Here is a 144,179-nt window from a genome sequence, read left to right as displayed (position 1 = left end):
AACAGCAAACTTGCAGTCCATCTTGGGTGCCGTATAGCGTATGCTTGATGTACCGGTGGTCGTTCATCGATATCCTCGGGCATTTATACCCTGTACAATCCATCATGTGACCGGAAAGGGGCGGATACGTTTATTGCTGAAAGGTCAGCCTGACCACAGGGCGACTTGATATTCCTAGAAAAAATTACAACAGAAAGATGAAGCAAAACACATACTTAGATAATGAAGGCGGAGTGAAGTGTAGATCAATTGAAAGCCTGTTAGGTCGGAAAGGCTTCCTCATTAGAACTTGGATTTTGAGAGGGTATACAGTGAAAGGGCTCGCTGCGCACATTAATCAAATTCCACGGAAGACTTATTTACTGGGTAATGAAAGTGCGTACCAGAAGGGGTAAGCGCATTCACAATCACTCATCGGTATGCTGATGGTTGCAGGGCAGTTTATGCGCGCGCATGAGGGAGAGGGTGGTGGCTGAGCTGCCCAAGGCAAACAGGAGTGTCACACACAGACGCACAGACACATAGGATGTGATGAACCCACATACCTTAACAACGCCAAATAAACACCATTCCACACATAAAAAAAAGAACGGGAAGGAAAAGTACCGCTTGCGACATACTTGTTTAAAACCTATAGGTCGCGGTTTACCCTGTCTGAAATCGTTCCAGGTGCTGGAAGATCGTTTCATCCTACGGCATATTCGTACGGAATATTGCCCACCCTCAAACACAAGAATGGCATATACATCTGCTTCAGGGTCGGCTGAGCCCATACAAGCTGCTGCACGTCTAGAAGATTTCAGGCAAGTGTGTGTCGCAAGCAGTAGATTGAACCTATTTAAAAATTGTATCTCATAAAAATAAACATACAAATAAACCATATTATTACAGTGATCGTGCGCTTTACTCCCTTCGTTATGCCACTTTGCTCTTCTGAAATTCTCGTTAAATATAAAAACGATGATAATAATAACAATGTCGTTATTACTGTGCCCAAGAACAGTAGAAGTATATATACAGGGTGGTCCACCAACCATGATAGAAATTCATAGTAAAAAAACGTAGGCCCCGGAGAGACATGCGGTCAAGGGATTTCTTTGTGCCAATAACTTTCGCCACATATTGGTAACATTTCTATTTCAATACAATTGACGGAAAGTTAATTTCCCAAGGCAACCTAACGTTTTCTTTGCGGAAATGCGTTCCCCGAGGTCATTTTACTCAGTATAGCACATAGCCCCACTCGTAATGCAAGGGCAAGTGCCGAAATAAATTCGCCAAAAATCCGTGGAAATGGACCCTTAGCTCCGCCTCTTTTTTGACGGCTCGTAGTTTGAGCGCAAAGCTGGGAAGAAAGGAGGTTACGTTGACAAGCCACACGAGGGGGAAATGTCAGGACCTTATTCTTTGCGCCTGATAGATGATTCTAATCTCTCCACGAATACGTATGAATGAGACCAGCATGGAAATTCAACTCAGGTTGTGCTGGTATGCGTCTGTATACACGCAATTTTGGTTTGGGATGTGAAGTGTACACTATACAGGGTGTCCCAGAAACCATGTCATTGGATTATAATAAGAAAACTACGCCACCTAGAATCATGCGGTTAACGGCATTACTTCTTATTAGGTTTCTGCCACATCCTGATGTGAATGTCATGTATCGTAAGTTATTATCTTAATATTCGCGAACTGAACTCGGAAATTTGCAAGCGAAAGTTACTTTTTTACCCCGCCAATATGAAGAGCGTGCCGAATTCACCCGAATTCATGATAACTGACAGCGATATTCATGAGCTCTCCAATCGGAAAAAATAGCCGAACATCATACTTTTCGGAGCACCGGACCATGACGCTCGGTTACTTTTTGAGCGCAGTCGCTTTCAATCCGACGAAAGAAGGATCGAAAGCCAGCCCACAGAGTGGTAGTAGAAAAAGTAGCAGCTCCCAAAATTGGGAGACGGAAAGTATTATCCCAGCGAAAGTCGGACGCTATAGGCCATGCCTGTGTTATCTCTTTCTGCGATGCCGGGGTGGACTGGGTGGACAAGAATTTTAAAATGTTGCTTGGTTGATCTCTATAGTGCAGGTATGATATGAGAGATATGTTGCGAGAGAACCAGAGAATAAATTGAAACAAGTTTATATGGTGAGTGAAAATGCTGTTATGTCTTTGATTATGAAGATGGAAAGTGGAGATGTGGGTTACGCTGGTCCGTACTGCAGGTACTAGGGGCCTTCGTCAAGCTTGCTTGAGCCTTTTGTCCCTGGTTGCGGTACAATGTGTAGAAAATAAAATGATATGTATATGTTGATAAGTTGATTGATCGTACAGGGACTTTCCTGCGCCGGGCTGACGAGTTCCATGTAGAACGAAACAGGTCTCTTCTGCTGGGAGTGCAGAGTTAACTTATAAACATGTGCTCAACGTGCAGTCATAGAGCTTCGGCTGTTTTCTCTTTACACACACACACACACACACATATATATATATATATATATACAAATATACAAATATAAAATTGAGCAAATGCTCCATGGCTGCACGTCAGGCATATGGTTACAATTCAAGCGTGCCACAATCCCAGCTGTGGACGGCCGTTTCGAGCTTCTTGGCTCTCATCGGCACAGCGTAGGGATGTGACACGCTCTTGGGTCGGCACAAACACTGTGTCTCTGCAAGACATCAATGTTCCAGGGTGTTAGCAACACCTCTGGAGGCCGCATTGCAAAGCCAGTAAGTACAGATACAAATATAGAATTGAGCAAATGCTTCATGGCTGCACGTGAGGCATATGTTTACAATTCAAGCGTGCCACAATCCCAGCTGTGGACGGCCGTTTCGAGCTTCTTGGTTCTCATCGGCACAGCGTAGGGATGTGACACGCTCTTGGGTCGGCACAAACACTGTGTCTCTGCAAGACATCAATGTTCCAGGGTGTTAGCAACACCTCTGGAGGCCGCAGTGCATTGTGGCACGCTTGAATTGTAAACATATATATAAATTGTAAATATATATATATATATAATATAAAGAATGGATGAAGCTCTGTAGCTGCACGTTGAGCAGCTGCAGAGCTTCGGCTATTTTTATATTTTTTTGATATTTTTTATATGTACTTGCTGGCTGGCACTGCGGCCTCCACAGGTGGCGTCGTCACCGTGGAACATTGACGTCTCGCCGAGACGCAATGTTGTGCCGACCCAAGATCGTGTCACTTCCCTACGCCAGGCTGACGAGCTACAAGTAGAGCGAAACAGCTGTCCTTGGCTGGGAGTGCACGATCAAATTGTAAACATATATACACATATTATATATACGTTACAAATTGCGGCTCGTCGGCCCTGGGTAGCTGCGCATCGTTCGGAATTGGCAAACCAGGAGTCACTCAGCGAGCGATATACACCTGGGAGAGTGACTGAGCACTCCTCAATGCCACAGTGCAAGCCAGTGAATTATAATGCAGGAAAAAAAGTCATTAAAGGAACAAATAAATGATACTAGACGTGTTTGTAATTCAAACTTACAGATACACACTCCCAGGTGTATATCGCTCGCTGAGTGACCCCTGGTTTCCCAATTCGGAACGATGTGCAGCTACCCAGGGCTGACGAGCCGCAAACACGGCGAAACACGTGTCCTCTGGTGCTGCCGCATCGTTCCATTAGTATCTGTTTCTCTGTGTGCAGCCATAGAAGCCATGTTAATCTGCAAGTTTGAATTACAAACACGTCTAGTATCATTTATTTGTTCCTTTAATAGCTTTTTTCCTGCATTATAATTCACTGGCTTGCACTGTGGCATTGAGGAGTGCTCAGTCACCCTCCCAGGTGTATATCGCTCGCTGAGTGACCGCTGGTTTGCCAATTCGGAAGGATGCGCAGCTACCCAGGGCTGACGAGCCGCAAACACGGCGAAACACGTGTCCTCTGGTGCTGCCGCATCGTTCCATTAGTATCTGTTTCTCTGTGTGCAGCCATAGAAGCCATGTTAATCTGTAAGTTTGAATTACAAACACGTCTAGTATCATTTATTTGTTGCTTTAATAGCTTTTTTCCTGCATTATAATTCACTGGCTTGCACTGTGGCATTGAGGAGTGCTCAGTCACCCTCCCAGGTGTATATCGCTCGCTGAGTGACCGCTGGTTTGCCAATTCGGAACGATGCGCAGCTACCCAGGGCTGACGAGCCGCAAACACGGCGAAACACGTGTCCTCTGGTGCTGCCGCATCGTTCCATTAGTATCTATATAAATATATATATATATTCCGCCGTAACATAGATATCCTCCCTAACTTTTATAATTGATAAGTTTTAATAAACCCCTTTTTTGTTACTTCCTCTACTTTCGTCTTCTGTCTCCCATTTATTTCAGCTATAATTACGTAGCCGTCCGATCCAACCCCAACTTTTCAAGATATATATATATATATATATATATATATATATATATATATATATAAAGAGGGGGGAAAAGCCATTAAAAAATAATGGCTTTTCCCCCCTCTTTATAATTCACTGGCTTGCACTGTGGCATTGAGGAGTGCTCAGTCACCCTCCCAGGTGTATATCGCTCGCTGAGTGACCCCTGGTTTGCCAATCCCGAACGATGCGCAGCTACCCAGGGCCAACGAGCCGCAAACACGGCGAAACACGTGTCCTCTGGTGCTGTCGCATCGTTCCATGAGTATCTGTTTTTCTACGTGCAGCCATAGAAGCCATCTTAATCTGTAAGTTTGAATATCAAACACATCTAGCGTCATTTTTTCTTATTTTTTAATGGCTTTTCCCCCCTCTTTATAATTCACTGGCTTGCACTGTGGCATTGAGGAGTGCTCAGTCACCCTCCCAGGTGTATATCGCTCGCTGAGTGACCCCTGGTTTGCCAATCCCGAACGATGCGCAGCTACCCAGGGCCGACGAGCCGCAAACACGGCGAAACACGTGTCCTCTGGTGCTGTCGCATCGTTCCATGAGTATCTATATATATATATATATATATAAAATGAAGAAAAATAGCATACGCTCTTTGGCTGCACGTTGAACATATGTTTATAAGTCCCAAACGTCGAAGGCCCAATAAGGCCGAAACAGCTGTCCAATGCTGGTGTGGCGACGTTTGGGACTTATAAACATATGTTCAACGTGCAGCCAAAGAGCGTATGCTATTTTTCTTCATTTAATATTTTACTGGCTTCGCACTGGGCTTTCAGAGGTGAGTCACTCACCCTGACGGGAGGACATCACGTTCCACGTGACCTTCCGACGCCACTCGCTCAAACGTCGCCCACCTACGCATTGCTGATGAAGGCCCAATAAGGCCGAAACAGCTGTCCAATGCTGGTGTGGCGACGTTTGGGACTTATAAACATATGTTCAACGTGCAGCCAAAGAGCGTATGCTATTTTTCTTCATTTAATATTTTACTGGCTTCGCACTGGGCTTTCAGAGGTGAGTCACTCACCCTGACGGGAGGACATCACGTTCCACGTGACCTTCCGACGCCACTCGCTCAAACGTCGCCCACCTACGCATTGCTGATGAAGGCCCAATAAGGCCGAAACAGCTGTCCAATGCTGGTGTGGCGACGTTTGGGACTTATAAACATATGTTCAACGTGCAGCCAAAGAGCGTATGCTATTTTTCTTCATTTAATATTTTACTGGCTTCGCACTGGGCTTTCAGAGGTGAGTCACTCACCCTGACGGGAGGACATCACGTTCCACGTGACCTTCCGACGCCACTCGCTCAAACGTCGCCCACCTACGCATTGCTGATGAAGGCCCAATAAGGCCGAAACAGCTGTCCAATGCTGGTGTGGCGACGTTTGGGACTTATAAACATATGTTCAACGTGCAGCCAAAGAGCGTATGCTATTTTTCTTCATTTAATATTTTACTGGCTTCGCACTGGGCTTTCAGAGGTGAGTCACTCACCCTGACGGGAGGACATCACGTTCCACGTGACCTTCCGACGCCACTCGCTCAAACGTCGCCCACCTACGCATTGCTGATGAAGGCCCAATAAGGCCGAAACAGCTGTCCAATGCTGGTGTGGCGACGTTTGGGACTTATAAACATATGTTCAACGTGCAGCCAAAGAGCGTATGCTATTTTTCTTCATTTAATATTTTACTGGCTTCGCACTGGGCTTTCAGAGGTGAGTCACTCACCCTGACGGGAGGACATCACGTTCCACGTGACCTTCCGACGCCACTCGCTCAAACGTCGCCCACCTACGCATTGCTGATGAAGGCCCAATAAGGCCGAAACAGCTGTCCAATGCTGGTGTGGCGACGTTTGGGACTTATAAACATATGTTCAACGTGCAGCCAAAGAGCGTATGCTATTTTTCTTCATTTAATATTTTACTGGCTTCGCACTGGGCTTTCAGAGGTGAGTCACTCACCCTGACGGGAGGACATCACGTTCCACGTGACCTTCCGACGCCACTCGCTCAAACGTCGCCCACCTACGCATTGCTGATGAAGGCCCAATAAGGCCGAAACAGCTGTCCAATGCTGGTGTGGCGACGTTTGGGACTTATAAACATATGTTCAACGTGCAGCCAAAGAGCGTATGCTATTTTTCTTCATTTAATATTTTACTGGCTTCGCACTGGGCTTTCAGAGGTGAGTCACTCACCCTGACGGGAGGACATCACGTTCCACGTGACCTTCCGACGCCACTCGCTCAAACGTCGCCCACCTACGCATTGCTGATGAAGGCCCAATAAGGCCGAAACAGCTGTCCAATGCTGGTGTGGCGACGTTTGGGACTTATAAACATATGTTCAACGTGCAGCCAAAGAGCGTATGCTATTTTTCTTCATTTAATATTTTACTGGCTTCGCACTGGGCTTTCAGAGGTGAGTCACTCACCCTGACGGGAGGACATCACGTTCCACGTGACCTTCCGACGCCACTCGCTCAAACGTCGCCCACCTACGCATTGCTGATGAAGGCCCAATAAGGCCGAAACAGCTGTCCAATGCTGGTGTGGCGACGTTTGGGACTTATAAACATATGTTCAACGTGCAGCCAAAGAGCGTATGCTATTTTTCTTCATTTAATATTTTACTGGCTTCGCACTGGGCTTTCAGAGGTGAGTCACTCACCCTGACGGGAGGACATCACGTTCCACGTGACCTTCCGACGCCACTCGCTCAAACGTCGCCCACCTACGCATTGCTGATGAAGGCCCAATAAGGCCGAAACAGCTGTCCAATGCTGGTGTGGCGACGTTTGGGACTTATAAACATATGTTCAACGTGCAGCCAAAGAGCGTATGCTATTTTTCTTCATTTAATATTTTACTGGCTTCGCACTGGGCTTTCAGAGGTGAGTCACTCACCCTGACGGGAGGACATCACGTTCCACGTGACCTTCCGACGCCACTCGCTCAAACGTCGCCCACCTACGCATTGCTGATGAAGGCCCAATAAGGCCGAAACAGCTGTCCAATGCTGGTGTGGCGACGTTTGGGACTTATAAACATATGTTCAACGTGCAGCCAAAGAGCGTATGCTATTTTTCTTCATTTAATATTTTACTGGCTTCGCACTGGGCTTTCAGAGGTGAGTCACTCACCCTGACGGGAGGACATCACGTTCCACGTGACCTTCCGACGCCACTCGCTCAAACGTCGCCCACCTACGCATTGCTGATGAAGGCCCAATAAGGCCGAAACAGCTGTCCAATGCTGGTGTGGCGACGTTTGGGACTTATAAACATATGTTCAACGTGCAGCCAAAGAGCGTATGCTATTTTTCTTCATTTAATATTTTACTGGCTTCGCACTGGGCTTTCAGAGGTGAGTCACTCACCCTGACGGGAGGACATCACGTTCCACGTGACCTTCCGACGCCACTCGCTCAAACGTCGCCCACCTACGCATTGCTGATGAAGGCCCAATAAGGCCGAAACAGCTGTCCAATGCTGGTGTGGCGACGTTTGGGACTTATAAACATATGTTCAACGTGCAGCCAAAGAGCGTATGCTATTTTTCTTCATTTAATATTTTACTGGCTTCGCACTGGGCTTTCAGAGGTGAGTCACTCACCCTGACGGGAGGACATCACGTTCCACGTGACCTTCCGACGCCACTCGCTCAAACGTCGCCCACCTACGCATTGCTGATGAAGGCCCAATAAGGCCGAAACAGCTGTCCAATGCTGGTGTGGCGACGTTTGGGACTTATAAACATATGTTCAACGTGCAGCCAAAGAGCGTATGCTATTTTTCTTCATTTAATATTTTACTGGCTTCGCACTGGGCTTTCAGAGGTGAGTCACTCACCCTGACGGGAGGACATCACGTTCCACGTGACCTTCCGACGCCACTCGCTCAAACGTCGCCCACCTACGCATTGCTGATGAAGGCCCAATAAGGCCGAAACAGCTGTCCAATGCTGGTGTGGCGACGTTTGGGACTTATAAATATATATATATATATATATATATATTGTCAAATATTGTCAAAAATTATTGTATATATATATATATATTGTCAAACGGCCACGATGTTTTACAGAAGTTCAAAAAAAAAAAAGACGCGGAACAGATTTTAGTGAAGTTACAAACACTAGTTTATTACATGGGGAGACGTTAAAAAGTAAAATGGGCAAGGGGTCAACGTTTCGACAGTGGCACTGTCTTCGTCAGGACAAAAGATGCGTAGCTGATTACACGTTTCTTAAATAGGTTTGCTACATGACGTCATAATCTGTACGGGTACGCCACAGGCGTTTGTCATTGAGTCAGATTCGGGAATATTGCAGAAGGTCAAGTCCGGGTGGTGATGTCATTCGCCGTAGGTCACTGTCCGATTTGGGGAAAATTCCGGACAGGGTGAGCACTGCTTCAAACTTTGCTGAAAAAAAGAAAGAAAGAAAAACAGAAAGGAAACGAAAAGGAGGAAAGTGTAGCTCATCTAGGCGGCCAAATTTCTTACCGTTGAAAGTGCTCCCAGATCTTCGTTAATGGTTGATTGGAATTTGTAAATGAGATAAGATTGGCGTTGTTCCCTGCACCGATCTGAGCTAAAATTTGACTGGAGAATAAAATGTGACACATTCTTTAGTGAATGACCTGGTTGTTTGAAATGGTGAGAGACCGGGAGGTTTGGCTTTTTTTGTAACGTCAGATCGGTGGTTGTTGAACCTGATCCGAAATGATGTTTTAGTCTGACCTACGTATTGTGCTTGGCACATGCCGCACTGAATGACATAAATGACGTTAGATGAATTACAGTCGAAGTCACCATTAATTTTGACGGAAAAATTGGAATTAGTACTTTTAAGTACTTGGGTGCTTTGTATTAATTTGCATATTTCACACCTTCGACCATCGCACGGGTGACAGCCGTTTCCTGGATGCGCTGCTTTGCTAACCTTAGAGCTAACTAGATTATCGTGCAGGTTGCGCGCGCGCTTGTAGGCTACCCCCGGTGGCTGAGGGAAAATTTTACCCATGCGCTCCGATTGGAGAAGGATACCATGGTTACGGTTTAGTATATTGTTAACGCTTGGAATATTGCTGCTAAATGTTAAGATGAGGTTTACGGAACCATTATCTAACACGCGTTTGTGGTTTTCGAACAGGGCTTTGCGATCTGCTTTGCGGGCTTTGTCAAGAGCGTCGTCAACTAAGCTAGGTGGAAAACGACCGATGAGTCATCGTCACTGGAACAGATACGCCTGTGTCGAAGTGCTTGGCTGTAAGGGATGGCAAGTTTAGTATGACGCGAGTGACAACTGTTAAATGCTAGATACTGTTGAGAGTCTGTAGGTTTACGGAACAGGTTTGTGGACAAGACCCCGTTGGTTAACTTTACTTGGACATCGAGAAAGTTAACAGTTAAAGGGGAATAAGAATGGGTGAACTTGATGGCCGGATGTGCTTTGTTAAGAGGACATACCACCCCCTGTTTTCTATGTGAACTTCGCATAGGTTTTGTCGCCGAACTATGAGACAGATCGGAATGCGGAAACTTTCATTGGAAAGGTGACGTCAAGATCTCTTAACTCTGGGAACTGAAATATTGCTCTAGCGTTGTAATTTTTTTAAGGACCCCTGAAGGTGGGAACCCCTGTGTTTTCTATGTGAACTTCACATTGGTTTTGTCGCCGAACTATGAGACAGATCGGAATGCGGAAACTTTCATTGGAAAGGTGACGTCAAGATCTCTTAACTCTGAGAACTGAAATATCGCTCTAGCGCTGTATTTTTTTAAAAAAGAAAAAGAAACGAATTTTGTCGCTACAGCTTCAAAAAATCCAAATGAATAAATAAAAGCAAATAAAAACAACCCGCTTCTGAGGTTAACCGGGGACATGTTTCAGGATTCAAATGACCCGTCTTTTGTGTGTTTTTAGCATTCTGCTTTTCCGAAAAAGGATTAAAAGTGAGTACAGGCATGCATCCAAGGCGCGTTTACCACTGATTCCGGAAGGTGGCGCCGTCCGCTCGCAGCGCCCGAACGTACTCCGCTTGTAAACCTCCGCGTATTGCGCAGCAGCTGATCGGCGTCCGTGGTTTCGGCTCGTCCTGAAGGGACCAATTCGTGGCTAAGTTACGCGTTTTTTTTCACTTTCTTGTCCTGTTCATTTGCTCTCTGCCCTTGTGTGTTTTCTGCGTGTTCATAGTATTTACCCATTATGGCTCGAAGTCACCTCTACGGACAACGGAAACGTAAGAAGAAGGACTTTGCGAGTTTACGTGGTAGAGGCAGGCATGTGACGGAACCTGCGGATTTGAGAGATTTCGGTAATGCAGGATGCTCCAGCCGTGCTGTTCCGAGTGATCGTTGCACCTCGACGACTCCACATCGCGCAGATACCCTTGTAGGCTCAACCTTCGGCATTAGTGTTGTTCCTCAAACTGTAAGTGATGTCGGTCGGAATGCTTGTTTCGCTTCGAGCACAAGCGAAATTCGTCCTTCAAATTCGTCATTTGCTGATTCAGCTGGGGTAGATAATGTAGTCCCCTGCAGTTCAGGTTGTGACGAGCTTGCCGGTTCCAGAGCAACTCCCGTTCCAACCACTGCCGCTGTTACACCCAGTCGGTCTCCACCTTTCGATACTGGCAATGTTCACCAGACACAGAGTCAGCGCACAAGCAGTGTGAATGGTCGGCGTATTGTGGAGATTGATCACTTCTTCTCGTCTTTCCAAAGTTTGTCGGTACATAGTCCGTTTGGTTGCGGCCTGACTGACATGGAAATTGTATCAGAACATCGGCGAGGTCTGTGTAGCTCTTTCAGTTTGAAATGCAGGATGCGTCTGAGGAAAGATGTAGTCACAACGGAGGCACCAGTTGATCAACTTGTTCAACAACGCATGGACGTCAATTCCTCAGCAGTGAACGGTATCGTGTCTATAGGTTCTGGTTTCTCAGGCCTTCTCGAGCTCCTAGGTGCTCTGAACATACCCGGCATGGCTAGTAGCACGTACAGTAAGTATCAGGATATTGTTGCTAATGGAATGCTAGGAATGGACAAAACAGCTTGGGAAGAAATAAGAAAAGCAGGCATTGAGGAAGCTTGGTTAGCTAGGGAGGCTGGGGACGTCGATGCTGACGGTTTTCCTATAATTACGGTCGTTGCCGATGGTGCTTGGTACAAACGTTCATACAAGAACAAGTACGGCGCTCTTTCTGGCTTGGTAAGTAAATATTGTTATCTACACTAAATAAAGGTTCCCGAAAAAGAAGGATTTATCTTGCACACCGCTTGGCAGACGGGATATACAGGAAGTCTGCGCCCACCATTTGCGGAAGGAACACTATGAGCATTTATTTGGAGGAAAAAGTTGACCCCTCTGGTTCTATTAGTGGCACTGCTGTCTTTTGGTAAACACACTTACTAGAGTGGTGTACATCCTGTGCCATGACTTTGTACGATACGCATAGAGATGCATAATTCCGGGAAACATTGTCATTGCGGGTAGAGTTTTGTGGAATACAATCCTGACATTTTTTTTCGTTTTTGCAGGCTGTAATTGTTGGGTACCGCACAAAGAAAGTACTGTTCCTAGGCGTCCGGAACAAATTTTGCACACTGTGCGCAAGTTGCAAGGCAGGGTCGAGCCCAAAAAAGCATCTGTGCTCCAAGAACTGGGACAGCAGCTCTACCAGTATGGAGAAGGATATCGTCGTTGAAGGCTTCAGGCGCAGCATTGAGTTGCACGGGGTAAAGTACTTGCAGTTGATCGCTGACGGTGATTCGAGCACATACAAGTCAATTCTTGAAGCTGCACCGTACCAGCATCAGGTAGTTCAGAAGATAGAATGTCGCAACCACCTTATTCGAGTCGTCTTCGAGATATTGCTTTGGCAAAGAGAACAACCCCAATTCCCCCATCGCTGAAGAAGCTACTTCTGGATAATGCTGTTCGACTAAGAGTTGGAGCTGCTAGGGCTATTCACTATCGCAAAGAGCAGGCTGAGTTCAGCAAACAAGATCAGATTCGGAACCTGGTGGCTGATATCCGTAATGGGCCACTCCATGTCTTCGGCAACCACGCAAAACGTGCGGGTTACTTTTGCAGTGGTCCAAAAGAAGCGGAAGTCAATCACGTCCCAGAGCTCAGGAAATGCGGATTTATCAATGAAATCCTTGTAGCGATGAGTCGTTTGGAAAACAATGGTAGCAGCTTGATCCTGGACGTTAACAATAATGCTGCAGATCATTTCAATACTCTCGTTGCAAAGTTTTCTGGCGGGAAAAGAATAAACTTTTCCCAGAGGGGATCATTCGGAATGCGGGCTTCAGGGGCTGTCGTGTCTTTCAACTCTAAGCAGTACCATCGTGCTGTACATAAGGCAGTGTATAACACCAGCCCTGGGAAGTATGCAAAAATTATGCTGAAGCGTAAAGCAGCTGTTCGTGCTGCTTGCATAAGGCATCGGATTTCCGGGGCTGCTCGCTGTAAGCGTTCACTTGAAGGTGCGCCTTGCAAGCGTGCTTCCAGCGACAACCACTGGGTGATTCCATTTCAAATTAGGCAAGGCGGTCCGGCGACCACCGCCGATTTTTTCTGAAAAAGCATATGTTGGAGCCCAGCACCTGGCAGGAATGAAATGACAAATATTTTGGCTTTAAGTGTTTGCACTCGCGAGTAAAAAATTCAGAAATAAAATGACCCGGGAAATGAGTTTTCAGATGAAGCGTTTTTGGGATTTTAGAACTCGCCAAAGGAAGCTTCCAAAGCATTGAAATGTTTTGTGGATTACGACAGGTGTGCGACCTCTCGGAAGGCGTAAGCAAAACAAGAAAATATTTTTTTAGATTTTTAGTCAAAAATAGCCAAACTTGCTCTTTAAGGCAGAATTTACTCACCTTCCTCGCTCCACCGTGCCCATCCTATACAAGTTAGAGAGATATGCCGCATACCACTGCGTAGAACAAAGCTTGGGGTACAATTTGGTACCAAATTTTGAAGCTCTGAACAAAGTTGCTCTTCTGTACGGGGCCGTCAAATAGGGGTCACTCTCGAGAAAAGCGATATTTGGGCGCTTGTATCTCAAAAACCCCAGTCTCGATTTTCTTCAAACTTAACACATCTCTAGAACGGTATATATTCTTCTCGTAAACGAGAAATGAAGGGTTTTCTCCTAGCACAACGAAAACTACAACGCGTCAAAGTTGGAGACCCGAACAGCTATCTTCCTTGCAGACTATCGCAGCGCTTCTGACCTTCGTTGCCCAGCAAACCCTTTTCCTTTATTCTCCTTCCTCTTCATTTTTTTGCAACATTCTCTTGGTTCCGCGAGGCTTATTTTGACAACTTTCCTCCAACTTTTTCACGCGAAAGTTAATATGCGTCGGCAACTTCTTTGTTCTTTGTCCCAGCGAACCGACCACCCATGGTCGGAGCCGACGACCATTGCCTGCCACTAACAAGATTAGCGTTCTCATCATTTCCGGCTTTGGACGTTCAAACTAAAGGCTGAGACGAAAAAGTGAGTGTTTGCTGGGTCTTGGTACATCTGATTGCTACCAAGGCTAGGTGTTGGATGCCCCCAAGGTCTTGTTCCTGGGCGCCGGGCGTCAGAGACTCTCGTTTACTTTACTTTCGCTGTTTCACACTGTCTGCTTTCACCCTTGCCCACTCTACACACACGTCACAGTGGTTCTGCAATCATTATTCACTGAGTTTACAAATTTCGTATCCCCAGCGTTGTTTTTGCTTGATACTGTGTCTGAGCCATGAGCGCGAAGTACAGTAAGGACCGCATTTATTGTGCGGACTACATGAAAAGACACCAGCGGAGGGTACTCTTTCGTAAGAACTTCGTCCGTGTGTCGTCGCTGGATGATGGGCTGCTCAGAAATGCTCTGAGTGCGGAACAATTTAGTGAAGTGCATGGAACGGACTACCTGTGTCACAACTGCTGCCTGCACATCAAGAAGGCATCAGACACCGCCGTGGATGTTCCATGCTCCTCACTGGACACAAGCTTCACTGACGAAGGTGAGATTGTAGAAGGCTTGAATGCAATTCTCAGCTCTTCATTTGGAGACATTTCTCCACTGAAACCACCATCACTAGTGAAGGAGAAATCCCGACAGTTTGTTGTGATCCCACGTGCTATTCAGGGATACCACTGGCGCAATGAGCAAGTTTCAGTCTTCACGTGCGTGGTGACTACATTCAAGCACACCTACAGCTTTGCTGTACTCAGCGATGATACGAGCCACGACTCCTCCCACGCTCTTGCGGCGCTAGGTTTGGTAGAGGACTGGCTTGATGACAATGTGCCTGTCCTCACGGAAGCAATATTTGTCTCAGATGGAGCGGCCAGCCATTTCAAAAATCGATACCAGTTTGACGAATTTGCACAGAAAACCCACGTTACGAAGTGGATGTTCTCTGGGACTGGCCACGGCAATGGCGCTGCCGATGGCATTGGCGGCCTCGTGAAACACCTCGCCTCTGTGTACAACTTGCGATCGCCTTCAACGGACATCATAAATTCCGCGACCACAATGGTCTCTAAACTGAGTACTAGAATTGAAAAGACGAAGCTTCTTCACTTGGACAGCTCGAAGCTAGAGGTGTTCCCTGCCGCGAAGAAGGAGGAGTGGGTCACAACGCGACCAGTACCTGGAATCCAATCTTCCCACCTGTGGTCAAAGGAGGTGAACGCGAGTGGTCAAGCCGTTTCAAAGATGTCAAGAACTGCTTGATAGTATACAGGGTGTCCCAGCGAAAAAGGGCCAGGGGCTAAAGAAAAAACGCAGTGATCTACGCAAATGGAACCAACTGTACGTGCTTGGCAGTTGTGTGGTCTATCCAAAAAATATTTTTTCATCGCCCCTTGTCAATTAATTAGCGGTAATTAATTTTTTAACTTTTTAATTATCGGTTTTAGCTCTCAGATGTCAATGAGGAAGTTGTAGTACATGTCGAAAAAGACGCAACTGAAGTGGTTCGAGGTTGCTATGGCTTGTGGTTTCGTTTTTTCCCGGGTTAAAAAAATTGGTTTCCGAAGCCGCGCGCACCACAGAGCGCTCCCCATAATTCGGCGCCCGCGCGCGACGATTGCAGTGCACTCTGATAGGTGTGCCGTGAAACAGGTGAAATATCTTCCTCTTGTGTGACGTGGCCCAAGGATGGTCTCAAAGCGCTAATCTCAAGGTCAATGTACGCCAGAGGGCGCTGGAATCGTCGCTCACAGGTGCCGCATTGTGGGCAGCGATCTGCGGTCCGCCCGGCATCAGAAACTCGGGAAAAAACGAGCCATAGCGAACTCGAACCATTTCAGTTGTGTCTTTTTCGACATGTACTACAACTTCTTCATTGACATCTGAGAGCTAAAACCGATAATTAAAAAAATAGAAAATTACCGCTACTTAATTGACAAGGGGCGATGAAAAATATTTTTGGATAGACCACACAACTGCCAAGAACGTACAGTTGGTTCCATTTGTGTAGAGCACTCCGCTTTTTCTTTAGCGCCTGGGCCTTTTTCGGTGGGACACCCTGTAGACTGTACTAAGCCTGTACTGTACTGTAAGCGTTACGAGGCTCTACTGTGTGCTGTACGAGCTACAAGGAAAATTCCAATAGCCTGCTTTTTTGTTTTTCGCCTTCGGCGACATGGAGAATCAACGGTGACCTTATCAGCAAAGCCACAGTCAGTGTAAATAAATACAGTAAATGATTCACGTAAATTGCTCGACTTGGCGACTGTTTTCTCTGGCGCGCACGTAAGGCTCACGAGCATATAGCATCCTCGCTTTCATCACATTTTACGACATATACGTGTTGAGTAGTGCTGAGAGGTAGTGCAGCAACCGTTTTCGTGTCCTTCTACGGTTTTTATACTGCTCACCGTTACATTACTGCCAGAAGAGGTCCAGAAAACAGGCAAATGCATGCGTTTCTTGACTTTTTCTTGCCTGTACCTTTTTCCGTCTTTTAGATACGTTGTGCCTCAGTGTTAGAAAACATGAGGGGTACGCTAACGTACAGAGCACATGTTCACCCTTCATAGCATCCGTACACCGCAAACAGGCATAAAGTCTGCTTGCGGCACACCGAGAATTACATGATTCCATGGTAAACTGATAGTGGCGTTATCTGTCCGGGTCTCCAAGTTTGACGCGTTGTAGTTTTTGTTGTGCTAGGAAAAAACCCTCCATTTCTCGTTTACGAGGGGAATATATATCCTTCTAGACATGTGCTAAGTTTGAAGAAAATCGAGACTGGGGTTTTTGAGATACAAGCGCCCAAATATCGCTTTTTTTCGAGAGCGACCCCAATTTGACGGCCCCGTACGGAAGAGCAACTTTGTTCAGAGCTGCAAATTTGGTACCAAATTGCAGCCCATGCTTTGTTCTACGCAGTGGTATGCGGCATATCTCTCTAACTTGTATAGGATGGGCACGGTGGAGCGAGGAAGGTGAGTAAATTCTGCCTTAAAAAGCAAGTTTGGCCATTTTTGACTAAAAATCTAAAAAATATTTTCTTGTTTTGTCTACGCCTTCCGAGAGGTCGCACACCTGTCGTAATCCACAAAAAAATTCAATACTTTGCACGCTTCCTTTGGCGAGTTATAAAATCCCAAAAACGCTTCATCTGAAAGCTCTTTTCCCGGGTCATTTTCTTTCTGAATTTTTTACTCGCGAGTGCAAACACTTAGAGCCAAAATATTTGTCATTTCATTCCTGCCAGGTGCTGGGCTCCAACATATATTTTTTCAGAAAAAATCGGCGGTGGTCGCCGGACCGCCTTGCCTGAGTTGGAATGGAATCACCCAGTGGTTGTCGCTGGAAGCACGCTTGCAAGGCGCACCTTCAAGTGAACGCTTACAGCAAGCAGCCCCAGAACTCCGATGCCTTATGCAAGCAGCACGAACAGCTGCTTTACGCTTCAGCATAATTTTTGCATACTTCCCAGGGCTGGTGTTGTACACTGCCTTATGTACAGCACGATGGTACTGCTTAGAGCTGAAAGACACGACAGTCCCTGAAGCCCGCATTCCGAATGATCCCTTCTGAGAAAAGTTTGTTCGTTTTCCGCCAGAAAACTTTGCAACGAGAGAATTGAAATGTTGCATTATTGTTAACGTCAAGGATGAAGCTGCTACCATTGTTTGCCAAACGACTCATCGCTACAAGGCTTTCATTGAAAATTCCGCATTTCCTGAGCTCTCGGACGTGATTGACTTCCCCTTCTTTTGGACCACTACAAAAGTAACCCGCACGTTTTGCGTGGTTGCCGAACACATGGAGTGGCCCATTACGGATATCAGCCACCAGGTTCCGAATCTGATCTTGTTTGCTGAACTCAGCCTGCTCTTTGCGATAGTGAATAGCCCTAGCAACTCCAACTCTTAGTCGAAGAGCATTATCCAGAAGTAGCTTCTTCAGCGATGGGGGAATGGGGGTTGTTCTCTATATTTTGTGTTTATGTTCTCTATGTTCTCTATATATTTGTCATTTCATTCCTGCCGGGCGCTGGGCTACAACATATATTTTTTCAGAAAAAATCGGCGATGGTCGCTGGACCGCCTTGCCTGAGCTACAAAATTAAAAGACGTTTGAGAATTTAATAATAATGAAGACAGGGGTATACCTGTATCAAAGGAATTAGTGCAAGTAGAATAGATATAATTTATGCGAGCAACTCGCTAGTCAAAAACGGAACATTAGCAAAAGTAATTGAAACAATAGGATTAACTGATCATAAAGGTGTCTTAGTACAGTTTAAAAAAATCGGAATGCCAACGTTGCGAGAAACACCCTGGAGAATGAATGTCAGTCTTTTAAATCACCCAGAAATAAATAAGGAAATCGTACAGCTATTAAGAGAAGAGAATCTCTGGAGGACTGGGGTGTCTTTAAAAATAGAATTAAAACCAGACTGAGAGACTGGGGCAAAAAAATGGCACAGGAAAAACGTCACGAAATACAAAGGCTACAAACGCACCCAAGGAACCTCCAAAATGGGCGGTGGTCTCTAGCCGGTTTGAGCATGGAGGCGACCAAATCCCACCTCCAAAAGACATGGGATGAGAGGTGGGAGGCCGCAAATTATCTATATGAACATGAGGCCTTTGAGCGGGAGGTATGCTGCTCCCGGCGTCTCCTTGCGAACGCAGCCGCCCGGGGTGAATCCCCCATGACGTGCTAACGCGAGGAAGACGGCCAAAAGGCAGTCTCAGCACTTGGTATGGTAAAAATCGCCACAGCATACTACAGAAACCTATATAAAAGCGAAAAAAAAACTGAAGAAACTACAACTACCAGAACAGCCCATGGCCCACTCCGTCTGGAACTAGGGGAAGTGACGCACGTAGTCAGAAACCTCAAAAACAAAAAAGCGCCCGGACCCGACGGGATCCCGGGTGAATTTTTAAAAAAATACTGGGGCATAATAGGCCCTACTCTGGTAAATCTAGTAAACAAAGCCTTCCAGAGAGGAACTTTTGATGAAGCTTTTCTGAAAGGCCATGTTAAACGAATATGCAAAAATGAGGAAAAAAGGGAGTTACTCGATGCTTGGCGTCCGATTACACTATTAAATATTGATTATAAAATAGTCACAAAAAGAGTAGAGAAAAACTTAAGGACAGCAGTTGGGAAAACAACATTTCTATTTTTCAAGCAGGAGGAGTTAAAAATAGAAACAGCACTAACCAAATAGGTATAATAAGAGACATTGTACAATCGACCAATGACAGGAACGTCAAGGGAGTCATGTTGGCCCTCGACCAAAGGAAGGCGTTTGATCGCCTGGAACACGTATTCCTTATGGATCAATTAAATCATAAAGGAGCAAAACTAGACATCATTGAAGGTATTAGAGCCCTTTACGCTGGAGCATCCAGCTCGTTAATTATTAATGGGGGATTAACTCAAACTTCCAGGATAGGGAGGGGGGTAAGGCAGGGATGCCCTCTGTCTCCTCTGCTCTATGTCCCGGCGTTTGACCACTTGCTTCATAGAATAAACTGCAACCAAGGAATTAAAACTATGCACCTACCAATCAAAAACCCGGCCAAACCAATAATCGCGTATGCTGATGATCTAACGGTAATAGTGGCAGATGAAAAATCAGCAATTGAAGTACTTAATACAGTAACGGAATACGACAAAATTAGTGGATCAAGCTTCAACAGAGAAAAAAGTACTGCAATCTCGTAACCGTACTGCAACCGTACTGCAAAGTCGGTAATTTAACACCGAAACAAGATTTAGGAATTAGAGTTCAAAAAGAAACCAAAATTATCGGAATATATTTTAACAAAGAGGGAGTTTCACCCAGAAACTGGGAAGACTGTATCGGGAAATGTAAAGAAATAATAGAACAAACAAGTGCGGATGACATTTCCTTACTTGGTAGAGCTCAGGTAATTAAAAGTTTGGTAACTCCGAAGGTAACTTACTCAAGTGTGACAGAGCACCTAGAAGTTTTGTCAAATCATTGAGAGGAATAATATTTAACTTCATATGGGGACAAACGACGCAATGGGTGGCACAAGACACACTAATACAAGAAAAAGGAAAAGGTGGTCTAGACATTCCAGAGCTTGATGCCTTAGGGAAAGCATATGCCTTGAAAGAGACATATGACTCTCTGGAAAAAGAAGGAATAGGAAGCGAACTGACATCCTTCTGGATTGGTCAAGATGTCAGACTTTTCAATAAAAATAAACTAAGCTTAATCGGTCCTAAATCTGAAAAAACACCACCCTTTTACTCAGAAGCAAAAAATGCCTTGATCCAAATCAGAGCGCAAATAAAAGATGCCGATCCATCCACCAACTCTGTTATGGAAATATATCATCTGATCAGAACAAAAGCAGAAGAGAACCACGTTTCTACAATAACAACAGAAGGCTGGGACAGGATCTTCAGCTTCTTCTTAAATGGAAAAAGGAAGACATTACTATGGAAGGTGGCACATGAAGTGCTACCAGTAAGATCAAAATTCTACCATTGGGGTAAAAGTTCAGTTACATACTGAACTATATGCAAAAGGGATGAAACCATAAAACACGCGATTTTCGAATGTAAAATGCCAAAATTTTTATGGAAAAAATGTGCCGAATTTTTCCGTATACCACCCATCACGTACGAAGAAGGGGTGGGAATTCACCTACCCCGGGTTCAAAAAAGAAAAAGGAAAATTTTTTAGGTTAATATCCACAGAAATTATTTATCAATACTGGGTAAACAGGTGCAGGGTACAACACGGAGCAGAAATGTGGGAAGCTAGTCAAGCAAGAGCAAGGGTAAATTTCTTTGTAAAGCTGTGGCTAGGAAGGGAACTAGCCAGGCTAGGAATGGAGGAATTAAAAAAAACATGGGAGAGTGGGTATTTTGCCATTAGAGAAGGAGTAATTAAATTCGCGATATAATGAACAGCGTAAACAAAAAACAGCACTCAATAGGGGTAGGAAAATCCGACTGTAAAGTATTGAACCATAGAACAAGAAATATGGCGCAATTAGTAAAAGACAATAATGGAACAACAACTTTACAAAGAAGAGGACACAGGAGAGGTAAGTTTGTGAGTAAAATAGTCAAGACAGATGTATTCAAAATGTGTAGACCAGCACAAGAGGCATGGCAGTACGTTGCAAATGAAAACGCTCTGTCGGACTCAAGTGCAAAAACAATGAGATATCCTTTTAGAGGGATTGATCAGTTGCAGATTGCTAGAAAGAAATAACAAGTAGAATTAGGGACATAATAGGGACAAATTGTTGGGAGATGGACACCTCAAATAGGTGTTCATCCTAGCAGTGTGCAATACAAGAGTGAAGAATAAAACCCGCAAAGAAGCCCGTTTTGTGCAGTGTGCGCGCGTTTAGTATATCGCGGCCTTTTTGTGGTGCGTGTTTTGTGATCGGCTACCACGGTACCACCTCTCCTCTACGAGGGAGTACCAGTAAGCAGTAGTGTAGTCTGTCTATAAAGGGATAGATCACTAATAACTAGTAGCAAAAGTTAAAGTATTCAAACATAGTACATTTTTCCTTGCGGTAATAAAGCTTGGTAACTCAAAGAGAGATACTCCCCACTGCGCGGCATTTAGAGAGCCTCTCTTTGGCATGTCGCCAGAGAGTGTTTCTCATAGGCACGCCAGAAACGCGGTTTCTGATTAGAGGATAGCCCAAGCAGGGTGTTTTAACTGCCTTCGTTTCGCGTTTCTTTCTGTAATCAATAAAATGTAAACAAATTTTCTGATCGAGTCGGTAAGTTTAAAAACCGTAAGAAATTTAGTGTATCCCTTTGCAGAGCTAGTAGAGTCGTAACCTCTATCGGTGCATTACAATAGAGATGGCAGAGGTCATTCAACGGCCTCTCGCCTTCAAGGTGCGTGCGCCCACCGGCTTCTTTTTAAAGCACATCCTCTCAGCGGCAAAGATAGTCGCTCCTGATTTAGTGAGAGGAGGGCAAAGCCTGGGCAGGGGTTTTTACGAAGTAGTAGCCCATAACCTTGAAGGTGCGCGACTATTGAGAGAGAGTGGAAAACTGAAATTGGGAGACAAAGAAGTTGAGTTGTGGCTACTCGACAACAAAGTCAAAAGGGTGACGGTCTACCGTTACCCGATTGACTACCTTGACACAGAATTGGAGACAGCTCTGCAGGGCTATGGGAAGGTCACAAAGACCACACGCGAAAGGTGTGGAGGAGAGCGCGCGGACTGCGAGACTGGTACGCGCCTTGTCCTTATGGAATTGACAGGGGTGTTGCCAAATTTCATTACAGTCAAAGGCGTAAGAGTAGAGTGCTACTATATGGGTGTGGAAAGCCGTTGTGCCAGATGTGAATCAAACACACATCTGGCAAGAGATTGTGAAGCGGTTAAGTGTAAAGGATGCGGGAGAATGGTAGAAGGAGGGTGTGCAGAATGCGGAGAGAAGAGTGAGGGCAGGAGATGGGAAGTACGCAGAGGAGAACCAGCATGGGGAAAAGATGTGGCTGAGGAAAAAAATTATGGAAATGAAATGAGGAATTTCTGGTTGGACGCTAATGGTTCTCCTAAGATAACTGAGGAAACAACCGGGAACGAAGCTGTAAACGTAAGGGATGAGATAAGGGAAGTTGAAGTGGCTGATCAAAGGGAACAAGAGCAGGAACATGAACCTGTAGTCCCCGAAAAAGGGGATGAGAGAAACGCACCTGTGCAATCAGCAGAGAGTGACGGCACAGGAGAGGTAGTTGTCCCAGAGACTGTACAAACGGTGGACGACACGGAAAGTGAATGCGCCGAATCCGAAACGGATGACACACTCTCCTCAGACACTGTGGTAGCCACCCCGGAATCGGCTATCTCCTGGTCCGATTCGGAAGGAGAAAAAACCTTAGTGGAAGTGACGGAAGCGGAGGAGAAAACAGAGAAAGAAAAATTCCTCCAGACGCCCAGGAGGAGCACTAGGAAAAAAGGAAAGGGTAGAGGAAGCAGAAAAGAGAGTAAATAAAAACAACTAATGTAGCAGCACCACCCCTGGAAATAGCTTAACGAGCCAATTGGCTTAAAAATTACCATTAGACGCCAGAATGAATATTAAAATCCTGTCCCTAAATATACGCGGTTTTCGCGAAAAAGTTAAACAAAATGAACTATTGGAACTTGCAAAATTCCTTAACGTGGATGTGATTCTTCTGCAGGAGACCCATATCTCTCGAAGAGCGGAAGTTATCAGCTTTGAGGATACTTTTAGGGTCAAATCTCTCTGGAGTTTCGGAACCCATAATTCAAGGGGATTTGGTATAATTCTCCTGCGGAGAAGCATCACAATTACGAATTTCCAAAGAGACACAGAAGGAAGAATCTTAACAGCAGACATCACAGTTAACGGAATGCCAATCAGACTCCTAAATATATATGGCCCTAACGGCGGACAGGATTCAGAAATTTTCTACTCACAAGAAGTACCAAAATTTTTTCTCGGAGCTCGTTATTTCATTGTAGCAGGTGACTTTAATTGTGTAGAAGACCCGGATAAAGATACGACAACAAAAAAACATAAAAATTCATGTGGAGCAAAAGCACTACAAATGATTTTAAATGCTATTCACTTAATAGATGTCTGGAAATATAAGAAAAAAGGAGAAAGCGGGTTTACTTGCTTTAAAGGCATAGCGGCAAGTAGAATAGATAGATACTACATAAACAATGTACTATGTAAAAATATCAAAGACATAGTCACTATCGATAGCCTTGGTCTCACAGACCACAAATGTCTGCTAATCAATTTAAATGACATCGGCATGCCTACCCTAAAAGCTCCTCCTTGGAGAATGAATATTAAATTGCTAGAAGATACAAGAGTTGATAATGAAGTCAAAGAAATACTAAATGACGCAAAAACAAACTGCCATAGTCTGGAGGACTGGATAAGCGTTAAAAAGAAAATACAGATGTGCCTAAGGAAATGGGGAAAGACTATAGCGCACGACAGGAGGTGCGATATACAGGGTCTGCAAACACACCTCAGTCACCTAGCAAAAGGGCAGTGGTCTCAAGCCGGAGTGAGCATGCAGCAGGCAAAATCCCACCTCCAAAAGCTCTGGGAGGAAAAATGGGAAGCCGCACTTTTCAAATATGAAAAAGAGGCCTTTGAGCAGGAGGAGTGGTGCTCCCGGCGCCTCCTTGCGAACCAGGCTGCCCACAGCCAAACGCCTATGCAGCACCTGTGTACACAAACGGGGCGCATAGTAGAGTCGGCAAAGGAAATGGCTGAAGTAGCAAAGTGCTACTATGAGGGGTTATATAAAGACCCAACGTCAAAGAGCACTCTCAGAGCGAGAACATGCGAGCAACCGCTTAAGGTGGGACTGAAAGAGGTGGCAGACGTGGTAAAAACGCTCAGAAACAGGAAATCCCCAGGTCCAGATGGCATCTCTGGAGAATTCTTTAAGAAATACTGGAACTTGATTGGGTCCACCTTAGTCAAATCCGTTAACCACGCCTTCCAGACTGGGCGCTTTCCAAAAGAATTTGTTAAAGGGCAAGTGAGACTGATATGCAAAGATGAAGAAGACAAGGAGAACCTTGAAGCTTGGCGGCCGATTACCCTATTGAACATAGATTACAAAATTGTCACCAAAACGATAGAACAAAGGATAAGCGAAAAGTCGGAGACTCTCATCTCAGGCTTCCAAGCCGCAGGCGTTAAAAGTAGAAAAATTGCCGATCAAACAGGCCTAATTAGAGACATCATTGAATGGACAAAAGACAGGTCCCTAGACGGAATTTTAATGGCTTTAGACAAAAAAAAAAAGGCTTTTGACAGACTACACATGTTTTTTTAATCATACAATTGGAGACCAAAGGAGTGGACAAAAAAACGTAATAGACGGAATTAAAGCTTTATACACAGGAGCAACAAGCGTAATTTTAATCACGGAAGGAGTAAGTGACCCTTTCAGGATAGAGAGGGGAGTTAGACAGGGATGCCCGCTATCTCCTCTCTTATACGTCCTGGCTTTCGACCATTTATTAAACAGCTTAAATTGCAATCAAAAAATAAAAACCTTGCATCTGCCCATAGGAAACAGGAGGAAGCCGATCATAGCATATGCCGACGACCTTACAATAATAGTACCAGAAGAGGTCTCTGCCAAAGAGACACTACACAGTGTTATGGAATATGGTACGATTAGTGGTGCCGAATTGAACAGGGAAAAGAGCGTGGCTATCTACCTAGGCCACTGATCCCCAAAAGAAAACCTGGGTGTTAACGTAAAGAGTGAAACAAAAATCCTAGGTGTCTATTTCAACAAAAATGGTATGACAGAAAGAAACTGGCTAAATTGCCTACAAAACTCCGGAGAGATCATGAAAGAAAACGAAGATTTCTCGCTCCTTGGAAGAGCAAAATTAGTTAAAACAATAATCATTCCTAAGATCACCTACTTATTAGCATGCGGAAAAGCACCAAAATACTTCCAAATATAGCTCAGAAAGATAATCTTCAACTACATATGGGCAGGGCAGACAACTCAATGGATTGCACAGGAGGAGCTTATGTTAAAACAGGAACAGGGTGGACTAAGAATACCAGATCTAGATACACTGGGTAAAGCCTACGCTTTAAAAATGGTGCACGATAGATTAGAAAATGAAGGAATGGGGAAAGACCTAACGGCTTTCTGGCTAGGAGTACAGGTTAGACTCTTCACTCATGAAAGAATCTCCCTAACAACTCCAAAATCAGAAGAAATCCCACAATTTTACGAAGAAGCAAGAAAAGCGCGTTTAAAAATTAAAGCATTATCACCAAACCTAGAACCCACATCATGTAAAGTTATGGAAATTTACGACGCACTTAGATTAGAAATAGAAATGAAAACAACCTCAGCATTAACGCCACAGGGCTGGGAAAGGGTTTTCAGTCATTTCTTAGAAGGAAAAAGACGCACCCTCCTCTGGAAAATAGCGCACGATGCGCTACCTGTTAAAGCAAAATTCTTCCACTGGGGAAAAAACTCGGCATCCCATTGCGCCATATGTAAGAAAGAGGAAACCATTAGACATGCAGTATATGACTGCAAAATGTCGAGGTTCCTCTGGAACAAATGCACCGAATTTTTCAAAATTACAGGCATCACTTATGAAGAAGCAACAGGAGCCCACTTGCCACGTGTAGATAAAAGAAAGAAACAGCTCTTCACTCTAATCAGTGCAGAGATCATCTATCAATCCTGGGTCAATGGACGTAGAGTACAGCTTGGTACAAAAGTTTACGGAACACGGCGCCTGCGTATTTCTTCATCGGAGCGCTTCCCTGCTAGCTGTCACGAAGCGATCGAATAGAAAACGGGTGGCGGGCTATTCGATCCATCTCTCAGTATGTATGTTCACTCGTTTTTGCAGCTAGGTTGTCGCTCCATTGGAGAAATGTGAACCCCAGTGTTCCGTAAACTTTTGTCCCAAGCTGTACAACATGGGGCAAAATTATGGGAACCGGGGCACGCGAGGCAAAGGGTTAATTTCTTTGTTAAATTATGGCTTGGAAGAGAACTGATTCGTTTGGCAGAACAAAAATTTAGGGAAACATGGGAGAGCGGATACTTCTCAATAAAAAACGGCCTTATAAAATTCGGATTATAATGAGACACAAAACATCACTTCAATTTAAAGGGACAGTAAAAGAGAAGCATCCCCACTGGGGGGCCTCTGATTTAGGAGTCAGGCGAACCAAACGGAAACGAAGAGGATACAGCACGGGTGAGTTGGCAAGTATGAAAAATAGCATATATAGAATAAGTATAAGCAGACAAGCACAAGAGGCATGGCAGGACGTGTTGAGTAATGGCGTACTGTCGGACTCCAGTGCAAAAGCAATGAGACGTCATCTAGTGGGACCGATCAGTTGTGTACTGTTAGAAAAATGAGAGAGGGATTTAAATTAGTATAAAGCTATGATAGACTAGGAAGATAGGCACCTCCCTTAGGTGTTCCATCCTAACAGTTTGCAATACAAGAGTACCGGTGGCAAGGCACCCAGGAAGCAGCTGGCCACCAAGGAGGCAAGGAAGAGCGCGCCGGCCACGGGAGGCGTCAAGAATCCTCACAGGTACAGGCCCGGCACGGTCGCCCTGCGTGAAATCCGCCGTTACCAGAAGTCCACGGAGCTGCTCATCCGCAAGCTGCCCTTCCAGCGCCTGGTCCACAAAATCGCCCAGGATTTCACGACGGACCTGCGCTTCCAGAGCTCCGCCGTGATGGCACTGCAGGAGGCCAGCGAAGCCTACCTTGTCGGCCTGTTCGAGTACACGAACCTGTGCGCCATCCACGCCAAGCGCGTCACCATCATGCCAAAGGACATCCAGCTGGCTCGTCCCATCCGCGGCGAACGTGCTTAGACGGCCCGCTTCGACACACAGCAGCAACAACAACAAACAAACGGACCTCTTTAGGGCGACCCAATTGCTTACTGCAAAGGCTTTGCACTGCGTTGAAACCCAAACGCGAGCTGTTGGATGCGCATAAGAGCAAGTAAGTTTTGCTGGGGGCATATTTCTTGGGCTGGCGAAGCACGGGACCTTTATTGCAGTGCGTGGCGCGCGCTCTTCGTAGTGCTCTCGTTGTCCCGAACGCCCAAAGGGTTTGCCCCCAGCGAAACGGGAAGCGAACGTTTCCCGTGATGCTCATAAGCGACAGCGCTAATAAACAGCACGAAAGGCGCCTTTTTCTTTTTTTAAAGACGCGCCAAAGCGGTGTGTTTTGCTCCATCTCGTTTTTTTTTTATTTAAAGCGGGCGCCTGAGCTGCATAAGTATTTCAATAACCAACTAACTAACTAAATAAGTAAATAAATAAATAAAACGAGTGAACGGGAAGCGCGGCATTCGACCGACCCCTCCGGAATTCCGAGAGCCGCCCGGCATGGCGCTGTTCTGTGTGTATGTTGACGCGCTTTTGCAACAGGGGACGGCAAGAAAACCATGTTACCCTTAACAAGACAGACGACGACTAATAAACGATAAATAAATAAACGGGGGGAAGTAACGCTGTCACCATTCGAGCGATAGGAAAAGGCGCAAACGCGCCATCAAAAATGCAAGAAACAGGACACAAAGCAGATTCAGTTTTTTTTGTACTCGCAGTGCGCTAGCCCGCCTTGACAAACATGTGGTGGTCCTGAAAAAGACCGTTTTCTGTTCTTCCTCACAGTGTCCGGTAGGCTTAGGCCTTCTTTTCCGTCTTCTTGGGCAGGAGGACGGCCTGGATGTTGGGCAACACGCCACTCTGCGCGATGGTGACGCCCGACAGCAGCTTGTTCAACTCCTCGTCGTTGCGGATGGCCAGCTGGAGGTAACGGGGGATGATCCTCGTCTTCTTGTTGTCGCGAGCAGCGTTGCCCGCCAACTCGAGCACTTCAGCAGCGAGGTATTCGAGCACGGCGGCCAGGTAAACGGGGGCGCCTGCTCCCACGCGCTTGGCGTAGTTGCCCTTGCGCAGGAGACGATGAATACGACCGACGGGAAACCGGAGCCCTGCCCTGCTGCATCGGGTCTTGCTCTTTCCCTTGGCTTTTCCACCTTTTTGTCACCTTTTCCACGACCTGACATGATGTTGACGCTAGAGAGGTTAACGACAGACTTGCCGAAGCGAGTGGAGTGGAGTGGCGTAGAGGGAAAACGGGAAGGTCTGCCTGTCAACACCAACGGCAAGTTTCACCCGCTGGGAAAAGGGTGGGAGAGGAGGGAGGGAAAGAGAGAGAAGAGAGGGAATCAGTCAGGGGTGGTCGGGGTGGCAAGGTTCAAGGTTGCTGGGGTGGTCTTGGAGATCTGGGTGGGTCAGGCAGGCTCTCGGGGCGGGGCAGGTCCTTGTGGGCCGTCCGATGCTGTGGGTGACGTCAGGCAGTGGAGGGAAGCGAGGGCAGCTGGAGAAGTGGTCCTAGTTGTCTGGGTGGGTCATGGGTGGCTCTTAGAGTCCTGGTAGGTCCGGGGTCCTACGCTGCCCTAAGCAGCGTCAGGCTGTGGAAGTCCGGAGGGTGGCGGCTACAGGCGGGTGTCCAGGTCGGTAGAGCTCAGGAACTGCAGCATCTCCCTCTGGATACGTCGGCGATGGTGTCGAGGGTCCATGGGGTAGACCAGTTAACCAGGCTGTGGTCGGTGATGCCGGCGCTGGACAGGTTCTGAAAAAGAAGATCTCTCTGAGAAGCAGTATCTCTGCAGCGGGTGATTAGGTGAGCAACACACTCCTGGACACCGGAGGTTCCGCAGCGTGGGTCGTCGACCAGGCCACAGAGTCTGGGCGCCTGGGTGAAGGCGCACGACGCACGGAGCCTGAGCAGCAGCGATGCCTCGTCCCTGGTTAGGCCGGCTGTGATGCAGGGTAGGGGTGCTGTCCCTTCCGACGTGGGCTTGTCCGGGTGGAAGCTGCGCACGTGGAGGGCGATGATCTTAGCCTGGCTGGTGGTAGATGGTGCCTGGCGGACCAGGGTCTTCATGGTGGCCGGCTTGCTCAGGGAGTCCGCCATCTCGTTGCCGGGGATGCCTTTGTGGGATGGGATCCACTGCAGCGCGATGCGGTGACCGGATGCCAGGAGGAGCTGCAGCTTCTGGTGTGCTCTGAAAGAGAGAGGGCAGTGTTCATAACTGTTGTTTAGCCTCGACAGAGCCCCGCGGGAGTCCGTGAGGATAACCGCTTTGGTGTCGCTCGTCTTGGCGATGATGTCCAGGGCTTCCGTGATCGCCAGGAGTTCTGCTTCCGTGGAGGAGAGGGATCCGGACAATCCTTCGGCCCCGGAGAACTGTGTTGCAGGTATGTGGCAGGGCAGGGCGCAGGCACGTCGTCCAGGGTCCACTGAGGCGTCCGTGTACCCGTGCAGGTAGTCCTGGTAGCTCGGCGGCAAGGAACTGTGCCACCACATCCGGAACGTCCTTTTTCCGTGGCAGGCCTGGCATTGTTGTGTGGATGGCGGTCCCGAGGTGCCTCCATGTAGGATCTGGACTGGGGACTGGTGGGATGGGCTGGAACAGCTGGTCTTGCGTGAAAAGTGTACATGAAAAACGGCTCCGTTGTCTGTCCCTTAGACGCTGCAGTAGCGCCCGTCTGGTTGTTGCCCTGTTCAGTCTGGTGAGCTGGTTCAGCAGGTGTTGGGTGGCTCGAAGTTGGAGAGGGAGAGCGGCAGCCTCGGCGTACACGGCGACGTTCCGCGCCCCAGGTGGGAGTCCGAGAGCCAGCTTCAGTCCGCGACGGTGGAGCAGTTCCAGGGATTCCAGCGCTGTTCTGCTGGGCTTGGCCTAGGGGAGTCCGAACAGCATCCGTGCGGCTGTGGTGACGTTGTGGATGGTCAGGAGGGTCCTCTGGGGGCAGCCGGAGTGCCGTCCGCTGAGTCGCTTGGTCACGTTCAGGGTTGTCTTGCATCTGGTCTGGAGGTCCTTGACGAGTGGCGTCCAGGAAGACCTGGAATCCAATGTTACTCCGAGAAAACGGTGGACGCGTACCTGTTCCAGTGGTGTTTTCCATCAGGATCGGTTCGGCAGGGTACACCAGTTTGCTGTGGAACCAAGCAGCATGACCCTGGTCTTTTCGGCTGACGGGGTGAGTCCGAGGCCACAGATGTACTCGGTCGTAGTGTCCACGCTCTTCTGGATGGTCTTCATCACTTTCCAAAGGTCCTTGCCGTTGGTCCACAGGCAGATGTCGTCCGCGTAGATGGAGAGTTGCAGGGGAGGTGTTGTTGCTAGTAAGCGAGCGGACGCTTGTTGTTTTCGCTCCTTCAAGGCCAGCCATCCCGCCGATAGCCTCTTTAGGGGCTCACCAGACGAGTCACGTGACTGCACCTTCTGCTGCGCTCTTCAAGGTCGGTAGCCTCTTTCAGAGGCGCCGCCGACGCGCGACTTCCGCGTTTTGACCTTCGCGTCTGTTTTTTTTTTTTTTTTTGTTAAACAGCCCTGCTCAGGGCTTTTAAACTTTCGCCTGTGTCTCCGACCCTCCAGCTTGCGGTCGGTCGCTGCCAGCGCTCTCAGCAAGCATGGAAGAGATGAATACTCTCATGACTCGCAAACTAAGACCACTCGCGGACGCCAAAGCAGCTCTGGATCCTTCCGCAGCGGAAAATCCCCCGACGGTTGACGAGCCTCTGGAAATAGACCAGCTAGACGCTAGCTCACAATGTGACGCCTCCTCGGATGCCTCCTACAACCAGTATAGTGACACCGATTTCACCGGAGATGAGGGAAATTTTGAGCTACCATCACAAGAAAGGAAACGCCGTCGTCGTGCTCAACGCCGTGCTAGTGACTCCAGCGATGATACAATGAAATCTGTGCAAGCTCGTTGTCTCCCTCAGGGATTAACAGTGCTCTTTCGGCCAATTGGTAAGCTACACAGTGTGTCATCTTTCCAACTGGTTAAGTTAGAAGACTTCATCGCCTCTGAAGCTCCCAACGAGTTGTCGGAAATACGCGTAAACCGAGCCAGAAACATAGTTGCTGTTGACGTGAAGTCAACTGGTGGCGTAAACAAGCTGCTGGGACTCATACGACTATGTTCCACGCCAGTCAGTGCTTTCCTCCGAGCCCCAAAGCACGCTGCTATTGGTGTCATCAATGTGCCAGGCATTTCACTCAGTGACCCTCTCATCTCCCAACGGCTACGCTCAGGAGTTTCCGTCACGTCTGTCAAACGCATAGGAAAGACCGAATCTGTCAAACTTGTGTTTGTTACAAGCCCTACGCCTAAGTTCGTCCACATCGGCACAGTTAAGTTCCCTGTGAGTGTTTTCAGGCATAAGCCAGTCCAGTGCTATAAGTGCGGTCGTTTCGGCCACGTTGGTGGCACATGTGCTCGCCCCAAAAAGTGCTTTTTCTGTGCTGGTGAACATGACTCCAACGACTGCGCAGACAAGACAGCTCTCAAGTGTGCGAACTGTGGGAGTGCCCACTCCACCCTTGACAAGTCCTGCACTGTGAGACAACTTGAAACTGCTGTCCCACCGCCTCAGCCTGAAAAAGGAAATCCCTACAAGCAAGGCAAGAAAAATGCTGCAAGCAAGAGGTGGAAAAACTAGGAAATCTCCGACCCGGTCGGACACCGACTCAGGCGAACCCCAGCCTGAAAAAGCTCCCAAGAAAGACTCTGCCCCCCATAAGCGACCAGACCCTCCACAAAAACAAGCGTCACCGTCGACACAAAGCACCAATGGAAGGCATTCGCCCTTGTACAGAGATATCTTAAAGGGCTCTACCCAAACCAATGATGGACCCGCCCAGTCTACACAACCCAAGCACACTGTAAGGACTGTGACACCTTCAACTTCCCGGCTTTCCCAGGAAAAACTCTCCTCTACACTGCACCCACGTGGGGACGCAGCTAGCAAGGAGTCCTCGCCATCAGCTCGGCCCACAATTGCGTCATTCATAGGCATCGCCTTCACTGTTATCAGAGCCATCATTGAATGCCCTGGCCTTGCAGCCACGGTCCGCTCGATCCTTTCCCTTCCCAAGTAACACAAAATGTTGCACCAACGTTGGACTGACGTTGTCTTTTCCACTCTTCAATGTTGGAGTAACGAGGGATTCCAACATTGGAACAGTGTGGGAATGTCGCCTCCTTTAATGTTACATCTACATTGGTAAGCAATGTTTCTTCTGACGTAACAACCACATCCTTACAAGGTATGCGAGTCGACGCTGGAATTACGACAATATTTTAGGGTTCCAACGTTGGTCCCACATCTGCCCTAACATTGTTCCGACATGTGGGCAACATCTGCCCCTATGATGCTCCCAATTTTGCGCTGACACTGCTCCGACGTTACAGCAACATCTGTTCCAACAGTGTTCCAACGGTAGTGTAATGTATGCCCAAACACTGTTCAGATATGATCTGCCCAGCAGTATCCCGACATTCGAGCAACATCTGCCCCGATATGCTGGTCCCACGTTTGCGCTGACACTGCTCCGACGTTAGATCACATCTTCTCCAACAATGTCCCAACGTTAGTACGATGTATGCCCACACACTGTTCCGATATTATCTGCCCAGCAGTGTTCAGATATTTGAGCAACGTCCGCCCCTATATGTTGGTCCCATGTTTGCACTGACAGTGCTCGGACGTTACAGCAACATCTGATCCCACAATGTTCCAACGTTAGTGCAATGCATGCCCACACATTGTTCCAATATAATGTGGCCAGCAGTGTTCAGACATTTGAGCAACATTTGCCCCTATGCTGTTCCTACGCCTGTTCTAACGTTGTTCTGGCGTTACACCAACGTCTTCCCCGTGGCATTCCGACGATGCAACGACATGTCTGCTTGAGCATAGCTAGTGTCGTAGTATGCAGCATGCAAGCAAATGAAATGTTTTGAATATAATGGTTTATTCACATATGAGGATGTTCATGGCTTCTGTGTGTTGCCTACTGATGTTCAGGCCTGAAAAAGACAAAAGATACAATTTTCTTCTTGCTCATCTGCAGTCAAATTTAAATATTTCAATGTGGACATCATAGCACTGGTGGAGACATCACAGTGACTTCAATGTTCAATGGCGCCACGTCAAAATAAGGGGACTGAAAATGGCAAACATTCAAAGGGACTTCTTGGGGACAAAGGGAAGCAGGACTTCTGTTGATGGATTCATTGATTTGTTTTTTTTACGGCTCAAGAGAAACTGAAGATATGCTGCGCCTTCAAAGCATTTATGAGCAAAACAATTATGTTCAAAAGTGCAGCAATTACAGCTTACTGACAACGTTTATTTAACGTACCGGGAAGATACGAATTAAGCGCAACTACATTTTTAATTGTTATTAAATAAGTGTTGCTTCTGCCGTTTTTCTTGCACAAATAAGAATAATTCCCTCAAAATATTCATAAATAAGGACACAAAACATAATTGCCGAAATACTTGACACGCCTAAGACTTCTTTAGTATACTGTTGCATTTTTCCATGCTCTCTATCGTGAACAACGGGGACAATTAACTGACCGTCCTACTTATTGAAAGGCACTCCAACCTTGCAGGAAGCCGCGTCGTTCCGACGTCCATTTTGTCTTCTTTTTTGCGACTACACCTGCATAAAAGTGAACAAACGCAATAGACAAATTCGAAGAGATAATTATGAAAGAAAAGAAGCGTAAATATAGTGTGTACAGGCTGGACCTTTGCTCAACATCTGTCTTTCATCCATGTATCACACTCGGTGCTGAAATACAAATGACAACACTTGCCCCACGAACAAATTTGAAGCAGCCAACAACGCTGAATAACAATTTGGAAGCACACCATGAATCAATGTTCTATTTGCATACTCTACAAATGTAAATGTAAAGATGGACTCAAGTTCAACGTTACATACCTGCTGTTTCTACAAATCATTCCTGAACCGCACACGATGGACTTGCGAGCAGCGCCGGTAATCTCCGTCGTAACAGCCTCCTATATATCCCAGCACTGTGAGGAAGACCTGTGCTTAGCGACATCACAGACGTTATCCAACCAGCACAACTCGATTCAATTCCAAACCAAGCCAAGAAAAAGCAAAATTAACTTCAACTGACGATTATAATCTGATGAGAACGCGGAGAATGGCGTCTGGTTTGGCCGGCGTGCCCTGCGGCTTCCCCGCTCCAGGGTTACTAGATGCGAGGCCCTGATTCCGCCAAAATGAGAGAAAAAGTAGCCCGAAATACCCAAATAATATTTCGCGGTGGAGAAGGAGATTTATTGCTTTGTTCATGTGTAATTTTGTGTTTAGTGCATTACTGCTGCATACTGCCGTTTTTAAACTTTTCGAAATGTATATCTAGGGGCACCAAATCTGTGGAACATATCTGTGCAACCCTTTGTAAACCTCCGAATTTACCTGCAACCTGTTTTTGAGTGTGTCATGGAACATCCTGTTCCGGAGATCTGTATTGCTCGGGGCTGATAAATCAGTTGTCCCATTCACGCATAAGACACTTTACTGTATGAGAGAGGCCGCAACGGCAGAACCAGAACAGGCAAACCAATGCTGCAGGACGTTGCTAATTTTATGTAGACTCTCCAAACTTACTGTGAAACACATATATGTGTACTGCTGTTTCGTACCCACATTCTGACAGCGTTCGACCGGTCATGACTGCCCCACATCGCAAAAAAGGCACCGTACCAATGCCGGAACAACGTTACGAATTTGATGAAGACCCCTCAACGTTTCTTCGACATTGTTCCCATGCTGTGAACGCCACGTCGCTACAGTTATTTCGTACCCATATTTTGACAACGTTGGACCGGTAGCGACTGCCCCACATTGCAAGGAAAACACCATAGCAATGCTGGAACAATGTTACAGATTTGATGTAGACCTCTCAACGTTTGTCCGAGATTGGTCCAACGCTGTGAACGCCACGTTGGTGCAGCTATTTCGTATTCATATTTTGACAACGTTGACACGGCGACGACTGCCCCACATTGGAAGAAAAGCACCATAGCAATACTGGAAGAATGTTACAAAATTGATGCAGACCCCTCAACGTTTGTACGACATTGTTCCAATGCTGTGAATGCCACATGGATACAGCTATTTCGTATCCAGATTCTGACATCGTTAGACCGGTGGCGACTGTCGCACATTGGAAAAACGGCACCGTACCAATGCCGGAACAACGTTATAAATTTGATGTATACCCCTCAACGTTTCCCCGACATTGTTCCAACGCTGTGAATGCCAAGTCTATACAGCTATTTCGTATCCATATTCTGACAGCGTTGGACCGGCAGCGACTGCTCCACATTGGAAGAAAAGCACCATAGCAATGCTGAAAGAATGCTACCAATTTGATCTAGACCCCTCAATGTTTGTCCGACATTGGTCCAATGCTGTGAACGCCACGTCGGTACAGCTATGTCGTATCCATATTCTGACAACGTTGGATCAGTCGCGACTGCCCCACATTGGAAATAAAACATTGTATCAGTGCCGGATCAATGTTACAGATTTTATGGATAACTTCTAGCGTTTCACCGACATTGTTCCAGTGCTGGGAATTTCACATTGGGATAACATCATAAGATGCCTATTCCAGCAACATTTCCAAAGTTTATATTCGTAATCAAGGGTTGCATAAATATTGCGGCAATGGCTGTGAATTAACGTTGGTATTCCAATATGAATGGGACGTCGCAGCGACATTGCCAACATTGGCCAACGTAACCAGTGTTGCACCAACATTATTCCTACACTTTATGTTGCTTGGGTTATCATCCCACTCCAAGACGGCATCATCAGCCTTTTCGCCGCCTGAGTTCCCTCTCCACTCAGCTCAGACAAACGGAACCTCGTCCACCCCTCTGAACGCACTGTGCCCTCACCCCACATCATGGACACAAAACCCAACGAGACCCGACGCCCACCCCTACAGTCATGCACTGGAACTGCAGGGGCCTGTGCGGTAAATTGCAAGAGGTCAACCTCTTCGTCAGAAAGTATCTGATACCCATCCTGGCACTCAGTGAATGTGGTCTTCCTGAATCAAGTACAATCCAGGGCTACCGAAAATACGTCAGCCCTGGCATTCCCGCCTTACCCACCGGATGTGCTGCGCTCTTCGTCAGGGACAATCTTCCACATTCGACTTCCGGGACATCTGCTGGGACACGGCCGAATTCGCAGCTGCCACTGTGAAACTACAAAAGACTACACTTGTAGTTGTATCCGTTTATGTGGATCGGCGTCTTCCTCGGGGCTTGTTATCCGACTGCCTCAAATACATCCGCCATCAGTGCCCAGGCAACCTGATTATATGTGTCGATTTCAACGCACACTACCACTTTTGGGGTAGTGACAAGTGTTCCCCCCGAGGTTCAGAAATCGTTGACGCCATCGACGAACTAGATCTGGCAGTAGCGAACTCTGGAGCAGCAACCTTTTTCAGGCCGCCTCTTCCTACTCAGCAATAGACATTTCCATCTACTCCCCTGGTCTCCACGTCACATGGGATGCAGGAAAAGATACAATGGGAAGTGATCACTTCCCCATCTTTCTCACGCTCCCTCACTCCACTAGCAACCTCGCACCCCCTCCACGATTCCGCCACTCTGTCACACACTGGGATCGCTACCGCAGCCTGCTCAATTTGGACAACAGCAGTGACATCACAACAGCTATACAGTCATCACTAAAAGGGACAACATCGGCCATCACCAAGAGGGCAACGGACCCAGTCCCTGACCTCAAATTTCTCAACCTCTCAGCAGCCAGGAGGAGAGCACAGCGCCGACTACGTAAAAACCCAACAAAGGACAACACACTCTCCTTCAATCGAATCTCTGCCGTACTGAGGCGGTACTCCAATGCCCTGCGACGTTTCCAATGGAAGGGTTTCTGCACCTCCTTCACCCCACACACGCCTTGCACGAAGATTTGGGCAGTGGTAAACAAGCTCACTGGCAACTGCTCCAACAAGCACCTCTTCCAGGAAATTGCCCTGGCCCATTCTCTCACCCTCACCGAAGCAGCAAACCTCTTCGGTGAAACTTTCACCCAGACAGCAGTTCCACAGCCGGCAGTACAACTACCACAGCTCCCTCACCACCGCATGGACGCCCCTTTCACGCGCACTGAACTCATGTCTGCTTTGCATAGCAGCATCCGTCGCACCAGCCCAGGTCAAGACGGAGTCACCTACCAGGCCATCAAGAATCTAACAACACAAGCACAAGACAGACTCCTTGCAAAATACAATGCAATCTGAGAGTCAGGCACAGTCCCTCCTGCTTTGAAACACTCCATCGTAGTCCCCATCCACAAACAGGGCAAGCTTCCTCTTAGTCCTGACTCCTACTGCCCTATCTCCCTAACATCCTGCCTTGCAAAGGTTATGGAGAAATCGGTTCTTACCAGGCTACTCTGGTATCTGGACTCACGTTTCGTCTTGCCCTCCACTATGACTGGTTTTCGCAAGACACTCTCCACTGCAGACACCCTTCTCGAGTTCTGCTCGGTGGCGGACAACGCCAAGAAATCGTCCCAGACACTCCTGGCGGCCTTTTTCGACGTACGCAGAGCTTTTGACAGTGTCACCGCCCAGGCAGTCGTTAACCAGCTCCAACAAATCAAAGTCTGCGGGCGCACAATACGCTTCATCACCAACTTCCTCCAGGAATGGACAACTGCAGGTCCGTCTGGGTACAGTCCGAAGCATTACGAAATCCTGCACTTTAGGACTCCCTCAGGGCAGTATACTCAGCCCTGTGCTTTTCAACATTGTAATGGCAGGACTCACTTATGCTCTACCCTATCCTCCCCTCCACTCCACGTCAGCATTTACGCTGATGATGTGACCATCTGGACCACCGGACGCAGGCTTCCATCTCTCACCAAAAACCTCCAGAGAGCCCTAACTTCCACCCAAACGTACCTAGCCAAAGCCGGGCTCACCATCTCTCCGGAGAAATCTACCTACATGGTGATTAACAAGAGGAGGCGAAAAGACCCAGCCACTCTAAACATAGGGGGGACGCCAATTCAGAGAACAGAAGCTCCTGGGCCTCATCATCGATGAACGTCTGACTTAGAAGTCACATGCTTCCTCCCTCGCCTCTGCAGTCCTACACTACCGCAACGCACAAAGGCGGCTCTGCGGAACGACTTGGGGCTCTTCTCCAGAAGCCCTACTCCTTCTGCACAATGCCCTCACCGTCTCCAGGATCCTCTACGGGCTCCCCTTCATCCTCCCTTCCAAAACCTGGATGGAAAAACTGGAGATTATACACCGAGCCGGCCTGAGAACAGCTCTGGGTCTTCCCCAGTCAGCTACAAACGCCAGAACTTACTCAGAAGCTAGAGTTTGCTCCCTCCGTCTTGGTGCCACGCAGAAGCTCCTCCTACAATTCGATAGGCTCAGCAAATCCCGAGCGGGAAAGGAGATCATCAAACGGTTGGAGCAACACAGCTCCTCCCGTTTCATCAACCTCTTCCGAACCTTCAAACTTTTGACAAAGACAAAGCAACAAGAGCCTTCCCTCAGGACACCTTGGGAACTCCCCAACATCTGTTGCGAAACAACAATCCCGAAACTCCGAAAGAAGAAAAACATCTCACCTATAGTTGCCAAAGCTATCGCCTTAGACTTCATTCAAGAAGGCTACTCCCGTCACACTAAAGTCTTCACCGACGGCTCTGTAAACCGCTCAACTGCTTCCAGCTCCTCAGCCTACTGCATCCCATCACTGGGAATCAGTTGGAACGGTCGCACACTGGGTCAAGTCTCTTCTACCACGGCAGAGCAAATCGCCATCTTCCACGCAGCCAAAGCCTTAGCTGCCCTGCCACCACAACCTGTGGTCGTCCTCTGTGACTTCCGATCAGCCCTCGCCCGCCTGCAGCACCCAAAGCCCGAGGACACACTATCCTGGAACATCAGAGACGTCGTGGAGGCCGATAACTTAGCTTCGGAAGCGCACCAGCAGGATCCCTGCATCAAGGCGCCACTCGACCCCAAGGCGACCCGCCACTCCATAACAGCGTACTTTGAAGATGTACGAATACGAGCACTCGGAGCAATTGGTCAAGACAGACCCAAATGCCCCACAAAAGGTCTTCCGAGAAGGAAGAGTACTGCCCTGCACCGCATACGAACGGGCAGCGCCTTTACACCCGCTTTTCTGCACAAGGTAGGAAGAGCCGACTCCCCCTAGTGCCACTCCTGCCAAGTCACAGCCGACTTTGAACATCTCCTCCTTCACTGCAGCAACTACACGGAGGAGCGCAACACCCTCGTTCGGAAAATATCACACCCCAATAGAGCACCCCTTCTCAGCCTGGACATCACCCATCCAACTGGATCCTACACAACCAGGCGAGAAACCCGTGACGCCCTCCTCCTTTTCCTCGAAGAGACCCAACTGCTCGACTTCCTCTAGCCCCTCCCCCCTTTCTTCCCCCTTCCCCCTCCCTGAAAACGAAACGTGCCGCCAACTCTAAGCAGGCAAACCTCGTTTTCTTTTCCCAAATACGTCACTACCACCACCACCACCACCACCAGCGCCGTATGCAAGCATCAGTCGCTCGCTCGCATTCCAGCAGAGGTAGCAGCTATGTCAGGCAGAGGAAAAGGCTTAGCTCAGTACTGCGCCTGGTTTTGGCGAGTGTTGTGTAGCGCTTCGGCGCCTCCTGTGTCCCCCCTGTGTTTGACTGTGTGCATCAGTGCAGTGTAACATCTCATATTGGATAACATTGCTGTGAGGTAAGCGAGTCCCTCTTCGGAGGATACTGGCCTTGAAGTAGCTGCGCGCGCGGGCGGGTTTTTTCCGCTCGTGCGACGGACAGCAAGGCGGCGCTAGGACGCCGGCGCATTCCCGAACCGCGAACGTGTGTTCGCGGCGTACTTTCCACGCGGCTTGGAGACGGACGATTTAGGATTGGCGCTCTCCACGTGTTTTGTAACGGCGCGAATCAGCGGGGTGCAAGCCCTCGGTCGGAGCCGTCATGAAGTGGAGGTCACCTCCGCTGAAATGGTGACCGAAATCCTGGAGCCCCTCTGCTTTCAATAAAGGGCAAGGAAGTAAAGCTTCACTTCATGGGGTCACGTATGAAGGAAGTCCTCACCATGTACTTCCCACTGGATGCGCCTCGAGCACATGTGCGCAACTCCCTTGGGGGATTTGGCACTGTTCATGAGGTGACCGAGGTCATGCACAAGAAGTTCAAATGGCGCACGGGCTATCTCCGTGTCGTCATGGATATGGCCAAGCCTGTGCCGAACTTCTTGCGCATTGCGCAATGGACCGTACAGGCCGAGTACAGGGGCGTGCGACGCTTCTGCAGGCGCTGCTCGTTGGAGAGTCACATCGCGGCCCAGTGTACGACTTTGAAATGCGTTCGTTGCGGAGTCTTTGGGCACGGGGAGTGTTCCGCCGCCTGCCCGCGCTGCGGGGCGGACCACGCAGTTAGTCAGTGCCGGCGGTGCACGTTTGCGTCGGTAGCCGGCTACGCGCGTGCGGCTGTTCCCGATCTGCCCGTGGGGGAGGAGGAGCAATCCCCTAACCCTGTGTACCCCCTGAGTCGGATGACTTGTCCGCCACCATGGATCTCACCCATGTGGAGACGCCAGAGGAGACTCCAAGCACCGAGGAGCCCACCGCCCTGCCAACCGGTACCAGAGCCGAGGACTTCCCCATGCTTCCCTCTCCCGATGCGTCAGCTGCCGTGTCCGCCGAGGAGAATGCGGTGGAGCCACCTGCTACCGCCCCCGTGATCATCGAGACAGCTACGGTGGAGCCGCCTGCTCCCGCAGCTGTGGAAGCCGTCGTCGCCATGGAAACAGAGGACGCTGCAACCGCAGTGGTCGAGCCCCCCGCTCCCACCCAGGAAGCAGCGCAGTCACCTTCCACGAAGTCGTCGCGAAAGCGCAGGCGCGTTAGAACCAAGCGCCGTCGCTCCCCTCCCGTCGTGGATGATTCACCGGCATCGCCGGCTGAATCGTCTGCTACGGACAGCGCGGGGCTACCCCAGAAATTGCGCGCGGTGCGGACTGCCGCGGGCGATCACTGTGATGCTTGCGACGGCGTCTGTACATGCGCTAGCTGGTACGAAGAGACGGAAAGCAGCTCAGAATCGGGTTCCGATACTGAAACCTACTCTTCGCGCGAATAAAATCTAGCGCCTGCAGTACTCCCAACATGATTTTTACTGTCCCGCTGTTATTTTTTCTTTTTATGGCCGGTAGTTTAAATATTGTTTCTTTTAACATAAGGGGTCTCACCCATCCTGCCAAACAGCTCGAAATTTTAAATCAGGCCTTACATACTCACATCATTTGTGTTCAGGGAAGCTTTTTTAGCTCTTCACGCCAAATGCGGCTATTCGATAAACCCCACGGTACTAAATCATATTGGAGTCTCGGCTTTGCCGGGAGGCAGGGGGTGGGTATTATTCTCATGCCCCACTGTGGGGTTAAAGTGATTCGGCACGCTCGAGATTCCGACGGGCGTGTCGTTTGGATTGACACATCGAGCGGCCTGCGGATTGTATGCATATACGTCCCGAACCGCGGACCGCAACAACACGAATTTTTTGCCAGCTTGGATAACTATTTTGTTGGGGCCTCTGGTGTCATTTTGGCGGGAGACTTCAACTGTGTTACCGAGCGCGGTCTAGACATTTCTCATTCTCGTCATCGCTTCTGGCGTGCTGGCAGCCGCGCTCTCACTATCCTGATAGGGTCGATTCACACGATGCAACTTTAGTTACGCGCAACCAGGTTGCGCCACCAAGTTGCACCGTGTGAACGCGAAGCTCTGGTTGCGCAACCCGAGTTGCAGGAGTTGCAGAGCCGATCGCTTCACGAGCGATTTCTCCTGCAACTCTAGGTGCAACCTGTCAATCACACGGCTCCGCCTTGCAAGCGCGACCAATCAGGAAGACTTCCATGTGTCAGTTATTGCAGCGGCAGTAAGCGAGACGATGAAATTATCACTAACCAGTGGAAATTACGCAAAATTATCAAACTCGCAACGGATTGAACTCGTAACGAGCAGAAGTCGCAGTGCGATTGGACGAAAATGATGTTTTTCGCGCCATCTGGCGAGCTCGGTGACAACTACGGCATTCCGAGTTGCTCGCCGTATGAAAGCGACCTTTTTGGTGCAACTTCGGTTGCGTGCAACTATAGCGGAAACCGAGTTGCAGCAGAAAGTTGCATCGTGTGAATCGACCCATAGGCACAGAGCGGCCTGCAGGCGGCGCTGCGGCGCTTTGTGTTTTGCGCCCTCTGCGGGACGTTTCATCGGCGGCTGTAGGAGCCAGGACGGCCACTAATGGGAGAACAGCTGGCGGTTAACAACTGGAAGTCTTGTCTGGGTTTTGACGTTGCATTGCATACATGTCCCTCTTGTCGCAGTGCCAGTTGCAAACGGCGTTCGCGCCACTGAGTGGTCTGGAATGCTATTTCAGAGGGGCTAATCTAAAAAAGGGCAAAGCGTTAGTGGACGCGAGGCATATCCACGGCGTGCGGGAAATACGTGACACGACGGCCACTGTGATTGAAGGCTTTTGCGTGCCACAGACAAAGATAAACAACCGCAGCCATCAAGTAACGCTTCACCTAAGTATCGTGGCTTTTTACTATCGTAACTCCGCTCGGCTAAACGCGAATAAAAGTAAGAAACCGGCCGGCGTTTTTAGCACGAATATTGCGTGGTTCTACTTTCATGCCGGCCGGGGCCTTATTGCTCGAAAAATATCACTTGGGCGATTGTGGCCCAGTTTCAAATTTGCATGTTGGAATTTCGATTTCTTCTTCTGTTTGACGCAGATCAGCGAAGCCAGATATCTGCAGGAAGCGACATGTACCTGCAAGGCAGAGGCTGCTGGTAAGTGCAAGCACGCAGCTGCTGTAGCTCTTTATGTGCAGACAGAGGACTCTTCATCGAAAACAAGTCGTGCAAGGGAGTGGGGCGTTCCTTCCCGTACCAAACCACAATACCCGAAGTTTGTTCGAGCTTCTGCAGGTATCAGCACACGTCAGTGAGTACAAGTTCTCAGAATGTGAAATGATACCGCCGTCTGCATGAGAGCTGGTCTTCCTTGCACAGCATATTAGGACACATAGCATGTGTTGCACATATGTTCTTGCATGTACAACATGAACATTTTTCAGGCCTTCCTGCTGATGTACAAGAGGTTCATGTGACCCATGTTCTGAAAAACTTTGGTTACATTGACAGCCCATTAGTAGATATGTTAAAGGCAGAATGTAGTACAGTGACAAACAGTTCGGCCGAACCAAGCAATAAAAGTCCCATTAACGAACGAGAATGCATCTCGTTGTATGACTGGGAATTATCTAGGCCCAAGTTTCTGAGCTATGCATGCAGCCTGACTGCAAGTGGGATTGTGCTCAAGGCATTGGCCTTCCTCGACAAAATAACGCTAGCAGAAAGGACTTTCTACCACGAGAAGGTATCAGTCAGTAAAGAAGATATTTCCGTGATCTGTGCGGAAACAGGGGTAGGCCGGACCTTGTGGTTGAAAGCACGTGAATTTCGAGTAACAGGAACAAAGGTACACATTGAGAGCGACATGCGCCTCCCAATCAGTATTATGCGTTCAGCATTCAGTACACCACTGTAGCAGATTTAGGTTTTAACGAATTTGCTTACACATTGTCGTTTTACACGCATGCTACTTGTACTTATGCCTCAGTAAAGCACACACTTGCCGACATCTTGCAGAGCCACCGAATACTAAGGTGCCGCTGCTCTCCTTCAGAACTAGCGGTCAAGATGGTCAATACCTTGCTTGTGCGAACAACAGCCATGGCATATGGCATAGCCATGGAGCCGGTGGCAACACGGAATTTTGAGGCCGTCGAGAGTGTGGAGATCACACAACTCGGCCTTGTGATAAATCAAGACGACCCATGGTTGGCTTGCTCTCCAGACGGAATATTCAGGTAGGGTGATCTGGAGTTATGCATGTGCACCGAGGCCTAAGTTAAACTACAGCAGCTTGTTTCCTTTTTTTTTCTTGATAAAATTATGTGTGGCTGATTTTTTCCCTGGTACCCAAATGTTTTCTCGTCTTTATCTCCTTGCTCAATTGGCCTGTTCTCTTCTTCAGGGATGGAGCTGGCAATGTCTGCCTCCTCGAGATTAAGTGCCCATATAGCAAGAGAAAAGGCAGCATTCTGGATCCCCCACTTCTACCATACCTTGAAAATGGCCCTACCTACACACTGAAGAGGAGTCACCAATATTACACCCAGGTTCAAGTGTCCCTCTATGTTCTTGGGCTGAAGAAGGGCATACTCTTTGTGTATGCTGAGAAAGATTACCTTATTTTGGCAGTTCCTCGGGACGATGACTTTCTGGAACACTCCATCCCGTGATTGCGGGAATTTTACTTTTTAAACCTGCTTCCAGCCTTGGTAGCTGCATACAGCCCATAACTTATACCGGTGGACAATGCAACCTGGTTTCAAACAGTCACTCATGAGCAGCATCCTTAGTAGAGGTCATGGAATTCCACAGTGGCAGTTTGTGATGTAGTTATGTGTATTTCTTTTGAAAATAGACTTACTTCCGTTTTGCTATGTGTGTGTTTACTACATTTGCAATGGCAGCAAAGACAATGACATTTGAGTATAATTTACTCATCATATGCAGTACAATCTGGGTACAGACAACACCGCCTCTGGAAAAATTGAACACATTTTTATGAAAAGTAGCAGTCACGGATGAGCAAGGCACATTAACGGCAGTTGAAATAGATGGTCTACTCAGTTGCACAGAACATACAAAGCATAAGAGCATACTAATGTGCTTCAGATACCAAGATGCGGACAAGCTCCAATGGCCGAGAGGGGTAGCGCGCCAACCGACCGTGTGGAGACTGCGAGGTGGTCTGGGTTAGAGTCCTGACGCCTGCTGTGCTGCTTTGCATTTTTCCTGGGTTTCCCCGAGACATTCTTAGACGTTAACATGCACACTAACCCCCTTGTGCCGCACTCCTTCCTGCTGTCCATCTGTTTGCCTCTGTACACCTCTCATAACCACAGTTGCATCATGGTGCTGCCACACAATTAAAATGCCGAAAGGAAAGCTAATTACAATAACTGCTGTATTCACTTCATGTATGATTTGTGGCTGCTACATCACTGCGTGTCATCGACAGTAGGCTGCACTTTTCGAAATATTCCAGGCCTGAGGTTAGTTAGCACACATACTATGTGCATAATTTTGTTTAAAAGTTCTTGGGGAATTCTTGTATTTAAAATATCAAATATGCGTAGCCTCTGGATGACTCTTTCCACGTGGATTCGTACAGATGCAGTATCGTAGGTGGCATCTGCTTCTGCCTCAGTGAACTGCGGCTTGGTTGCAAAAGGAGGCATTACTAGTGTAGCTCCTTGCTGTCCAACACCTGTTCGGATTCCGGGAAAGCCTTTGTCAGCGAGTACAAGGTCTCCTGGTTCCAACAGTGGCAACACACCAGCTTCAACTGTGAGGCTAGTGTCGTTGGCCCTCCCTCCGAATCCTGGGGAGAGGAAGGTGACCAGGCCATTCGGTGCTATTCCCACCAGGTACTTGATTGTGTATGTCCCTTTATAGTGGGAGTACCACATATTTTGTGCCTCCACACCTGGTGGTGTTTCAGCCTTCAGTTCAGTACAATCAATGATGACCCTGCAGTTTGGGTACATCAGTGAAATACTAGGCGGCATAGTTGCTCGTATAGCAGCCCTGCTAGGCCAGAACAGCCACGACCTCGTTGCCGCACACAGCTTCAGAAGGATGGGCTTTGTGAGGCAAGATAGACCAAGGGAAAGGGGTGAAGAAAGGTGTTAACGCTGGTGACGGACCCGATGTCCCTGGCTATCTGCCAAACTCAAAAATAAGATTCAGGAATACGGCATTTGGATAACACACAGACAGTTTACTAACACTCTGGTATGATACATACAATGAAAGACAGTAAAGATATACCTAGCAATTTGGGTGATGAATGGCCGAATGAGCTAAAGCGGGGATCCAACAGACTAACGACGTATGGTGATGAACGTCGTACAATGAAAGAACTCAGAACAGCACGTGGCGCGCGCTTATAAGCATGTAGCGGCGCCACTGCTGGCTTATGACGATGACGGTGAGGCCGAATTGAACAGTTTGGCTCTCACACGCCCACCTCTAACAAAAAGATGAAATGTCCTCATTTCGTTATTACACTGAGGAAAAATGAAACGTTACAATAGTGGTACGACAATCTACAAATGTCCTCATTTCGTTATTACAGTGAGGAAACTCTACAATAGCGTTAATGCAGAAGTTAACAGTTTAAAATTGAAGCTGTTCTGAAACAGGATAAAAAAAACAAAAGAGAACATGATTCATGCCAGGGCCCTTGGCAGAAGCATGCAGCATCCTTTGTCCTGAAATGCAGAACAACCTAGATTTAAGAGAGTTTGATAATCCACCCTCAAAGGAAGTAGTAGAATCTCCTGATTCTAAACACATTGTGAATTTGTTAACATTGAAGAAGAAAGTTCGTAGTTCAAAGTTCGTAGTACATGATATAGCACAGCATAGCATGAGTAGCATTGTGACATGCAGTACATACATAGTACATGCAGTGATACGAAAATGAAGAGAACTAGTGTGAAGTAGTGACTAAATTCGAAACACTAAATTCGAAATGCAGAAAGTTGATCTGAAGAGGTCAGTAGAAGGGAAATGCTAAACAGCAACAATGTGAGCGTGTGTTTGAGTGTGGCTGTGTGCGTGAGTAACTAAGAAATGTGGAAGTAACCCAAAGCGAAAAGCACAAAAATGACCGCAAAAATTCATATTGCAGACACTGGATACATTTAAAGCAATGTAGTACAAAGTCATTTATGGACCAGAGCGTCCCCTGTCCATGAATGAGCGACATTCACCAAGGCGTCCCTATGGAATGTGTGTACTTTGAAACAGTCAAACAAGGTCGTACGCATGTAATGGTACCCTTTGTTTGGTGACGCGTCCATACCTTGTCGTGTAAGGTGGACTAAGTGTTTCTTCGGATTCTGAAGAACTGTGTTGATTAACAGAGACATTCTCGTCACTGTCTGCATGATGAAACGTAATGTTAGGATCCCAATCTGGCTGATCCTTGAACAGTTTCATTTGTGAAACATGAACTGTTTTTGTTATTCCTTCATCCAGACTTTGAACAGTACAAATGTCATGGGGATGAGTGGAAATAACTTTGAATACCTTGTCCTTGTACTGAGGATCAAAAGGTGAAGTTGAAAAGGATTCTATCCAAACTAAGTCACCCGCAGAGAACTGCGATGGGTTTCGACCGTAGTCGTAACGTCTCTTCTGAGAGGATAGAGCTTTTCCTAGGTTTTCCCGTGCTTCTGCACGTATGTCGTGTAGCATTTCAATGCTCTGAAGTCGCGACATGTCGTCAACGATTACACCAACCTGAATCTCGTTTTCAATACGAGGTTCAAATCCAAAGAGAAGGAAATGTGGTGAAAATCTAGTAGAACCTTGTCTTGAAGTGTTTATGAAAGAAGTGGTGTTTGCAATGTATTGGTCCCATTTTGACGGATTCTCAAAGCAATATTTTTTTGAGAATATTCTTTATGGTGGCTACAGATCTTTCCACGAGACCATTTGCCTGATGGAAATAAGGACAAGAAGTTGTGTGTTCAATTCCTGTTGTGGTTAGGAATTTTTCCATGTTCTGACTCATGAAACCTGAACCTTGGTCAGAAACAATTGTCATAGGAATACCAAAAGTTGTGTTGATCTTTTCCTTAATGAACTGTATGATATGTGACGATGCTGTTGATTTCACAGCCTGTGTTACTACAAAGTGTGTAGTGTGGTCAACACATACAATGATGTACTTGTTTCCATTTCCTGTTTCCGGAAGTGGACCAATGTGATCGAGGGATATTGTGGTGAAAGGTTGTGTGGGAATTGGTCGAGGATGTAAGTATCCCACGGGCTTCGATGTTTGTCTGTTGAAGCGCTGACAAATGTTACAACCTTGGACGTACTCTTTGACGTCCTTATTAATGGACGACCACCAGTATTTACTCAGAATACTGCTTTTGGTCTTGAATTTGTCCATGTGACCACGTTTATCATGAAACTTAAGCAATATCTCTTTCCTAAGAGATTCTGGTATGACAATCCTTGTTTTTGTCAGTCCGTTTTGTTGAGTGGTTTTGTGGCAGAGTATGCCATTTGACAACATGAATGTATTCCGCGTGTTCTCAGCTTTGCGAGAAGAAATATTAGGATTTTTGAGGACTTCAAAAATCTCTAATAACGACGGATCTGACTGTTGGTGATTGGAGAGATGAGAATTCTCGGCAGTGAGAATTAGTGACGCAACCAAAGGTTGTGGGATGCGTGATAGAGCATCAGCGACAACATTGGTTTTTCCCGAACGATGGTGAATCTTCAGAGGAAGTTCTTGAAGATCGAGAACCATGCGAGCAAATTTTCTATTGATTTGCTGTGCATTGGTCATTAAGGAGACACTGTAGTTGTCTGTCCAAACATGGACGATAGGCAACCCGTACACATAAATACGAAATTTGTCTGTAAGTGCCCAATGAAGAGCAATGCATTCGAGCATGTTTGAATGCAGTTTTTCCTCTGTTGTGTTGGTTGCTGTGCTGGCATACTCAACAACATACTCTTTTCCATCGTGTTTTTGTGAGATGAACGCTCCTAGATGTTTCGCTGAAGCGTCAACATAGATATGTGTTTCTCTGTCTGGATCAAAATGAGCCAAAATAGGTGGAGATTTTAAAAGAGATTTGAGGTTACGTACAGCCTCAGTGTGTGTAGGTGTCCACTCTGACGTAATGTTGGTTTTGCCAGTGCTTTTGGACTGTTGCTTATTTCGCAAGAGGAGTGATAGAGGTCGCGCAATTTCAGCAAAACCTTTGATGAATTTGCGAAAGTAAGAAGCAAAGCCCAAAAATCTCTTTACGTCTTGTATTGTGTTCAATGTATCGGGGTATTTGTCAACAGCAGCTGACCTCTCCGGATCTGGCAGTTTACCCTCATGAGATACAATGTAACCCAGAAACTTTATATGGGTCTGAATGAACTGACACTTATTGATCTCGATTTTGAAACCATAATTTTCCAGTATGAACATAGACTGGTCAAGAACATCGAGATGTTCGTCTATGGTCGAAGTGTAGATACAGATGTCATCGAAATAGACAATTACAACGTCCTTCCACTTGAGGGAATGAAGGCTTCATCCATTACTGCTTGCCAAGTGGCGGGAGCACCAGTTGGACCAAAAGGCATTCGAACGAATTCGTAAAGACCGTCAGGTGTAATGAAAGCTGTCTTATGCTGGTCAGATTCCCTTATTTTGATGTTTAGGTAACCTTTCTTTATGTCCATAGTGGAAAATTATTTGCCTTTCCCTACTCTGTCAACAGTATCATCAATTCGAGGCATACTATACACTCTTTTGACGGTTTTCCCATTTAGCTTACGGTAGTCAACAACAAGTCTGCGTGGTGTTGACGGATGGAATGGTTGATCAACAACGAAAACTGGGGAAGCGTAATGAGACTCAGATTTTCGAACAAGACCTAATTTAAGCCAGTTGTCGATTTCTTCTTTGATGAATTTTCTGTCATTCCATGAGTAGCGGTAAGACTTTACGCGAACAGGAATGCTGTCAGAGAGATCGATGCAATGTTCGGTCTTTGGACAAAATCCGATGTCATACTTTTGCTTAGGAAATACGTTCGCGTGCTTAAGAATGATGTCATGGAGTTTCTTAAGCTGTGTGTCATTTATGTCTGAGGTTACTTTGTCTTTAAGTTTGTCTAAGTAGTTCAAGATTTCAGCATGCTGTACTTCGGTTTGTGCATCCGACTCTCGTACAACAACCCTATCCAAAGGAATGATGTCATTGACTTGTACGGTATTCACAAGCAAGAGGTCAGATGACTCATCCTTTTCGTCGTTATGCAACATGACATTTTCACATACCTGTGATGGCTGTGTTCTATGAAGGTCGACAACATTGCGGAATTCACTAACACGTTCACAAACACTGCTGTTCGCCGGAAAACTGTTTGACGAACTTGTTCTTGCGGAGACTGATGTTGCTTGACGAGATGGTATCTTCACCTTGTCCTGGGATGCCACGATGTTGGGGCCGTCCTGGGGTGCCACGATGTTGGTGCCAGGGAGAAGTGGGAAAGGACAGTTCCTTGGTGGAGATTTACGTTGTGTTGATGAACACGTTGATGTCGAGGCTTTGTTGTTGTTTACTTGCACGTTGTTGGAAGCGTGAAGGATGTGATGTGTTTTGATGTCTGTCGAAGTGTCTTGATCCTTGGATGTCGTGTTGTAGAAGATCCTTTCCTGTATGGGTTGAAATTCTTCAGCGTGAGATGGAGAAAGTTCCTGGAGGAAGTCTTTCTTTAAGAACATGCTGTTGAAGATCTTCTCCTGGTGGGACTTTGGAGGTGACTGGATGGAGACGTGTCCATTAGGCCAAACAGTGATTCCAAGCTTGGCAGATGTGCGCCAGTCGCTACCAAGTATGAAAGGATATATGATGTTAGTGACGATAGCAACTTGAAGAGAAACAGTTGTGTTCGCTAACTTCACTTCCACGACGGCTTCGCCGAACGGCATGGACTCGTTATCGACGGCGATCATTGCTGAGTCACTCCATGGTTTTATGTTAATACCCCAAAGCTCTGCTTCCTGTTTTCTTAAAATTGAGATGTCTGCACCCGTGTCAACAAAGGCCTCGACCGGTGTGTTGTTTACAAGAATCTCAATGACGGGTCTCACGGGGTGTCTAGATGGTAAGTCGTGTCTTATTGAAGCAGTGTAGCTGTGTTTCTTGTCCTTCCCTGTTGAAAAAAAGCCAAATAGGTTGTATGCGATCCTATTTATCCTATACAAATTGATGTAGGATCCTTTATGTCCTATTTTGTATCATGTGGGAAAGTTGTGGGATCCTACATGTCCTATATTAATTCACATATAGGTGAGTCATAGGATCCTACATGTCTCATATTAGGCTATGTAGGAGAGTTGTGGTGTCCTACTTGTCCCATATTCGGCAATATAGGAGAGTTGTAGGACACTACATCGCCTATATCCGGCTACGTAGCAGACTTGTAGGATCCTACAAGGCATCAAAAAGGAGCTATGGGAGATCTTACGTGGCCTGTTTGGTTTCATGTGGGGAGGACGTGGGGAATTATTTTGAGATATGGAAGTGATATATTAACACAGCAACAAACATTATTTGATTCCTTCAAAACAGGGGCCCAGAACGAACTAGTCATATTCAATCATGTTTGCCAACGCGCACACATACGGCAGGTTATCAAGTGCGAATTCTATTAGAACCACTGCAAATGAATATATTTTTTTAGGTTGAAAACAACTGAATGGACTGGTTGCATTCATTTATGGAACATGCATAGAGTATGCCCATTACTAGTCGACGAAACATCAAGCATACAATGATGCGTGCATTCCTTTGAGTACTATTTAAGCACAAACTTCGACAACAGTGCGCAACAGGTCGAGGTGGCGGTTGAACCCCATCGAGCGACATTGCGGTGTCGATGGGGTTTTCGGTCTAATTTCTACGACTAAACCGGTTCTATCAGGACGTGGCTTGTTGTGACGGATTCCCCGATCCTTCGCCTTCACGTGCACTCTCACGGCTCGCAGGAAATCCTAAGAGTAGTCGAGATACTTGAAAATTCCAGGCCTCCGTCTGCACTTCCGATACATTCGGAGCTCCGTAACATCCGCCCCGGTGGTCATGTCGACGCCAGAATTTCCGTCCTAGTAGGACTTGAGTCGCTCTACGATCGGTCAAATGGAACCATGAGTCGGTCTTTAGCGGTTCGGGGGTTGTGGGCAGAGACGCGTTCGTAACTCTGTTTTTTTAAGCTTTGATGCCCTTTTTCGGACGGAAGCCCTCGTCGGACAGTTTTCATCTTTCTAGAGTGTACTCGCCTCAACTCGGTGAACGTGGCAAAATTTACTACAGCTGTCAAAGTCTTCTGGTTCTCGAGCTACCGGTTTCCGTGTTTACACTCCTCCCAATACATGGGACTGCCGGCTGTTTTTCCCCTAAAACGTTTTCCATCGCACCTACAGAGTCGTGTTTGACATAGTTTTGAAGCTCTTGACGTGCTCTTTCCAACCGCTTTAATCCCGTAAGCGCGAGACTCTCCGTTCCCCAGATATGGGCTTTGCAGTTGGAGGGTCATGGCACTGGCGCCAGCAAGTCTGGCTGACGCCGCTCGGAGACGCTTCCGTGGGTGCCGTTCCTTTAGTGCCGTAATCTCGCTTACCTAACGTCCAATTTACTGGAAATTTTGCATGCGTGTTCTTCGTTCTTTGCTCTACAACTTTTCAATTCGCACCTTCCGTCTATTTACTACAGGTTATGGCGTTATTCCCGAAATTCCTTAGGCTGACTCTCCTTCTGCGCACCTTCGTCCCTGTTTTTAGGTTTGAACCCTGTGGGAGATCTGAATCACCTATTAATGGATTCGTGCACTCCGAACACCGAACGGCTAGAAACTTGCGGGATCTTTTTATCTCTCTCCATTCTCGAGTGAGGACAAACATGGCAAAAGCGGCTCGTTATACATGGGGCTGGGGGCATTTTTTTCGATGTCGGTTGTTTGTTGGCGTAGAAATGTGATTGAAGACTTATTTTGACGGGAAAAACGTCCTCTTTCCAATGGCAATGGTCACCCGTACGCGCGACTTTCTGCTTTCTGGATGTAGCGCGAGGAGAGCATGGTGGAGAGAGCCGTTACAGCCAGGTGGCGCCGTTGGAGCTTGGAATTCCTCCAGCTCATTTGGAAGGGAAATCATAGAAGCGTTCGGACGCATGTCCAGAGAGCTCTCGTTCGGGAAGCGTCTTTCGTCGTAGTTTTGGTGATTTTGATGCCCCGCAGTGCTGTGACTGTATTTCATGCCTTACTAGTGGTATCTGGACCTGTTTCTGTGTGTGTACCTTGGAAGACCGAAAGCTGTTGGATTTCGTGAATTGAAGGTTAGTTGTGTGCATGTAATGTCATGTTTCGTGCACCTTTTGCTTTGTATTCTTCCTAGCATGTGGGTTCCTATAACTTTATCCGCTCAGTGCGATTATTACCCTATTGTTACCTATTTCCTTATCCTCCATCTGTAATCTTGTGCTCTTACCCTGTTGGTTAACCTGTATCATCACTTAACATCAGGTTGATATCATGTGTGATGCTTCTGCGGCCCTGCTACAGGGTACCGGTGCTCTAAAGATACAGATCTTCCTTTTTTGGTTATTAATTCATAATAACTCAGCTTGTGTCATGCATATTTTCCCCGAGTGTGGAAGGAATATGACAGAATGTAAATAGTTGCGGATATTATAACTCAACGTGCATTGTTTTCACCCTGTTCAGGTAATGCCTTACTGACACCCTTGCTGTAGCCCCAGTTGTCATAGTTAATTGATCTTACTGCTAACAAACAAAGCCATTGTCTTTGGACCTCAAGTAACAGCATATGTGGGAAGTCTGGTTAACCTGTGCACGAGTTTTGGCATATTTTATGTAACACATAATGTATTATCCCTTGTTAAATCTAGCTTCCTAACTCACTTTATTGTTTCAGATGCCTACAAGAAATATATCTTAGAGCTGTCATCTAGCATGATCTGTAAAGGTGTTGAAGACGCTGTACATCAGGCAAGAGTGTGATTGTTTAACAGACATGTCACAGGGATGATGAACGATATCAATAAAAAATAAAAAATAGAAGCTGCATGATTTGTTATTTCCTAATATACACAGCACAATAGGGTGCACAAATTATACGGGATCACAACGAGAGACTTGAACCTATTTGCATGTAGGACCCAACGTAGGTCCCACAATCAAATAGGATCCTGTTAATATGTAGGATCGCATTTGCATGTAGGTCCCACAACCAAATAGGATCCTGTTTATATGTAGGATCGCATTTGCATGTAGGACCCACAATTAAACAGGATCCTATTTGTATGTAGGTTCCTTCATCATGTAGGACCTGGTGTCATAATACCATATGGAGTCAAGTAGGAATTTCCAATAGGGTTGTCTTGATGTTTGGTGTAGTCCTTTGGGTCTTTGTATTTTAGGCTTGATTTGTCCGATGTTTTGGTGGAAGTAGGAGAATGTTTCTCACCATTTTGCCGAGATGAATACTTAGGCTGTGATGTGGACGAAAAGCCTTGCTGACGTTGATGTTCCTTCTTCGTGTAGTCCTTTGGCTTGGCTCCTTGTTGACGCCAGTTTGGATCACGGTGTTTCTGAGAAGGTTCGATCTGTCGTGCCAGCTTGATCAGAGTGAGACAGTCACATCCAGTAGACATGTAGTAGGAAGTGAGACTGGTCCTCGTTGCCTCGCTCTGTAGACCCATGGTGATGTAACGGATCTTCTGGTGATGTCACGTTCCCTGAGCTGGTAAGGGCACTTGCAGAGTATCTTAATCTTTGCGTGAATATAGTCAGAAATGGGTTCTTCACTTTTCTGTACTCTAGCTTCACAATCGCGATTCCAATCTGGTAGATCTGGATCATAATCAAATTGCTCTTTCAAACCTTTGGCCCAGTCTTGCCATGTGACACAACTTCTTCCGGATCCATCGTCCCAATCCTTGGCCGCACCACGAAGCTTACTCTTTGCAATGGCTAAGGCGGTATAACCCTGTTGGAAATTCCTACTTGACTCCATATGGTATTATGACACCAGGTCCTACATGATGAAGGAACCTACATACAAATAGGATCCTGTTTAATTGTGGGTCCTACATGCAAATGCGATCCTACATATAAACAGGATCCTATTTGGTTGTGGGACCTACATGCAAATGCGATCCTACATATAAACAGGATCCTATTTGATTGTGGGACCTACGTTGGGTCCTACATGGAAATAGGTCCAAGTCTCTCGTGGTGATCCTGTATAATTTGTGCACCCTATTGTGCTGTGTATATTAGGAAATAACAAATCATGCAGCTTCTGTTTTTTTATTTTTTATTGATATCGTTCATCATCCCTCTGACGTGACTGTTGAACAATCACACTCTTGCCTGATGTACAGCGTCTTCAACACCTTTACAGATCATGCTAGATGATAGCTCTTAGGTACATTTCTTGTAGGCATCTGAAACAATAAAGTGAGTTAGGAAGCTAGATTTAACGAGGGATAATACATTATGTGTCACATAAAATATGCCAAACTCGTGCACAAGTTAACCAGACTTCCCACATATGCTGTTACTTGAGGTCCAAAGACAATGGTTTTGTTTGTTAGCAGTAAGATCAATTAACTATGACAACTGGGGCTACAGCAAGGGTGTCAGTAAGGCATTACCTGAACAGGGTGAAAACAATGCACGTTGAGTTATAATATCCGCAATTATTTACATTCTGTACATATTCCTTCCACACTCGGGGAAAATATGCATGACCCAAGCTGAGTTATTATGAATTAATAACCAAAAAAGGAAGATCTGTATCTTTAGAGCACCGATACCCTGTAGCAGGGCCGCTGAAGCATCACACATGATATTAACCTGATGTTAAGTGATGATACAGGTTAACCAACAGGGTAAGAGCACAAGATTACAGATGGAGGATAAGGCAATAGGTAACAATAGGGTAATAATCGCACTGAGCGGATAAAGTTATAGGAACCCACACGCTAGGAAGAATACAACGCAAAAGGTGCACGAAACATGCACACAACTAACCTTCAATTAACGAAATCCAACAGCTTTCGGTCTTCCAAGGTACACACACAGAAACAGGTCCAGATACCACTAGTAAGGCATGAAATACAGTCACAGCACTGCGGGGCACCAAAACCACCAAAACTACGACGAAAGACGCTTCCCGAACGAGAGCTCTCTGGACATGCGTCCGAACGCTTCTAAGATTTCCCTTCCAAATGAGCTGGAGGAATTCCAAGCTCCAACGGCGCCACCTGGCTGTAACGGTTCTCCACCATGCTCTCCTCGCGCTACATCCAGAAAGCAGAAAGTCGCGCGTACGGGTGACCAGTGCCATTGGAAAGAGGACGTTTTTCCCGTCAAAATAAGTCTTCAATCACATTTCTACGCCAACAAACAACCAACATCGAAAAAAATGCCCCCAGCCCCATGTATAACGAGCCGCTTTTGCCATGTTGTCCTCACTCGAGAATGGAGAGAGATAAAAAGATCCCGCAAGTTTCTAGCCGTTCGGTGTTCGGAGTGCACGAATCCGTTAATAGGTGATTCAGATCTCCCACAGGGTTCAAACCTAAAAACAGGGCCGAACGTTGCAGAACTAGGAGAGTCAGCCTAAGGAATTTCGGGAATAATGCCATGATCTGTAGTAAATAGACGGAAGGTGCGAATTGAAAAGTTGTAGAGCAAAGAACGAAGAACACGCATCCAAAATTTCCAGTAAATTGGACGTTATGTAAGCGAGATTACGGCACTAAAGGAACGGCACTCACGGAAGCGTCTCCGAGCGGCGTCAGCCAGACTTGCTGGCGCCAGTGCCATGACCCTCCAACTCCAAAGCCCATATCTGGGGAACGGAGAGTCGCGCGCTTACGGGATTGAAGCGGTTGGAAAGAGCACGTCAAGAGCTTCAAAACTATGTCAAACACGACTCTGTAGGTGCTATTAAAACGGTTTTAGGGAAAAAACAACCGGCAGTCCCATGTATTGGGAGGAGTGTAAACACGGAAACCTGTAGCTCGAGAACCAGAAGACTTTGACAGCTCTAGTAAATTTTGCCACGTTCACCGATTTGAGGCGAGTACACTCTAGAAAGATGAAAACTGTCCATCGCGGGCTTCCGTCCGAAAAAGGGCGTCAAAGCTTAGAAAAACAGAGTTACGAACGCGTCTCGGCCTACAGCCCCCGAACCGCTAAAGACCGACCCATGATTCCATTTGACCGATCGTAGAGCGACTCAAGTCCTACTAGGACGGAAATTCTGGTGTCGACATGACCAGCGGGGCGGATGTTACGGAGCTCCGAATGCATCGGAAGTGCAGACGGAGGCCTGGAATTTTCAAGTATCTCGACTACTCTTAGGATTCCTGCGAGCCGTGAGCGTGTACGTGAAGGCGAAGGATTGGGGAATCCGTGACAACAAACCGCGTCCTGATAGAACCGGTTTAGTCCTAGAAATTAGACCGAGAACCCCATCGACACCGCAATGTCGCTCGATGGGGTTCAACCGCCACGTCGACCTGTTGCGCACTGCTGTCGAAGTTTGTGCTTAAATAGCACTCAAAGGAATGCACGCATCATTGTATGCTTGATGGTTCGTCGACTAGTAATGGACATACTCTATGCATGTTCCATAAATGAATGCAACCAGTCCATTCACTTGTTTTTAACCTAAAAATATATATTTATTTGCAGCGGTTCTAATAGAATTCGCACTTGATAACCTGCCGTATGTATGCGCGTTGGCAAACGTGATTGAATATGACTAGTTCGTTCTAGGCCCCAGTTTTGAAGGATATATATAAATATATGCAATCAAATAATGTTTGTTGCTGTGTTAATATATCACTTCCATATCTCAAAATAATTCCCCACGTCCTCCACACATGAAACCAAACAGGTCACGTAAGATCTCCCATAGCTCCTTTTTGATGCCTTGTAGGATCCTACAAGTATGCTACGTAGCCGGATATAGGCAATGTAGTGTCCTACAACTCTCCTATATTGCCGAATATGGGACAAGTAGGACACCACAACTCTCCTACATAGCCTAATATGAGACATGTAGGATGCTATGACTCACCTATATGTGAGTGAATATAGGACATGTAGGATCCCACAACCTTCCCACATGATACAAAATAGGACATAAAGGATCCTACATCAATTTGTATAGGATAAATAGGATCGCATACAACCTATTTGGCTTTTTTTCAACAGGGAATCGTCCCAACCGTACTGGATACGTAACACATCAATTGATGAAAGCCATGCGCGAAAATCATCGTTGGGCCGGCCATAAAAGAACTTCAATGTCTGACTAAGGTCCGGGGTGGTTACTATCCTCTGTGGTGTGGAAACCACCTGTTTGAAAATCTCAGCTAACTGATCGATGGTGATCGGAGCAGAGGAACTCGCGGTACGTGTCTTCTTACTTGTTTTGTTTGTTGGTGAGGCTTGTTCATCCTGATGTTCATCTTCGGATGATTCGCATTCTTCCGATGTTTGGTATTCCTCGTTGTCTTTGGTGGGAATAGCACTCGTAGATGCATGTTTCCTCCTTTCGTCGTCTTCCATGATGAGAATTGCTGCTTGACGAGGATCAGCGTTCTCTGGGAGTGTGAGATTACGTGAGACGCACTCTTCAAATAACTCTTGTGCTGGACGCAAAAGAAGTCTCAACACCTTTGGACTGTCCATGAAAGAACAAACTCAAAAGACGATATTTGTTAAGACACAACGAAAACCGAGAGACGGAAAAATACTGAACCAAGCTCCAGACAGGTGTTACCAGCAGAACCTAACATCGAACGTCGCGTTCGAAATTGCGAACAACTGAAAAATGCACAAATGCAACGAAAAACTGAAGACGCAATTAATGCGTGACAAAAAAGTGAACTGGAAGTTACGAAGGGATAGAACTGTTCGAAAGATGCTATGCAATGCGTTCGAATGACGAGGCTAAGCCTAAATCGAACAAGCCTTTCGAACTACGTCAAAAGCGTAAGACTTCGAAGTCGAGGTACTTGCAAAAATTAATACAGTATCAACCAGAAGTGAAAAGTCTGAAGAATCACTTGCCGTATCCTGTCGACTGCGCCATGTGAGGCAAGATAGACCAAGGGAAAGGGGTGAAGAAAGGTGTTAACGCTGGTGACGGACCCGATGTCCCTGGCTATCTGCCAAACTCAAAAATAAGATTCAGGAATACGGCATTTGGATAACACACAGACAGTTTACTAACACTCTGGTATGATACATACAATGAATGACAGTAAAGATATACCTAGCAATTTGGGTGATGAATGGCCGAATGAGCTAAAGCGGGGATCCAACAGACTAACGACGTATGGTGATGAACGTCGTACAATGAAAGAACTCAGAACAGCACGTGGCGCGCGCTTATAAGCATGTAGCGGCGCCACTGCTGGCTTATGACGATGACGGTGAGGCCGAATTGAACAGTTTGGCTCTCACAGCTTAAATATTTTCGCTGCTGTGGTGCGGTGAATGCCGAAAAGTGACGCCAAACAGGAAAATGGCAGGTCGTGCTTCGTCTTCATTAGAAAGAGTATGAGTTTGCCATTGATGTCAAGTTCACGAGGGTGGCGGCATCTGTCTGGAAGCAGGCTCCGTAGGATGGCCAGGATCTGAAGAACAGATATAGCACAGGATGTATAAAGGAAGTGGGCTATTTGACTTTTTTTATAACACTTGCACACACCACTTACCACGAGCGTCACGCCTGTAAGGTCCAGTAGCCGCTGTTCATCATCTACGATAGACTTGTAGCCACCGAAATACACTTCCTTGTAGATGGTCCCGGTGCCCTTCGTCTCGTACTGCACACCTGGGCACGCAGTCCCCACGTCCACTGTTGGTACGCTCTCAATTTGAGTGGCAGTACCGTCTCCATCCTTCTCACAGCAGAAGAACAGAAGCTTTGAGGTTTCTACTGAGTCATCTGTCATTGTGGAAGCCTGTTGATACATAACACCATTTCAGTAACCATTATTGTGCAACAAGGTTAGTGCTGGAGAAATATATTGTTGTACCTCCACAAGAAATGGCTCATTATCTGCCTGAGTGACTGGGTCACAGTGGTGCACTTAATCTATTGCAGAAGAATGTTCGGTACAGACAGTTTCTTCATCGACTGCATTCAACAGCTCATCAAAGGCACTGGGGTCGGTGGTCTCCCTCCGTCGTTTCGATCTGCCCGAGGGGAGGCAAGAAATGAGCCCTAAAATCAGTATCTTTTCTGCCAGGGCTTAATTCGCCTTCGTAAAAAAAAATATCTGCAGCGCATAGCACAACTCAACAAAAATATCGATCATTGTGGTGAAACGACACCAGAGTATGAACACAACGAACGAAATAGCCGCCGATACCTTTCGTAGCGTGAAGCAGCGAAACTGGGCCTCTTCCTGTACACACTGGGGAAAATCGACGGATTGTAGGCAGGATGTCTTTCCTCGTCGGACTTTGCGTTCCCGATGAAATGTTTGCTGCATTTCCGTGTATTCTTGCTTGGCTCCCAGGGCTTACCGGATACGCTACGAGACCCCCAAGTCTGTTAGCTAAGCAGACAAAACGAAAGAAAGTAATATACTCACGTTTGCCGGCGAACAAGCTGGATCCATGTGGCGCGTCGCTTCTTTTCGTAACTTTTCCAGGGAAAACAATAAAATTTCACCCCAGGCGAGTTACTGTAAGTCGCATTGCACCCCACCACGCAGCAGTTGACGTTGCTAGGCATTTGGGTGTTAAGCTTTACGTGCAAGTGCACGGAAAACCACGGAAAACTACTTGCTTACTGGCTGCTAACAGGCGCTAGTTCTCCCGCTTCTCCTACTGCCGGCGTCGGCCGTTCCGCAAGGTGGCGCTTCGTTGGAGGAGAAACACATTGGCTCGGTCCCTATAGAGAGCCTGGATCTGGTGGACGTGTGGCGGACGCTGCACCCCGCTTCGCCAGGTTTTACGTGGAGTGGCAGGGATGCGGCTACGCGCATCGACCGCTTTTACATCTCACGCAACATCCCAGTGAATCAGGCACGCATTAACGCCCAACAGTCAGCACACAGTGACCACGCCATGCTGATACTATATATGGGTGGTTCACTTCGCAGACCACGGGGCATGGGATGTTGGAGGCTCAATCCGCAGCTTTTTGACGAGAAATACGTACGCGCGAAAATTGAACAAGCCATGTGGCCCTTTTTACAGGAGCCGCTCACCCCATCATCATCATCACTAAAATTTGCCGTGCAATCAGCCGTTACCACTGCGGACCGAGAACTAGCGCGGCGCGCAAGGAAGGACGAGTTGGTGACGCGATTGTGCTCCTCTCCAAGCCTAGGTCTGGTGGCCCGTGCATGCCTGTGGAGAGAGCGAGGCAGCGTCTGGTAACGACGGAGTCAAACCCAAAACTGATTCCGATTTATTGATCGGCACGAGGCTCGCGCTCGTCTTCGTTGTTGTCACCACATGTAGCCCCCCCACTAGAAAAGACGAAGTCTCCTCCAAACAGGGTATTGGCGGAGTGGTAATCGGTTGAAGGACCAGTGGTCGGAACAGGGGCTTCAGTGAAAGCAGGCTTGAGACGCTCAACGGAGACTGTTTCCGGTCTGCCGTTGTAGTTTATGACGAAGTATTTAGTCGCAAAAAAATTTACACAAACTGTTCATTGGCTTCATCATGATGGATGCTGAAAGCTCATCTAACAGTCTGTCGTTGGAACTGCCTCTTCATTGTGAAGTCGATTCGCAGCTCAACATTTCAAAAGCAAGACCTCCAAACTCTGCTTCACGTAGCAGGTCCTTCTAAGCTGCTGAAAGGCAGCTGAAAAGCTGACTTGTTGACTCCGCTGTGCTTCCACGTCCATATTGAAAAAGCGCCCAGAGACCACACGAACTTCCGGTGTGGACTTTCCACCAATAAACGTCGCCGGCGTTTGACGTCATACACATGGGAAAACCACTGCATAATAGCTAGAGTTCTGCGCTGATCGCACGAGTTGAGGGCAGAAATCGAAACCGCTTTTCGTCTCCTTGTTTGGAATAGTTCGCGGTTTGGCAGAGAGGAAACGTTTCAGTTGTAACTTGGAGGCACGATGTAGGTTCGTTATCCATACAAATAAGGACATTGACCAGGTTCTGGTCAGAGACCCTTTAATGAGTAATCCATGCTCGGAGAGGCGGTGGAATAAGGCACGCAGGTGCTGCAAGTGCTCTTCCTGGGAAGCGCTGGCCACAAGCAGGTCATCGAGGTATGCAAAAACGAAAGGTAGGCCCCGTGTGACGTTGTCGATAAAGCGCTGGAAAGATTGTGCAGCGTTGCGGAGTCCGAAAGGCATTCGGAGGAATTCGAAGAGGCCGAAAGGGTTACAATGGCGGTCTTGGGAACGTCCTCCTCTGCCGTGGGAATCTGGTGGTATGCTTTTGTTAAGTCGATTTTTGAGAAAAGTTTCGCTCCGGCTAAACTCGCGGTGAAGTCTGATATGTTGGGCAATGGGTAACGTTCGGGAATCGTTGCTAGATTTAGTGCGCGGTAATCACCATATGGTCTCACCAGTCTTCTTAGGGACCACGTGCAAAGGCGATGACCAATTGCTGGACGATGGTCTTACTATGCCGACCGCCAGCATGTGATCAAATTCTTGACGCGCGATGGCAAGCTTCTCGGGGCTCAGCCGACGAGCCTTAGCAAAAACTGGTTGGCCGTTGATGCATACACGGTGGACGACAGGACGCTTGACCGGCATCGTCCAGTCGCACTGCGATGTCAATGATGGAAAATCATTTAGTATCGCGGCATAAGTCGCGTCACTTGGTAGCGGAGTAGCGAGACCAGTCGAAGCTACTCTTGCCGATACGCCGTTTACTGTGAGGCCAGTAAGAGTGTCGAGGCGGCGTCGACCAGAATGTTGTGATGAGCCAGAAAATCGCTACCTAGGATGCTGTGCGCTGTGTCCGCGACAAGAAAGACCCAGTGAAGTACTCTTAGGAGTCCGAAATCAAGAGTCAAGGAACGGCGATATTAGACGGGTATACGTGACCCGTTTACTGCTCTCAGGTACAAAATGGGGGGACGTCTGCGATCTTCGGCGGAGGCTGGAAGCACGCTGACCAAGGCGATTCGCAACGCCTTGCACGACGACCAAAACGGCTGCTGGTAAGCAGAGAGTACGAGGTGGAGGTGACGGTGATGAAGAGAACTGAGACCTTGCTGGTGTCGACCGGGTACCGCGCGTGGGGCGCAGATGACCCGCAGGGCGCGGAGAAGAGGAGCGGCGGGGAGCGATAGCACCGAAACGGAGATACTCTATAACATCCGCGAGGCGGCGCACCTGCTGACGCAGAGAAGCGAACTCGGCTTGGTCGTTGACTGAGACTGCCGTCTGACAGGTGCCACCTGGGTCATTGCGGGGGTCTTCTGCAGTGCGGTGATGCAGGCAGTGGAATCTCTCTCACTGGCTAATTCCGTGAGCTTGTCCGCACGCTCCGCTAACGCTTGGAGGTTAGCTTCGCCCGAGGCTGCCAAGACCATCGGGACCGAAGGAGGAAGCTTGGAAAGGAAAACCTCGCGGAGCATTCTGTCATCCAACAACGGCGTAGAACCCCGGAGGATGTGCTGCAGACGTCGGAGGAGCTGAGAGGGCTTCCGGTCACCTAAAGGCTCGTTCGACACGAGCTCATGCAGGCGCTGTCGATCTGAAGGCGATGCCCGGGCGATTACGGCAGTCTTGAGTGCCGCGTAAGGGTCATTCGGGGGAGGAGAGGTTAGAATGTCGGCGACCCCGACAAGCACATCCTCGGGCAGAACGGACATTACATAGTGCAACTTCGTTGTCGCCAAAGTTATGTGGCCCAGCGTGAACTGGCATTCCGCTTGACTGAACCATAGGTCAGGCCGGGACCGAATGAATGGTGGTAGCTTGATGACGAAATGCGAGATCAAGGGTGCAGGCGGCGTACCGTCCATGGTAAAGGACGTCCTGGTCACCAGTGTGGAGAGAGCGAGGCAACGTCTGGTAACGACGGAATCAAACCCAAAACTGATTCCGATCAACTGATGGGCACGAGGCTCGCGCTCGTCTTCGTTGTTGTCACCACATGTGCGAAGCCATCCAGAGGCTCCGCACCAAGCTACGTACTCTACTACGCCAGCAATGGGACCGCTTTGAAGCATCGCAACGCACGGAACAGTGGGAGCGCGAAGCCTTTTGCTCGCGCACGTTACTCCGCCGTCGCCTCGGCCAAGAGGCTCTGTGTTCTCACCAGTGGCATTGACAACGCCGGCCCCATCGCCGACGAGCCGTCAGCTGTGGTCGACGCATGCGCAGACTTTTACCGACGCCTCTACACCGCCGACGCAGCCAGCCCGAGGGGATTCCCCTTTCTCCCTCCGCACGAGGAGCCGAATGTTGCCGATCGTGACGTCACGCTCGGGGAGTTGCGAGCAACGCTCGCTTCCTTTCCGCGCGGCCGTGCCCCTGGCTCGGACGGTCTTCCACCGGAATTCTACCTCCGTTTCTAGGGCGTCCTCGGAACTGCTTTCACCATGCTTGTGAAAATCTGCCTACGGGCGGGATCCCTCCCGCGGTCGATGTCTGAGGGACTTATTACCCTCCTCTGCAAGGACGGGGGGTCCCCGAAATCCACCATTAAAGGTCAGCTACGCCGATTTCCCGATGTGTTGGAACGGTTGTGATATTCAGAACGAGCACATCCAACTGCCCCCGAAACGCACCTTCGTTTCTCAATTTTGTCTTCCTATTACGAAAATTAATTCATCAAAGAAACCAAAACAAGCCATGGGCGCAGCCATTTTTGTGACGTAGATGGGATAAACCTGCTCCATCTACGTAGATAGAGAATCGTGCGTCTGATTGGATGAAAGCTGAGGCTTTCTCTGACTTCCCTCGCGTCTTCTCCCGTTTGCGAGGAAATCCAGTTATGGCCGCCGGCTACGATGAGCGTTTCGTCCGAGGTAATCCCGAGAACTATTGAACGATGGAAACAACAACCGCGAACTCACCTCAACATCATTTTCGGCGTGAAATTGTGATTATGTGCTCGAGAACTTCGCAGTTCAACCGTTCAGCTGCCATTCATGTCAACCCGTTTGCTGCTTTTACTACAAGTGCAGGAATGGGAGCGATTGAGCAACAACGTGAGACTTGGTGATCGTTTGAGCATATACCTGCAGAGGACTGGTCTTCAAAGAAAGAAGGCCGTATTTCTGCCCATGCACATCGTGCGATTGCCAGGCTTGTTACACGAGATACATATATTGTGCAGCATCATAGCGCGACTGCAATGAACGACGTAGGAATGTATCGTGACCACTCGAACTGCATTCGTTGAACCATTCGTCGTTTATATGAAAGTGCTCATTAGAGTTGCCCCGCACAAGAAGTGTTGGATGTAGTTTTGTAGTGTGTTGTTTATCTCGTAGAGCGCATCGCGGCATGTAGGTCGAGAGCCCTTATACGTATTTTTTGCATGTTTACTTGAGTGTGCGCATTGTTCTATACCACACAGGCCATATTTCATTCATAATAGTTTCGCAAATAAACACGTACGGGTCGATCTCATATTGCTTTTGAGTTAGGCATAGTGTCTTCAGATCAGGGTATGTGTATCCTGTTTGCTAGGCCCAAGAGATGTTATTAAGGGTAGTGCAACATTTCCCACTTCTTGAACCATGCTAACATTGCCAGAATAAGGAACATTACACTGTGCTGTGTATTCGACACTCAGGTGTCTCGCGACGTAAACCCCCAATTATTATATTGGGTACTCCACATGTTCAACCAGTCAGCACTTCCCATATCCTATTTTTTTTAAACATGTGCTTAAAATTGCACAACTGCCACTCAAGTAACTTTGCCACCAAATTAGTCAGTGACAAAAGGTATATGTACTTTATCACAAATTTAATAACCTTGGTGGAAATGGTTGATGGTGTCCTCTGCCTTGTACGGTGCACTTCATAGCAAAATACACAATAGTCCACATGTTTTCCTTGTCCACAAATGCCCTGTCAAAGCTGGAATACTCTTATCAAAATGGGGAAGCGGGCTTGCTTGTCCAGAGAAACAAACATGAAACTGCAGTGCTCAACGTAAATAACTGCATGCTCAGCAACTAAGTCTGGTGATGCCGAAGACCTAATATTTCTAGGTTAAAAGGAACAAAGGAGAAAACACCACTGCAGCGTATTAATGTTGTTTCAAAAGTATAACACCACAAAATTTGCGAGAGTCAGTTGGTGTATTTAGTTATGTTGGTCATCTCCTGCACCAATTTTTAATAAGATTCAAATGCGTTGCTACCAACCAGGACCTAAGCCTGACCTATGATCTAATAATAATAATAGTATCTATCTACGTTCAACACTAGTTTGGTCTAGGTTTCACACGTGGCTTCTAGTGAAATTCGAAGCTGCTCTGTAGAGCTGACAGGAGACTTGCAGAGTAGATAATTTTTTATTTATATTTTCTAAAGAACATGTAAAAAACAATGTGCTGTACCAACTGTATTCAAAGAAATACAAATATACTTTGTTTTAGCTATGTGCATATTAGCAGATTACAGGTGACCGATGACACACAATGGGCGTCAAGGGTGAGAACACAAGAATACTACCACTGCAGGCACTGTCCTGAAATTCTAAGTCACCATTTGTCAGAAAGCAATGACCACGCACAGCCTAAGGATCATATTGAGCTCCTTCCATTCTTTTTATTGACAGCATGTTGGCTGCCATCCAGTCCATGAAAGTGACCCTTATCGTTGAAAGAACGGTTCAACAGCAAGCGAGCTGGTGATAGTGTCCATGATGGCGAGACCTGAAGAGGAGATACAAGAAGGGACACAAACACGCTATGTTGAGACATTGTGTATGTCCCTTCCTATCCCTCGTCTCAGGGTTTTTTGCTATGGACCTTCATGATGTTTCCTTCGGCAAACTTTACATATTTTTATATAGAGGTACAGCCAGGTGCTGTACCTTCACTGCTGTTAGTAAATCACACAGTACTTTTCTTGAATCAAGAATCCATAGAAGGTACAGTCATCTTCAGCATTGCACACATCTACGGGACATGTTAATCACTTTGGAATGTCACAGACATGTCCTGGAGGCCGGCACATGATTAGTGGTGCTGAACAGACAACTATTTGTCATAGTTAAGGCATAAAAAGCAGTTTTGTCACCTGCATGTTGAGACAGATGTATCTCTACATACTTTGCCATGACACAAATCTATGAAGGAACAAATGTGCCCTCTACTTTATTATGGTTATTAGTCAACACTGCCAAGAATGTGGGAACACAGTCTTGTACCACCTACACTCTTCAAAATGACCTTCACACACGACACATTGTAGGTCAACGAGACTCCAGAATGATGTCCTCTCCCTCCCCATTAGCTGAAAACATTTTTCTACAACCTTGCATAAGGGGAAGTTAGTACAAGAAATGCACACGTTCCTTTTTTGAGCAAATCAGTATTCAGAGCGTTACCATACTGTGGTAGGCCTGCAGTGCATTACGTGGTACAGCACACACTGTAAAAAATTTCACTGTAGAACATTTCCCCCAATCTAATGACAGTCTTCTCCAGTTTTTCAAACTGCCATTTCCCATAGTGCTTTATGGTATGACAGAGTATTTCTAAATCTTTACTGTAGTTTGCTGGTTGTATGCTAGCAGAAAAAAGACACCACTGTTTCCGATCACAGGACGCAAGCCATAAGTGCTATACGGAAACAGTACATGCTGCTCTCTAGCAGTTGTTCGTGTTTAGACATGGTATGGTGCATGCAGGGTAAATTCCATGGTTAAAATATCCAAACATGAACAACTGTTAGATTACATGATGTAGAATGCTCTATAGTACAGTAAAACCTCCAAAGTTGGACACCTTCCTACCTCGGACAACTCCCCATGATTTCATTGCACGGGCAGGCTCCCATTGAAACTACATGGGGACGAAATTCTCTATGTCGGACACCTCCCTATCTTGGAAGTAGGATAGGGTTTTCCTTGCAAAGTCGGACAAAACCCTGGCCAAATTACCTCAATATCGGCCCATCTTTGCACCAAATAGACCCAAAATGAGCCAGTGGCCTTGACTTTTGCCCCCTTTTTTCCCCTATACTGGTCTCAGCATTTTGTTGCTTTAGTTTTTAGAGTCCAAAAACAAGTGCTGTCAGTCTACATTGTAATTCTTTATGTGGGCACTTGTCTTCAGTTTGTCTAGAGCCTTTGAACGAGCACTGCACCAAAGCTATGAGAAGTGGGCTGATGCTTCAGAGACATGTCCTTGCTGCTCGAAAAGCTGCAGAGGTAATGCCATTGAGCAGAATCTGAACGGAATAGAATATACTAAAATCAGTAATAATTATCAGTGAAGAGTGGGTAGAGGTACCACTACCAGGCACCACCACCAGGTACCACTAAGGACCTTAAATTGAAGAAGGGGGACATTTCTCACAGCTGTGATCTCTTCCATTTTTTGTTGCCGTCATATTCTGTAACTCGGACACCTCTATAAGTAGGAGACGCTTCGGCTGCACCACGGGTGTCCAACATAGGAAGGTTTCACTGTATTTATGTTCCGTGTCATGTGACCACAAACAATATATGCTTTTGCTCATGCTGCACAGCACAGGCGAATTGAGCTGCATGTGAGGATAATAACATGAAACCCGAGGCGCGGAGGAAAAGGCATGACTTTACGGTCTCTGTGTCAGTTGTTTCATGTTGTAATTGCGTACCAGCTGGCCTGTACCTGAGAATAGGTTTGATGCATTGTACACGCACCATAGACATGCAGTATGTGGTGTGTTGTGATAGTAATGCCACTGCCAATTGAAGAATAATGCTCCAGGTGGATTGTTTCGGTACAATCTTGAACTATGTATACCAAGGGGCAGGGCATCTGCGTGACAGGTTTACCTGGAAGTAAGAATGTAAATGTTAGCTGAAGTCATTGAATAATTAACATTATCAATATACTGCTGCAGATGATACAAACAATAGCACACAAGATGCTCTGATATGTTCTGCAGGAATGTCTCTGTACTCACAATATTAGTACAGCAGCTACAGAAAGGCATAAAACAAGTTTTTGTATACATGATACCACTTGAATGCAACACAAGCTTCTGCTGCACTGCCAGAACACCACGGCGGACAGATTTGCCCTACTTCACCTGAGAAAAAGTATGTACTGTTGCACACATGATGCTGTTCGAATGTCTCGAAAAACATAATTTATGACCGAAAGACATCAACTGGAAGATTTCGATTTACCTTAGTCAAAACTGAGAAAAAGTATGTGCTGTTCCACACATGAAACTGCTTGAACTGCCCTTGAGCGCTCTGGAAGAACACCTTATTTGTGACCAAAATACAACAGCTGAGCCAACATTCAATCTATACCTTACTCAAAATACACAAGATGTGCTACCGTGGATATGATACGATGATACTGCTTAAATGTACTCTGAAAGCGCTGGCACCTCATGCATGGTTGCTCTAAGCTAGTGAGCAACAGCAAGGGTATGCGAACACAAGAAGTCGAGCACAAGTGATGGAATGCACTTGATTAATCAGAAAATGAAATGTCTCAGTACCAGGTGTCACTGTTCCGTCAATAAAAACAGATGAACTTTGAAGGGGCGTCTGGTTGGCACTGGTGACAGCCTTCAGCTTGAAACCCAGACGGTGATAGTTGAGACGTGGAGTGCAAGCTTTTCGGTGGTGCCAGAATGCCTGCGCAATCATTTAACAAAAAAGGCAATTCCAAATCTGTACTGAGAATACACCCGCTGGGGCCTAATCTCTAAAGGATGAAGCAGTAACTGACAGATAGCGTATTTTTCTCTTCTACGTGATGCAATTTGCACCGCATGACTGACTTGTCTAACATTACGCGTCTTACCTTTATCTGCTGCCTAGTCCTGCCCCTGCAATCTCCTGTTGCAGATAAGGTTGGCACAGCATCCCGGACGAGACGTCTTCGGCTTCTTGTGAAACAAGTTGCGCATTGCTTCCGTAACATTCGTATGAGCCAGATGAACAGATTAAATCGCTGCTTTCGAAGGTGGCACCCAGTCGGAGTTGTAACCGATTGTTGCAGTCAATAGATTTCTCTTTCGCCTTTCGGAAAATTGTGGTTTGAAACATTGGAACTGCATGCAGAAGTGTTCTTGCAGACGGGAGCAAAACGCTCACGCATTCTCGGCACGCAGCACAGAACACGAATCACACCAGGAAGTCTGTACTGGCCTAGCAAATGCTTTGCAGTCGAAGGAAGCAAAACTCACGTTCCTCGTGGGTTTAGTGAAGTCCAGAAATATACTGGCTCCCTAATAGCGAACTGTTTATCACTTCCCCAATGTGAATCTGCGCAGCAGACGGCTCGGCAGAAGAAACTGGCCGGCTTGGCGGAAGAAACCAAGCCAAAAGTCATGGCAAGCCGGAGCGCGGGCAGACCACGAATGTGTCGTCGACACAGGGTTTGCGGGCCACAAGACGGAATGTCAGTGAAACTAAAAATTCACTTTTTCGAAAAACCGCGAGGAGTTTGGGATAACTATTTTGCACACATAATCAGTGTTCCCTTATGAACACATCGTGTCAGTACCACTCCATTCTGTAACACTCGAAAATCGGCGTAGCTGAGCTTTAAGAATAAACGTTTAAAAATAAAACATTCAAGAATAATCCGCTTAAAAAATACAGGGTTAAAAACTGTAACTAACTGTTACTGTAACTCAGTTACAAGTTAAAAGTAACTTAGTTACTACCCAAGACTGCTTTGCATGACCTGATAGAGTGGGTGATCGATCGCGACCTCCCCAGTCTTGTGTTAACACTAGACCAGGAGAAAGCCTTCAATCGCCTTAGTCGTCTGTACCTATTTGATGTCATGAGTACCGCGCGCCTTCCACACGCGTTTGTAATGAAAATTACAACCCTGTATAGGGCACCCGAATCACGGGTGATCGTTAACGGTTTTGTGAGTGACTCTTTTCCTATCGAGCGCGGCGTAAGGCAGGGATGCGCGCTTTCGCCCGCTCTGTATGTACTATGCATTGAGCCTTTGCTCCAACGTGTTTGGTGCGACTCTCGCATCGCGCGCACGCCGCTCCCTGGTGCCCCAGTGTGTGTTCCCACGTTCGCGTACGCGGACGACGTAACAGTCGTCGTTCCGAACGAATCATCCGTGAACCGTGTGATCGCCATCTGCGGGGAGTATTGTGCCGCAAGTGGAGCGCAGCTCAACATCGACAAGTGTGCCGTTGGGAAACTATGATGGTGCAGTGTGTGGTGTTGGTGCAGTGAACCAAGTGAAGGTGCTCGGTTTTCTATTCGGGCGCCGCGGTCCTCTCCAGCACGTGGATCCGTGTTACTGACACTCTGAGTGAACGGGTGAGCCTGTACAAACAATTACAGACCTCCCTCGCCGCTCGTGCCAACATTGTGCGCAGCATACTGTTCTCAGTAGTGACTTACATCGCAAGCCTACTGATGGTGCCGCGTCGCACGCGCGTTCGAGTGCACACGGAAATCTACCGTTTTTTCTGGGGCTTTGCTGTTGAACAGCTCCCCCTCGTTATCGTGCAACTACCTCGCGACGCAGCCGGGGTGAGGCACACCCGATCTTACCGTGGTAGCCCGCGCCCTTCACCTGCGATGGACGCTGCGCGCACTCGACAGCGCAGCCCCTCACTACCTTAACCCATTTCTTCCTAAGTTACAAGCTTAGGTTCTTTGACGTCCCCCTGTCACACACCGTGCCTCGGGCTGCCGCTCCCCTGGATTTTTATGCAGAGGCGGCAGACGCGATGTCCGTGATACGGACTCGCTCCCCTGGCTGCGATGTGCACGCACTCCGGCTCGGCGACATCGTCACGCTGCTGGGCCCGGAACCTTCCCCCCCTCCCCCCTTGTCAATGACCTTCTCCCAGCGGTGCCGGCTTGGCATCTATTAACGGCTCCGTTCTTGGATTCCAGCCGCGCATCGTTCATGTGGAGACTGGCGCATGGCATTGTGCGTTTCCGAGGGCAATCGCTCCTCCGACCCCCGTGACTCCCCGGTGCCGGGTATGCGGAAGCGTAGAGACACTACAGCATGCCTACGCAGTCTGTTTACTTCGGCTGCTCTGCTTCGGTGCGCCGCTGACGTGTTCCGGGTACGGGAATCCCCTTCTCTGCTGTGCGCTTCCTCTCGCCTGTGCCTCATCCCCGCCATGCGGAAGCGCAGTTTGTGCTTTTGATCGCGGAAATTGCCCAGGCTCCAACAGCTCCCTATAGAGCCCATAGTTTGAGATAATTCACACAACACTGGGAACGCGACCAATGAGAATGCAACGTTGTAGATATTATGCAATGCCAGTCGGCCAATCAGGAGCCTTAACTTTGGCTGAGCTTTCGGCCGGTTCTGGCTACCATCGACTTCTACCGGATTTCACTCCTACCGCCGTTACCCGATATTCAAAATAACTGAAGCTTCTTTTGGCTAAAAGAAACATTTATTTGACACAAAGCACTGATTCAGTGATCTGCAACATGGGTGCACTGTGAATACAAAGTCCACTGCGTTGTTGACGCACTGTAACTAAGTTCGAACTTGAAGCAAAACGAACACAGCCCTCGAAATCCGACACGGCCCGAGCATGTTCGTCACTCTCCAACCGCTCCAACTCACGAAGCATTCCAGTTCCGGAGTTGATAGAATATTCGTGGGATAGTAGTCGTGTCCAGGAACCGTACAACACACACTGAATCACATCGACGCATGAATAAACTAGCGAACACTTCTACAAACTGTTCTGCCGATTGACATCACTGAAACACGGAACGCAAGAGGACGCCGTGCCGGCCGATTTTATGATGAGCATCTTCTTTCCTTGCTTGCAGAGCGGAAGGCACTTTTGTGGCACGTAATCGTAATCCCGTCTTTGTTATCAGCCCTCAAAATCCAACGGCGCCCGAACGCGTTCGCCACTCTCAAACCGCTCCAACCCACGAATCATTCCAGTTCCGTAGTTGATAGACTGTACCTGGGATAATAGTCGTGTCCAGAAACAGCACAACACGCGTAGAATCCCAAACTGTTCTGCCGATTGACATCACCGAAACACGGAACACAAGACAACGGACGCCGTGTCAGCCGATGCGAGCTATTTCGAAACTGTGCTGAAACTGTTGAAACGGCCGCCAACGCTGCACGCACATGCGCGCGTAGAAAATGCGATTTCAAAACATTGTCGACCAATCGGAGCGCGCACACAGTCTAGGCCAATGAGCTTGCAACGTTGTAGATTGGCGTAGTGGTACATACTCTACAGCCGCATCCTCGGTTACCTTAGGAGGACTGGATTGCCTACCAGGTACCAGCCGTGCGCGCGCTGCTGCCGCACGTGACGGACTCCAGCCCTGTCTTCATCGTTACATGGGGATCATCCGTCGGTAGCTGCGGTTCAACCTGCTTCGGGAACTCCGCCGACTGGGACAGCGAGACTTCTCCCGCACGTGGTGTCACAGCCCCGTGATCTTTTCTTTCTCTCACCCTGACTAGGTCTAGAAATTTCGACGTTTCTGGCAGACGTAAGAGTTCGGAGGACGGCGGCGTGTGCCCAGCGCACCTCTCTGCGTCGCTGGACCGGTGTTTCCAACGAGGGGAAGTGTGTGTGACGACGGCAACCACGGGCCCTAAGCCTAACGTGTGTTTTGAGCTGTTTTCACTGTGTTCGTTGGTGCAGTGTGTGCTTTTGTGGTGTGTGCGGCAAGGCAAAGGCCACCGGCCCACTCGGATTACCCTTTTGAGTTTGCATCGCCTGCACTTCGGGTGTTTTTCGTGCGTGAAAGCTTTCCACGTGGGTTTTAAGTGTGTGGTTGTGCGGCGCTTCCAGAGAGGGCGCCACGGTGTTTCGTGTGGTGTCGCCGTCATAGTAGATAGCGCCAGCAGTGGAGTGCAGCTGTAGCTTCCACAGTTTCGCCACGAAAACCACCGCCCCCCTTGACCACGTGATCATCCGTAACAAATCACGACAAAATAGCCGGAAAACGGCGCCAAAAAGCGCGCGCTGGCTGATCGAATAGCGCATGTGCGCCGCGTGCCCTCTCCACACCCTCTCACTCAAATTCTCCCTCCCCCCCCCCCCTGTTCCGAGTGCTTCGCCAGGCCATCTGCTAATATTATCGAGAAGCAGAAAATGAAGATCCAGAAGACGAAGGAATTCACATGTACAAATTTATTGACACGGTAAACATATAAACAAGAAGCAACATTTGAATGCAAGTAAATCTACACGATTATTACGGAATACTGCAGAATAAATAAAGAATAAATAGTGCCGAGCAGCAGAAAGCGTGACTATGATATTATACAATCCTTAAGGGAACCTAGTAGCTTTGGACAAAGTAGATATTATTACACACATACATAACACGCGATGAGTTGCAGAAGCCATCCGATTCATCCCAGCACACCTGTAGAATTTTCAGGTGACGGGCCACATGCTCGCGGATCGCAAGGCAACGAACAGCTGTCGGCGTCTGAATGAAAGAAAAAAGAAAAGGAACCTGTTAATGACATGGTAAACCCGAGCACAGGCAACGTTAATTGGCTGAATACGCTATGTAAGACATGCCATCGTTACGCGCCTAATGACAAAATTCGAGGAGCAAGGCGTACGCGATGCACGCTGTTTTCGTTTACATGTACACCAGTGTATTAAACATCAGACACATTCAAATAGCGCAACAAAACGCAACAAGTAACGCCACGCATAATCATCTACCAGATCATGACTGATAACCGGCAGAAAGCGATGTAATACGGCACAAGGCGTACCTCCATGCACACAGTTAGGAGACTGTATTAAACGTCTGATCACTGACATGCATCATACGTTTGTCTGCTTACCTTTCATTCAGGGGTTCGATCATGGCTCGAACATCTTCGAAATCCACGAAACGAAATCACCATCTGCTCACATACGTAGACGCCAGCTACACAACGGTCAGACGGGTCGGCGCCTCGGAGAAACGAACGCTGGAGAATCCACCGGTTAAATGAGCCTCAGCCAATCATGATCGAGAAAGGTTACGTGGGGGACCGGAGCCAATGGAAAGTAAATAGCCGGAATTTGGCGGGAAATGCCAGCGGCGACACTATTTTCGCGGCGGCGAAACCCGTTTACTGTGCCTCCTCTGGCGCCAGCCTCCTTTTGTTGATGTCTGTCAGCTGTTTGGGGGCATTTACGTGAACCGCTGTTTCTCGCGCGGATTTACGCCTACATTGGACATCTTTGGGTGAGCGTATTTCATTACCGCATTTCTCCGTTGTTTCTTGCTGTCTGTATTTAGTTTCTGTTCTAGCAGCTTTAGCTTAGCCTTGTGTTATGGTATTTGAGTGTCACTTAATACGTATGTGTACTGTTTAATCTACCGCTGGGTGCTCTAGTGCTATAACAGAGCTTGTTGTGGGCTTAGTAGTGTGTTGCCTAGTGTTGTAGCTCTTAATTACGTTCATTGCGTTTAGCTTAAGCTGGTAAACATTTTGTAGAAGATTAAGTTAGCCGGGCTTAGTGCTACAGTGGTTTTGCTGGTCTTGCAGTGTGTGGGTATACTGTGCTTTGGTAGTGCTGGGCAGTGCAGTGTATCATGGCGGAGGCTGTGGAAAGGCCTCTCGCCTTCCAGGTTCAGGCACCTTACCGCTACTTTCTAGACGATGTACTCAGTGCCGCGAAAATTGTGGCGCCGGGCCACATTCAGGGAGGAAACAACCTCGGTAAAGGCGAATACGAGGTGGTTTCCCGCACTCTGGAAGGCGCTCGCCCCCTTCGGGAGAGGGGAAGTCTGGTCATCGGTGGGCAAACTGCGAAGCTATTTGCTCAGGGCGGCCGTATCAAGCGGGTTACTGTACTACGCTACACCATTGACTTCCCCGACACCGATTTGGAGGCGGTGCTGAGGGGTTTATGGTACCGTCATGCGCACAAAGAAAGAGATGCTCACGGGAAAGCACTCGGATAGTGAGTCAGGTGCCCGGACCGTTCTGATGGACATGGTTGGTGAAGTACCCAACTTTATGACGGTTCGGGCCGTGCGGGTGGAGTGCTTCTACGAGGGCGTTAGGAAGCGATGCATTCGGTGTGAATCCGAATATCATCTGGCGAGAGACTGCAAGGCAGTGAAGTGCAGAGGATGCGGCAGTCTCGTAGAGGGAGAGTGCGAGTGTGGGTACCGCGATGCGGAGAATAGAGGCGGTTTCGGGGGATTCGGCGCCACGCGAGGTAGTCGACGTTGCGGGATCAGAAGGGGAGAACCCGCGTGGGGAGCAAACGTAATTCGCGAGGAGGAGCGTGGCCCTAGTGCCTGGCTAGATTACCAGGGCTATCCCAGGCTTTCACGAAGCAGTGATGAGCAGTGCTTTGTGCGTCTACAAAAGAACAGTCAGGTCGAGAGTAATGCCACGGAGCAGACAGAGAAGGTAGTGGAAGAAAATGTAAACGGGAAGGAAAAGGAGACTGAAAGGGGAAATTGAAAGAAAGAGCAAGGAGAAATGAGCGGAATTGTGCAAGGACAGGAAGGCCAGGGGGAAACAGGAGTGATGTACAAGGAAAGGCAATGTTTAGATGGACAAGGGGGCGACACTCAGGGGAGTGTACCCCAAGGGGTGACAACTGTCCCGGAGACCACGGATGTTGTAGCTTCCGAAGTAGAATCAGACGCGAACACATCGGATGACGACGCCACATCTGCTACAACGGTTGTGACCACACCTGAGGACGCGGTCAGTGTCACGGCATCAGAAAGTGATCACGAATGGAATACAACCATCGTCGGAAAGTCGGATGGTGAGGGAGAGGTCAAGTGTGTGGCTGAAGGAAATGAAACAGCCAGGAGGGGGATCAGGAAGAGTGCGCGACAAGGCAAAATCAGGAAGTAGGGACATGTTTCCTGTGTGTTCTGCACTTGTCCCAAATTCAGTTTGTCTTTACTCACTAACCCCCATTCGTTGGAAAACAAAAATAAATAAATAAATAAAGTGCCGCAAATTATGGATGTATGGATGTAAAAACACTAAAGGGGTTTAGAGGGAAGGTTAAACAAAACGAAGTACTAGAGCTAGCAAATTTTTTAGGGGTTTCCATACTGTTGTTGCAAGAACGCCATCTGTTTAAAAGGAAAGATGTTGTAGCTTTTGAAAATACTTTCAAGGTTAACTCCTTTTGGAGCTCCGGCACACATAATTCGCGTGGTGTGGGCGTTATTATTCTAAATACCAGAAATATTAAAGTAATTAATTGGGAGAGGGATACAGATGGTAGGATTATTAAAGTATTGCTGCGAATTAACGGAGAACAAATGTCAATCATCAGGGTCTACAGCCAAACAATCCAGCGGAGAGCCAAGTTTTTTTATAAAGAGGAGCTGCCAAAATTCATGATGGCCGGTCACGCATGTGTTTTAGGGGGGCGATTTCAATAGTATAATTGATACAACCACGGACGGCTCCACAAGACGACACAACAACAGCAAAGGTGCAGTATTTAATTACATGCAAAAAAATGATAGACCTTTGGGATGGCAGTACGGGGGATAGGGGCTTTACTCGTTCAAGCAAGGGAAAGGGAAACTGGTTGGACAGAATTTATGCCAGGGTGTCGATCCGAAACGTTTTTCGTTCCGGTTCTATCATAAACGGTCCGGTACCGGTTCTGCTCCAGAGCAAAAAAAATAACGGTTCATACCGGTTTTATTTTATTTTTATTTTTATTTATCAATACTGCCAGCTGCTTTTTAGCAGCCAAAGCAGGGGTGGGACATACATTGTAAAGCTTACAGCAACTAAAACGAGCACTGCAGTAAAAAAAAAAAAAAACACAATAACCACCAACAACAAGAAGATACACTCAAAACATCAAAACAGGAATCTTTTGTGGAAAGTAATTACAGCTGATCACCAACGACAGCTAAAAATGCATTCACGGATGTTGCATGTACCGCGTCTGCAGGAAGACAGTTCCAGTCAGTTGTGGTCCGTGAAAAGAAACTATATTTAAAGGAGTCTGTCCTAGGAATTTCTGTTCTGAACTGCAAATGGTGTGATCGAGTTCGACAATGTGAAGCCCTTTCAACGTAATGGTCAATATTAATCTTGTATTTCCCTTGGACAAGCTCATAAAAAAATTGTAATCTATTAATCTTTCGTCTTCTAACCAATGAGTCGAGTCCAGCTAATTCGTACATACAGGTAATGGATGAGCTAGGGCTATATCGATTGTAAATGAATCGTAAGGCTCTCTTTTGGATGGCTTCGAGTTTATCAATATTAGTGGTAGTAAAAGGGTCCCATACGGGGGAAGCATACTCTAATATCGGTCGCACACAAGTTTTGTAAGCGGTTAGCTTTGTATCAGGGGTAGCGTACTTTAAATTTCGTTTCAAGAACCACAACCTATGAGATGCCCTTCGACAAATTTTTTCGATATGGGAATTCCAGGTAAAATCATTCGTGATGTTAATCCCTAAATAGGTGTAGCTATTAACAAAATTGACAGGCCTGCCGTCGATTTTATACGTGTAACGTAAAGGATCACTCTGTCTTGACACAGTCATAACCGCACATTTTTGTACATTGAGGTCCATTTGCCAAGATGAACACCAACTACTTATAGCATTAAGAGCAGTGTTAAGAGCGTCCTGATCCCTCCGGCACGAAATACGAGAAAAAATTACACAATCGTCTGCAAACATTGATACCTTCACCGAGATATCACGTACCATATCATTAATGAAGAGTAAGAACAGCAAAGGGCCGAGTACCGACCCCTGCGGCACTCCCGATGTAACTGGCACTAATCCAGACCTATCGCCCCGTACTTCAACATACTGTTGCCGTAAATTAAGATAGTCTGTCAGCCAACGTACAATGATTTCATTCTTGAGAACCTCTCTGAGCTTTATCAGAAGTTTTGCATGCGACACTTTGTCAAAGGCACGTGATAAATCTAAAAAGATAACATCCGTTTGACCTCTATTGTTGATAGAAATAGACAGATTGTGCACAAAATCTAAAAGCTGAGTTACGGTTGACAAACCTCTTCGGAACCCGTGTTGCCTTTGGGTAATGAAATTTATGTTGTCAAGGTAGTTTGCAATGTGTCCCACCAAAATATGTTCAAAAACCTTACTACAGTTACATAGCAGCGACACCGGGCGGTAATTTGAAACGTCAATGATACTCCCTTTCTTATGTACTGGCACCACCTTGGCCACCTTCCACTGTCGCGGTACCAAGCCACTATTCAATGATTTCTTAAAAATTACTAAAAGATATTTACTAATCCAATCCGCGTATCTTCGCAGGAATATATTGGGTATACCATCTGGTCCGGTGGCCTTTTTTACATCAAGTCGGAGTAAAAGGTTTAATATACCCTCTTCACTTACTTCCAAGTCTGGAATTCCAGATAGATGCGACGGCGGATAATGAGGGAGTATACCGTTTTCTAATGTGAACATCGTGGAGAAATAACCATTAAACGCCTCAGCCATTTCCCTACCATTACCAACAACTTTTCCGTCGACCACAAGGTTGTCGATCGCCTTATTTGCAGGGGAAATGTGACGCCAAAACTTGGGTGGATTCTCCTTCATAAATTTATGCAAAGTTACATTATGAAAATCGTATTTAGCTTGTCGCATTTTAGTTCTAAATTCTAAGACCAGGCTTCTTATGTTCTCCGTTGAATTCAGACGTTTATTAAGCCGCAACCTCTTGATCTTTCTTTTTAAATGAATAAGTTCTCGCGTAACCCAGGGATTTGCTGTTTTTACCTTCTTAACCTTAGTTGGCACGAACTTGTCAATGCATTCATTCACAATATGCGTAAACTTTAGCCACAAACAATCAGCATCTGCGTTCTGCGTTTTGCAGCATCTGCGTTTTGAACCGGTTCCCCTTCTGGTGGGCATATTCATTCCCAGAAAAAATCAATGTTGCAAAATGTAAACCCGTTTATTCCGCACACATGGTGTTTAATATTAATAGGCAGCTGTGAAATTGTTAGCTCCTGGTTCCTGTAGGTGACTGTCTGTTCAAATAGGCTTTCCCCTTTCTTGAAGCCCATGATACAGACGGACTTGTTTGTCGTGATGTCATACGTAAAGTACTTTCTTGCTGGATTGGTGCGATCGCGTCTCATCCGAATACCTGTTGCTGCTTCTTAGCCAGCAAGCACCACCGCACGAGTACGACGCAAATCGATGAACACATTCACTTACAAACGCGCTCGATGGCTCCGTTTTCTTTTCTTCGTGTCCTGTCCACAAAAGAAGCACCACTTCGTACGCGCTTGCCCTCGCGGCTACGTAAATATATTCAACTTCGCTGTTCTAAAACAAGGGACGCGTTGCGCGACATTAGCGATAGAGAAGCCGTTACGCAGCCCCCTTGGGTCGTGTTTAGTTCAGGAGGGTTTGGGCGGATGAAATTAAAGCGAACACTACGGCACATTGGTAGAGAGTCACAACCTGTCACATGTACCTGTAAGTATATGCGCGCGAACGATAAAACGTTACCAAGGGGTCATAGTATACCGACATGCATTCCACCGTAACCGTATCCCTCGTAAAGTATCCGTGACATGAGTTCAGAACACACGACGTCAGTTTCATTCGCTCATTCGTAGTCCAAACCGGCGAAGCTTTTTCTTGGACCGAAGACCGTTCAATAAATTTTTCGGTTTCCCTCCTGAGCGAAAAAAAACGTATACGGTTTCGATTCCGCTCCGGTTCGCACCAAAATAGCGTTTTTTTTCGGTTTCCGGTTCTGGTTTTCGGTTCGCTCCAACACCCTGATTTATGCAACAGAGGAAATGGCCAAGAAAAAGAAGAATATCTCAGTAATAGATACAATTGGTATTACCGACCACAAAGGAGTCGTTGTCTCGTTAAGCGGGGTAGGCTGCTCTGGACCACAAAGGCCTCTGTGGAAAATTAATTGTAAGCTACTGGAAAATAAGCAGGTAGACGCGGAGGTTAAAGACATTCCACAGTGCAGACCCCGAAACGGCACCGGATTGCTTGCCTGGTGGGAAGAACGAAAAGGAAAAATAACGCAATACCTGCAAAGATGTGGCAGACAAATGACATATGAAAAAAGGCGAGAAGTTTGCAAAATACAAAAGCACCTCAGAGCTCTGAAAAGAGGCACGTCAACAATGGCCAGCGTCACGAAAGAGTGCGCCGAAGCCCACTTCAGACTTGTCTGGGAGGAGAGGTGGGAAAGAATGCGTTACCGTCAAGCACGGGAAGCATTTGCGAACGAGTCTTGGTGCTCGAGGGAGCTCCTGTTCAATGAGCGTTCGAAAGCAAGACAGGCTATGGAGGTTCTGGTCGATAAACAGGGAAAGCGGCTTTACAAAGCCGAAGACATGGTGGAAGTGGTTAGGGAGTACCTGCAGGGGCAGTACGATGGTAACCCAGACACCCTGCAGGTGGGACACCCGTCCAAAATAAGCAAAACAGTAGACGAGGTGCACAGAGCAATAAAAAAGATAAAGAACAAAAAGGCTCCTGGGCCAGACGGCCTTAGCAGGTTTCGGGGCTGGTACTGGCCAATGTGTTCAATGAAGGTCTGAGCAGGGGATATTTTAGTGAAAAGTTTGTAAGGGGACATATAATTCTGATTTGTAAAAATTTGTAAAAAATTGTAAAAATGGAAGGAATGTGTGGAGGCATGGAGGTCAATTACCCTGCTCAACCCAGGGGACCCAAAAGTGAATATAAACCTATCGAAACTTTATGTCCAGCGAAAAGCTTGAACCTTCAAAAGTTCAAGTATCAAAGAACTCCGCTGAAATCGCTGCAGTTTTTTTGTACTAGAATTTTCCATAATTGCATGTCCAAGGACCTAGTAGCAAACCGGGCAGTCTGTCAACAATTGCGTGACCCCGCGCCATCTGTCGAGGACGCATGTAATTCACGCACTTCCGGGCGCTAATCCGGTGAAAGCGAAAATGGCAGTGGGCATTTGTGACCACTTTCTACGTCGAGAATGTCGAGCCTCTTGAACATGAGTGCGCTGGAATTCCGCATTAGAGAACTGTCGCTCACACAGAACTGTGGTTCGTGCGTGAGCGTGCTGGAAAGTGTCTTCGCAGCAGCAGAAGATTCCTCGTCCAGAGATTAATCGGATTAATGCAGGTGTTCATGTGCGAAATGCAAACCGACGGATACTACGGATGGATACCACGGTTTTTGCTGCCGAGAGGTAGAGAATGCGTGTGAAAAGCAGACAGACAACTGCAGATAGGATAACGGCTGTTTGGATATCTGAATCCTCTATAGCTTGGAGAGCAATGTAGATAGCATGCAATTCTGCCTCGGTGGAGGAGTGAGCTCCTACAAGAGGACGAGCTTCTGATAGGTTGCGGCAGGGTATGTGGATCGCTATGGCGCTAATTCCACTAACTGGGTCCAGAGAAGCGTCAGTGTAGACTTGGATGACCTCTTGATGACAATTCATAATGCGCTCGGTGGCAAGGGATCTGGCAACTATATCTGGGGTCCGCCGTTTACTGGACAGACCAGGAATGCGTGCAGAGTCCAGGGAGGGTGCAAGCTTGGGAGTTTAGGATGGGAGGAGTTGAGCCCTTGGAGGGTGTGGAGAGTGCAGTGTAAACTACTAGGCGGTCGTTGCTCAAGTTTGAGAATGAGTGCTCTGCCGGCTGGGGTGAGGTTGAGCCTCACCAGCTGGTTGAGGAGGAGCTGAGTGACTCGCAGCCCAAGAGGGAGGGAAGCTGACTCGGCGTAGAGGGTCTCGGAGCTAGAGGATGGAGGAAGTCCCAAGGCTTGGCGAAGCCCCTTGCGGTTTATCTGTTCGAGATACTCGAAGGAGGACTTGGAGGGAGATGTGAAAGGCAGAGCGTACGGTAGTTTGGCTACTGTGGTGGCGTTGTTGATAGCGGCTAGGGTACGCGGAGGGCATGCGGAGGAGAAGCTGCTGAGACGTCTGACCAGGTTAGAGAAGGTGAGACAGCGCTTCTTGCATTCTCTGATGAAAGGTACCTGGATAGTCTGGAGTCCAGAGTGATGCCCAGGAAGGCGTGGGATCTCACGGTTTCTAGAGGTGAGCATTTAAGGTGACATGGCGGGAGTGCTTCCAGGTGGCTCCAGGACCGATGAGCATCAGCCTAGATTTTTCTGGGGACATGGTGAGGCCAAGGTCCTGGACGACAGCAGCAGAGTTGATTCCAGCTTGAATGGATTTGCGTAGGTTGGGTTGGTGCTTCTGACTAGCCCATATGCAGATGTCATCTGCATATATTCAGCATTGAGGAGGGGGAGAGACAGCTGGGAGAGCATAAGGTAGTCCAGCTATCACTATGTTGAAAATGGGCAGGCTTAAAACACTCCCTTGAGGCAGGCCAAGGCTTTGTCTTCGTGACGAGCTGTATGAGTGTCCGAGACGAACTTGCAAGGAGCGATCTGACAGGAAATCCTGGATAAAGGACGCTGCAGGGCCCTCCATGCCAAGCTGGATAAGAGTGCGCATAACTGCCTCAATGGGAACACTGTCAAAGGCTGCCTTAATATAAAAAAAAGACAGCAGCAGTCCTCTGTTTAGATCGAAGTGCTTCGTCAGCACTTGGCACAAAGTCTAGGATTGAGTCTTGACTGCTGAGGTGACGACGGAAGCAATGCTTGCCAGCATTTTGCGTGGAGTGGAGTGGAGTGACGTAGTGAAGCGGGCGAGGTCAGCCTATCCAGGGGATGGCAGGTTTCGCTCGTTGTGAAGAGGGGTGGGTGGTGAGGGCGTGAAAGTGAAAGAGGTTTTAGCATGTAGAGAAGTGGGAAAGGCGGGAAGGTCAACTGGCAGGGCTAGTGCGTGGATGCTGGTGCAGCAGGGCGGGGGCTGTAGAGGCAGTGGCTTTGTGAGTGTGGTAGCCTGCGCAAACAGAATAGCAGGGCTGCGTCTTGACGGGATAGACCCGCTGTGGCACATGGTGGAGGTGCTGTCCCATGGCAGTAGGCTTATCTGGGTGCAGCTGCCAGAGGTGTTTGTGAATGCCTTTTCTGACGGTGGCATTGGTAGAGAGGGCTGCGGCAGTTAGAGGCGAGCGTGTACCTCTGTTGCATAGTTCATCGGCGGTCTCGTTTCCGGATATACCTTTATGAGAGGGCACCCATTTGACCCCTGTTGCTGAGGGCTTGTATGTTGTTCCGGGCTTGGGAGGCGATGGGGCAGGAGTCGTAAAGGGGCTGGATTCTGTAGAGGGCACCTTTGGATTCGGTAAGGATTACTGCATTTGTGACGTCTAGTTGGCTGATGACTTTGGTGGCTTTACAGATAGCCAGGAGTTCGGCATCAGTGGAGGAGGTAGGACCACTGAAACAGTCATCGAGTTTAAGTTGACGGGAAGGGATGTAGACGGCGATGCTACTCGTGTTAAGGTTCCCATTGATGGATGCGTCGGTGTAGACTTCCGTGTGGCCTGGGTAGCTTGTTTGTATGCAGTCTGCAGTAAGTACTTGCGCAACTATATCGGGAACGTTTTGTTTGCAGGAAATTCCTTTGATGTTAGGCTGGATGCTCAGTAGGCTGAGTTGCCAGGGTGGGCTCTTGTTTGGGATTGAGGGGGTGGATGGAACAAGCTCGGAGAAAGTGAGCAGTGTGGCCGAAAAGCGACTGTGGTTGCGTTCTCTGAGGCGGCTAATGAGCGATGTGCCAGCGCTAGATCTGTGGAGTCTGGACAGCTGTGGGAGCAGTAGTTGAGTGCAGCGTAGGAGGAGAGGTAGTGTGGAAGTCTCAGCGTGGACGGCTTCGCTTCGTGCTGCAGAGGGTACTCCGATGGCGTGACGCAGTCCACTTCTGTACAGCTTTTCCAGGGACTCGAGTGCTGAAGCGCTGGGGCAGGTGTATGGTAGTCCGTAGAGTATCTTCGCCGCTGTGGTTGCGTTGAATATGTTAAGAGCTGTCCTCTGGGGCCAACCGGATTGGGAGCTGCCAAGGCGTCTGATGAGGTTGCTGGAAGGAATGCATTTTGCTCTAAGTCGCTTCGCGTGAGGCGCCCATGACAGTCGTCTGTCTATGGTGATACCCAGGAAGTCGTGCTCTTTGACCCTTTCAATGGTGTTTCCATCGACGGTTACAGGGGCTAGGTGTGACCAAACTGCCCTTGCGCCATAAAACCTTTAATTACACACACACACACACACACAGGTGTGACCAGCTTGGGCCGGGTCCGAGTAACATTATCTTGGTTTTGTCCCCAGATATGGTGAGGCCTTTGCTGCATAGAAAGTCCGCTGTGGCACTAACAGCTTCCTGTATGGCGTTTCTGTGAGTTCCCGGTGTCTTGCCGCGGATCCAGAGGCATATGTCGTCGGCGTTTAAAGACAGCTTAATGTCTTTATTGGTGTTGTGCAGGTGAGCTGGAAGAGTGGCCATGGCAAGGTTCAAGAGTAGCGGGCTTAATACGCTGCCCTGGGGGGTGGGGGGTGGCAATATTCTGGTCTCTAGGAGTGCTGAGAGTAGTTCCAAGGCGTACTTTCAAAGAGCGGTTACACAGCAGGCCATGGATGAAGGTGGCTGTCTTGCCACCAATGTCAGCAGCCTGGAGAGCCTCCATAATCACAGGGACGGCGACATTATCAAAGGCGGCTTTTATGTCTATGAAGACATCAGCTGTTCTCTTGCCGCTCTTGAGTGTATCCTCAACATCAGAGATGAAGTTGAGGATGGAATCTTGGGCGCTTAGGTTACGCCTGATGCCAGTCATACAGGTGGGCAGGTAGGACTTTTGGTCCAGGGTCCAAGTGATACGAGCGTGGATCATCCTCTCTACGACTTTGGCCAGGCAGGAGGTGAGCGAAATGGGCCGGTAAGAGTTCAGATCGGCGGTAGGTTTGCCGCGCTTGAGGAGGGGGACGAGGACACTTTCCCGCCAAGCGGGTGGGGGCATGGCAACGTTCCAGTGTTCGTTGATGTAGCGCAGGAGTCTGGAGAAAGCCTCGGTTGCGAGGTTTCGAAGAGCCTGATTCCAGATCCCATCCAGCCCTGGAGCTGACTTAGTCTAAAGGCGGCGGATGGCTTGTTGTAGTTCGTGTGGGGAGAATGGCTGGTCTTGGGAGCAGTTGGAAGAGAGGGTGGTGGACTTAGCAGGTGTGCCTGTTGTGTTGTGAAATTTGTCGGCGAAGTTTTCTGCTAGCTCTGGGAGGGAGGAGCCACATGCAAGTGCTAGTGAGGCGAAGGGATTGGGGTTCTTGAGCATTCCCACAAGAGAGTTGACTGTGTTCCAGACGTTCTTGGCAGAGGTATGGCTGGTGAGCGAGCTAGAGAATTTTCTCCAGTGGGAGCGGAGTAGGGTGTTTGAGTGGCGTCGGAGACAGGCAGAGATGCGCCTGTAGTTGGTGAGGTTTTCAGCGTTAGGGTGCTTGCGTAGCAATCTTTGTGTTTTGCGACGTGCGGCACATAGTCTCAGGAATTTAAGGTCAGGCTTCGGTGAAGTGTGTGTGAAGCTTGCACGGAATGTGTTGCAGAGCTTAGGGCAGAAGTGATAGCACTGGTGATGGTTATGTCTTCGGGGAGGGAAGCAAGGGAAATACGAAAATAAGACCAGTTTGTAACTGTGCAGGTGCGTTTTGGAGCAAACTGCTTGTAGGCAAGGGTGATGAAAATGGGACAGTGGTCGCTTCCCCAGGTGTCGTGGCAGATTTCCCAGTGTGCAGGTATAGCAGGCGAGTGGAAAGTAATGTCAATTGCACTGGAGAGAGGAAGCCGCACGAAGGTGGGTTCACCAGTGTTGGCTACGACAAGGTTACAGACTTCCAGGGCAGCGACGAGCGAACGGCCACGTTTGTCAGCTTGAGGGGAGCCCCATAGGAGGTGGTGGGTGTTTAGGTCGCCACAGAGGAGTAGAGGTCCAGGGAGAGCTTCTTGTGTCTTGTGTAGGAAGTCCTCGGGTAAACTGCTGTGAGGTCTTGCGTAGGCAGAGACGATGGTTAGTGTGTTTTTGCCGAGTTGCACCTTGACTGCTACGAGCTCTGCATTGGGTGAGCACAATTCGTGGGTAGGGACCTGGAGATGAGGGATATGGCGGGCAACAAAAAGGGCAGCACAGCCGTGCTTTAAGTGTGGTATTGCAGGAGAGGTATACTTGGTGAAGCCTGTGATTGTGAAATTGTCGGGAAGGTTGCATTCCTGAATGGCCAAGATGCTGAAGTACGTCTTGCGCAGCTGTAGCTCCGCAATTTTGGGTCGAAGCCCAGCAGAGTTCCATTGGAGAATTTTGTGAAAGCTGCCCATGATGGTGCCAGATGAGAAGTGGTAGTGGTTTCGCTCTACGACGGTGGCCGATGACTGGCTTATGCAAATAAGAAGCCTGTGAGCGACTGTACGAGTGAGAGGAGTAGGCCGAGGATGGTGCGTAGGGCTTCTGGTATCCATGTGCACTCCAGTAGGGCTTTTGCAGCCTTGAAGGCGAGACTCACGCGGAGTGGACATGGGGGAGCTTGAAGACTCATGGATGCGATGTTTGGTTGGTTGATGGTGCATTGTCATTTTGAGTGGCAGCTGGCGCTCTGGGAGGTACCTTATGTGGGGCGGGCGTCTCTGTCAATGTGGGTTGGCTCTGCGGTGGAGGGAGGGCAGGGAGCTTCATTACGGCGGCATCTCTGTAGGAGCGCGTCGCCTTTGATTGGGTGGGTGCTGGCGTGGAAGCTTGCTCATGCGTGGCGTCACCAGCTCGGGTGTTCTCTTTGGGGTGTCCCTTTTCGTTATTGCGGGAGTCCCTTTTTCTAAGAATCTTGCGAGCCTTGCTTGTTGGTATGTGTGCTTTTAGGCCATAGCGGTGTGCAGCCGTTTCAGTTTGCCTGACTAAGCAGGCGTTGTCACGGGCGGAGTGGTGGTTCCCGCAGTTGCAACACTTTGTGCTGGCTTCGATTGTGCACTCAGCTGTAATGTGTTTGCCAGCGCATTTAAGACAGGTAACCTCGAGGGTGCATGAAGAGGCAATGTGGCCGAAGCGACCGCATTTGAGACACTGCAATAGTTTGGCTTTGAAGGGCTTCACGAAGAATCTGAAGGTTCAGATGTGCACCATTTTAGGGAGGGGGCCACGGGAGAAACAGATTTTGGCACTGGCACCTTTATCACCAAACCGTTTCACATGAGTCACTGGCACAGATGAGCGTAGGCGGTTCTGAATGCTTTCGTCCGTGAGGGAGGTGTCGGCAACGTGGATTGTGCCGATGGTGACACTAGGAGAAGACGGAAGAAAGGCTCTTACCGCAATGGAACATAGTTGAGACAGACAAAGGAGTTTGTTGATTCCTCCCACTGTTTTGACGTCCACTGCAACAATGTTCTTTGCACTGTTGAGGCGAATCTCATTGACTTCGTTAGGAGCCTCGGATTCTATGTGTTGTTCCAGCTTTGACAACTGGAAGCTGGCGACACTCTTGTTTGGGCCACTTGGGCGAAAGAGCACAGTAAGCACAGACACTGCTGGGGGAGAAGACACTGCACTGCCCACTGTGTTGTCACTAGAGTCACTGTTACGCCAAGCAAGTTGACGTTTGCGTTTCAGTTGCCGACGTGGGATTTGGAAGCCATCGTCCTCCGCTTCGTTTGCGTCGGTCATGCCGTCGTCGGTGACACTAGTTTGCAGATCGCTGTCAGTCGCCTCAGTGTTGGCGACGTCCATGCCCCACGTAGGATTGGTTTCCGCGTTGGTAGGCGCTGTGGTATCCATTGAGCTGGGTTGCAACACAGACGCAGCCTTCTTTAGGATGCGTAGGCGGCGGTGAACAGCCTCAGAGACGTCGGGGTCCGTTTCCGAGCACTTGACAAAGGAAGACGTGTAGCGAGAGCTCTAAAAAGAGCTGTTTGTGGTCGGGGAATGCCGCCCGCCAAGCAGACGAGCCAACGCAAGCGTCCAGACAAGCCGGCGCCGGCGAGGTGAACGACCGTCGGGAGTGACCTTGACAGGGAGAAGCGAACGAGCGTGCGTTCGCTTCGGAGAACAAGGAGTGGAGTGGAGTGGAGTGTCGTTGAGGAAAAGTGAGAGGTCTGCCTGTCTGAGTGATGGGGGAATTAAAAGAAATAGGGGAGAGTAGGAAGGTAGTTTGTCGTTAAGTCTGTAGGTCACTTGAAGTACACAGAAGAGAGTCCTTGTGGCGACGAAGGAGACATGTTGATTTCCGGAACCCGAGAAACGAAGGAAAACGCAGCCTGACGAACTCCCTGCAGGGGGGTGCGGCTGGTCGCATGGTTCTTCGAGGATGAGGGAGGGGGAAGGTAACTGGAGTAACTCTGGATGAGCAGGAGTTGCCGAAGCCCTAGCGGGATGTGTGTCCCGTTGTATTACAGGCGCTGATCAAGCTCAGTAAGCCTCAGGAATACTAGAAGCTCACTCTGTATGATTTTCCTAGAGCGCACTGAGCCTGTCGGATATAATATATTGACGGGACTGCAGTCGCGGATACCTGCAGCTTGCAGGCGATGGTGCAGCTGAGCCCTTGCAGCTGAAGTAGCGTGGCAGCGGCCAACAAGGTTAGGAATTGTTTCAGGAACCACACAGGTGGGGCAAAAAGGGTCTGGGGCATTGCCCTATTGATAAAGGTGTGCTCGGGTACATGCGCAAGATGAACGTATCCTAAGGAGGAGTGAGGCTTCCTTCTGAGTAAGGCCTGAGGTGACACAGAGAGGGGTAGCTGTACCCTCAGCTGTATGCTTATCCGGATGAAATTGCCAGAGGTAGAGAAAGATCCTCTTCTTTAGTTGGGAGGTGGTAGCAGGAGCTTTATATTCAGGTGTAAGCTTAGTTGCTTTTTTGGAGAGTCTATCAGCCTCTTCGTTACCACGTATTCCTGTATGGGAGGGAATCCATTGAAGGGAGATGTGCCTGTTGCTAAGATGGAGGGATTGGATCTTGCGATGGACGCGGTCAGCTATGATGCAGCGGTCATAGCGGTTGCTGATACGGGAAAGGGCCCCTCTGGAGTCAGATAGGATAACGGCTGTTTGGATATCTGAATCCTCTATAGCTTGGAGAGCAATGTAGATAGCAAGCAATTCTGCCTCGGTGGAGGAGTGAGCTCCTACAAGAGGGCGAGCTTCTGATAGGTTGCGGCAGGGTATGTGGAATGCAATGGCGCTAATCCCACTAACTGGGTCCAGGGAAGCGTCAGTGTAGACTTGGATGGCCTCTTGATGACAATTCATAATGCGCTCTGTGCCAAGGGATCCGGCCACTATATCTGGGATCCGCCGTTTACTAGACAGACCAGGAATGAGCGTAGAGATGTTAATATCTTGTATAGTCCAGGGAGGGTGCAAACTTGGGAGTTTAGGCTGGGAGGAGTTGAGCCCTTGCAGGGTGTGGAGAGTGCAGTGTAAACTACTAGATGGCCGTTGCTCAAGTTTGAGAATGAGTGCTCTGCCGGCTGGGGTGAGGTTGAGCCTCACCAGCTGGTTGAGGAGGAGCTGAGTGACTCGCAGCCCGAGAGGGAGGGAAGCTGACTCGGCGAAGAGGGTCTCGGAGCTACAGGATGGAGGAAGTCCAAGGGCTTGGCGAAGCCCTTTGCGGTTTATCTGTTCGAGGTACTCGAAGGAGGACTTGGAGGGAGATGTGAAAGGCAGAGCGTACAGTAGTTTGGCTACTGTGGTGGCGTTGTGGATAGCAGATAGGGTGCGCGGATAGCATCCGGAGGAGAAGCTGCTGAGACGTCTGACCAGGTTAGAGAAGGTGAGACAGCGCTTCTTGCATTCTCTGATGAAAGGTACCCAGGATAGTCTGGAATCGAGAGTGATGCCCAGGAAGGTGTGGGATCTCACGATTTCTAGAGGTGAGCCAGTTAGAGTGACATGGCGGGAGTGCTTCCAGGTGGCTCCAGGACCGATGAGCATCAGCTTAGATTTTTCTGTGGACATGGTGAGGCCAAGATCCTGGACGAAAGCAGCAGCAGCAGAGTTGATTCCAGCTTGAATGGATTTGCGTGGGTTAGGTTGGTGCTTCTGACTAGCCCATATGCAGATGTCATCTGCATATATTGAGCATTGAAGAGGGGGAGAGACAGCAGAGAGAGCATAAGGTAGTCCAGCTATCACTATGTTGAAAATGAGCGGGCTTAAAACGCTCCCTTGAGGTAGGCCAAGGCTTTGTCTTCGTGACGAGCTGTATGAGTGTCCGAGACGAACTTGCAAGGAGCGATCTGACAGGAAGTCCTGGATAAAAGACGCTGCAGTGCCTTCGATGCCGAGCTGGATAAGAGTGCGCATAGCTGCCTCAATGGGAACACTGTCAAAGGCTGCCTTAATATAAAAAAAGACAGCAGCAGTCCTCTGTTTAGATCGAAGTGCCTCGTCAGCACTTGACACAAAGTCTAGGATTGAGTCTTGACAGCTGAGGTGACGACGGAAGCCCGTCATGCAGTGTGGGAGTGCTGAATTGGTCTCGAGAAACCAGGTGAGCCGTCTGTGTAGGAGGCGTTCTACAAGCTTTGCGACGCATGAGGTAAGGGAAACTGGTCTGTATGAAGACAGTTCCGCAGCTGGCTTGCCTATTTTAAGGATGGGGACTACTACAGATAGCTTACAAGCAGGCGGACAAGAGCCAAGACACCAGTGATGGTTGACAAATGATAGGAGTCGGCTGAGGCAAGCGTCAGGCAGGTTAGGCAAGGCTTGATTGGAGATGCCATCGTGACCTGGAGATGATTTCGATTTCAGAGAGTTCAGTGCATAACGAAGCTCAGAGAAGGTGAAACGGTCATCCAGAACTCCATGGCTGTGGGGGAGAGGTGGGGGGGAGGGTACATCCCTGCCCGTGCTGAAGAAATCAGCGAAGTTTTCGGCCAGCTCTCTGGTGGTAGTGCCACGGGCTAGTGCCAGGGAGGGGAAAGGAGAGAGTGGTCTACTTGTCCCCATAAGGGATTTAGCCACTGCCCAGATTTTACTCCCAGGGGTGTGCAGGGTAAGAGACGCGGTGAAGTTTCTCCATTCAGAGCGATAAAGAGAGTTCGCATATCGGCGTAAAACTGCCGAAATTCTTCGGTAGATGGCGCGGTGGTGTTGGGAGTGAGATCTTCTGAGGTCCCGTTGGAGCCTTACGTCGCTTGGCACATAGCTGTAGGTATTTTAGATCTGATTTGAGACCAGATGGCGGGGCTGTAGCAGTGCGGGTAGCAGAGGAGAGGGCTGACCTAACATCAGAGCACAGGCCAGAGGAGACGGCATGGGAATCTTTCGCGCTTCAGTAGTGGTAATGTTCTTTTTCGCGGCATAGCGGTGTGCAGCTGTTTCCAATTGCTTCACGGCACAAGAGTTGTCACTGGCACAGTGAGCTTTGTAAGTAGCTTTGTAAAAATAAGTGTAAAGAAACGCCAGAAGGCGATGGAGGGAAAAGAACCGCTCGATTTGCCGTTGACGTTCAGGGTGCGCATGCCGAGAGGCACCGCTAGCCTTGAACTCGCAGCGGCGGTAAAGAAGTCTTTTCCTAAGAAGGTAAAGACGGTGTGCCCATTAAAGGGCGGGTATTACGATGTCACCTTCCATGATATGGAAGGCGTTCGGATGGCCAAAGCGGCCGGATCAGTAATGATCGGTGAAACAAAAGTGGAGCTACGCTCACTTGGAAGGAGGGCAAAGATGATCACTGTGTTTCGTTACCCTGCAGAGTACGCATATACGGACATGCAGAGAGCTCTCGAAAAATACGGCAAAGTATTGAAAGTAGAGAGGGAATTCTACAGAGGTGAACATAGTGGCCTGGAAACAGGCACACGAAAAGTCTTAATGGAAATGGACACCCCACTGCCCAACTTCACCTTCATCAAAGGAATGAAAGTGGAGTGTTATTACGTGGGAGTGGCAAGGAGTTGCGCAAGATGTAACGCAGGCGGCCACATTGCTAGAGATTGTGAGGTGCAGAAATGCAAAAGCTGTAACCGCTTTTTGCGACGGTGAATGCAAAGAAAAGGAGGAAGCGGCATGGGAACCGCGAAGCTCTGCATGGGCTGAGCTGGAATACGGCCAGTGGCCAAACCAACGCGAGGAAGTGTTAGATGAGGAAGAATTTCCTCCACTCCCGGCAGCAGGAGTGGAAAAAGAAAAGGAAGGACAAAAGGACAAGAGGGTAAACGAAGTACCTCAACTTCCAGAATTGGAAGGGATATAGAAGTGGGAGATACAGTACAGGAGATAGAAAAGGCAGTAGAAACTGAGGAAGCTGTTGAGAAAGCAACAGAGCCACGCGAGATAGTGGCTGGGTCACCAGAAGTTATTCAGGACGTAAACACAGTGCCTGAAACACAGGAGGAACCGGAAGAAACGCGAGGGAACGAATCCAGGAGCAGCCTGGGCTCCTTCACTGGGAGCACATTTACTGAGAGCTCTAGCGCTAGCACCACATCGCTGGGCACAGAATTAGACGATGAAAATGAAAAGGGATTGGTACAGGAAAGCGTCGAGGTCCACAGCGATGTGGAAAGTGGACCAGTAGATAGAACCGGAAGGCAGCGGGTGAACCAACACCGCGCCGTTTGAGAAGGAAAAAGAATAAGCGTTAAGCTTCCCTGCGCATGCGCTCGAAAGAGGCGAAACCTAAAACAGGATCCCAAAGCACCAAAACTCACCAACATGAATCTTAAGCTATTAACATTAAATGTAAGGGGTTTTAAAAATAAATTGATAAGGAACGAAGTCATTAGAATAATCGGGGGGTTGCAATCATCCTTTTACAAGAATCACACATAACAAAACGTAAAGAAGTGAATCAAATAGACAGGGATTTTGGGGTGCGATCATTTTGGAGCTTTGGGAAAAAGAACTGGGGAGGAGTAGGCATAATCATTATGCCACACTTGGCCAGTAAAGTGATAAATAGCAAAAGAGACACAGATGGAAGGGTTGTAGCAGTCGACTTGTCGTGTGGAAGCAGCACAGTACGAATAATAAGCGTATACACTCCCATCGACAGGAAGGAATCCGCAGAATTTTTTAGAGGACTAGACTATTATTTAGCGGGTGCAACCAACATAATAATGGGGGGATTTTAACTGTGTATTAAATGACAACCTAGATACATTAATGGGACATCATAAGAATAAACAGGGAAGTGAAGAATTTAGGAAGCTAATCAGAGACGTTTCTTTTGTAGACTTGTGGCGTCAAAACAACGGAAATGAACAGGGCTTCACCCATTTTAGTGGCACTAACGCCAGCAGACTAGATAGAGTCTATGCAAGAGGAAGATGGACTCAGAGTGCTGTCAAAACCAAAACAATTGACACAACCGCAGTTTCTGACCACATGGCAGTGGAAGTGAAATTCAACAATGTCCCGTTGATTGGGTTCCACGGGAGACCATGGCGTTTAAACAATGATTTATTAGAAATAAAAGAAATAGATTTAATGATTAAAGAACTTCTTGAGGATGCGGCCCAAAGATGTGACCACAGTGTGGGCTGGTGGGAGGGCGTGAAGAAGTCCCTAAAGAACCTACTGAAAACAGGGGGAAGGCAGAGAGTTGAGGAGGAGAGAAGGAGATTGGGGACCATAGAGTCCAAGATTCGTACATTAGAAAATGACACTGCTGCTGACGACTATGAGGAGCAAATAAAAGCCCTCAAAAACGAATTCCAAGCCCTAAGGGAACAGAGCTGGCTCCCCATGCAAATGCGCACTCAGACCAAGCAGCACAAAATGGAAACATGGTGCTCCAGGGAGCTTATAAAAGCATTCCTGAACCAAACGCAAAGCCCAATCGAAGCTCTGTACGACGACAACGGCCAAAGGGTAACAAATACCGATGAAATCGAGCAGGTTATCACTACTTTCTACAGCGATATTTACGCTCAGTACGAGGACGGCGCCCGCCACCCCGGCCGGAGGAAAAAACTCCCCGGCAACCGTCCAGGAGGCTCTCAAAGCCGTACTTGGGATGAAACAAACCTCCTCCCCTGGCCCAGACGGCTTACCGATGGCCTTCTATCGGAAATACTGGTCACTAATTGGGCCGCATCTAGTTAAAGTTTTCAACAGGGCTTTAAAGAGTGGGGGCTCTCTTGGCTCCCTCAATGAGGGCTATGTGGTTCTCCTTTGTAAGGATGAATCAAGAAGGGAAGAGATTAATGCTTGGAGACCCATAACGCTCCTAAACGCTGACTACAAAATCATTGCAAAAATTCTGGCAGACCGCTTAGTTCCATTGATGAACTCCATGGTTTCCAAAGCCCAGTGTGCAGGTGTTCAGGGAAGAAATATCTTCCTACAGACCGCTGCCATCAGGGACACATTGTTATGGTCAGGTCAGAGGAGAATAGAGGGGATCGTAGCCACCATCGATCAGAGGAAAGCTTTTGATAAAATAAGATCGGATTTCATTTTTAGCGAATTGGCAAATGTAGGCGTGAGTCAAGAATTTATAAATATGGTAATTGGTCTATAAAGGGAAGTACCAGCACTGTCCTAGTGAACGGCCGACCCTGTAATGAGTCCTTTAAAATTACTAATGGAGTAAGACAGGGGCGTCCTCCGTCACCCTTTCTTTATGTTTTGGGCTTTGAAAGATTAATCAAAATGTTAAAGAGCAATGGTGCAATAAAGGTATTTCCACTACCTAGAGGGGGGAAGGAAAAGGCAATTTTAGCCTATGCAGATGACTTGACTGTGCTGGTTCCAGACGAAAAATCAGTACAAGGAATATTAAACAGTATGCATGAGTATAGTATTAAATCTGGAGCAGAAATAAACAAAAACAAAAGCGCTCTGATGTACATTGGAGGTCTCAAACCAAGAGTTAAGATTGGAATTTCGATTAAAAATGAAGTAAAAATTCTGGGAATTAAATACAACGCAAACGGAGTCAGCAGAAGCAATTGGGTTGAAAAAATCACTGAAGTCAAAGAAATCTTAAAAGAATACTCAGCCTTGGAAGCCCCGCTCTCAGTGAGAGCACATTTGATTAACGTATTAGTACACAGCAAGTTGTGGTACCTAGCAGCAATTGAACAACCAACAAAGGACATTGCACGGGGACTGGAAAAGATGTGTTTCCAGTTTGTGTGGAATGAAAAAACACAATTTGCTTCGCAGAGTGTCCTTAAAAATGCCAAACAAGACGGAGGATGGGGAATACGTGACATAATAAATTATGCTACAGCTCTAAAGGTGCAGGTCACAGTAAACAGGATACAGAGGAAGGATTAACAAAATATTTGGCAGAATTTTGGCTTGCTGTCGAAGCAAAAACTATAACTGGAGAACGCACAAACTTGAACGGACCATCGGCAACAGACAAACCAAGACAATACAACGATGTCCTACAAGCTGTTCGAAATTTAAAAATAACTGGCGACGTATGAGTATGTCAGCTAAAGACATATACAATAAACTCTTGAATAAAGAAACAGGTGGAACAATTAACAACAGCAACAGCGGTTTATGGATACGCTTGAACAGCGAATGGATAGAAGGAAAACGGAAAACCTTACTGTGGAAAATAGCTCACAGAATAGTACCCGTTGGATCTTTCCTGGAAAGAAGGCATGTAAGCGATAACGATAGGTGTGCTGAGTGTGGGAAAACAGAAACGCTAGAACACTGCTTCCTCGAATGCAAGCTACCCAGACTCTTATGGGGGAAAATTCGGACAGCTTTCAATCTACCTCAGTTAACCAAAAAGGACTTGATAAACCTGGAGCTGCCTCAGCTGAGAAATAGGGATAAAAACTGTATTGGTTGGTACTGACAGAAACGGTATACCAAATATGGTACGCCAGATGTCAGAGAAGATTTCATTTCCATAGGTCGGGAAGCCAGGAGTTAATAGTAACTAGGAAAATCAATTTTTGTATTAGGATATGGCTTGGGAGGGAATTTTTTAAATGGGGTTCTGAAAGATTTAGAGCAATCTGGAAAACGGAAAAAAATAAATTGGGTCACACTCCTTTCTTTAAAATTTAGTCCAATGAATGCAAAAATTTGTAAAAAAATATTTCAGGATAACTGGGTTATTACATGATGTTACAAGGCGGCAATGTTTGCTTAGTTACGCTGAATGCGGAAGTGGCGGCATAAAAGCCGAAAGCAACTGCCTCGGAAGTATTTCCGGAGAGCAAGTCGGGTATTAATCTGTGCACCCATAACGTAAGGATAGACAAAGGCGATGTAAATGCTTAGCTTAGCTTAGCGGATCTGTAGAGGGTTATGGATCTTCTCCCATGTGGAGTTGGTCCTGCACAGAACTCGATACACCCAATTTTCGTCAAAGCGGTCAAGAAGGGATAGTGTGAACCAGCTTTCAGCGAGTTGAACGTGCACCCGCGCGTCGTCGAGAGCAGTGCTTTGGAATAAACAGCACTTTTCAGTGCTACTGTGAGCATCGCTGTGAACAACAGTATGCAGTGATGTGTCCTGGGTTTAGGCTTTCAAGTAGCCGAAGACAATGGACGACACCCAGGAGGGTAAATCTCCCATCAAATCAGGAAGGAGAAATCCTCTCTTCGCAGAAAAGACGTCGCTACGACTCTGACAAAGTAAGCATTGTGCCGAATCACGAGACAATGGAGTCCGAAAATGAACACGATGATGACACCACCCCGTTTATCAGGGTGGTTCATAAAAAGTCGAGGAAAGCGGGCATCCCCGTCATCCTCACGCCAGTAAAGAAAGAGGACAGCTTCCTAGCTGTAAATCCAAACGAGATAGCTTCAGAGGTGCTCTCTGCTACACAAGTGCGTATCCGCAACCACAGAATTGCAAACACTGGTAGCCTAACAGTGACTGTGGGTTCTCTGGCAGCTGCGAAAGCGCTTCTGAATCTGACATGTCTGGCCAACATTGCTATCACGACGCGTATACCCGAGTCATATGCGCGCAACGTCGGCAAAATCTCGGGTATTCGTGCTCCATATAGTGATGAGCAGTTGCTCGAATTCCTAAGACCTGTTGGCGCCGTAGAAGTACGCAGGCAGCGAGCATACCAGAGGGATGATACCTGTGATTATCACCCTCGCCCCTCACATAGCGTCATCGTGACGTTTAAGTCAGACATCCCCATGCCAGAGGAAGTGACCTTGGGGTTCAATAAGTACCCAGTCACAGAGTTTTTCACTCCCACGCAGTGTTTCAAGTGCCAAAAGTTCGGGAATCTGCCGAACACTGCCGTGGGCAAACTCGTTCCAAAGTCTGTGCGGGCTCGCACTCATACAAGCAGTGTCACTCGCGCAACGAGGCCAAATGCGCAAACTGTGGGGGACCTCACCCTGCCACTTACGGCCGCTGCCTTCGTCGTGTAGCCGCTATTGCTGCCGTCAAAACAGAATGCTGTGATGAAAAGCCTCTCAAGTGTGGGCCAATAAACCCCACAATGGTGAAGCCGCCCCCCATCCCAAAGAGAATTGGCGTTGCCTTCCCTCCACTTCCGCAGCGACCCCAAAACGCGCCGTGGAAGAAGAAGGAGGTAGTAAAAACAGCAGAGCCCTCAACTTCTACCCCAAATGCATGGGAGAAGCCGCCCACTCAGAGCGATCAAGCAGATCGTCCAAAGCCCCCTCCTCTGGGGCCCCCTCCTCCCCCACCCACCTCGAGCTCTCCTGAAGTTGCCCAACTGGTGCTACAAATAATTCCTTTCATCTTCATGGCGCTCAAGACAATCATTGCTGCCATTCCAACTGCTCGTAACGTGCCAGAAGTACAGCAAGCGCTGGCCCTGGAGCCCGAACTCTTGCAAATGCTCTCCTCCAACCACCATGGCTAGCAACCAAACCAGAGCAGAAACCCCACACAGTGTCAAACGGTATTCCAACACTACCATATTCCAATGGAACTCGCATTGGATCACGGGCAAAGTCGCAGACTTTTCATAATTTGTTTCTCGCCATGAATTTCCTCTTCTTTGCATATCCGAAGGGAGGTTCCCTTCATCATTTACATTGCCCCACTATCTCCTGTATGAATCAGCAAGGCCCACTCCTCCCAGCAGGGCTGCTTTGCTGATTCGAGATAACATTCCTCAGACGGCTATGAAAATAGCCAGCACTGATATCTGTGAGCTGTGTGCCTGCAGGATTCGCCTCCGCAAAACTGATCTTTCCATCGTCAGTGTGTACTTGCAGCCCACCACACCTATTGATGTTGAATTCCTAGTCAGAGAAAGCAAAAAGCTCCAACCACCCTATATAGTGTGCGGGGATTTTAATGCCCATAATAAGATCTGGGGGTCAAAAACACTGACAAGCGGGGGGCAGAACTGGAAAAACTCTTAGATGAGTTAAACCTCTGTATCACAAATGACTGTGCCCCCACATATCCCAAAACAGAATCTGTGTTAGACTTGGCACTTGTATCTCAGGCAATTGTTCACAACATATCGTGCATCACTGATACAGATACTCATGGGAGTGATCACATTCCACTCCTGTTGAAAATGAAAAATCACTCTAAGAAACGCAAAAAAACATGACGTCAAAAAAGTAAACTGGGGACGCTTTCGGGCTGACACATGCAACCAAATAGACAGCAATACTAAAATTGCAGCCATCACAGAGCACCTTAAGAACTGCCATGAAAAACACACTGAGAAATTCATAATCCCTGCCAGCGTCCCGTACATAAATGGGGAATATGAACGATTGCGCGCGATAAGACGGCGAGCTGAGAGGCTGGCAAGGAGAACGAAAAACCTAAACCATGTAAGGGAATCAAACAGAATTCAAGCAAAAATCAGAAGACTCCTTAAGAAACTTTCAGAAAAAAGGTGGCGCAGCTTGTGTGATGGGCTACAAAAACGATAATCTGTTATGGAACTATTCAACCATGTCCGTCAGACGCTTACGGGCTCAGAGCAAACTCACCCTTTTGTCAGCCTCTCACTTGCCACAAACACCCCTATCCAAGATCTGGCGGATGAATTCTGCCGCCGTATTACAGCGATCATTCCCACACAAATCCCGCAAGTCGTCCCACGCGCTGCAAAAGCACACACAGGGTATAATGAGATGGATGACGACTTCACTCTATCTGAACTTAAAAAGGCCATAAATACTTGCCCAAAAAGTTCAGCCCCTGGTCCCGATGGTATCAGCTATGACATGATCAGAAACCTGGAAGAAGACACTCTCCTTTAGCTTCTGCACATGTTAAACAACATATGGAAAGCTGGTGATATCCCTGAGGAATGGAAACTAACACGAATAAAGCCTATCCTGAAACCAGGCAAACACCCACCTCTCTAGACTCCTTCCGACCAATTGCTGTTAGCAGCTGTATTGGCAAAATATTTGAGAAAATGGTAAAATCTCGCCTCGAATGGTTTCTGGAGAACAACGTTTGAGTTACAAACAACTACATTTACCCAGAATGCATGGCAGGGTTCAGGAAAGGCCGCTCCACGATAGATTCCATTGTTGACCTTGTCTCCTCCATTGAACATAACAATACAGTTAATCGTTTTTCCGCTGCTGTATTTTTAGATATAAAAAAGGCCTTTGATTCCGTTTCCCACACAGCCATTCTACACGATCTGCAACGGACGGGAGTTACCGGTCGTCTGTACAAAATCATAGGTAGCTACCAAACAGATAGGTACATTTACATAGAAACCACTGATGACCCAAGTTCCAGGCACAAAGTGGTTGCTGGGGTTCCACAAGGTGGTGTCCTCAGCCCTGTTCTTTTTAATGTAGTCATGCTATTGTTGCCGGCACGGCTGAAAAGAAGACATAAGCATCGCCATGTTTGCCGACGACATTTGCGTATGGAGTGCTCACACACAACGCCTGACCCTGACGGCCCGCCTACAAGCGGCAGTCAGCACTGCAAAGCAATACCTAGGGGAACGTGGCATGCTTGTATCAGCCGAAAAAACTGGGCATAGCAATGGATAGAAACCTTTGCTGGAAGCCTGAAATAAATGCCATCAAACGCAAAACTGCAGGGTACCTAAATATACTTAGGACCATTGCTGGGCCCTCGTGGGGACCACACAAAACAATCATCAAACAGGCATACAACGCCCTCATACTTGCAAACCTCCAGTATAGTCTTCCTCTACTAAGAAGTGTTGCTCCAACGAACATGACAATCCTTGAGAGAACTGATGTTCTGAGGCTGGAACGATATAGAAGGGACAAATACATACAAAGCCTCAATTTGCCTAAGAAATTAACGATGAAAGATGAAAGTCACTGAAAAGATTAGGCAGCTGTAGGAGTCGAACCCACATCTTCTGGATTGCCGGTCCAGGGATCTACCAATTGAGCTAAGGTAACACGCCTTCTCAGGGACTTCCAGGGTGCGTCATCTGAAGGGCAAACCAGCCATTCTCTCTCACTTATCCTCCTTTCACTCTTACATTTTTGCTCATTTGTGATCATGACAATCCTGTCACAAATATAGGCAGCTGGGATCCGAATTGTTCTCGGAGTCCCACATACAACTGGGCATTCCGCTCTCATCGAAGAGGCATGTGAAGTCGACATCCCCACAATGATAGACAGAGACATTATGAAAATTCACCTCAGACACCAGAGCAGGCATGTGAAGCACCATTGGGCAAGTCTACGGACAAAGAGGATGGGATCACAAATGAGCAGGGCTATACTGAAATACACCCCATACATACCTGCTGATTATAAAACTCCAGTTCGAGACACTATGCCACCATGGAGACAAACCGTCCCTCAAGCTTGTACTACAATACCTGGCCTGCACAAAAAAGCAGACTTTCCAACGCTCATAGCCAAACAGCTTGCACTTGAGGTCATTGATAAACTGAAGGAAAACCATCATGTCATATATACGGATGCTTCCACTACATCACAAGGATCTACCTCAGCAGTCTATGATCCCTCAAATTAAGTAAACATTGCACACGACCTAAGTCATAGAACCTCATCTACATCGGCTGAATTACATGAGATCCTCCAGGCCCTCAAATACATAAAGGAACAGGAACAACCAGACCAACGGGCGATTCTTACTGACTCGACAGCCGCGATTGACTCGGTCACCTCACTACATCAGGCTCAGTGCACGCAAATAGTTAAGCAAATACGTACAGAACATACGCACCTCATATATGCAGGCCACACAATCCGTCTTCAATGGATACCAGGGCACTGCCTGATTCCTGGAAATGAACACGCAGACAAAGCTGCAAATCAGGCACACTCAATTGAAACAAAAACTCCAATCCCTCTTACCAAATCGGACATCTCAGCCACCATCCAAAAAATTGTCCAAGACCAAATGGAACAGGCCTACAAAAACTCACAATGGAGAAACAACCGCCTCAGGTACCTTGACCGGGACGTGAAATTCATTGTACCTTGGGCTTTAAACAGGAACCAGGAGTCCCTCCACCACCGACTCAGGCTCGGAGCCGCATACACGAAAGCACTAAAGTACAAGTTCAAAATAGTTTCATCTCCACACTGTGACACGTGCGATTCACCGGAGGACGAGGGACACGTCCCCCTTCTGCATTGCAAAAAATACACCTCCCAAAGAAACACTCTTGACAAGGGACTCCAAAAGCTCCATACAGGAAGGTTAACCCTTCGGAAAATCCTGGGCTCATGGCCCTCAACAGATGATTGCCACACTGCTTGCAAGCTTTTACTAGATTATATCAATACATGCAACCTACATGAACTTTAAAGGAAAAACAACTTAATCAAGTGGGAATGAGCCCCGGGCTCTTCTATACACTCCACAGAGCAATATCATGATCATTACATTCCCTCTCCTTCCTCCTGCATTCTAGCATATACACACACTCCCCTTTCCCTCTCCTAACTCACTCCTCCCAATCCCCCCTCCCGATAAGAGTAGCAGGGCTGCTGAGCATGGCCAACCTCTCTTTTCCTCACAAACAAACAAACAAGAAGGCCGGCAAGGCGCAGAAGAACGTCCGTGCCACGGACAAGAAGAAGAAGAAGGGCAGGAGGAAGGAGAGATTCAGCATCTACATCTACAAAGTCCTGAAGCAAGTACATCCGGACACGGGCGTTTCCAGCAAGGCCATGTCCATCATGAACAGCTTCGTGAACGACATCTTCGAGCGCATCGCTGCCGAATCCTCGCGCCTGGCGCACTACAACAAGCGGTCGACCATCACCAGTCGGGAGATACAGACCGCCTTGCGCCTGCTGCTGCCCGGCGAGCTGGCCAAGCACGCCGTGTCCGAAGGTACCAAGGCCGTCACCAAGTACACGAGCTCCAAGTAAGCTGCGGTTGGACCACCACCCAGAACAACCAAAGGCCCTTTTCAGGGCCACCCCAAATGCTTTCCGCAGGGGTGGAGCGTTCTTGCGTGACATGTAGAAAAAACCCAAAAGCTCTTGTGTGTGTGTCTGTCTGTCTGCGCACCTGACTCTTTGCTTTTCTTTATTTGTTTACGTACGTACGTACGTATGTATGTACGTATTTATTTACTGGAGGGAGCGACATAAATAAATTAGCAGACAAGCGGGAGTGATAGAGAAAAAAAAACAGAAAACAAACAAACAACCAACCAACCAACCAACCAACCAACCAACAAATAAATAAATAAATAAATACGCAAACACACTGCGCACGAAACTGCAACCGTTGCGCTCGCGCCACTGACGCGAAACAAAAGTGGAAATTAAAGGAACAGAAAGAATAACAGGAGGCACAGTTGCAGGCAGCGAAAATCATGCGGACACAGTGAATGACTAGAAAAAAAAAAGAAAAAAGAAAAGTATGCCAGGAGCACTCGGTGTTCCCAGGTGGTCTCCCTCCCAAGTACTGAACGAGCCCAATGCTGCTTAGCTTTGGTGATCGGACGAGAACCGGCGTATTCAGAATGGTATGGCCGATGGCGAGAGGGCATGCTTAACTGCACGAATTGTATCGTGCGCTCGCGGACGTAGCGCAGTTGAACGCGCTTTTGTTGAACAAGGAGGGATGCCAGTGAAAAGGTTAGCCAGCCACGGTACTCGAACCAACACCTTGCGCATTTGGTTGTCCCTGCGCGCGATTACGTTGGTATTTCGGCGGCGAAATAAACGGAGCAGCTCGCGCCTCGTTTTTGGGGCTACGGCATGGTTACGTGCAATAATAACCGCTGTCATGATGGTGACGAGAATACTAACAACGACGATAGCAAGAAAGAGAGAAGCGGCGCGTAGAGGGAATCACTTGTAGAGGCGGCGTGGAGTCCAATTTTTGGAGAACGCGGCTATACGACATTGCGGCTTTCGGAGGTAGTGGGACGGAGGGAAAAACAAACAAACAAACAAACTATTGGAGCAGGTAGTGAGGAGCGTGGGAAAGACGGCGAGAGCGCGACGGCTTAGCGCAGAGGCGAAAGCGTGGAAGATGTCAAATTGGCGCTAGCCAAAGGAATAATAATAATGACCAGAACGGGATGAGTAGGTAAGGGACTCAGTAAGGGTTTAAAGGGACACACATGCATATATCTAGCTAGATAGGCGTCCTCGTAGTAACTAATAAATAAATAAATTAAACAGACAGAACAGTAAAAGTGAGTAATGGAGGAGGAGGAGGCGTGTCGTTGGGAGGAACCCGAGAGGTCTGCCTGCCTGATTAGGCGGCATGTTTCTCGGGAAGGGAAAGGTGGTGGAGAGGAGGAGAGGAAAGGGTGAAGTGGAAGACCGAGCGGAATCCGCTCGGGGGGAGGATAGCTGCGTCCATGGGCCGACTTCAGGGGAACTGTGCCGGCAAACGCCTATTACACATCTGAGGGAAACCCAGGAAAAACCCCAGACGGCACAGCCGGCCCGAGGATTCGAACCGCGGACCTCCCAGTCTCCAAGCGCACGCGTTACCGCTGCGCCACCGGAACTGGCGAAAAGCGCGAGTACATGCAACAGACGACACGGGCATTCCGCCGACGCGCGCTGGCGCAGCATTTTGCGGGACGCGCGAGCTGCCTCCCCATTGGCCAGAGAGGCGCCTCTGTCGTGGCCGGCGTGCCAGCGCCAGTCCTCCTCAGGTAACCGAGGATGCGGCTGTAGAGTATGTACCACTACGCCAATCTACAACGTTGCAAGCTCATTGGCCTAGACTGTGCGCGCGCTCCGATTGGTCGACAATGTTTTGAAATCGCATTTTCTACGCGCGCATGTGCGTGCAGCGTCCCGGCGGCCGTTTCAACAGTTTCCGCATAGTTTCGAAATAGCTCGCATCGGCCGGCACGGCGTCCGTCGTCTTGTGTTCCGTGTTTCGGTGATATCAATCGGCAGAACAGTTTGTGATTCTACGCGTGTTGTGCTGTTCCTGGACACGACTATTATCCCACGTACAGTCTATCAACTACGGAACTGGAATGCTTCGTGGGTTGGAGCGGTTGGAGAGTGAAGAACGCGTTCGGGGGCGCCATTGGATTTTGAGGACTGACAACAAAGACAGGATTACGATTACGTGCCACACAAGTGCCTTCCGCTCTGCAAGCAACGAAAGAAGATGCTCATCATAAAACGGCCGGCACGGCGTCCTCTTGTGTTCCGTGTTTCAGTGATGTCAATCGACAGAACAGTTTGTAGAAGTGTTCGCTGCTTTATTCATGCGTCAATGTGATTCAACGTGTGTTCTGCTGTTCCTGGACACGACTACTATCCCACGAACAGTCTATCAACTCTGGAACTGGAATGCTTCGTGAGTTGGAGCGGTTGGAGAGTGTAGAACACGCTCGGGCCGTATCGGATTTCGAGGGCTGTGTTCGTTTTGCTTCAAGTTCGAACTTAGTTACAGTGCGTCAACAACGCAGTGGACTTTGTATTCACAGTGCACCCATGTTGCAGATCTTTGAATCAGTGCTTTGTGTCAAATAAATATTTCTTTTAGCCAAAAGAAGCTTCAGTTATTTTGAATATCGGGTAACGGCGGTAGGCGTGAAATCCGGTAGAAGTCGATGGTAGCCAGAACCGGCCGAAAGCTCAGCCAAAGTTAAGACTCCTGATTGGCTGACTGGCATTGCATAATTTCTACAACGTTGCACTCTCATTGGTCGTGTGCCCAGTGGTGTGTGAATTATCTCAAACTATGGGCTCTATAGGGAGCTGTTGGAGCCTGCCAGCGCCGTATGCAAGCATCAGTCGCTCGCTCGCATTCCAGCAGAGGTAGCAGCTATGTCAGGCAGAGGAAAAGGTGGCAAGGGTCTCGGCAAAGGAGGAGCCAAGCATCATCGCAAGGTTCTTCGGGACAACATCCAGGGCATCACCAAGCCTGCTATATGCCGTCTGGCTCGCCGCGGTGGCGTGAAGCGCATCTCTGGACTCATCTACGAGGAGACCCGCGGAGTGCTCAAGGTATTCCTGGAGAACGTCATCCGCGACGCTGTGACTTACACCGAGCACGCCAAGCGCAAAACGGTGACTGCGATGGACGTCGTGTACGCCCTCAAGCGCCAGGGCCGCACCCTCTACGGCTTCCGTGGCTAAGCGACTCGCCCCGCGGATATCCAGACCAGCGTCCACGAAAACAGCAGACACAAAAAACGGCCCTCTTCAGGGCCACCCAAAAGCCTGAGCGTGAGGCTCGCCTATGCGTTAGCATGGAAAACACCCAACAGGAGGTTTTGCAGTGCTAGTGTTGTGTTCGCTCGCTACCTTTTGCTTCCCTTTGCCGACGCGCACAGTGCAAAATAAAGCGCCTGCCCGGCTGCAGCAAAGGTACGAGCACCGTTAGGGGGCCGTTTTGGAGCAGTCTCGACGCATCAGATGCATGCATGCTTTCGTTCGTTCGCTCATTCATTCACGTTCGTTAGCGTCGGCACTGTTGTGGCCGTTGCCACAAGGGACCAGAGTGCTGCACTTGAAAGAAAAAAATAAAAATAAATAAATATAAAATTCGCCTGAAAGCGTGGCAAAAAGAAGGGCTGTGCATCAATAGATAAATGAAGGAAGGAGAGGCAGACGCACACGGTGACAGATTACGCAAATTGAAACAATGACAGAGGATTAATTTAAAAAGGGCAGCGGAGGAGGAGGAGGTGGCGTAGAGAGAAAACGGGGAGGTCTGCCTGTCCAAACCGACGGCAAGTTACACCCGCAGGGAAAGGGGGTGGGAGAGGGGGAGGGAAAGAGAAAAAAAGAGAAGAGAAGGAGTCAGTCAGGGGAGGTCGGGGTGGCTGGTCCATGGTTGCTGGGGGGTCTTGTAGGTCAGGCATGCTCTCGGGTTCGGGGCAGGTCCGAGGGGGTCGTGCGACGCCGTGGGTGACGTAGGGCGGTGCAGGAAGGCGGCGGCAGGTGGTCCTGGGGTGGCTGTTGTGTCCTGGCAAGTCCATAGGGATCGTGCGATGCCGAGGGTGACATAAGGCGATGGAGGGTGGCGGCGGCAGGTGGCGAAGTAGTCCAGGGGTCATGTCAGGGATGGTTTTGGTGTCCTGGCAGGTCCAAGGGGTCGTGCGACGCTGTGGGTGACGTAGAGCGGTGCCGGGTGGCGGCGGCAGGTGGCGAGGCAGTCCAGGGGTCAGGTCAGGGGTGTCTTTGGTGTCCTCGCATGACCATGGGGGACATACGACGCCGGGGTGACGTATGGCGGTGCAGGAGGGTGGCGGCAGCTGGAGAAGGGGTCCTTGGGTCAGGTCAGGGGAGGCTTTGGTGTCCTGGCAGGTCCTGGAGTCCTACGCTGTCCTAGGCAGCGTCAGGTGGTGGAGGTCCAGGAGGAGGCAGCTACAGGCGGGTGTCCAGGCCGGTAGAGCTCAGGAACTGCAGCAGCTCCCTCTGGATGCGTCGGCGATGGTGTCGTGGGCCCATGGGGTAGACCAGGTTAACCAGGCTGTGGTCAGAGATGCCGGCGCTGGACAGGTTCTGGAAAAGAACATCTCTCTGAGAAGCAGTATCTCTGCAGCGGGTGATTAGGTGAGCAACACTCTCCTGGACACCGCAGGTTCCGCAGCGTGGGTCGTCGACCTGGCCGATCGTGAAGCCGTACGCCCGGGTGAAGGCGCACGACGCACGGAGCCTGAGCAGCAGCGATGCCTCGTCCCTGGTTAGGCCGGCCGTGATGCAGGGTGGGGGTGCTGTCCCGTCCGCCGTGGGCTTGTCCGGGTGGAAGCTGCGCACGTGGAGGGCGATGCTCTTCTTCGCCTGGCTGGTGGTAGGTGGTGCCTGGTGGACCGGGGTCTTGGTGGTGGCTTGCTTGCTCAGGGAGCCCGCCATCTCGTTGCCGGGGATGCCTTTGTGGGATGAGATCCACTGCAGCGCGATGCGATGACCGGATGCCAGGAGGAACTGCAGCTTCTGGTGTGCTCTGAAAGAAAGATCGCAGTGTTCATAACGGTTGTTTAGCCTCGACAGAGCCCCGCGGGAGTCCGTGAGGTTAACCGCTTTGGTGGCGCTCGTCTTGGCGATGATGTCCAGGGCTTCCGTGATCGCGAGGAGTTCAGCATCCGTGGAGGAGAGGAGTCCGGACAATCCTTCGGCCCAGGAGAACTGTGTTGCTGGGATGTGGCAGGCCAGGGCGCAGGCGCGTCGTCCAGGGTCGACAGACGCATCCGTGTACACGTGCAGGTAGTCCTGGTAGCTCTCATGAAGGCGCTCGGCGGCCAGGAACTGTGCCACCGCATCCGGAACGTCCTTTTTCCGCGGCAGGCCTGGCAGTGTTGTCCGGATGGCGGTCCCGAGGAGCCTCCATGGAGCGTCTGGACTGGGGACTGGTGGGATGGGCTGGAACAGCTGGTCCTGCGTGAAAAGAGTACATGAAAAACGGCTCCGTTGTCGGTCCCTTAGACGCTGCAGTAGCGCCCTTCCGGTTGTTGTCCTGTTCAGTCTGGTGAGCTGGTTCAGCAGGTGTTGGGTGGCTCGTAGTTGAAGAGGGAGAGCGGCAGCCTCGGTGTAGACGGCGACGTTCCGCGCCCCAGGTGGGAGTCCGAGAGCCAGCTTCAGTCCGCGACGGTGGAGCAGTTCCAGGGATTCCAGCGCTGATCTGCTGGGCTTGGCGTAGGGGAGTCCGAAGAGCATCCGTGCGGCTGTGGTGGCGTTGTGGATGGTCAGGAGGGTCCTCTGGGGGCAGCCGGAGTGCCGTCCGCTGAGTCGCTTGGTCACGTTCAGGGTTGTCTTGCATCTGGTCTGGAGGTCCTTGACGAGTGGAGCCCAGGAAGACCTGGGATCCAAGGTTACTCCGAGAAAACGGTGGACACGTACCTGTTCAAGTGGCGTGTTTTCCATCAGGATTGGTTCGGGCAGCGTACACCAGTTTGCCGTGGAACCAAGCAGTATGACCCTGGTCTTTTCGGCTGACGGGGTGAGTCCGAGGCCACGGATGTACTCGGTCGTAGCGTCCACGCCCTTCTGGATGGTCTTCATCACTTTCCAGGGGTCATTGCCGTTGGTCCACAGGCAGATGTCGTCCGCGTAGATGGAGAGTTGCAGGGGAGGTGTTGTTGCTGGTAGGGCCTTGGGGAGTCCAGCCATGACGAGGTTGAAGAGCAAGGGGCTCAGGATACTGCCTTGAGGTAGATCGAGCTTCTGAGGACGTGGGGAGCTCAGCGTCGATCCCAGTCAGACCCTGAAAGAGCGGTTGGAAAGTAGAGCGTGAATGAAAGCAGCTGCCTTGCCTCCGATTCCAGGGTCGACGAGGGAGTCCATGACGGTGTTGATGGGGACGCTGTCGAAGGCGGCCTTGATGTCGAAGAACACCACTGCCGTTCTGCACTTGCGTTTGGCGGTGTCATCCACGTCCGAGACCAGGTCCAGCACAGAGTCCTCGCAGAAAAGGTTGCGTCGAAAACCTGTCATGCAGGGGGGGAAAAAATGACTTGGAATTAAGTGGCCATGTAATGCGGCGGTGTAGCAACCGCTCTGTCAACTTAGCCAGGCATGATGTGAGCGATATCGGCCGATAGGAGGTCAGTTCGCCCGGGGGCTTCCCTTGCTTCAATATCGGCACGATGACGCTCTCTTTCCAGGATGGAGGTGGCAAGGCCTGGTCCCAGCACTGGTTGATGGAATCCAGAAGCCGTGTAGTTGTCTTGTCCTGTAGGTTGCGCAGGCACTGGTAGGTGAGTCCGTCCATCCCAGGGGCTGACTTGGCTTTCAGATGATCCAGGGCGAAGCGCAGTTCTCCGGCCGTGAAGGGGTGGTCCAGGTCCGTGGGACATGCCGGAGGCGCCGCCGTGGAGGGGACGTCCCTCCCTGCGCCGAACAGGTCGGCGAAGTCCTCTGCCAGCTCCTCAAGGGAGACCCCTTTGGCTAGAGCCATGGAGCTGAAGGGGTTCGCCTTCCTCCTCCCCTTCAGGGCGTTCACGACAGACCAGAGTTTCCGGGCCGATGTGCTGCTGGTCAGGGAGGCCGAGAACTGCTTCCATTGGGAGCGCTGCAGCGTGACCGCATATCTGCACAGGGCGGCGGAAACTCGTCGGTATGCCGTCAGACGCCCCGGGGAGTGGTTTCGACGCAGGGCCCTCTGTGCGCGGCGCCTCGCAGCACACAGACGGAAGTACTTCAGGTCAGGTTTCGGGCCGGTTGCTGGCGCTGTCCCGGACTTGGTTGCGGCGGCCAGGGCTGTCCTGATGTCCTCGGAGATGTCCTGGGAGGCAGGGGTTCCGTCCAGGCAGGCTCGGAAGGAGTCCCACACGACGATGGTGGTCCGTCGCTTCGGGGCCCGGTGCTTGTAGGCCAGGGTCACGTCGATCGGGAAGTGGTCGCTGCCCCAGCTGTCCATTCCGACTTCCCAGTGCGCAGGGACGTCCGGGGTGTGCAGGGTCACGTCGATAGCGCTGGATACTGGTGGCCAGTAAAAGGTTATCTCACCTGTGTCGGCGACGAGCAGACTGCAATCCTCCAGGGACTGCACTAGGCGTCGGCCGCGGCGGTCAGCGTCGCAGGAACCCCAGAGCGGATGGTGCGCGTTGAGGTCTCCACAGAGACGCAGAGGGCCTGGCAGGGAGGACTGAACTTGCTGCAGGAAGTCGTCAGGTATCTGGTCCACCGTAACCGCGTAGCTGGGACGGATGTAAACAGAGGCGACAGTGAGTGAGTCATTTCCAAAACTTACCTTTACAGCTGTAACTTCAATCACGGCTGACGATAGCTGGTCTGTGGGCAGCTGAGTTTGTGCCAGGTGCCTTGCGACGAAGACTGCCGTGCAGCCGTGGCTGAAGTGTGGTATGCTGGGAGAGGTGTACATGATGAAGCCTGGTAGCCCCATCGTGTCCGGGATGTTGCATTCCTGGAGGCAGATGACGCTGTAGTTGGTCTTGGTGAGGCGTTGCTTGAGCTCGGCCAGCCTGGGTCGTAGTCCGGCGCAGTTCCGTTGCAGGACGCGTGGGAAGGCGGGTGCGGGGAGTTGCTGACTTCGGTGGGGCTTACTGTCCATAACTGAAAGTAGAAAGCAGACTGGCAAGCATCGGTTCCATTACCTTGAAGGCTTGGACTTCTGGAATGTTGCTGGCAGCCGGGATGGCAGCCAGCATGGCACGGAAGGCTGTGATGAGTAGGGGGACCAACATCATCACCAGCTGGGTGCCCTGGGGAGGTGCAGGTTCCGGCTTGGCAGCAGCTTCCTGTGCAGCAGGCTTGGGAGGGGCCGGCGTCGTCCTCTGGGGTCTGTCGGCGGTGGGCGGCGGCGGTCTTTGGGTCGGGGCAGGGTCCCTGGGCAGATCCCAAACACTGGGGGTGGCATTAGTGTCAGGGTTCTTACCTGAGGCCGGTTTGGCAGTTGCAGGTTTCTTGGCAGGGGCCGCTGGCTTCGGCAGGGCTGGGAAGGCATGGGCGCTGCGGACGGGTGCTGGGCGCGTTGGCTTCACGACGGCGGGGTTGATGCGGCCGCTCCGGGACGGGCGGACCTCGCAGGCGTCGGTCTTCACAGCTGCGATGGCGGCCTTCCTCTTGGGGCATCCTCCGAAGCTGGCTGGGTGGGGTCCTCCGCAGTTGGCGCACCGTTGCTCCTTCCGCGTCGTGCAGTCCTTGAAGGCTTGGCTCCCGGCGCATGCGCGGCAGCGCTCCGACCGACGGCGGTACTTGGCAACGTGCCCAAAGCCCTGGCAACGATAACACTGGGTGGGTGAGAAGTACTCGCTTACGTTGAACTTGTTGAAGCCTAGCGGCACTTCCTCGGGCATGGCAACGTCGCTCTTGAGGGTGACGACGACGCTGCTCGTTGGCTGGGTCCTGGTTGTGACCAGCGATAAGGGCAGCGATCGTCGCGGGAGCAGCATATCGCGCGCCGCGGCCGCCGGCATTCTGGAGACCTGGAGCTGCTCCCCGATTGGTCGGCGCGGCGAGCAATCGCGCCGTGGACGTGGGGGAGCCGTCAGTTGAAGTCGTCCCAGCGTCGCGGCACACCGTTTCGTTGAGTCCCGGCTACAGCACAGGCTAGAATGGCACGTACCAAGCAGACTGCTCGTAAGAGTACGGATTAATTCCTGTGTGGAAATTCTGTGCGGCTTTGGACCTTGTGCGTGTGTTTGCTCTTGTGAATCGGTGTTTCTCCTCATCGAGGGAGTGCCGGTAAGGGCTAGAATAGATAGAGGCATAATAAACATTGATTAGCATTAGGATTGATTGCTTTCCTAAGGATAAATAATCAGTGGCAATTTGCCGAGGCGGACGATCAAGAGAGTTTCTCTCATCGGTACGCCCGGTGAGAGAGCGGAAGTCAGCCATCCAGTTTACATTTACCCTTGGTTATCTTTCCGCTAATATACATTCTTCTTTTTTTTTTCTTGCGAGCAAGCCCGCTCATTAAATGTAATCATTAGTGTATTCAGTTATCTCTCACCAGTCTAAAAATATAGCTTTTCTTTTGTTTTCTTGCGAACCTCGCTCACGGTTGGTACATCGCGGAGTGACCGTTGGGCATTTCGGCGACCGTGTGTTTTGATTGGCTGCGTAGACTTTGGCTCTCGCACAAATCTGGTAGCGTTTGTTTGTAAATAGAATAAGAACTGTGAATTTCCAAAAACAGTAGAGTGTAATCAAAAGAATGGCAGAGGTCTTTGACAGGCCTCTTGCCTTTAAGGTTCGGGCGCCCATCGGGTGCTTTCTGAAAGACGTGCCCACTGCGGCTAAAGCAGTGGCGCCAGGTCTCGTACGCGGAGGCCAAAGCAGAGGAAAGGGGTTTTATGAGGTAATAGCCCAAAACCTAGAAGGAGCGTGTCTGCTCCGTGAGAGCGGGAAACTTACCATCGGCGGTAAGGAATGTGATCTCTTGGCCCTAGATAATAGGGTTAAGAGAATCACGGTGTACAGGTACCCCATTGACCTCCCAGACACAAAGCTGGAAAAGGTCCTTGGGGGTTACGGAAAGGTGGTAAAAACCACAAGAGAAATGTTCGGCGGCATCCACGCCGATTGCGAAACCGGAACGCGCATTGTTCTAATGGAACTCACAGGCGTGCTTCCGAATTTCGTCACGGTGAAAGGCATGCGAGTTGAATGCTACTACGTGGGAGTCGACAAGAGATGTGCGAGGTGCAAGGCCGCCTCTCACTTGCTGAGAGACTGCCAAGCAGAAAAGTGCAAGGGATGTGGCAAAATGGTGAATGGAGAATGTGAGCAATGTGGGATTGAAGTAGAAAGTAGGAGATGGGTTGCGAGAAAAGGACAGGTAGCGTGGGGCAGAGATGTCACACAGAAGGAAAATGACCGAGATGTGATGAAAGGTCACTGGCTGGATGCAAACGGATTTCCAAAGCTTAGAAACCCCCGTCAGCTGACAAAGGCATCCGAAGAGGTAGAGGCTAGGGACAAGGAGGATGAAAACGAGACGGAAAACGGGAATGAAAAACAAATGAAAAATGAGAAAGAAGTTATCAGTGGAAAGGAGTTAAAGAACGGTGATGGGGGCTGTGGGGCTGGAGTCCCAGACAGGGAACCAGCGAATGTGACTGTGGGTGCGGAACCTTTGCAGTCAGGGGTTAGTGTAGTGCCAGAAACCGTTGAGTCGCTTGAAGTGGAGGTGGAGGAGTCATCTGAAGCGGATGAGGACTCATCCTCCACCACAGTACAGACAACTCCAGAGTCTGCCATTAGTTGGTCCGAATCGGATGCGGACTTAACTCTGGTGAATGCTGAAGAGACGGAGGGTGAATCAGGTACGGAACACATGCACAAAGGAAAAGGTGACGACTTTCTAGTGACTCCCAGGAGGAGCGCTAGGAAGAGTGCTAAAGCAAAAAAAGAGAAATCCAATAAGAAGTAAATTTCTGCCATTCCAGTAACAACCAACGGGGAGGGGAACAATCATAAACATACAAATTTTAAATAACTGGCACGTAATAGACTCCTAGATTAATTTTTAACTTACTAAATTATGGACATCAATTTCCTCTCACTTAATGCACGGGGATTTAGAGAATTAGTGAAGCAAAACGAAATTTTAGATTTAGCAAGATATCTACATATAACAATTTTACTTTTACAAGAAACGCATATTTTTAAAAGGGAGGAAGTTTTAGCTATTGAAAGAAATCACAACGTGCAATCTTTCTGGAGCTTTGGAACCCATAACTCCAGAGGTGTAGGAATTATAATTTTAAATCGTGCAAACATCAAAGTAATGAAATGGGAAAGGGATACCGAAGGAAGAATAATTAAATTAACGTTAAAAATAAACGGGGACGAACTTGCGCTTTTGAGTGTCTATGGGCCAAATAATTCAGCAGAAGCCTATGCTTTTTATAAAGATGAAATTCGATTCCGAAATTCGTGATAGGAAATATGAACACAGTAATAGCGGGTGATTTTAATTGCATAATAGACAAGGATAAAGACTCATCGATTGGTAAACACAGAAATTCGAAAGCGGCCAAAGAATTAGAATACCTCATCAATTGTAAAAGTATGATCGATTTGTGGGAGCATACACCAAACGCAGACAGAGGATACACCCTCTGGAAGGCAAAATCAGCAGTCAGGTTAGATAGGTTCTATTGTGCCAAGAATTTCAGTAAAAAAAGAGCTCAAGACTGCAGTCAAAGATACAATTGGACTAACAGATCATAAAGGGGTAATAGCCCCATTTAGCGGGGTGGGGCGCCCGGGTTTTCGGGTGTCCCCTTGGAAATTCAACGTGTCACTATTGGAAGACACCCAAATAGATGCAGAAGTTCGTGACATTCTCCAGCGTCGGCCTCAGAAAGGGCAAGGGTGGATTCGCTGGCGGGAACATACTACGAGAGCCGTCAAAGAATGCCTCCAAAAATGGGGCAGACTAAAAGCGAGCCAGCGACAAGAGATAGAAAGCCTCCAAAAGCATCTGAGAGCACTTGAAAGAGGCTGCTCCACCCTTATGGTTGTCACCAAAGAGCATGCAGAAGGCCACCTGAACATCCTCTGGGAGGAGCGGTGGGAGGCCGTACGTTACCGCCTAGCGCGGGAAGCATTTGAGAGGGAGGCGTGGTGATCGCGGGCGTTGCTCGCTAAGGAATCTGAAAATGGCCGTGAGCCAATGGATGCGTTGATATCCGCAGAGGGTGTCAGGCTTGAAACAGCCGACGAAATGGCCAGAGAGGCCAAACGTCATTTTCAACGTCCGTACAGTAACACTGCTGGCTCGCAGAGAAAGACGCCAATTGCTCGTCCCTACCTTCAGACTAACCTGAGGGAAATAGCCGTCGTCATAAAGGGACTGAGGGGGAACAAAGCCCCTGGGCCTGATGAGCTGAGCTACGCTTTCTACAAGAAGTACGCCAAACTTTTGGGGCCGGTACTGCAGAATGTCTTCAATGAGGGCCTAAAAAAAGGGACTTCGGATCGACTTTTTTAAAGGGGCACATCTTTTTGATCTGCAAAGATGAAAGTAAAACGGAACACCTGGAGGCCTATTACTCTGTTAAATGGGGACCTAAAAATTCTCGCTAAAGTTTTTGTGGTGGCGCTGGTGCATGGGAGCGCGGAAGAAGGACGAAGAGAAGCGGCGGAGGCAGTTCCTTGCAGGTGCAGCTCGAGAGAGGCTGCAGACGGGCTTCGCTGGAAAAGAACTGGACCGAACTTCTGGCTCAAACCGCAGACCTTGCAGACACCGGCCCTTGGTGGACTACAACCTCCACTGCACTTCCCACTCTATCCCTGCTGCCGCCTCACTGTCACGTCGTACGAGGGTTCTCCATCATCCCGGGCAGGTCCGACGACACCCCTGGCAGCCAATACCTCCAAGGGAGTAAAATCACGTTTGAAACCCTCTGTTGTGCCTGTGTCTCGATGTTTCCCACTATGCTCCCCACACCAGGTGTAGGCCAGCTCACCGCGAGGTGAACGGGCTCATTCACCACAATTTCTGGCGTCCGCGACAGGACCACTATCTTTTGGTGGGTGGCGAGCTAAGGAGGGAAACTATGCGCAGAGCTAGAGAAACTTATAGCGGCGGGTCGTTCATTGGGAGTACCCGAAGGCGAGCTTCATGTGTGGGTAAACGAGCAGGTGACCCTAGATAGGGAGCGGAAGGCTGCAGAGAGGGAGGCTAGGGCGGAAGAGAACCGCGAGAGCTGCGGAGCGGGAGGCAGTAGAGCGATTGTTGCTGGCGGAGGAAAGGGTTTTGTCCCTTCGGGCTCAAGTGCAGGCGTCGGGAGTCAACGTCAATGGTGATCCCTCTCGTACTCCATCTAGGAATGGGGAGGGGAATGGCTTTCGGCCGGGTATGCAGAAAGCCATGCCAGTGTTCGATGAGAAGAGGGACGACCTGGATGCATACCTGCACAGGTTTGAGGTAGTGGCATACGGTTTGGGGTGGCCGCGTGACCAGTGGGCCACGGCTCTTAGTTTGTCGCTAGCGGGAGAGGCTTTGGCGGTTTTCGGGCGGTTGTCTGCAGAGGACTCGAGCAGCTATGAAAAGGTTAGCGCTGCGTTGTTGCAGAGTTTCCGGAATACTCCTGAAGGGTTTAGAGAGAAGTTCAGAAGTTGCGTGCCTGACAAAAAAGAAACTGCAGTCCAGTTCGGAGCACGGTTAAGCCATTTGTTCGACAAGTGGGTAGCGACATCCAAGACTACTAAAGATTTTAAGAGCCTTCGAGATTTGATACTCCGTGAGCAATTTGTTAATCGGTGTACTTCGGCTCTAGCAGTGTTCCTGAAGGATGGAGAGTGTAATACGTTGGATGAGCTCTGCCAACGGGCTGACAGGTACCTGGAGGCACAGGGATTGCGGGGTATGGGCCGCACCGCCTCAGACCTCCATATTGATGGAGCGGATAGCACGCCGAAGGGTAGTGGGAGTGTTAAGCCCCCCATCTGTGTATTGTGTGGTAGTGCAGGACATAAGGCTTCGGACTGTCGGGTGTCCCCGAGACGGCGGGAGAAAGGCTCATGTTGGACATGTGGTGACGTGGGCCACCACGCACGTAACTGTGGGAAAAGGGCGCGTGACATTGATAAGCAGTGTCGAGCTGCGTGTGTGTCACGTGCGGGTTATACTAATGAGGAATCCCCGGAACGGGAATCGGATCAACCCCATACAGAGCCCAAGATGGTAGTGGATATGGTTCAGGCCTGTGGAGGTGTCGGGCTTGTGGGAGAACTACCATCGTGCGTAGGTTTTCTAGGAGGGAGAAAAGTCGAGGTGTTGAGGGACACAGGGAGTAATATGGTGCTGGTGCGCCGTAGCCTGGTCGCGGAGGAGCAGTTGACTGGGGACAACTGCACAGTGTACTTGGCCGACAACACGCAACGTAGCTGGCCAGAGGCGCGGATAGACCTGCATACTCCATATCTAGAGGGCATAGTATCAGCGTATTGTGTTGATCAACCTTTGTTCAACCGGGGGTGCGGACCGTAAAGACCATCACGGAGCCGCCCCAGGTTGAACAGTTGGACGGTATGGCACAAGGAGGGGAACCCTCTGCGGAAGGGGTGGCTGGTGTGGTTACAAGGGGCCAGACCAGGCAGGCCCGCCGATCACGCCGACCGCTTAAGGTACCGGAGTGCATGGACAAAGAGGTGAGCAGAGAGCAGTTGGCTCAAATGCAACGAGCGGATCCCACACTCTCGCGAGCGTTCAGTGAGGTAGGGAAAACGATAAGCAAGCCGAGGTGCCGCAATGTTTACCTGTTTGAGTTAAAACAGGACGTGTTGCGTAGGGTATGCCGGTTGGAAAGCGGGCGAGACGTGGAACAGTTGGTAGTTCCGTCGGCCTTGCGCATGATAGTGTTGCGCGAAGCGCATGACTCGTTGATGGCAGGGCATCAAGGCCAGAGGCGTACGATTGATCGGGTGTTGTCAGAGTTTTTTTGGCCTGGCGTGCAAGGTGACGTAAGGAGAAACGTGCGCTCTTGTGATGTGTGCCAACGTACCGCGCCGAAGGGCAGATGGCAGACAGCGCCATTGGGAAACATGTCTCTGATTCATATCCCGTTTCAGCGGGTGGCCATAGATATCGTGGGTCCCATTAATCCACAGGGGAACAGGTACATACTGACGCTGGTGGATTTTGCTACTCGATACCCAGAGGCGGTAGCCCTAAAGAATGTAGAGACGGTTACGATAGCGGAGGCGCTAGTAGAGATGTTTTCACGGTTGGGCATCCCGCGTGAAATCTTGAGTGACAGGGGGTCCCAGTTCACGGGCGACCTCATGAAGGATATTGCGAGGTTGCTGTCCGTTAGGCAACTACATACAACCCCATACCACCCTATGGGGAATGGTTTAGTAGAGAGGTTCAATGGGAGCCTTAAGCAAATGCTGAGACGTATGGTTCAGGAGCAGCCACGGCACTGGGATCGTTATATTGCCCCAGCACTGTTTGCGTACAGGGAAGTGCCGCAGGCGAGTACAGGGTTTTCGCCTTTTGAACTGTTGTACGGGAGAACTGTACGCGGTCCTCTGGGCGGTCCTCAGGGAACTTTGGACAAACCAAGCACTGGAAGAGGCAGTACCCGTGTACCAATATGTTCTGGACCTAAGGAATAGGTTGGAACAGACATGTAAGTGGGCGGAGTCAGAGCTCCGTAGGGCCAAATTGTGTCAGTCTAGAACATACAACAAAAAGGCACATGTACGAGTACTACACCCAGGACAGAAGGTCCTTGTTTTACTACCTACGGTACCAAGCAAACTTACCATGCAGTGGAAAGGACCGTACACAGTGGTCAAACGCCGGAACGACCAGAACTATGAGGTGCACATGGGCGAAGGCATCAAAGTGTTCCACATAAACTTGCTGAAACTCTACATTTCACGTGACACGACTGGATGTGGGGTAGTCGTGGGCGAGACAGTAGCTCGTGATGAGATTGCGTGTGCAGCCGTAGCTGAAGAAGCACCTCTTGATCAGCAGATTGATATCCCTGCTCCGGGGTTGGTTCCGGGACAGTCTTACAATGATGTGACATTCGCAGACACTTTGGGCGAAGGGGAAAAGGTAGAAACACAAACGTTGGTCAAGGAGTTCCAAGAGATTTTTTCAGACATTCCGGGTCGCACGAATGTGCTTAACTGCCACCTCAGGCTATCGGATGACAGGCCGATACAGGCAAAGCAGTTCCCAATACCTCAGGCGTTGCAAGAAACGATAGAAAACGAGGTCGAGCTCATGCTACGTATGGGAGTTATAGAGAAGTCAGAATCTGCATACCGGGCGCCACTGGTAGTGGTGAAAAAGCCAGACGGTTCTAATAGGTTATGTGTGGACTTCCGCAAGCTAAATGATGTTTTGGTATTTGATGCAGAACCGATACCTCGGGTGGATGCCATGTTAGCCCGAGTCGGCAGGGAACGGTACTTTTCCAAATTAGATTTAGCCAGAGGGTACTGGCAAATACCGATGTCGGAGTCGTCCAAAGAAAAGACGGCCTTTACAACGGAAAGCGGCTTATACCAGTTCAAGTACATGCCTTTTGGACTGAAGACCGCGGCTGCGGTATTTACCAAACTTGTGAGAGAAGTTATCAAGGGTATACCGAACGTCGAGCACTATATTGATGACATACTTGTGGCAACAGATACGTGGGAAGAACACCTAACGGTATTGCGGCAGGTGTTTGAGAGGATAAGGTCTGCTCAACTCACTCTCAAACAAAAAAAAAATGTGAGTTTGGAAACAGAGCAGTGTTGTACTTGGGGCATGTCGTGGGACAGGGTCAGATCACCCCGAACCCTGACACTTTGGAGAAGGTGGGTGCGGCGCAAAGGCCACACACTAAAAAACAAGTCAGGTCATTCCTAGGCTTGGCAGGGTTCTATAGGGACTTTATTCCGCATTTTGCAGAAGTCTCGGCTCCACTGGTTAACTTGACGAAAAAGGGTGCTAGAAATGAAGTTACATGGGAACGACAACACGAGAATGCATTCGCTCAGTTGAAACGGTGTCTCTCCACTCCGCCAGTATTGGTGGCGCCTGATTTTGACAAAACATTTATCCTCAGGACAGATGCTTCGATGCAAAGCCTGGGCGCTATGCTACTGCAAACACATGAAGGGGTTCCGAGCCTAGTAACCTGTGCTAGCAGGCGTCTGTCAGCCGCAGAACGCAACTACGCCACTATTGAGAGGGAGGCACTGGCTCTTGTCTGGGGTATTCGGAAGTTCCAGTGGTATTTGTTCGGACGTTCCTTTATAGTACAAACAGATCACCAACCTCTGCAATACATTAAGAAGAACACGTGTGTGAACTCTAGGGTGACGAGATGGAATTTGTTTTTACAAGAGTATGAGTTCACTGTGCAATACATCAAGGGCAGCGAGAATGTCGGAGCTGACTTTTTGAGTAGATTATAAGGTTTAAGCTGCAGCAGAGTGTTGCCCAAACATTGGAATATGTTGTGATTGATGGAGCCTTGCCGTCAACAAGGTTCTCCAGTAGAGTGTTGTTTCACTGTTTTTGGTACGGGTTCGTGTGACTTGTTTAGGGCGGATTTTGTGTAACATGATTACCGATGGTGTGTTAGATTGATCGGGTTGTAGCGTGATATTATTGTACAATAGAGATGTTTGGAAAACAACTAAGTTGCAAAATAGATGTTATCTGGTCGCCCTAGAATATGTCGCAGTGCATCATAAGCGTGTTTTCGTCACTTAGCATATGGACATTGCGTGCACTGTTGCAGAAGGACGCTCAGTAGGACATTACGTAGTGGCTTTATGGACATTGAACATTCAGCGTTGTTATGATGTACAATGTCTTGTGGTGAGTGGCTATATGTGGTGGCGCTGGTGCATGGGAGCGCGGAAGAAGGACGAAGAGAAGCGGCGGAGGCAGTTCCTTGCAGGTGCAGCTCGAGAGAGGCTGCAGACGGGCTTCGCTGGAAAAGAACTGGACCGAACTTCTGGCTCGAACCGCAGACCTTGCAGACACCGGCCCTTGGTGGACTGCAACCTCCACTGCACTTCCCACTCTATCCCTGCTGCCGCCTCACTGTCACGTCGTACGAGGGTTCTCCATCATCCCGGGCAGGTCCGACGACATCCCTGGCAGCCAATACCTCCAAGGGAGTAAAATCACGTTTGAAACCCTCTGTTGTGCCTGTGTCTCGATGTTTCCCACTATGCTCCCCACACCAGGTGTAGGCCAGCTCACCGCGAGGTGAACGGGCTCATTCACCACAGTTTTAGCCAATAGATTAGAAATAGAAATGCATAATATTATTTCAAAGTTTCAAGGGGCTGGGGTAGTTGGCAGAAATATTAATAGAAAACTATCAGAAGTTAGGGACATTATCACTTGGACAGCGGACCGTAAAATTAAAGGAGTACTACTTACAGTGGAGCAGGAGAAGGCTTTTGATAAGATTAGTCAGGATTTTATCTTTGAGGAAATGGAAAAAAAAAGAACTTTGAAAGTGACCTTGTGGGGGCAATAAAAACTCTCTATAGAGCTCCCAAAAGCGTTGTCATTATTAACGGTGTCACAAGCGCATTTTTCGGCATACAGTCGGGGGTCAGACAGGGATGCCCACTGTCCCCTTTGCTGTATGTAATAGCTTTTGACTCTCTGCTGAACAGAATTAATCAAGACGGGAGAGTTCAGTCTATCCCTTTGCCTGTCAAAAGTAAAAACAAAGCGATCATCGCTTATGCAGATGACCTGACCGTCGTTGTAAAAGATGAAAATTCGGCCGCGGAAACCTTTAATGTAATAGAAGAGTGGGGCAAACTCAGCGGTGCAGCCATCAATAGGAAAAAATGTGCTTGCCTATATTTGGGTGGTTTGCACCCCAATAGAGATCTGGGTGTCAAAGTCACTGATGAGGTAAAGGTACTGGGTATCAAATTCAACAAAACAGGCTTTGCAGATAGTAATTGGTGCGACAAATTAAGTGAGAGCAGTGACATTATGATTAAGTTCGGGAGAACAGATATTCCTTTGCATGCCCGCGATAGAATAGCAAATACTTTAATTGTACCTAAATGGATTTACCTATTTGGCATAGAGGGTTGCAAAGGTGAGGTTATTAAAAAAATTAGAAAGCAAATTTTTCAATTTATCTGGAATGGCAGAACTCAATGGTTGAAACAAGAAAAAATGATGATGCTCAGCAAAGAAAAAGGGGGCATTGGCATACCAGATTTAGGCAAATTGGCTAAAGCAGAAGCACTCTGGTGGGTATATAACGCATTAGCGGGAGACGGTTTAAGTGCAGAACTTGCTAAATTTTGGCTGGGATGCAGTATTAGGATCTTCAAACCAGGCAGAGTAGATATCACAGGAGCAAAGTCAGCCTACCTGCCCTGGTTTTATAAAAATGGAAAAGATGTGCTTTATGAATTAAAGAAAATAAATAACAAGCAAGACTTTTCGGCGCTCAGAGCAAGGGAATTCTATACCGCCGTACGAGCGAAAGAGGAGGAGAGCGCATCCAGAACGTGAGTGCCGGAGGCGTGGCGAAGAATAAACCAGTTCTGGCTGGAAAGCAGCAGAAAGAGCTTGCTTTGGAAAATTGCGCACGAGATAGTTCCCGTCCGGTACAAGTTCTACATGTGTAAAACGTCATCGGACGGGAACTGTGTCGTGTGCCACCAGCCGGAAACGGTCAGGCATGCCGTGTTTGATTGTATGGTAGCTCGTAGGTTATGGGAATCAGTTAAGAATTTCTTCGCTCTGCCAAATCTAACATACGAGGAAGCCATGGGATTCCACCTCTGATAACTTAACAAAAGAGAAAGGAAGTTTTACCAATTAGTCGCGGCTGAAACCACCTACCAGTGCTGGGTAAACAGATGCCGTGTTGTGCATGGCGCTGAAGCCTGGAATGAAACTGTTGTTAACTCTAAAATCAGGGAAGAGAAAAGGTTAGACTGGGGGATGAAGGTTTTAAAAAAGCGTGGCAGTGTAGGGGCTTTAAATTTGAACATGAGGTTGTCAAATTTAAATTACATTAACCAGGACAAGAGAACAGGAAGAAGAAAAACTTAGGTAAGCAAAGTGGTAAGTAGTCGGGTACGGGATGGGACCATAGCAGTATTCAGACACGCACAAGAGGCATGGCATGACGTTTCGAGTAAGGACGTACTGTCGGACTCAAGTGCAAAAGCAATGAAATGTACCTTTATGGGACCATTTCAGTTGTGAACTGTTAGAAATAAGAGTTAAGGATTACATATAAGGTTTTTGAAGGCTATTGTAGAATAAGATGGGCACCTTCTATAGGTGTTCCATCCTAACAGTTCGCAATACAAGAGTACGGATTAACATCAGTGCGGAAATTCTGTCGACTGTTGACTTTGTCCGTGTGTTTGCTCTTGTGAATCGGTGTTTCTCCTCATCGAGGGAGTGCCGGTAAGGGCTAAGAATAGATAGAGGCATAGTAAACATTGGATAGCATTAGGATTGGTTGTTTTCCTGAGGATAAATAAACAGTGGCAATTTGCTAAGGCATACGATCGAGAAAGTCTTTTCTCATTAGTGCGCCGAAGCAGATTGCTTATCATCGGCACGCTCGGGCCAGAGCGGAAGCATTTATAATGGCGTTGGCACCAAAAGCGTTTTTATGTCTCTTTGAAGTGGTGTCTTGTTCTGCATTGATGACACAATTAAAATCACCTGCTACAATAAAATTGGTAGCACCTAGGAAAAATTTTGGGACTTCTTCTCTACAAAAATTTTCTGAATCTCATGCTGTGTTGGGACCATATACATTGATTAGTCTAATTGGCATGCCATTTGCGATGATGTCGACTGATATTACTCTCCCCTCTATATCTCTTTCATATTTCCTTACTCTGATGTTTCCCTGTTTTAAAAGAATGATGCCTGTTCCTCTTGAATTGTGTGAGCCGAAGCTCCACAATGAGGTGACTCCAAACTGCCTCTCAAAATCTAGCACTTCAGCTCTGCGAAAGATATGTGTTTCTTGTAGGAAAATTATGTTTGCACCCAGAAATTTTGCTAGGAATTGTTTACTTTACTGATATTTTGTTTACTTCTTTCGCGGAAGCCTCTTACACTTAATCATAGAATTCTTAAGTTCATAATGGTTGTTTGTTTTAAATTTATTTTTGCCTAATGTAAGTTTCTTTTTTTTTAATATGCCAATTACTATAGTGCTGGAGCAGTTATGAGTTATGGATCATTTATTCCTACTTGCGGCTTTTCACCGCATTCTTTCTCTTTGATCTCCTCGGGGTTTCAAGAGGTTCTTCCTCCTCTCTAGATTCCCCTTTTGTCTCTCCATCGTTCACAATTGTTTTTCCCCCTGCGAATCCGTGTCCGACCACCTGAGGGCAGACTCAGGCGTGGTAAGCACAGTAAAAAAGCTGCTAGCGCCCTCACTTTCTATGTCTTCCTCGCCATCTTCTACCGTCTGTACCGTTTCCAAGACAGCGTCCGCTTCCGCGTTTTGTTCGCTCGCCTTTGCAGATGAGTTGCAGTTTAGGTTTTGCACATGTTCCTTCTCAATTCCTTCTTCAATCCCCTTTTGCACTACATCCTGTTCGTTTGTCTCTGCATTTACGCTGCTATGAGCGCTCCCTATTTCTTTCCCCTGTTCTGAGTTGTCAGAGCCCTCGCTGTTTTTTTTTTTTTTTTTTCAACCGTCTCAGCGCTTCCCATTCCGTGTGCTAGTTTGGGAAAACCGTTTTTGTCTAGCCAAAAGCTGTTCATGCGGTCTTCTTCTCCCTCTTTAACCTGTTGTGCACCCCAGGCTGGTTGTCCCTTTCTTTTTCGAACAATCTCACGTTCTTGCTGCTTCCCGCAGTGACAAGTTCCTTCCATCATTTTCCCACATGCCCTACATTTCACCGCTCGACAGTCTTTAGCTACATGGCCAGTTGACTCACACTTGACACATCGTCTCACGACTCCAGCGTAGAAGCGCTCTGTTCTCACTCCTTTAACTACGAGGGAGTTTGGCAAAACTCCCACCGTCTCCATGAGTATGATGCGACTGCCACTCTCACAGTCAGAGTGATCACCCGTGCACATCTCCCTGGTAGTCTTTAGTATTTTTCCATACTGCCCGACGGCAGCTTCAAGGTCAGTGTCCGGAAAATCAATTGGGTAACGGTAAACCGTTACCCTCTTGACTCTCCTGTCCAGAGCCCATAGTTCTACTTCTTTGTCTCCTATAATGAGCTTTCCCCTTTCTTTGAGGAGACGCACACCCTCTAAGTTCTGCGTTACAACCTCGTAATAGCCCCTTTCCCAGCGCCTGCCCGCCGCGAATGAGCCCTGGAGCCACCGCTTTGGCCGCGGACAGAACATCCTTTAGGAATGAGCCGATTGGGGCTCGCACTTTGAAAGCGAGGGGCCGATCTACGGCCTCCTCGTCCATCACTTCGTCTTTCTCTCTTTCTTTATATCAAGTACTGGCAATCCCAGCAAAAATTCTATTATGAATTAACTCAATACGCACACATGAACGGTGTTTACATTTCCCACAGAATTCAGTGGGATATCTTCAAGAAAAATTTGACCAATCAGCGCGTTCACAGCCGGCGTGCCGATGAGAAGCACTCTATGGCAACTTGCCAAAGAGAGGCTCTCTAAATGCCGCACACCGGGGAGTACCTTTCTTTGGGTTACTATGCTTTATTACAGCGAGAAGAAGCAATGTACTATGTTTATATACTTTACTTCTTGTTACTAGTTATTACTGATCTATCTCTTTGTAGATAGACTACTCTACCGCTTACCGGTACTCCCTCGTAGAGGAGAGACGGTACCGTGGTAGCCGATCGCACACGCACCCCAAAAGGCCGCGATACACAATCGCGCGCACACTGCAAAACGGACTTCTGCGCGGGTTTTATTCCTCACTCTTCTGAGCGGTCTGCCTGGTACGTGCCATTCTAGCTTGTGCTGTAGCCGGGACTCAACACGAAATCGTGTGCCGCGACGCCGGGACGACTTCAACTGGCTGGCTCCCACGTCCACGGCTCGATTGCTCGCCGCGCCGACCAATCGGGGAGCAGCTCCAGGTCGCCAGAATTCCGGCGGCCGCGCGCGATATGCTGCTCCCGCGACGATCGCCTCTCGCAGCCGAAGCGAGCACACGTGCCTAACCATGGCTCGCAAAGGCAAGTCCCGCCGTGGCAAGCCATCCCCACCCAGCCCAAACAGCTCTTTTCAGAGCTCCGCCGACGTCAGCAGCCAGACCGCCGCTCCGAAGCCTCACGTCCGCGTCGTGCAGCAGCCCGCCTGCCCCTCCGTGGACGCCCGGATCGGCGCTGCACGCTGCACACCATGGCTCAACAGCTCCTCTCAGAGCTCCACCCAGGATACGGACACCGTCATGGAGTCCGTTTCTCCCACCCCAAGGATCGTTGGCCTGGAAAACGTTCCTGTCGAGCCGCAGCACGCCTGCCCCTCCGTGGACGCCCAGGACGACGGCACCAACAACGTCACTGACAATGACGGCTTCACCACCGTCACACGCAAGCAAAAACGTAAGCCGGGTTTCCCGCTCACCATCCGCGCCGTGAACCCGTCGGATTCGCTTCTCCGAGTGCACCCGAACCGCATCGCGGCCGACGTGCACGCGGCCATCCATGAAACCGTCAAGCACCATATCCTCCGGGACGACGGCAGCCTGACCATCACCGTCGCCACGCCGGAAGCAGCCACGGCCATCTTGGCCATGCCCAGGATCGCTGGCATTCCGGTGCACACCTCCATGCCAGTCTCTTCCAGCCAACACGTCGGCAGAATCTGCGGCCTGAAAGCCCCATACACCGACGCCCAGCTGTTGGACTTTCTCCGCCCGGAAGGCGTCGTAGATGTCCGCCGCGAACTCCGCAACCGGCAAGGAAGAGACGGAGCCAGAACGACCATCAGGACCGGGAACGCCATCTTGACTTTCCGCCCTGACAAGCCCATGCCAAAGGTGCTCAAACTTGGTTTCGACTCCTTTAAAGTGACTCCATTCTCGTGCCCGACGCAGTGCTACAACTGCCAGCGTTTCGGGCACCTCGCCAGGAACTGCCGCAACGCAAGACGTTGCAAGTTCTGTGCCAACAACCATGGACACAAGGAGTGTCCGAACCAGCAGCAACGCAAGTGCGCTAACTGCGAAGGGCCCCACGCCGCAACCTACGGCGGGTGCCCAACGCGGAAGGCTGCCTTCACCAAGGCCAATAACCGGATCCCGGACAGCAGCCATCACCCGACCGCACCCCGTACGTCAGAAGCGCCCGCTCCGGTAGAACCACGCCCAGACCCCACGCAAGCCAGGCCCCAAGCCAGTGCGATCACCCGTTCCAACCCAGCCCCGGAGGTGCCCAAGAAAGCCCCGGCGCCATCACTGCCCACCCAGCCAGCGCCAGCCCATGTGCAGCCCAGCCAGCGCCTCATCGCGGCCGCCCGGCGCCGCATCGAGGCCCCTGCCAATGGAACTCAAGCCCCCATCGACCTGTCCAGCCTCCTGGACCAACTGCAAAAGGCCTGCCTGCAGCTCCAAGCCCACTTCGCCGCCAACCGCCGCCACTAAGCCCTCGCTTCCATCCTTGCCTCTTCCCACCATCTCCACCTCTCTCTCCCTTTCTCTTTGACTTCCCCCTCACCCCTCCCCTTTCCCAATCGAGTGAACCTTGTCGCCGAGCCGGCAGACAGACCTCACTCGTCTTCCTCAACGCCACTCCACTCCACGCTGCCCTTTTAAAATTAGTTCTCTGTCATTGTTTCGATTTGCGTAATCTGTCGCCGTGTGCGTCTGTCTGTCCTTCCTTCGTTTATCAACTGATGCATAGCCCTTCTTTTTGCCACGCTCTGAGGTGGATTTTTTTTCTTCTTTTTTTCAAGTGCAGCACTCTGGCCCCTTGTGGCAGCGGCCACAATAGTGCCGACGCTAACGAATGTGAATGAATGAATGAACGAATGAAAGAAAGCATGCATGCATTTCTGACGCGTCGAGACTGCTCGTGGCGTCCGCTGCACTAATGGTGCTGCTCTGCTCCTACCTTTGCTGCAGCCGGCCAGGCGCTTTATCTTGCACTGTGCGCGTCGGCACCGGGAAGCAAAAGGTAGCGAGCGAACGCAACACTAACACTGCAAAACCTCTTGTTGGGTGTTTTCCATGCTAACGCATAGGCGAGCCTCACGCTCAGGCTTTTTGGTGGCCCTGAAGAGGGCCGTTTTTTGTGTCTGCTGTTTTCGTGGACGCTGGTCTGGATATCCGCGGAGCGAGTCGCTTAGCCACCGAAGCCGTAGAGGGTGCGGCCTTGGCGCTTGAGGGCGTACACGACGTCCATCGCAGTCACCATCTTGCGCTAGGCGTGCTCGGTGTAAGTCACAGCGTCGCGGATGACGTTCTCGAGGAATGCCTTGAGCACGCCGCGGGTCTCGTCGTAGATGAGTCCAGAGATGCGCTTCACGTCACCGCGGCGAGCCAGACGGCGGATAGCTGGCTTGGTGATGCCCTGGATGTTGTCCCGAAGAACCTTGCGATGACGCTTGGCTCCTCCCTTGTTTGTTTGTTTGTTTGGTATGGGATGAGAGTGGTCAGCCTAGGATAACCTGGCTTGCTACTCTAACACAAAAAAAAAAACCGAGGAGGGGATGTGTGGGGACGGAATTATAGGGCGGGGAGAAAATGGAGAGGGGATAGGATTTAGGGGAGTGAGTGATTGTGTCATGTTAAGGTGCTTTGGGACTCCAGGTTTCGCTCAGGCGAATTGTGCTTTTGATTAGGAATGTTGTGTTATTCCTAGGCCTTCTTGTGTGCTTTGGATGATGAGAGTTTTATGTTTGTCTAAAGATTATCATGTTTGCAGTCAGTGAGAAATTTCACTGCTGCCCTTGCTCCAGTTGCACATTGCTGCTACGTAGGCCAGGATCCGAGAATTTTCCTTAGTGTAAGGGGCCCTTTATCAAGCGGTTTTAGCTGTGTTTCCAGTGTGTGCCTTTGTTGTCTGTGAAGTTTGCAATGGAGAAAGATGTGTGCGATGTCTTCTACTTGGTTGCAGTCTGTGCAGAGGGGGCTCTTTATGATTTTCATCTTATGTTTTCTTGCCTTTGTAGACGCAACGCCAAGGCGGAGTCTGTGGAGAAGCGTGGCGTCTTCCCTAGTCAAGTGTCTGTGTCCTGTGTACTTGGTGGTGTGGTCCAGTGCTTCGAGTCGTTTGTTTCTCCAGTTTGTGTTTTGGAGTGTTTTTGGCATTTCTGCAGTGCGTGCGCTTCTTGCAATTACTGATGCGTCCTGTTTTGTTAACGGAATCGGTGTCCTAAGGGGCCGTGAATGGGCCGCTCATGCTGCTCTGTCTGCTTTTTCGTTGCCGTCTATGTTGCAATGGCAGGTATCCACTGGATAGCTATTGTGTGCCAAGTGTTGTGTAACGTTGTGTAGACACACAGTATTTTGTGGACAAGTGTGTTGTGTTTCGAGGGATTCGATATTGATTGTATTGCTGCTTTGGAATCTGTTAAGATGGTCCAGCTAGCTGGAGGGCTATCCTGGATTACTTCTATTGCAGTGAGTATGGCATGGAGTTCGGCTGCGGTAGATGACGTTCTGTGGCTGAGTTTATGTTGAACGGTTAGCCCATCCTCAGGGAAGTATGCTGCAGATGATGAGCTCGTTCTTGTTGTAGAGCCGTCCGTGTATACAAGTGTGGAGGTTTTCCCGAGAGTGTGAAGGAGTTCGAGTGTGTGTTGTTTAATGACACAGTCTGGTGTATTTGCCTTGCATGCTATACCCGGGATAGTGGTGCCAGTGCGCGGGATTTGAAGTAGCCAAGGTGGTGTGGCTTCTGTTTGAGCCTTCTCAAAATCTTTTGGGATTGATTCCCTGAGCAGGTGCACTGCCCGTCCTATGTGAGAGCCGGGGCGGTTTGTGTTTATACGAGAGAGTGCGTGGTTGTTGCTCCTTGCTTTGTGTCGGAGGTGAAGTTTCATTATATCTTCTGTTTGGAGGGCTGAGATAGTTGCATAGCCTAATTCCTCAATTACCCCTGTTTGTGATGTGCTCTGTGGTACTCCCAGAATTGTGCGCAATCCGGCAGTGTATATGCGGTTTAATTTGATCTGATTCTTTTTTCCAGTTCCCTTGAGAAGTGGGAGACTGTATCGGATGTTGGAGACAACGAGCGACTCGTACAGCAGCTCCAATAATTTCGTGCGCGGTCCCCACTTGGGTCCTGCTATGGTGCGCGGGATGTTGGTGTAGCCCATAGTTTTCTTTTGAACATTTTCAATTTCTTTTGACCATGTCAGGAGCCTGTCGAGGGTCACCCCAAGGAATTTATGACTGGTGACAAGGTTGATAGGGTGATTTCCTATGTGTATCGTGTGTTTGTCAAATGGTTTCTTTGTGAAAGGGATCATGACAGTTTTTTCTGTGGAAACATCCATGCCCTGTTGCCTCAGATATTGCTCAGTCGTGTGCACAGCCGTTTGTAGACGGCCCCCTATGACAGCTGGGGTCTTATGCGCACTCCATATGCATATGTCGTCGGCGAACATGGATATACATACGTGTTTTGCCAAGAGTGAGGGTAGGCGTATCATGACTAAATTGAACAGGGTGGGGCTCAGGATGCCACCTTGTGGTACCCCTCGATGTACGTCGTGGGTGCAGCTGTTTCCGTCTGGGGTAGCTATGAAGATTTTCCTTCCAGAAAGATAACTTTTGAGGTAGTTGTACATTTTCCCAGCGATGTTTACCGCTGTTGCTGCATTTAGTATTGCATTATGTGTGACTGTATCGAATGCCTTTTTTATGTCAAGAAAGACGGCTGCTGTTATGTTGCCTATTGTTTTTTCATGTAATATTGTGGTGACCAGATCCATGACAGAGTCTATCGTACCTCTGTTTTTTCTAAACCCTGTCATGCACTCAGGATACAAGTTGTTCATTTCTAAGTACCATTCGAGGCGGGAATGTACCATCTTTTCCAGTACTTTTCCAAGGCAACTTGAGAGAGCGATGGGTCGAAAGAATTTTAAGCTGGTTGGTTGTTTCCCAGGCTTTAGGAGCGGCCTGATTTGCGAGATTTTCCATTCAGATGGGACATTCCCGCTCCGCCATACATCATTGTAGATGGTTAGAATGTGTCTGCGGGCTTTGTCCCCAAGGTTTTTTATTGTCTGATAAGTTATTTTGTCAGGACCAGGTGAGGAATGAGTGGGGCAACTTTCAATTGCCTGTCTGAGTTCCTGTAGTGTGAACTCGCTGTCTAGTGGACAAGGAATACTGGGAACTGGATCACTGGTTTCCACTGTGTTTGTGGGAGGAGCTGCAATGATGGTTTGACAATATTCGTCTGCTATGTCAATGATTGGTACATTCTTTGCAACAGCTAGGACAGTGAAGGGGTGTTTTTGCTGTGGTTGTTCCGTTTGGTGATGGATGTATTTGTACATATCGCGTAGCCTGCCGTTATTTTTTACACTGTCGCACAGACGACGCCATGTGTCCTGGGTGAGTTTCTGTAGTTGCCGTCGGACTTTGATCTTTTTTGATGTTTGAATGTCTGCTGGGAGTTTGGTTCGTTTAGCCCGCCGTTCGGCACGTCTTCTGATGGCACGAAGGCGTTCATAGTCACCATTCACAACGTTTACTGGACTGGTACAACGAAGTTGCTGTTGTTTGATTTTAACTGATGTTGAATGTGCATTGTGAGCTCCTGTATGTGCTGAGCGCTTTCAATGTGTTTGTCTGTTTCAGTACGGAACCTTCCCCAATTGACCTTGACGGCTGAGTGTTTAACGCTGTATTTTTTGTGATCTGTGTAGCCGATGAGCAGTGGAATGTGATCCCTACCGTGAGATTCTATGTCAGTGACACATTGGATGTTATTTCGGAGTGTGTGTGATACAAGTGCGAGGTCCAATATCGCGTCACTGCGAGGGAACGTTGGCTCCCCGTCATTTGTTATAGCAAGATCAGTGGATTCAATGAAATCGATGAGATCTGAGCCCCTTTTGTCAGCCTTGTGTGAGCTCCATGCTGTGTTGTGTGCATTAAAGTCACCACGCACTATGTATGGTGGGGGCAGAGACTGCACTGCTCGGCTGAGTTCACCAATATCAACGTTGCAAGATGGTTGTAGATATACACTGACTATAGCGATATCCGAGGCGAACACGGCTGGCGCAGAGTTCAGATAAGATGGTTCCTGATATTTGGAGTGGAACGTGTGGAATATCAGTTCTCACGAGCAGTGCAGCCCTGCTGGGCATACCCTGTCTGTCTGACTCATATATGTTATACTGTGGAATCCTGAGTGTGCTGGGGAATCTGCTCCAATCTGGGGAATCTGAGGCTCCAAGGCTAGTACTTGTTTAACCTCTGGAACATTCTGGGAGTTCGGAATGGCTGCAATTAATGCCTTGAGGGCCGTCATGAGGATCGGGATGATTTGGAGCACAAGCTGTGCACCATCAAGTGGACTAGGAGTGGTTGGGACAGGAGGAGCGGGCCTCCTTGGGGGCAGCTTTGGGGCCTCAGTTTGTGGTGGTCCTTTGTGTCATTGGTTTTCACTGGGTTGGGGTTTAGGGTTTTTTCCGCTTGTGTGTTCTTTTGGCTGCCTCTGTGGCTTTGTCGTGGGAAGAAGAGGTGCATTGAGAGGAGGGAACGCCTTTTTCGGTCGTTCTGGCACAGGGGGTGGAGTTTTGGGAGGTAGTGGTTGGACCATCTCAGGGTTTATGGGACCCACGTGTGATCGCTTAACGTCACATGTTACTTTCTTTACTGCATCTACGGCAGCATGACGACGGGGGCATCCACCATAGTTGGATGAGTGTGGGCCGCTTCAGTTGGCACACTTCCTTTCCTTTTTGGTGGTGCAGTCCTTGTATTTGTGTGGACCTGAGCAAGCTTTGCAGCGAAGCGGACCGCGGCAATTCTTAGCGAAGTGGCCGAACCTTTGGCATCGAAAGCACTGGGTTGGCGAAAAGAACTCGTGAACTGGGTATTTGTGAAAACCCAGGGGGACTTCAGTGGGCATTGGCATGTCAGGTTTGAACGTGATGACGACGCTGTTAGTAGGACGGGACATAATGTCTCCGTTCTCGTTAGTGTAGTAGGAACGTTGACGCCGCGCTTCTGTGGCGCCAAGAGGACGAAGGAACTCCAACAGCTGCTCATCACTGTAGGGTGTCCTGAGGCCAGTGATTTTGCCTACATTGCGGGCATACGACTCTGGGATGCGCGTGGTGACCGCAATGTTTGCAAGGCACGTGAGTGCAAGGAGGGCTTTTGCGGCAGGAAGAGATCCAACAGTGATCGTGAGAGTTCCTTCGTTGGAGATACGGTGCTTGCGGATTCTCTCTTGGGTTGCCTGAAGTACCTCTTGTGCAATCAGGTTAGGGTTTAGAAGGAGGAATGACTCTCGTGGGTCAACTGGCGTAAGAATTACGGGAATTCCCGCTCTCCTCGTCTTTTTATATATCACAGTAGTGAAAGGGGTGGGGTCCTCATCATCGATAAGAAACTCGTGTTCATCATTATCATCCTGCGTTGACTTCGCGTCATTGGAGGTGTTACTACTATCGCACCTAGGCCGCTTACGAGGGGTGGCAAGTGGCGTACCTGGGGGTTTTCCGTTGTTCGTCGGCGTTCCCGGACGGTCCCCAAGCAGCACACAGATGTCAGGCCGACATCGGCCTGATGTGCTCCTGCCGACACCCCAGACATCGGACCAATATACACCTTGCAACACCGCCCGGAGTTGGGCCGATATCCTGTTCCGACATGCAGGCAACATAATGTGTAGACAATCCCGACGTCGGCCCAACATCTTTTTTGCAACATCCCCGGAGTTGGGCCGATGTCCTGTTTCAACACAACTTTCCGCATTGTATCCGTTGTCAAGCCAACAATATTTCATATTTTGTGTTTTGCATGCATACTTCGGAAATGTCGAATGTGGCACTGTTTGAACAAGATAGGCCATTTAAAAACGCATGCAGAAAGACACGACAGGCAAGTTACGTGAACGAAATTTTTTTTATTTGATCACTTCAGTCCTTTCAGTGCGCTCTTTCCTGCCGCCCTCACGGTCCCCGGAACAAGTCAAATACCGCCCCACTAGAGCGGTGACACCTTTATCTGTCACTGGCAGCCTGAGGACATATAAGTATACGTTTGTGGACTGCGGCTTTAAAAACAAAAAAAAAAGAAGCCATTAGTGCCCATAATATACATATGTGATGTATTGAGCAGGGCAGAGAAGAAATGCACAGACAGGGGCTAGCTGCTACTTCACACAACACAAGTACTACAGAACCTCTATAAAGAAACAATGTGGAATGCACTAATTAAGAAGTTAATTAATGTATTTAAGTTCATTAATAATTTGTCAGTTAACTAATTCCTCACTCAAATGCTTCCGAGACATAACGGTAAAAATGGTACGCATGTAGCTCCAAATCCTTATCCATAAAGATCCTGTAATGTTGAAGGAAAGTCCGCCCTGAATAAACACATTTATGTGGTAGAGCCTTACAGTAAAAAGCTCCAAAATGTCAGCAACACGTACGATCACTTACAGCTGCAACCTTAACAACTCTCCGCCATTAGTCAGTGCCCTTAATTCTTGGTAAGTGTCACAAGGAAGACTCCATAGTAAGCTTCGAAAACGTTACTTACCCAGGACAGAAGAAAAAAGTCTTGCCCCCTTGAAAGCTTTTTTGCCATTGCGGCCCTCAACAGTCAACTGTTGCTGCAGCTTCTTTCTTGTGCACGTTTCCATGAGCAGTCTCACAACATCGCTTAGCGTCCTGCCCCCAACGACAGCTAGGTGGTCAACCTTACATGAATGAAAATGTTTATAAGTACTTTCCTGAATTCGACAGAAGGTTTCCAAGGTTGCAAATCAATCTGATACAAATCTGCTAACACAGCAAAACACAATGTGCACTCTAAGACAAACTAACTGTATGAACCATGAGTTACAAGCTGGACTACATTTGCCAAAATGAACTGTTCTGTTGGTGTGTTATTCAAATGGGTGTTTTGAAACAGCTGGTACTTGTTACTCATGCAAGGAATGCCATTCAAGAAGGGCATTTAGTTTCTGTTCCAGTGCACTTATGTGTTCTTACAAGGGCTTTCCTCGTGGTACTGTCCTGAAGCCTCTCTTCCAGGACTTCCCACTCTTCAAGAGTGAGAAGTGGCTCCTGGAGGACATCCTCCAGGACATGAGTAGCGTCGCATGGTGTCGCAGTTCCTGCTGCTGTCCTTTCTTCCAAGGCAGCAACTCTATGGGACAGGTCTCGAAGTGATGTTTTGATCTCTAACAGCAACTTCAGGGATTTCTTCTGGTATGCTAAAAGGATCGCAATTTCAGTCGCTTTTCAAATGTTTACCATAGCAAATAGGATTAAACTAACACTAATATGCTTGGATAGCCACTTCTTACGCGACTGTGATGAAGGTGCACGAATGGTGTTTGTTTCTGAATTATGCATTACAGCAGCAGTGCATCCTACATCCTAATGTGCAGCTAATGAGCTGAAACCATAAAAGGAGCGACCGGTGTTCGCATTAGACGGGCACATGTTTTGCAGCGATGGAGATGACTGGAGTAAGCACTGACTTGATGGCCAGATGGACCACCTTCCAGGGCAGACAAGCCAAGGTCATGTAATTTATGTGCTTGCAAAGGGTATAATTCTGGTTTCAGCTCATTTGCAAAGAAAATCTAGGCCATATACAGGCCCATGAGAACTGTGGTGTGACCTACCACTCAGGACAGCTCCTTCAAAATTTTCTCCTGCCTGACTCCTACTCCGACTTGCAGTGGCACTTCCCCCAGATGAGAAGCCTAATGTACACAATTAGAAAACAGAACATTAAATATATATCACATTGTAGCTCAGCACTGAGGAGACTTTCAGACTTGCAGTGCCTGTCTGCTTGAGGCCCACTGAGAACTGTGACGTGACTTACCACTCAGTAATCCATCAGGATCTTCATCTGTGCTTGGATTTGTATCTGTGTACGGGCTGCACCCACTAGACGTGAGGCCTGATGTGCATAATACAAAAGTCAAAACGTATATAATACAGGTCACCTTCAAGCTTGCCGATGAGGCAACCTCATAAAATTGCAGACTCACAGGGTCCAGGAGATGATGCATCACAGTTGGCCCGTACACAGATGCTTGGTGGTGGCGACGGCGTTGCGGACGCTAGAATTTGAATTTTGCAGGTGAACAACGACTGCACAATTTCCGAAGAACGAGCTTGATTCGTGACAATTTACAACTTCGGTCATAAATAGAGAGCGAACTCTCAGGCACATGCCCTTTCCTCGGGAAACGTACTAAAGTGACCTTTCAGTGTTCCAAGCACGTATCAGGTCGAATGGACCCTGTTAGTGCCTTTTTATGGTTACTGCCGATAAGTGCATAAACAGGAACTGTACTTGCTACTTTGTGACCCCATGTAAAACTTCGGAACACAATTCATTAAACGTAGCACTCGTTGAAAACAAACTTCTGAAACAACCAACATACTCACTCCATAAATTGTCTCTTGACAGCAGGACACTTTATAAGTTCCCATTAGAATCACTCAGCAATGTTCCGTCCCAGGCCACGTTTTTTTTAGTGCCTTAAAATCTGCTTTCCAATCAACCTCTGTGTGATGATTTAGCTTTGTCGTGTATGATCTTAGGAATCGTTCAATTTCAAATTTGACAGCAGAGCAATATATTGAAAAAGAAAAAAAAATACTCACCAGAACTGCTGGCCATGCTGCCAATAATATGCGTTGTGCAAATAAAAGGTAAAGAATCAGCTAACATTACCAAGGAGCAAAGAACATTCAATTTAGAAAATGTTATCTACGGCTTACGTGGTGATGGAAGCTGCGTCCTTCTCTTGGCTAGTGGAATAATGGCAACTATGGAACACAATTATATTGCATATAGTATCACTCTGACACCAACGCACAGTACCCAAGGTCTCAGGCATATAATTACCGGTGCCAGTATCCTCTTCAGCACTGGACTCAGATTCCAGATGGGACTCAGATTCCAGATTCGGCTTCCCTGGCATTCTTCTTTGCTTTCTTGCAGCTCTCTATTGTATAGAAATGCAAGGACTCAGCACAACAACATGCCATGTTGCTTTTGTCACCTCTAGCAATTTTGTTACAAGCACAAACGATGTGTCGTAGAAGTGTTTAGGCTATTGTTAAACTTACTGAACGACGCCATGCATACACAGGGACGCAGGTCCCAATCTTCTTCTGGGTCTTGTCGATTTCTGATCACTTCAGCAATTTTTGAATTTTGTTTTTTGCCTGGCCAAAAACATATTTTGCCACCCACAATCCATTTCGTTGGTACCAGTTCCACCGTGCCGTTAGCAAACTTGACAACAGTGTACACTTTGCTGAAGTGCATAAAGAATACATCATTGGACCTCTTGTGAGTGACTTATCACTCAAAGAATCAGCACTGATAAAATTTTCGCTGCGAAAACACATTTACACTGTGGAAATACACTTAGAATAACATTGCACGCGTTGTTGCGATTGAAAATCACTCGAAAACTGCTCGAATTTTCAAGGAGACCGTGGTTGACCGAAGGTATTCACATAGTTGACAGGTGCACGTTTCACGATAATTTCATTCGTCTTATATAGCTTTATGACAGCTACTATTTCAATTTAACGCAACACGCGTTCATACTCATTCTGAAAGACAGCTGCCCAATTGAAATTGGCCGACGGCCGACTCTCTGCAGAAAGTCGGGGACCAGTTGGCAGCCAACTAAGTCGGCAAGCCAGTCATGTTCTAACGTCTGGCCAACATTAACTGCCAACTACGTCGGCGAGGAACTGGCCAATGACGTTGGGCCAACAGCCCGTGCCGACGGGACGCCACCGTACCCAAGCAGCACAAAGGACTGGGATTCGGCTGGGAACGTAACGGGGATGATGGGTTCGAGGTGGCCGATATCGCCGTCACAAGCCCGACTGCTTCCCGACTATGTGAGGGGGAAGAATTGAGGGAGAGGGAAACTACATGAAATTATTTCCCGATAGATCCCCGTTCGTGTCCCGGTCAGAATTCTTTCCCGATAGATTCCCGTTTGCGTCCCGGCCAGGATTCTTTCCCGATGGATCCCCGTTAACGTCCCGATCTGCTGTGGTGTACTGGCTAAGTATTTCTTCCCGCTCGTCTCCCGATGTTTATGCAGATTCGGTAACACGTGATCGGATGGTACTGCTTGAGACAAAGTTTCTGAAACACGGGTATTCTGTATTGGACTTCTCCCAGCCACCTTTGGGGAATGCTTGTTGAACAGAATCCTTGGGAAAAATCTGCCCAAGGATTCTGTTCAACAAGTGTCCCCCTTAAGCCGCAGGGGAGGCGTGGAGAAGTGAAATACAAAACACCCGTGCTTCAGAAACTTTTGTCCCAAGCTGTACGAGACAGTGAAGCATCCCTTCAGGAAGGAATTTGGCTGTCTGGTATGAGGTAACTCTTTCAAACATTGGGCTGCAGTTCACTTCATGTGTTGTGTTGTGTTGTATGACAGAAAACATGCACACGCAGTACCCTGAACAGAAGTATTAATGGAGCCTCACTGCAAAGCAGGCAAGTACAAGATACTCGGGAAGAGTCGGCCACGCCCGAACGAAACGACCGAATCCCCAGAAACGAAAAACTCACGTGAAACGAAACGAAGAGAGCTTTAGCAAGTCGAACTGATCGGACGAAAACCGCTGCACCGAAACCCGCAAAGACTACGCTGGAGCTCCCTGCATTTGGGCTACCGCGACTGCCATCGCCATCATCTTTGTTTTCGTTGTCATTGCTGGGCGCAAATGGCCGGCGTGTGTGTTGTTAATGTTTCTGTGCTACAAGTTTTGCAAAGTTTGGTTCAAAGGGAGTATGGAACGCCGTTTTGTGGTCAACGTGGCCAGAGTGCCTCAAAAGTACTCCTGCCGCATTCTGGTCACTGTTATAAGTGTGATGCCCTGACACCATCAGCAGCTTTTAAGTAGATTCATGGCACATGAGGAACCTGTGATGTACACCAACGCACACAGTCAAGAAAAATGTAGCATTTAACCTTGCTTTCCTTCATTATAACAAAAAAAAAGAAAGAAAGAAAGAAAGAACACTAGAGAAAGGGTCGGCAAAACAGTGAGTGTTTTGTTGTTGTTGTTTTTGATTTTATCGATCTCTCACTGTCAGATTGCACTGCCGATCTGTTCACAATCATAACTAACTAATACCTTAGCTTTGGCCAATCTCATGTTGCAATTTTGCTTCAAACACAACATTCAGTGATTCTTATGAAAACAGCAGCATTTCTCGAAAGATCCTGGAACGGCCACAATCTCAAGAGGTAGTACGATTCTACCCGTCGTCATATTTCGTCCGCCAAGCCATTGCGCGGAGATGTTGGCTCCATGCCCATTTCAACACAGGCTCACTCGCCCGCGCTCGCGCGTCGTCGCTTTGCCTTCATGCCACCAGCCAGCGCTGCCTCTGCCTGTCGCGCATGCGCTGTTCTTGTTGGGTTCGCTTTGGCTGCTGTAACGGTCGTTTCTCGTCGCCGCGTGTAGTTCGCGTAATTGCGAGCGTTCCAGCAAGTCTAAAGCGTTTAAGAGGCTTTGTATTGTTGTTCTCACCTGATGCTGTCGTTCTTGCAACCCGTCTGATATTGCAACTGTCTGTAAGTGGAAGCGTTTCTTCTAACCGCGAGCAGACCAGTCGGTCTCGTTTGACATGTCAAAGAGTGAAGACGCTGCCTTGCATGTGAAGCCAAATCGTTCTTCGCCTTCAGGATTCTTGCCGTTTCAGGTGTGTAATTAATATAACTGTGAAGTAATATGTTCGACTGCGCCATGCATTCTCATTGTCCGTTTTACTCTATTTGCAGGGATCTGCACAACGACAGGGAGATAGAACGCCAAGTGAAGTCTACTGTATGCTTTGTGCAGACGGTATGTCATATGTCTCTACACTGCTCTACATATAGGTGTCCTGCCATCGTATTTTCTGGAACGACATTTCATGCAGGTTCAGCGTGTATGACGCAGCGGCCTCCAGCAAGAGAAACTCAAGCACCGTGTTCAAATGCGGTGGGGACTCTTGCTCGACATAACAACGCTTAGAAGTGCTTTTTCGGAAGAAGGACAAGTTGGACCGGAAATGAGGACCTTGGTGTGCTCTTTTGCGTTGTTGTTCACCGTTCGATCATTACCAATTTTTGTGCCCCCGTGAGTTCAACGCTCAGGTATGTTGATGATAAATGGATATGCGTTAAAAGATACGTACTCCGGAGTGGTGAATTGTTGTGGTGAAGTGATTTGTTGCTGCTATCTCCTGTTTCGTGAGTGTTCTTGTCGGTACTCATATACCGCAGGCATGAGGGGCTTTCTTTGCAGAACATTTCAGTGAACCAAGACTGCAGCATTTTCAAGATTGCCATAACCAGCATCAATGCAGCTTTCATGTCAACATCAGCATCAAGACAGCTCTGATGTGAGCATCAGCCAGGGCAGCTCTGATGTTAACATCATCATCAGAGCAGCTGTGATGTTAACATCAGATCTGATGTGATTTGGGACACTGTCTTGATGCTAACATCAGCTGGTGTTAACATCAGCATCAGAGCAGCTCTGTGTTAGCATCAAGGCAGTGTCCCAAATCACATCAGACCTGATGTCGCTTTTTTTTTCAATAGGGATGCTTCTCCTTGACCATGGTTTTTTTTTTTTGCTTATTGACGTTTTTGTGAAGGAACGCTGGATATGTGCACACCATTGACTGTCAGCTCTAGTCCCGGTCAGCTGTCATTTTTTACAGTTCTCGTTGTAGTAATTGCTAGTCATTTGCACCAAAGGCGCTGGATGGGAACTATTTTCTCTTTCCTGGACTTGCATTTCTCCCAGTGGTTGGCTTTGTCATTTTTTCATAATTTAAATTTTCTCTTGGTAACTCTTGAGTTTCGTAATCCCTACACTGTGCATTTTACCATTTTTGATAAAGCTCATTCCACATACCGTGCACAGACTATTTTGTGCTGACGTGCAGCAATTGTTCCGTTACGTCTAATGTTACATGCCATTCATTTTTGTGTCTGGGGTACTGAAGCGTGAGCAGATAGGCAGACTGCCTATTACTGCATAACTTCGTTTTCTTTGAGACACCACCACTTGTGCAGGCAGACCGCCTCTTGCTGTATGCTTTTTCTTTCTTTTGAGACACCGTTGACGTGCTAGTGGTTACGCAGGCAGGCTGCATATTACTGTATACCATTTCCCCCCATGCAGCAATTTTACCGTTACGTCTAATATTAATGCTACAAGCCGTTCATTTCTTTCTGGGCCACAACCGAAGTGCAAGTGGTTAGGCAGACTGCCTACTACTGTATACCTTTTTTGTTTCCTTTCAGAGACCACCTCTTACTGGGTACGTTTCCCCCCCCCCTTTTGAGACACCATTGAAGGGCCAGTGGTTACGCAGGCAGGCTGGATATTACGGTAGACCATTTCCACCCTTTTCTTTTCAGGCTACATTGCCAATGACAGTAGTTATGCGGACAGGCTGCATATTTCTGTATACCCCTCTTTTTTTGTTTTTCATTTCAGACACAATTGGCATACATTGGGTGATGCAGGCAGACTGCTTAGTGTGCACCACTCGTCGTTTAGTCTATTGAGGTGCTACAAGTGTTGTGTCAGTCTATTTCCTCTCCGAAAATAAAATGTTGGGCTCTACACACACTGTTTGCACTCGAAATTATTGTAATTATTAAAAATAAGCATATTAATGCTAAAATATGCATGGGGGGAGCCCCCTGCCAGCATTATCGGGGATCCGTCGGGGACCTGCTGGGACCGAATACTTGCTGCCGATGTCGGTCCTTAATCATCCCGGTGTTGCAAACTGGAGGAAGGACCGGTATCGGCTGGTGGCATGCCCCCGACTTTGTAGGATTCTTTCCCGATGCTGGACCGGCTTCGCCCCGATCCTTTGTGCTGCTTGGGTAGCTTGCCGTCAGTCGGTTACCGAACTCATCTTCACGTAGTACCAAGGTAAGTGGCCAATGATGTCTCTTTATGACGATTTCAATCAGTTCTCGGGGGTGCAGATATTGCCTAAGATTGAGACAGTCACGTAGACTCTGATGTAGTCGTTGAAACTGTCACAAAAGAGCCATATACGCCATGTGAAAAAAGAGAAAGGGTCCTCTATATGTTGCATTGTGATAGGCAGAGCGAGTTTTCCCAAGCTCTTGCCAAGCTTTGTTCAATCTCGGTATGTTGCCTCGGGGAGAGTGAACGCGGAATGGTGTAGCACTGCATAAGTTCAACTTTCGATTGGCCAAGTGGTTGTCTCAAACCAAAAGCAGTAAGAAACAGAGACATTATCTTCATGGTGAGCTAATACTACAAGCAATTCCTCATTTCAGTGTAGTTTGTGTACGCATCAAATTAAACTTAGACACCTCACCCTTCATTTTGACTCACACGCGAGCAGGACTCTCGAATTTGTGGAAGCTCGCAAGACAAACCTATGTATAGTATCTGCTGTTCTTCCTCAGGAAAGAAATGCAATTTCTTTTCTTTATACTGACCTGTTTGATTCTAGTGATCTCGGGCATATTGCGAGCTTTTACGATTCTCCCCATACGCCTTTACCCTACCCCGCGAGAGAATTGAGTGAGTTGGGTCATGCATTTTTTTTTTTTGCAACGGGCCGTGGTTGGCCCATGCACAGGTGTTGTTCCATGGGCCATTCTAATGCCCACGTTTACCCAATCAGTACCCAAGCTTGGTTCCTTATTGGCCAGACATCGGCCCTACATCTGTCAGGTCGGCGCTGTACATTGGCCCGAGCTTGTGCCGGCTAAGTCGGCCCAAGTGAGGCCATTGTCAATCCCCAACCTTGGCCCAAGCTTTTTTTGCAAGCTGGGCCCGACAACTTTTAGGTTGGAAGCAGACGTCGGCCCAGTGTTTCGCCAATATTGCTTTTCCCGCTGGGAAGTAGCGTTGTCATGCAAAATTTCTCACTGGGCCGTGATAGGGCCATATATGGGTCAGCGTTGGCCAGGTTGGCCAGAAAGGTTGGCCCTATGTTGGTGGCCAATGGATGGCCAGTCTCAGGCCATTGTCAATCCCCAAGCTCGGCCCAATCATGTTGTCTTAGCTTGGGCCAAGGTTGGCTTAGTTGGCCAACTCCTCTCAGCCGACCTTGGGCCAAGCACGTTTTTTCACTTGGGTGTGTCTCACGAATGCGCGTCCAAAGCGATCAGAGGCGAAACGTTCACGAAAGCTTACCTTGGTCTGTCTGCCTCTTTTGACTTGGACGCGACAGGTGCCATGCTCAGTCCGGCGAAAGCTACCACACAATGTATAAAAACTACTTCGGCCAACAGACTACTCCAACAGAAAGGGCGAAAACACCGCGGGACAACAAAAACTACAAGCTACAACGCTGATGCCATAGGACTCAAAATAAAACTATGTAACGCGACCCACAACCTCCACAACAAAGCAAAGCAGGAACTACGCGGAATCAACCAGAAAGTGATGGATGCATGGATGGATGGATATGGATAGGATAGTACAGTGGGATAGTAGTGCCGGAGTGCCCCCTGGCGGCCTCTTTGCATTAAGGGTCCAGCACAGGAATAATTATGATGGTGACAAACACTTCGATGTGCTGTAC

General features: G+C 48.5%; 2 protein-coding genes, 3 long non-coding RNA genes and 2 pseudogenes across 5 annotated transcripts; 3 read left to right on the top strand and 4 right to left on the bottom strand.

Annotated features, from left to right (window-relative positions):
- Positions 1–24,000: 24,000 nt before the first annotated feature.
- LOC135392380 (uncharacterized) lies at positions 24,001–106,671 on the top strand. The gene is made up of 3 exons (XM_064623098.1): positions 24,001–24,477; positions 26,923–27,253; positions 106,346–106,671. Exons 1-3 carry the CDS (start codon positions 24,001–24,003, stop codon positions 106,669–106,671), a joined length of 1,134 nt encoding a protein of 377 aa, XP_064479168.1.
- Positions 28,156–28,541, bottom strand: LOC135378885 (histone H2A-like; annotated as a pseudogene).
- Positions 33,290–34,554, bottom strand: LOC135374374 (uncharacterized). The gene is made up of 4 exons (XR_010416869.1): positions 34,492–34,554; positions 34,290–34,384; positions 33,948–34,004; positions 33,290–33,363 (listed from the first exon to the last, which is right to left on the bottom strand). It is a non-coding gene; the product is annotated as an uncharacterized LOC135374374 (long non-coding RNA).
- On the bottom strand, positions 45,571–62,959 carry LOC135379150 (uncharacterized). The gene is made up of 5 exons (XM_064612400.1): positions 62,825–62,959; positions 59,928–60,176; positions 59,674–59,846; positions 48,548–48,560; positions 45,571–46,200 (listed from the first exon to the last, which is right to left on the bottom strand). Exons 1-5 carry the CDS (start codon positions 62,957–62,959, stop codon positions 45,571–45,573), a joined length of 1,200 nt encoding a protein of 399 aa, XP_064468470.1.
- On the bottom strand, positions 103,971–104,089 carry LOC135379923 (5S ribosomal RNA; annotated as a pseudogene).
- A 33,329-nt stretch (positions 106,672–140,000) lies between the features above and the next one.
- LOC135374373 (uncharacterized) lies at positions 140,001–140,657 on the top strand. Its single transcript, XR_010416868.1, has 3 exons — positions 140,001–140,303; positions 140,383–140,446; positions 140,523–140,657. It is a non-coding gene; the product is annotated as an uncharacterized LOC135374373 (long non-coding RNA).
- Positions 140,658–141,826: 1,169 nt separating this feature from the next.
- On the top strand, positions 141,827–142,231 carry LOC135374370 (uncharacterized). Its single transcript, XR_010416867.1, has 2 exons — positions 141,827–141,988; positions 142,097–142,231. It is a non-coding gene; the product is annotated as an uncharacterized LOC135374370 (long non-coding RNA).
- The last annotated feature ends 1,948 nt before the right edge of the window (positions 142,232–144,179 follow it).

Source organism: Ornithodoros turicata, chromosome 1 (assembly GCF_037126465.1).
Source record: "Ornithodoros turicata isolate Travis chromosome 1, ASM3712646v1, whole genome shotgun sequence".
Lineage (NCBI taxonomy): Eukaryota > Metazoa > Arthropoda > Arachnida > Ixodida > Argasidae > Ornithodoros > Ornithodoros turicata.
The sequence above is the reverse complement of the archived record's forward strand: the minus strand, read 5'-3'. Positions and strand labels throughout refer to the sequence as shown.

What these genes read in the sequence shown, in the direction of transcription:
- LOC135379150 (XM_064612400.1), bottom strand. Translation starts at nt 62,959, where the DNA reads ATGCCGGTCAAGCGTCCTGTCGTCCACCGTGTATGCATCAACGGCCAA. An exon ending in ACATGCTGGCGGTCGGCATA is followed by an intron (nt 60,177 to 62,824) that starts GTAAGACCATCG and finishes ATGTATCAACAG; the next exon opens with GCTTCCACAATGACAGATGA. An exon ending in TTACAGGCGTGACGCTCGTG is followed by an intron (nt 59,847 to 59,927) that starts GTAAGTGGTGTG and finishes TCTGTTCTTCAG; the next exon opens with ATCCTGGCCATCCTACGGAG.
- LOC135392380 (XM_064623098.1), top strand. Translation starts at nt 24,001, where the DNA reads ATGCAGCAGGCAAAATCCCACCTCCAAAAGCTCTGGGAGGAAAAATGG. An exon ending in AAGAATTTGTTAAAGGGCAA is followed by an intron (nt 24,478 to 26,922) that starts GTGAGACTGATA and finishes CACCTCCCTTAG; the next exon opens with GTGTTCCATCCTAACAGTTT. An exon ending in GTTCGAGTACACGAACCTGT is followed by an intron (nt 27,254 to 106,345) that starts GCGCCATCCACG and finishes CTCGCATTCCAG; the next exon opens with CAGAGGTAGCAGCTATGTCA.